At 33.1% G+C, this 142,691-nt stretch overlaps 13 protein-coding genes across 20 annotated transcripts; 5 read left to right on the plus strand and 8 right to left on the minus strand.

The window, feature by feature from the left end:
- Positions 1-6,150: 6,150 nt before the first annotated feature.
- Positions 6,151-32,465, plus strand: ARI8 (IBR domain-containing protein). Of its 3 annotated transcripts, none has more exons than XM_088128300.1 (16): positions 6,151-6,601; positions 9,792-9,916; positions 10,110-10,215; positions 10,336-10,426; positions 13,247-13,396; positions 14,047-14,219; positions 14,906-15,010; positions 15,225-15,313; positions 16,565-16,672; positions 16,898-16,988; positions 17,096-17,185; positions 26,236-26,283; positions 30,833-30,904; positions 30,980-31,079; positions 31,181-31,307; positions 31,727-32,465. In XM_088128300.1, exons 1-16 carry the CDS (start codon positions 6,410-6,412, stop codon positions 31,992-31,994), a joined length of 1,935 nt encoding a protein of 644 aa, XP_087984426.1. In that variant the 5' UTR covers positions 6,151-6,409; the 3' UTR covers positions 31,995-32,465. The 3 variants fall into 3 exon arrangements, with proteins under 3 accessions (XP_087984426.1, XP_022144490.1, XP_087984427.1); XM_088128301.1 differs by having other exon boundaries at positions 6,503-6,624; XM_022288798.2 differs by lacking the exon at positions 13,247-13,396 and having other exon boundaries at positions 6,152-6,601.
- A 2,378-nt stretch (positions 32,466-34,843) lies between these two features.
- Positions 34,844-40,309, plus strand: LOC111014170 (Calcineurin-like metallo-phosphoesterase superfamily protein). 3 transcript variants are annotated; one of them, XM_022288802.2, is made up of 4 exons: positions 34,844-35,362; positions 36,474-36,715; positions 37,505-39,079; positions 39,694-40,309. In XM_022288802.2, the coding sequence occupies exons 1-4, from the start codon at positions 35,071-35,073 to the stop codon at positions 39,724-39,726; spliced, it is 2,142 nt and encodes a 713-aa protein (XP_022144494.2). In that variant the 5' UTR covers positions 34,844-35,070; the 3' UTR covers positions 39,727-40,309. The 3 variants fall into 3 exon arrangements, with proteins under 3 accessions (XP_022144494.2, XP_022144492.2, XP_087983727.1); XM_022288800.2 differs by having other exon boundaries at positions 34,852-35,362; positions 39,708-40,309; XM_088127601.1 differs by lacking the exon at positions 34,844-35,362 and adding an exon at positions 35,376-36,132 and having other exon boundaries at positions 39,708-40,309.
- Positions 40,310-41,189: 880 nt separating this feature from the next.
- GLC (HXXXD-type acyl-transferase family protein) lies at positions 41,190-45,686 on the minus strand. Its single transcript, XM_022288753.2, has 3 exons — positions 45,197-45,686; positions 42,101-42,579; positions 41,190-41,784 (listed from the first exon to the last, which is right to left on the minus strand). Exons 1-3 carry the CDS (start codon positions 45,662-45,664, stop codon positions 41,355-41,357), a joined length of 1,377 nt encoding a protein of 458 aa, XP_022144445.2. The 5' UTR covers positions 45,665-45,686; the 3' UTR covers positions 41,190-41,354.
- Positions 45,687-50,144: 4,458 nt separating this feature from the next.
- Positions 50,145-59,122, plus strand: FAS1 (chromatin assembly factor-1 (FASCIATA1) (FAS1)). The gene is made up of 13 exons (XM_022288797.2): positions 50,145-50,303; positions 50,425-50,909; positions 51,551-51,650; positions 52,783-52,930; positions 53,010-53,133; positions 53,277-53,632; positions 53,718-54,041; positions 54,817-54,898; positions 54,976-55,116; positions 56,203-56,610; positions 57,669-57,806; positions 58,457-58,502; positions 58,599-59,122. Exons 2-13 carry the CDS (start codon positions 50,436-50,438, stop codon positions 58,754-58,756), a joined length of 2,499 nt encoding a protein of 832 aa, XP_022144489.2. The 5' UTR covers positions 50,145-50,303; positions 50,425-50,435; the 3' UTR covers positions 58,757-59,122.
- A 974-nt stretch (positions 59,123-60,096) lies between these two features.
- On the minus strand, positions 60,097-60,945 carry LOC111014182 (uncharacterized). Its single transcript, XM_022288822.2, has one exon. The coding sequence runs from the start codon at positions 60,847-60,849 to the stop codon at positions 60,295-60,297; it is 555 nt and encodes a 184-aa protein (XP_022144514.1). The 5' UTR covers positions 60,850-60,945; the 3' UTR covers positions 60,097-60,294.
- A 2,131-nt stretch (positions 60,946-63,076) lies between these two features.
- Positions 63,077-68,478, minus strand: LOC111014172 (stearoyl-[acyl-carrier-protein] 9-desaturase, chloroplastic). Its single transcript, XM_022288804.2, has 3 exons — positions 68,172-68,478; positions 65,217-65,721; positions 63,077-63,961 (listed from the first exon to the last, which is right to left on the minus strand). Exons 1-3 carry the CDS (start codon positions 68,273-68,275, stop codon positions 63,401-63,403), a joined length of 1,170 nt encoding a protein of 389 aa, XP_022144496.1. The 5' UTR covers positions 68,276-68,478; the 3' UTR covers positions 63,077-63,400.
- Positions 68,479-72,961: 4,483 nt separating this feature from the next.
- On the minus strand, positions 72,962-77,651 carry NPQ1 (non-photochemical quenching 1). Its single transcript, XM_022288859.2, has 6 exons — positions 77,406-77,651; positions 75,863-76,034; positions 75,499-75,686; positions 74,818-74,914; positions 74,340-74,731; positions 72,962-73,604 (listed from the first exon to the last, which is right to left on the minus strand). Exons 1-6 carry the CDS (start codon positions 77,477-77,479, stop codon positions 73,058-73,060), a joined length of 1,470 nt encoding a protein of 489 aa, XP_022144551.1. The 5' UTR covers positions 77,480-77,651; the 3' UTR covers positions 72,962-73,057.
- Positions 77,652-82,475: 4,824 nt separating this feature from the next.
- Positions 82,476-86,237, plus strand: LOC111014132 (bidirectional sugar transporter NEC1-like). Its single transcript, XM_022288757.2, has 6 exons — positions 82,476-82,601; positions 82,732-82,768; positions 83,603-83,813; positions 83,999-84,160; positions 85,166-85,285; positions 85,888-86,237. Exons 1-6 carry the CDS (start codon positions 82,556-82,558, stop codon positions 86,080-86,082), a joined length of 771 nt encoding a protein of 256 aa, XP_022144449.1. The 5' UTR covers positions 82,476-82,555; the 3' UTR covers positions 86,083-86,237.
- Positions 86,238-87,112: 875 nt separating this feature from the next.
- On the minus strand, positions 87,113-90,719 carry LOC111014191 (uncharacterized). 4 transcript variants are annotated; one of them, XM_022288839.2, is made up of 8 exons: positions 90,563-90,719; positions 89,569-89,933; positions 89,279-89,447; positions 88,981-89,149; positions 88,778-88,861; positions 88,558-88,665; positions 87,953-88,222; positions 87,113-87,508 (listed from the first exon to the last, which is right to left on the minus strand). In XM_022288839.2, the coding sequence occupies exons 2-8, from the start codon at positions 89,900-89,902 to the stop codon at positions 87,395-87,397; spliced, it is 1,248 nt and encodes a 415-aa protein (XP_022144531.1). In that variant the 5' UTR covers positions 89,903-89,933; positions 90,563-90,719; the 3' UTR covers positions 87,113-87,394. The 4 variants fall into 4 exon arrangements, with proteins under 4 accessions (XP_022144531.1, XP_022144530.1, XP_022144532.1 ...); XM_022288838.2 differs by having other exon boundaries at positions 90,559-90,718; XM_022288840.2 differs by having other exon boundaries at positions 90,475-90,718.
- A 3,007-nt stretch (positions 90,720-93,726) lies between these two features.
- On the minus strand, positions 93,727-100,402 carry LOC111014133 (transcription factor MYB1). Its single transcript, XM_022288759.2, has 3 exons — positions 100,153-100,402; positions 96,012-96,141; positions 93,727-94,459 (listed from the first exon to the last, which is right to left on the minus strand). Exons 1-3 carry the CDS (start codon positions 100,250-100,252, stop codon positions 94,003-94,005), a joined length of 687 nt encoding a protein of 228 aa, XP_022144451.1. The 5' UTR covers positions 100,253-100,402; the 3' UTR covers positions 93,727-94,002.
- Positions 100,403-118,981: 18,579 nt separating this feature from the next.
- Positions 118,982-120,868, plus strand: LOC111014194 (ubiquitin hydrolase). The gene is made up of 4 exons (XM_088127149.1): positions 118,982-119,322; positions 119,405-119,644; positions 119,967-120,212; positions 120,580-120,868. Exons 1-4 carry the CDS (start codon positions 119,311-119,313, stop codon positions 120,628-120,630), a joined length of 549 nt encoding a protein of 182 aa, XP_087983275.1. The 5' UTR covers positions 118,982-119,310; the 3' UTR covers positions 120,631-120,868.
- Positions 120,869-124,389: 3,521 nt separating this feature from the next.
- On the minus strand, positions 124,390-126,730 carry LOC111014117 (U-box domain-containing protein 9). Its single transcript, XM_022288741.2, has 2 exons — positions 126,168-126,730; positions 124,390-125,646 (listed from the first exon to the last, which is right to left on the minus strand). Exons 1-2 carry the CDS (start codon positions 126,426-126,428, stop codon positions 124,555-124,557), a joined length of 1,353 nt encoding a protein of 450 aa, XP_022144433.1. The 5' UTR covers positions 126,429-126,730; the 3' UTR covers positions 124,390-124,554.
- A 13,813-nt stretch (positions 126,731-140,543) lies between these two features.
- LOC111014143 (transcription factor bHLH14-like) lies at positions 140,544-141,932 on the minus strand. The gene has a single exon (XM_022288771.2). It carries the CDS (start codon positions 141,841-141,843, stop codon positions 140,716-140,718), a length of 1,128 nt encoding a protein of 375 aa, XP_022144463.1. The 5' UTR covers positions 141,844-141,932; the 3' UTR covers positions 140,544-140,715.
- Positions 141,933-142,691: the final 759 nt, after the last annotated feature.

Consider the following 142,691-nt stretch of genomic DNA (forward strand, 5'->3'; position numbering starts at 1 on the left):
ATTCAATCAAGTATACAATTCTATCTAAAACTAACCTACTCAGCTCGAATTCAGACTGACCTGAGCTTTTTGAAATATTTGTTCCTTCTTTTGTTAGTCTTCCCTTACATAGTTCGCTCCTTTTTCGGGTGAAATTTAGCCAACTTTATTGATCCTTATCAAAAAAAAGTTCTAAATAATAAAGGAAAATGGTAAGAATTAAATGTGGACAAATTATAAATTGACTAAATGTGATATTGGTAAAAGATAAGTCTAAATGTTGTAAGGCCAAGGTCAAAAGATGGCTATTTTTAAATATTGTTCAACAAATTCTAAGTTTTGGCCAAGTTTCCACCATTGATCTTCAACCTTTCAAACCAAACATCCTATTCTTAACCTCCACAATTTTCATGTTAATGCAATATATATATAGAGGAGATCCTACCATCATTCTCTTAAATCCAACATCCATAATTGGTTTCTGTCTCCTAAAACCTTTGACAAACCAAATCTCTGTCCCTCACAACATGGTGAAGAACGTGAGAAGCACGCAAAATTGGGTTGTTGAAGTGGCACCATCAACTTTTGTATCACGTAGAAGATCTTCGAGTTCTCCTAAGTTGGCCACCATTGTTGAAGAAGGATCAAACAATATTGAGATTTTGCCCGACAGAGTTTTCTTTTTCCTTCCTGTTTTGGTCTCCTTTGTGTCTTATTTTTTGTTGTACAGACACATTTTTGATGTCTAAATGGAGAAGTGGAAGGACAAACAAAAAAAACAACAACAACGAATCAAAATAAATTTATTTGGAGAAATTTTTCTTCTTTTTGTTAGCAAAAATAGGGAGAAATGTCGATGAATATAGGAATTGATTCTCGGGTATTTCTTTTACCACTATGCATTGCCGTGATATATTTGGAGTAACGTTGTGGGCTCATTGATCTGGTCTGTTTGGATGGAAAGAAACAACAGACTTTGCTCGGACTCCCTAAATTCTTGCCTCCAGATTTGGGAGGATATCAAGGTGTTGGCTTCTGCTTGGTCATCAAAATATATCAAACCTCTCTTGTAACTACGATATCTTATCATTTCTCTCTATTTGAGTGCTTTCCTCTGGCCTTTCTTTTGTAATCTCTATGTTGCTCATATACATTTTTTTCAAATGAAATGATTCTGATATCTGATTTAATTTGGAATTTCTGTCTCCTGACTCTCTTTTATCTGCTTGCTCGACTAATTATGACATAATACTTCTCACAACACCATGATTTTATCATGATTCATTGCTAAATATAACGTTTGTTCATCCCTTATGTCAAGATTAAGTTAAAAACTATTAGAATTTGAGAGACACTAATAATAATATTTTTCAATAGCTTAGAACTATAATTAAATGGATATAAGCAGTCATATTCAGTCAACATTTAACCCATCAATAAATAACAATAAACCAAGGATGACTATACATATATATGGCTAATGAAATATAAGATCAAAAGTCAACTATCAATAACAAATTCGTTTAAAGAAGATGCTAAAAAAAAAAAAAAACTATCAGTAACAAATTGAAATAAGTCCAAGACTCCTAAGTCAATAAGAAAATCTCACAAGTCACAGTAAACTATAAATTATAAAGTTTCAATAAATTATAATAACTATTAAGTCAAGTAAATAGTAATCTTCAGGAAGCATCATTCATTCATTCCTTTCGTCTTGTAAATATATATAGCTTGCAGCTTTCTCTATGCAATTTTTGAAACCTAAACAAATAAAAAATAAGCTATAGTTAATTTATTAGAAATTAGAAAACATAAACATATATATAATTTTGCAATAAAGTTCCAAACCTTTTTCAACGAGAGAAAACTCCTTCCAAATGTGATCGAAGATCAACACTAATTTCATTATAACAAACTTTGTGTACAAAAAAGAGTCTCAACTATAATAGAACTAGTGTAGAGCGGAAATGATTAATTACTCTCCCATTAATACTGAATGCAGACTCAAAAACAGTAGTAAACATAAAATTGCCAAAAACATCTCATGCAACCTTGCTAAGAACCATGTATTTAGAATAGGGTACTTTCCACCAATCTAAGATTTTAAAATTCTCATCCATTTTTGTATGACGCTCCAACAAGTAAACATCTACCTTTGAATTCACATTTACACTGTCATCTTTAGCATCTTTCATACTAGCAAATTGAAAGTGAAAATGATTTAAAACGCTATTCTTTAGTAGAAGCAATGGTAGATTGACTCACTCGAAATCTTTGAAGTAGGATGGACATTCTTAGGCAATGATAAACTATACTCATTCAATAGTAATCTCAAAATATCTTTACACTTTCTTTTCCAATTTCCTTTGCAATGTTAGCCTCAAATAGCTGGCTGAAACAATACAGGAGAAACTTATGACAAGGGCCTAGACAAAAACACAATATATATAATAAGTAATTCGACTTTTCACTATTTCCCCAATATTTATCATATTTCAATTGCATTTTGGTTGTAACTATAACAATAATAGGGCTACCACTATCATAAGGGTAGCTTCTTATACAATTTTGGATGGTAGAAATCTCATGAAATACTGTACTTAAAGTAAAGTATTATAAAGAAAACAAGAAATTTTGAGAGTTGCTTCATAAAAATGTAGATAAAATTAATTTAGTAAATGCAGCAACTCCCAATCGGTACTTTTTGGATTATGATCCTCTCTTATATTAAAGTATGTTATATCGTGGTCTTCTAGTCGTTCAAATGCCTTCTCAAATTTTTATTTTGTCTCAAGCATTAAGTATGTCGAGTTCCACCTAGTTGGAATAATGTTAAGACATAAAAGACTGTTGGTAGACATATTCTCCTCTTCGATACACTTCTTAAATTTACCAAATCGAGTAAGAAAAGGATCTAACAAATTTTACAGCATTTCGAATTCCAATCACCGACTCATGCCCATCTTTCAACTCATCACTCACAATCAAATTCTAAATATGCATGTTCACAACACCTAACATGTAGAAACTGTCTATCTAGCACCAACCCTCAGGGGTGTTAAAAAAATCCGATGACCCGACCAACCCGACCCAAATTGAAAAGGTTGGGTTGGGTTGGAATTTTTGAGAATCGAAAATTCGGCTCGGTTCATGGGTTAAACCAATTTTTGGTCTGTTCAACCCGAACCAAACCGAACATTAAAAAAAATTATATATATATATATATAATATTCGGGTTTTACTTTTAACTTTCTCCCTCTCCCCCCTCCTTGCGCCTCCCTCCCGTCTCTCATTTCCTTGCCTCCTTCTTGTTAGCTTTATGAGCTTCAATCATACTAAATGTTTTGATGATATCAAACTTTATTTACTAATGATTTTACTGTTTCAAAGTGCCTATTTCATAGAGCTCACAAACACGAATCCAACACCTTTTGAATCACTCGAATCGGAGTTTAAACGAAGAAATTATGGTCAAACTAAGTCAAGTGAACCAATCCTACGTGGTAAGGGACGTGACATTTAATAGTCAAATTATGCCACCAGGATAATGATGTGACAGTAATGTGGCATAAAAAATTTTGGTGATGTGGACAGTTCATGTGACGATACCTCACGCTTTCAATCTCAACAAATCAAATTCCCACAATTCTCTCAATTCCACAATCTTCTCTCAATTTCACATGATTTCTCAATCTCTACCAATTTTTCCAAATTTTCATAATCCTCTTTATCGTTTTTCTTATCTCTACTTTTAATTTGCATCATCCATCATTTGTTCCCCTAAATCTAATAGCCAAATTTCTTCTTCAAAACTCTATTTAAGGCTACCAAATTTCACTATTCTTCGCACCAATTATCAAAGTAAACATCTTTCTCCCTTCAAGTTATTGTGTTCTCATATTTTCATTCTTTTCATACAAAAAGTTGTCCATATTTTTTTGTTTGTGAGAGATACATTAGGGTGTAGCTTTTTTAGCTATTATTTTAGTACGGAATTTGTAAATCTACCTTTAGTGAGGAACTTTATTTGTATTGCTTATTTCATATTTTGGATTTTATATTGAGATGTGCGTACATCTTGGGTTGTGAGAAAACATAAATGGTTGGATCCTAAATCAATAAAAAGAATCGTGAGTTTCTCTTTAGCCTAGGATAAAAAGATGGTTGATCGGTTTGGTTCTCACCGCAAGAGAGTGGTTGCACTAAAATACCCAATAAGGAGTTTTGAGGAGTGGAGTAGGGATTTCCGAACCACTATAAAAATTTATGGTGTCATCTCTCTCTACTCTTTAATTTGTGCATTTAAATTTCGTTTGATTTTTTATTATTCTTAAAATTGTTTTTTAAAATGTACAAGTTCGTAAGCAACCTATTCACCCCCTCTAGTACTGTTCTCATCTCGATCCTATACTTCTCTCACTTCCCTCAATCTCCTTCTCCATCATCTCACTTCTCTCAATCTAACTCATCTCCCTCCTCTCTCAATCTCACTCATCTCTCTCCCTCGGCCTCTTCGTTTCCCTTTTCATTGAACGCTACAACTTTGAGGTGCTTCTCCTCTCTTTGTTTTTGTATAGTTTATTTTAGCTTTCTTTTTGTTGTTATGAGAAACCAGTCTCTTAAACCCACAAGTTTTGGTGTGATTTTCACGCTTCTTTTACTGTTTTTCATTCATATGGATTTTCAATCCTTGCTTCCATATTTTTTTCCCTCTTTGGCTTAACCATCTGTGCCTTCTATGTTACTTGTTGTATTTGCATTTTCCCCTTACAACTCTCTCTGATTGGAACCCGATGATCCAACCTAACCCGACCCGACCCGAAAATTGTAGGGTTGGGTTGGCTATCAATATTGGTTCGTTTGGGTCGACAAACTAACCAACCCGAAAATTTGGGTTGGTCCAAAAAGATCCATTAACCCGACCCAACCCGTGAACACCCCTACCAACCCTTGTTTGAAACACTTAACTAGATAAGCAATAGCAGTATCATTCGATGAAGCATTATCGACAATCAATGTCAACACCTTTTCAATCCTACATCGTTTCAAACAACTTTCAACTTCCCTTTCTATGGTCTCTCCTTTATGACTATCAATTTGAGAAAAATTGATGACCATCTCATGCAATTTCCAAGTACTAATAAAATATGCACAGACAAGACCATATGGTTAATATTTTGATAGGATGTCCAATTATCAGTTATGAGTGAAATTTTAGAATATATACCCTTGATCCATAAAAAGTGATTTCATGAGCTTGTTTTTTGTGTAGTATATATTGCTAAAATATCTTTAGCAATTATAGTTCGAGAAGGGAGAACAAACTTTGGATCCAACAAGGTCGCCTCACAAATATGCTAAATCCTTGGCTCGCCACAAATCTAAAGAACAATTCATGAATTATGATAATCAGCAACCATTCTCTACACTAAAAATTTCACATTTGAGATAGATATTTACCACCATATTGTCAACTATGTTATCAATATTTTTAAACCAAATTTTGTCAAGATGCATCTTTCGTCTTTGTGTAAGGACATTTTAGACAATAACTCTCAATATGTAATCTCATTGTCAATGTCCCATTCCTTTTTGTATGACATGCATATATTCTAGCTTGAATATCCAACATCATTCGAGTCATCTCTTCTTCAATTATATTTCTTTTTGTTTTTTAAAGCATCCAAACAAGAAATTTTAATTTTAACGATTTGAATCTATTTAGTTCCAAACACAAACAAGAATTTGAAATTGTTTCCATATTCTAAGATCGTGAATTTATTTATGATCAATTCCAAACACCAAACATATAATGACCGTAATATTATTGGTAGTAGTATAGTAGGTTTGTGGTTGAATGAGGATCCTCTCCCTAATTCAAGCCCCGTGGGGCACGTAGTTGGGGCTTTTCGTCCTTCCCTTCCATTCGAGGTCGAGTCTCGCAATGTTGAGTGACCATCGACACCCCTTGTTTATAGGGATCCAATAGGCGAAGCCATACGACATCGATTCTGGATTATAAAAGAAAGTAATATTATTTATATAATAAATAAATTGTTAAAATAAGAATATTACTATGAGATAAAATAAATCAAAATTTATTATTTTTGTTTGAGACATTTGTATTTCTATTTATGTTCTTTTTGCCTTTTACTCCCTTTTCCGAAACTCAAGTGTTGTGAAAGAAACTCTGAAATTCGTTTTCCATTTCTCTTTCCTACTCATTTACTCGAAGAACCCCTATTGTTGTTCTTTCTTCTCTTATCAGTCAGTCATCAGCCAAACCACTACCGCTTTCTTCCACTATCTCTCCAGTCCGCCATTTCCACACTTGGATCATTCCCATTTTTCACCCTTGTTCATCTTCATCAGCTCCTCAATTTGAATTTCAGCTGCTGGGACTTTTGCTGCCCAAAGGGTTTCGGGGCCAATGGAATCGGAGGACGAGCTCGACATGCACGATGCCCACGACGACGACGACGAAGACAATGAGGACGCCTTCTACAGTGGCGGCGACGATGATGCTGCCGCCATCGACAGCGACGATGCTGATGTCGGCGATTACGAGTTTATTGATAATGATTCCGACGATTCCGACGATATGGTCTCCTATCGGCACCAGGTTGATTTTGTTCCCAATCCCAGGTTTATCTGAGTTTCGAACCTTTCGCGTTTCCCGATTGGCACTGACAATTAGTAGTTTTAAGCGTTGATGGTGAATACTCGTATTCGCCGATTTCAGTATTGTACTCTCTACTAATCTCAATCTCAATTTCGACTTATATCTGCTTTCCTTCTTTTTCTTCCCCTCGTAGAATACGAGATTGGGTTTTTCTTTTTTTTAGCCCTTCTTAGAAATGCTTAACTAGAGCGTGTGCCGGACGATCTTTCCTCTCTCTAGTCTCTATCTCTGAAATCTAAATGAAAACAGCAACCACATTAATCTTAATAATTTTTGTCATTCTACTGATACGGGGTTTGTTCTTTTTCTTTTTTTTTTTTCCGGTTTTGATGGTTTAATTGATTATTTAAGTGCAATTAAAATATTGAAAATTGTTAAATTTAGGTTTATATGTTGAAATATAGAATATATGATACTTTTCTGGAAGAATTTGAGAATTTTAGAGTGTTCCAGTCCTCGTGGAGTTCGAGCAATGGTACCTGGTCGGTTTTAGTAGGCAGAAGCTAAGCCTACTGGTAGTGGCTTGTATAATTTTTTAAAGATAATAATAAGAACAAGAGTCAACCAAGAGGATCTTTTGTATCTGCCAAGCCATGATTCCTTTATGGTCGTCCAAGATTGGCCGGTAATCTGGTGGTTTAGGCGATTGTAGGGCAAAGTTTTAAGAATCATTGGAAGGTTTTGTGGACTAATGTTTGTGGTGCTCTTCTCTAGAACATGTGGCTAGAACATTATAGAGAAAAGTAAAAATTCAAGGGTGAGTAGACAGGAGAGAGTAGCTTTGGGAAGATATTGTTCATCGTGTCTCTCTGGGCCCTAAAATCCAAGTACTTTTGCTACAACGTAACAATTTTGATGAGTAGTTGGAGATCCTTTTTATAACTCTGATCTTTTTACGTTATCTTTCTATTTAATGAGAAGATTTTTTCTTGTAACAGAAATTTCTGTATGGTTGACTGTTCAATTTCTCAAACACAGATTTAAACTGTTCCAATAACTCAGCCACTTCGGGTGCCATGGCCTCGCATCGGACTGCCTCAATATTTGAATCCCCTTCTTGCTTTGTTGTCTTAGTCTAATAAGATACCTCTGGCTGTTATTGGCCCTCGATTTGACCATGGATTTTAGTGAGGCTTCAGTGTAAGTCAGACTGAGATCTCCTTCTTAGGACCATTGATCTCCAGAAAATTTGACCTTCATGTCCAGGGTCCTACAATCTATCTCGATATATACTACCCAATTTTCTTAGCTGGGACATTCCCAAGATTGTATCGATATAACATTCATAAGGTAGGAAGTTCTCTATCAGACGTACCCCTTGTTTAGAAAGACCCCTCCTCAACATTATCCCTTTACTTTGACAGAAATTCATATCCCCATTGGATGTTTTGGAGATTGGAATATTATGTTTTGCACTAGTTGGTACAAAAAAAAAATTGTGGTGTAGTTCTATTTCAGTGAAAAAAAAAAATTGTGGTGTAGTCCCACATTCGTGGGAACCAACAGTTTGGTCTAGTTCAACTTGCCTTAAGCTTCATGAACTAGTCAATCCTACCATAAAGTTAAGTGATAATTCAGTAACCTCTTCAATCTCTAGGAGAGGAGACGTAGGTTAAGGTTCCACTTCTTTTTCTTCCTTATCTTTCGAGTCATTTGACCAAACAACTCCTTCAATTCCTTTGCTTGTAGTAATGTATCACTTTAAACTTCTCATCAAATTGAAAATGGAGGCCCTTCTCTTTCTTGGCCTTCAATTTAGCTTCAAATTAGTGTTTGAAGGGTTGAGGCTTTGCTTGACTAAGTGTTCTCCCCATTGCCACCATTCCGTTCAAAATGGTTCTAGACCATTAGCTGCATTTCGAGCTGCCCATGGCACGTGCAGAGTTTTTGGTGGGTTGATGAATCTCGGAATGAAGATAGGGCTTGATTGTTATCTTTTAAGTGCTCGGCCGTCTACATTATTTCATCCAACCCATTGGGTTTTAGCATCCTTATTTCAGCTCAAATTACTGTACTCAGCCCATTGATAAAGGCATTTCCCAGCACCTCATCCTATGTATCTAGTAACGACTTGGCCAAGGTATCAAACATCCGTTGGTATATTGCCTAGAAGCTACTCATTGATACCATGATAATGGGTCTCCCTCAAAATTGCCTATGGGTTTTTCTTCTTGTTTTTAGACAATACATGAATTTTGAAGAATCTCTCTCTACTCGAGAGTCGAGACAACCAAGAATTTCGAACCCCTCACATTCTAGCTGATTATCTCTTAAAGACTAAGGGACCTTGATGGAAGATGAAGGACACTGCCGTAACAAACTGCATTCCAAAATTATAATGAACAATCCAACCCAAATCCTATAGAATTTATAGGCATTTCCAAATATCTCTAAAATATAATGTCAAGTGAGATAAAAAAGTAGAACATGCAACTGGGAAAGTAGTCATTGCTACTTTCCTCTCCATTGAGTTCGTTTTTCTTTCAAGCTTTTACTTGGTTTAAATGTTCTCTCTCCATTTTCAAACTATAGCACAAATGATCATTTGGCTAACTGGAAGAATTTTATGTAACTTTCTATATCTTTGGGGGGGGGGGGGGGGATTCTTTTTTTTCTTTCTTCTTTTGGCTATCTGGGAAAGTATCTGTTCCCTATTAAAAAAAAGAAGGTAATCATCACTACTAAAATGAAATCAAAGAAAATTTGCATCTTTGTCTTGAATAATTTTGTCTTCTTTATTGTGTACTTTCTTGATTTCTTCTATAATTGCCAAATTCTTTTGAAAAGGAAAATTAACTTTTCATTAAATTAGTTCAAGTACAAGACCCTATAGGGGTATGACACAGATTCCTAGTACGACAATAAATCTAAAGATCTTATGAGGTTATCAACCACCTCTCATATTACAAGGAAATTATGAAAAAGCCCCCAATTAATGGAAATGTTCTTGATTTCTTCTATTATTGTCAATTAAATAGCCTATTAACTCCATTGCCTTGGATTTTGGTTGCTCTTGGTTATCCTTCTTTGTACGTAATGACTTTTTGGTTTCTTATTTGAAAGAAAATGATCCCCACTCTTTTGTTACTGTACTAATGTATCACAATGAACTATTTATATTATTTTTCAGCAAAACTATATAATCTTGGCTGAGGCAGATATACGGCAACGACAGGAGGAAGACATCATGAGAGTATCCACTGTTCTTTCTATTTCAAAAGTTGCAGCTAGCATCCTGCTCCGATATTACAACTGGTATAAATCTATGACCTGTATGTAAACTACTTCAATATGGCTGATTCACATAATGGGCTCTACTGATGCGAAGTACATGTCATTTGTTTCTGTGTTGTAGTTATTAGACTACAATATAGTTCTTTAGTACCTTGCATAGCATGTCATGCACCTGATCCCACATCATGTTTTCTGTATTGATCTTGCTTTGCAGGAGTGTCAGTAAAGTGCATGATGAATGGTTTGCAGATGAAGAAAAGGTCCGTAGAGCTGTTGGCTTACTAGAAAAACCAGTTCTGCAATCTTCAAATGAACTAGAAGTAAGCAATCTCATATTTTTTAAGATTAATTGAGCTTCTTCAAATTGTTTTTTCATTAATAATTGCTTGGTAAAATTGAGAAATACATGGTGTTATGATATATACCTTATTTTTTGGCAGCTACCTTGTGGTATATGTTTCGAAATTTATTCACGTGATAAGATTCAGTCTGCTGCTTGTGGCCATCCATTTTGCAATACGTGTTGGACAGGTTTGCCAACTTATATAACAAGCCATTTTGGTCAACTACTCTATTATATTTACTTGGTTCTAGCTTGTCCTTTTTCTTGATTAAAAATAACAAATTGAAAGAAGGCTATAGAATAAGAGATTTATCTAGGGAGCTTTTTGGTTAGACTTCTTGTTAATTGAGATAACCTCTTGTGCCCCAGAAATCCTTGTGACTCTTATATGGCCTTAGAAAGATGGATTGAGGCTTTAAATTTGGAATTGGTAAGATTGCAAAAGGAAATGGTTTCTTTCATAGAGGGTCGGGTTAAAAGAAAGTTGGTGCTGCAATTCGAATGGAAGAAGGAGTTAGCTGATGGCTATGCTTAATGTTTTGCAAAATAAGAGATTTATCTAACCTATAATATTTTGCTATTTAACTCAGCCATCATCCTACAAGGTGAAAGCAGGATATTAAATTTTTGTCAACATGGCGCTATTTCCATCTATCTATTGGGTTCGACATCGACGTAAGGGGTGAATCGACATTTCCATAGTATTGCATTAAAAATTGACAAAAAATAAAAAAAATATCAATAAAATAGCACTAATATGGACATAATATTAATATTAATAATTTTTAACTTATTTTAAAAGTGAAATATTTGTTATGAATTCTTTATTTTTAAAAATTTTCCAATATTTTCATCGACATTTTCATAAAATTGAGACATCAACATTTTCATTGATATTGACATTGACATTGACATTTAGACTTTGGCTGAAAGAAGTACTTTGCACTTCCCTGGGGGTTGAGGATCATGCTGGGAATATCATTAGGGTAATTAAACAAGGAGTTGGTCATAAATAGAGTGAACGGGAAAATGAAGGTAGCAATATTGTGTATTGTGTTTCTATAACGACTTTATTGAGTAGTTGAGTGAGCACCACAGTAGCTTTAGTAGTTGAGTGAGCGCACCACAGTAGCCTAATAGGAGGACATCTGGGGGAGTTGAAGACGTACAAAAGATTAGCAGTTGATCTATATTGGGATGTGCAAGTCGGTCAAGGAATTAGTGGCTAATTGCAAAACATGCCAAAGAGACAAATAGGAGATGTTATCATCGGTGGGATTGCTACAACCATTACTAGTGCAGGACCTTCCAAGAGAGGACATCTCCATGGACTTCATGGGGGGTTGCCAAAGTTGGAGGGGAAGGATACCTTACTAGTGGTGGTGGAGTGCTTGACTAAATATGCTCACTCTATATTGCTCAAGCACCTGTTTATAGCACAGTTTGTGGCAGAAGCATTTGTGAGAGAAGTAGTATGACTGCATGAGATTCTGCAATCCATAATCTCAAATAGAGATAAGGTATTTGGAAGTTTGTTTTGGCAAGCAGTTGCGGGGGACAAAATAAAAAAGAAGCACGGTATACCACCCACAGACGGATGGGCAAATCGAGGTGGTTAATTGGGGAGTGGAGACAATATTTGCTATGTTTTGCATTTGATAAACCGAAAGTATGGACTAGATGGATTGCTTGGGCTGAGTACTGTTACAACACTTCCTTTCATGTTTCTAGCAAAATCACACCTTTCCAACTCCTATATGGGTGGGTTCCTCCATCCATGCTACAGTACAATTGGGGCACCTCCCCAATCTCAACAATGGATCAATGTCTGTGGAAGCGGGATGCCATGTTAGATGATCTATGAGTACAACGAGTGAGGTCCCCACAATTGATGAAAGTCCTTGCTGATCTACACTGTCGAGATGTGGATTTCCAAGTGGGAGAGCAAGTGTGGCTAAATTTACGGCCCTATAGGCAATGTTATGTGACAATTGAAAGAATGAAAAATTAGCCCTGCCCCTTGATTCTATGTCCACTTTGAGATTAGAGAGAAGATAGGAAAAGTGGCTTACCGCCTCGAGTTGCCCACCACGTCGATGATCCACCCTGTCTTCCATGTGTCTCAATTGAAAAAGGTAAGTGGGGAGTCTAGATCAACCCCTTTTTACTAGTGAGTCTTACATCCGACCTTAGTTTGAATCTCAAAACAATTAAAATTTTGGGGGTTGCTCGATATTGGATAGCATAAAGGAGAAAAAGAGGTCTTAATTTAGTGGGAAGGATTGACAACAAAAGAAGCTTAATGGGAATCTTATAATTGGATCACGGAGCAATTCCCTTCGACCTTGAGAACAAGGTGAAAGTTTATGTGGAGGTTGATAGAGAAGAGGAGTGCGTGTGGGAGTGTGTGTCATGGGTGGTTGGGAGACTCTGCATTAAAAACAAGGCTCCCCTCCTTATTTCAAGTCTTGTCTACTCCTCTTATAACTGTTTTAGATTCTTGGGATCAAAGTACTGCATATTGGTAGGTTGAGATACCCGTCGTCGGCTGAAGGACAACAAAATCAAGGAGTTTATGGCCTTAATTTCCAGTATGAATTTGTTTTCTCTCAAGGATGGGGAAGATCAAAAAGGTTGGTTGGAATTTTCTAAAGTTTTCTCGGTAAGATCGTTTTGCAAGCAATTGATTCATATGCTCCTTTGCCAAAAGAGTATGATGCTGCTCTTTGAAAATTCAAAAGTCAAAAAGAAAGATAATGTTTTTGTTTGGATTCTTCTTCTTGGTAAAGTAAATACGGTTGAAGTACTCCAAAAGAAGCTTCCTTCAATGGTCTTCCAGCCGTTCATTTGTATCTTATGCCCTAATTCTTGTGAAACCCAGCAGCATACCTTCTTCCACAGCCCTTATGCTTTGGTTTGTTGGAGGCTCTTATTCGAGATTTTTAATATTTCGTGGGCTTTCGAGTTAGATGTTTTGGCAAATTTTAATTTTCTGCTGTTTGGTCCAGTTTTAACCCTAAAGCAAGTCTTCTTTGGCGTAATGGTGTTAAAGTGGTGTTGTTTGATCTATGGTTCGAAAGTAATCAAAGGATCTTTGAAGGGAAAAGTAAATCTCGAGTTGAATGCTTCAACCTCACCAAGTTCAAGGCCTCACAATGGTGTGTTCTTTCTAATTTGTTTGCTAATTATTATCCTAATATGATTTTAGAATTGGGAGGCCTTTATTAACTCCCCCTTTAAGTTTTTGTCTTGCTCTATTCTTTTGGTGTTTGTTTCTTTTCATTGCTCTCACTCTGTATTGTCAAACATTTATGTTCCCTTTTCATTTATTAATGAAAAGTTCGTTTCTTGTTAAAAAGAAAGCGCCAAGCAGGAATACCAAAAATATTCAAACCTTTTTTTATTAAAGAAGAACGCAAAGGGCTCTAAAACACAGGGAAGTTTGCATTTCAATTCTGTAGCAAACCATCCAATGCTTCATCTTCAGATGCATAAAATAGACCAACGCAAATAGATACCAAAAAGTTCTTTCTTTAATGAAAAATCTCAAATGTACATATCTAACCCAAAAGCCGAAGAAGCTGCTCATGAACCAATATAAATTATAGGAAACAACCTTTGCTTTCATGGATAATAGATCAGAAAGGAAAAAAGACTTATTTACAAAGTTTAGAGTTGAAATTCTCTTAATACTTGAGAGAAGAAATAATTTTTTCCCTTGGATTGAGTTTTAGCATTTAGGTTGTCTTATCTATTGTGATAAAGTTCTCTTTTTATTGATCACTCTCTCTCTTGGTGTGTGTTGTAGGTTATATTAGCACATCTATCAATGATGGTCCAGGATGTCTTATGTTGCGATGTCCAGATCCATCTTGTGGTGCTGCTGTTGGTCAAGATATGATAAATTTATTAGCTTCTGATGACGACAAAAAGAAATACTTCCGCTATTTTGTTCGATCCTATGTTGAAGACAATAGAAAGGTTTTTTGCAATTTTAACTTTGTTTGCTTCCAAATATTTTTCTGATTCCAAGACATACAAATTACTTAAATAATGGCAAGTCCTGCATTGAAAGTTTATTCTTGTATCTGAATGAAAGACAAAGCAATCAATATCATTATATAGCTAAAAGGTAGATTAGATCAATGTAAATGTTTGTGTGTACATGAAGTGTTTTCATGCTTTCAACTTCTGTTGCATTCGGATGATAAATTGTACGTGTAAAACATATAACAACCAACTGCTCACAATGGAAAAATGTCCAACTGGAGAAACAAAAAATGACAAATTATTTTCCTAATTTTTAGTATCAACTTTTGTATGAATGTGATGAAAGAATTGCAAGGATCTTCCTCAACTTCAAATTTTCGAAGGCATTCAAACAAGCTCTCTGCACTAATAGAAAAAAAATAATAAAAAATCATGCACTTAATTTCAAAATGAGCTATTACTTCTTTTAATTTTCATCTGATTACAGATTTTTATTTGAAAAGCATCATAAATTATTTTAAGAAAAATAACATCATAAATATTGCTGCTCCTGCTCAATGAACATGTTTCCATTTTATATCTGATGTATGGTAATTGTTCAGTTAGGTTAAACGTTTTCTTCCGAAGTTGGTGTTCATATTAGGCATAGTTAATGTCAACTTATGGTTTCTTTGTAGACCAAATGGTGCCCTGCTCCAGGATGTGATTATGCTGTAGATTTTATAGTTGGAAGTGGAAGCTATGATGTTACTTGCAGATGCTCCTATAGCTTTTGCTGGAATGTGAGTCAGCTCTAAGTTTCCTTGTCTAAATACTTTGTAATTTCAGTTCTGCAATCTACTTTGATTGGGGTAGTTCTTTTTGTAACTTCTGTTTTTTCTCTGGGAACTTGTGTATTGAAACTTTTCACTCATCAATGGGAAGTGTGTTTCCTTATAAAAGATTCTATTATTTTATTTTTCATTCTAAAATTACACAAAATATGACGTTTTGCAGTGTACTGAGGAAGCTCATCGTCCTGTTGATTGTGGCACTGTAGCTAAATGGATACTGAAGAATAGTGCTGAGTCAGAAAATATGAACTGGTATATAATTTAATAATAACAATTTAGGCATACTGTTCAATTTCATAATCAATTGGTGGCTATTGGAAACTTCTTGAACTTAATACAATGAAGAATGTTATTCTGAAGGTAATCAGATGCTTGAGATGAATTTCTGTTTCTTATCAGGCAAAAAAAAAAAAACAAAAACAAAAAAGAACGAATGCATGAGATGAAAAGAATAATATCTATATAGATAGGGCTGAGATCATTCCATCCTTTTTTTTTAATTCAGATCTCATATTTGTTATTTTCTCATGTTATCAATGGTATCTTTTGTCTTTAGGGTTTTAGGAGTCTGGAATCCTTTGGCCTGTTGGGTCAAATTTTATTATTATTTTTATGATAATGCATTTCTTTTCTTTTTTCTTATTTATTTATTTTTTTAATATTCTCAATTGTTTTAGCTATTTCTTATCATTTCTTTTTGGTGGCTTCACTGTGCTTTTGGGCTGTGTTTTGTCATATTTCATTCTTTCTCAATGAAAGTGGCTTTTTCTTTTTAGAAAATTAATGATTCAATCATTTTAGTTAATTTAAAATTTAATGATATTTGAGTTATGATTTTAGTTTCTATCACCCCTAATATATAAAGTGAACGTACATATCGATTAAAATAAAGTGGAAAGGGAAATAAGAGAATCTTTAGTTGTTGCTAAACTATAGATGGTATACACTATGTAGGTTGTGAAAAAATTATGTTGCTCAAAATTCTTTGCGTGCCTCCCTACCCATCTTGATATTTTGAGTCTAATCGGACAGGGGATAGGAAGTTGCTCATTTGCCGCATGACTTCTTGTATGATTGAGGTAGATGTAAACTTCAAGTTTCCATTATGAAAGAAAAATTGAAAAAGTTTGTTTTCCAAATGGTCCTCCATAATCACCTCTCGGCTCCCAGCTATCCTAAAAAAGGTTATGTAAATTTGGAGCCTTGTTTCTATCAGACCCCAAAATCCACCTCGATCATCTCCTCTTGAAGAAGGATTTTCAAGGACATTATTTTTTTTTCATGCCTTTATACTTGATAGTTTATAAAGGAAATTGATATTTGATACAATTGCTTTAAGTTTGTTCTTTTACATAATTGCTTGACCTTTATTATATATTTGTTCTTTAATTAAAAGTACCTGTTTCTTACCAGGAAATAGTGATCACTACATCGCTAGAAGTACTGTTAACATTTTAATGGTGTCTTCTTCCATTACCATAAATATTCCTTTACTGATTTCAGGATATTGGCAAATTCAAAACCTTGTCCAAAATGCAAACGACCTATTGAGAAAAATCAAGGATGCATGCATATTACTTGCACACCACCCTGTAAATTTGAGTTCTGCTGGTAATTTTGCCTCTCTCAAATTTTTTCTTTTATTATTTATTTTCATTTATTTTAATTTTTTACTTCTCTTTATTTTGAATTTTGTTACATAGCATATCTTGTTCACAGTTAAATTGTTTTTCTTCCTTCTTGAAAGTTCCCTTATTAGAAGGAAAAAAAGTTATCAAATCGCTAATAGTATTTTTATTACTTAATTTATAATTTATAATTTTTTTAATTTCACAGGCTTTGCCTTGGTCCATGGTCTGATCATGGAGAGAGGACAGGAGGATTTTATGCATGTAATCGCTATGAAACTGCAAAGCAAGAGGGAGTGGTATTGTTATAGACTTTATTTGTGTTGAATCATTAACATTTTCTTTATGTTACTCATTTTTGTTTAGTGGTGTTCTTTATGGTTTTCTTCTCCTTCCTGTTCATCAGTATGATGATGCTGAAAAGCGCAGGGAGATGGCCAAGAATTCTCTGGAGAGGTATACTCATTATTATGAAAGATGGGCTACCAACCAATCGGTATGCTTTCTTTTTCCTGCTCACAACAGAATAATACTCCTATGGATTTTTTTTTTTAACTTTTGTTCTTGTGGTTGGACTTTTTACAATGTAGTGATAACGCAATTTAGAGTTATCTTGGTCATAAGAGCTTACCTTGATTTGTAATGATATATAACCTGGATGTACTAGATCTTGTGATTCTATTTAGTTGTTTCTTTAATCTCCTTGAGAAATCCTTGAATCTCAATAAAACTCTTCCTCTGAGAACACCTCCGAATTCATCCAAAATAGGAACCCTCAAGCCATCTCTTTATATGTAGTAGGTGGTGGATGGAATATTTATAGATGCAAGAACTGACATATACAGTTCTGTAAAGTTCCTTCTTTTAATATCTAAGTGTTCGGGCCAAGTCGTGCACCTCTAGATTAATTCACGGAACAACTGTCTGACCTTACTACATTTGGTTGCCACAAAAACTCGGAAGAGTTCTTAGATACGTGGATACTATAGTTTAAACTCATCCCGTGTAAGCCCCCTACTTTTTCACTAGCCCCAACGAGTCTGATGGGCCAACTATAGAAAATCTTTCTTTTTCTTGTAAAAGGAACGTGCAATTTTTTTCTTTTTGATAGGAACTAGAATTTTTTGTTGCAAATTTTCAATAAATTATTTGGTTTAATTCGGTGCTTGGCCTCTTGTGGAGAATTTGGTTTCCATAAGGATTTTTGGGATAGGGATATTGTGTGATTGCACTCTTCGAATTGGTGTTTACTGAGGTAAGGAAAATGATCTCTTCTCTCCTAGGTTTTCTACTTCATTAGCATCAGTTTGTCAAGTTCAATCTAGATCAGAGTTTGTTTACTTCTTCAGGTAGAATTGCCTCTTCAAGATTGATTTTTGTTCTATCGTCTCAAGGGTAGTCCTTTATTTTCAGAAGTATCATGGAGATCAATAGTTGTATTGAAAATAAACACTTTTGCATTTGGAAGAAAAATCACCTGTTTTTTTTGTCGGAGATATGATCTCAACCTCTTCAAGAGGAATTTAATTTACTTTTTGCAGAGGATAAATTACACTCTTTTACAAAAATGGATTTTTATTCCTTCTCTTCCTCGAGAACAGACTATGGTAGTCGAAAAAGCTTCTTGTGCAGATAATCAAAGTTTTCTTAAATTTTTTGAAGATGTTGCCCTTACCCTAGTTCCAATCACTGAATAGGTAGGCTTTAATTATGGGCAACGGGTTTTTGATTGGTTCCACTTTGCAGCAGTTTTGAGGGTTGAGATATTATCGCTTTTGTGTCTTCTCTTGGTGGAGGGAGGTTTCAGTTTCTTTTCTTCTGGCGATTAGCTTGTGTTAAGTGAGGTTTTGGTTTCCTCCTCTGCGGTCTATCCTTTTGAATTGGCGAGCTTTATTGATAACAGTATTCAACATTTGTTCTTGGGTTTCAGATCTCATCTATTTCATGAGATTTTGGTTTTTATGTTCTGTTTGTTTTTGTTTTTTTTTTCGCTTTCTTCGGGAGCTTGTATCCTTGAACTTTTTTTCTTCATTTTCATATTATCAATGAAAAGTTTGTTTCTTTGTTAAAAAAAAAAACTTCCATTTAATGTGGTTTGAGAAATTACTAGTTGAAATGATGAATCACCCATTCAATCGTCTATTTTTAGCAAATTAGAGACTCTTGGAGTGCTTGTCGAATTCAGAAGATAAAATGAATCTCAGTTGTCACATTGAATGTGTTGTATGACCTATCCCTGGTGGGAGAAAGAGTGTTATAGTTCCCGTTGGTTGTAATAAGGAATGATGACTTAATTTTTGGGATATGCTAATAAAGAAGGATGACTTGCTTTAGGGGACATGCTAAAAGTTTGTTTGTCTAGATATGATAAGTTTTTGTTGAAAGAATAAAGAGAGTTCTTAAAGGATAAAATTCTTTCATCTGGACATCTAAGATATCCTATGCAGAATTAGAAATGAAAGGATGCAGAGTGGAAAAGAAATCTAGAAAGGAAGACGATAGCTTTTTGGGTCAGAAAAGAGCATGAAGTTTGAAGTTTCAGACATTTATTGGAAAAACATTAGGGTAATCACTTAGTTGAAATGTTGAATGCCCTTGACAATTGGAAGGAAATTGCCAGCACTCTAGAATCAAAGTTTTCTCAATCGTGTTTCATTAACCCCTTCTTGGGTGACAAAGCAGCCCTTATGAAATTTTAAGATGGAAAATTGCTAAGTAAAATTGATAGAAATAGAAAATAGAAAAGCATTGAATTAAAGAAAAGGTGTATCAGGATAAAGAAAAGGTTTATTTTGGTAAGGTGGGGACTACACTAGAATTAATTCTGTTAAGGACAACGGTACCCCAAGTATCTCCACAATGGTATGATATGTCCGCTTTGGGCATAGCCTCATGGCTTTGCTTTTGGTTTCACCCAAAATGCCTCATACTAATGAAGATAATTTTCCTTCCTTATATATCATGGATCACTTTCTTCTCTAGCCAACGTGGGATTTTGTTTGCATTACAAATACAAACCCAACAATCCTCCCCTCGGATAAAGTGCCACTTGTATCTTGCCTCAAATAGTCATGCACTCATCTCCTTCCGGCATGGAATGGGAGCCCACTTCTATCCGACACTTCTAGATAGCTCACTTGCTACACGGACCAACATTGTGGGAACACCAGGTGTCGATATATCGCACCCTCAATCTCCTCCCCTTGAACAAAGCTACACCACTCTTCCTATCAGTCCACTCGACTGTGATAGGCTTTCTACCAATCTACCTCGACTTAATAGGACATGTCTTGCTCGTCACCGAGCACAGAGCACGTCTTTGCTCGTCACCTCGAGCACTTTTTGTTCGATTTTGAGAACCATCCACAAGTTCCGTATTGACTATTAAGCTTACCAATCACTTTTATTCGACCCCCGAGGATTCCTCCCACACAGCTAGACTTTTTTACCATGGTTCTGATACCACTTGTTAAGGACAACGGTACCCCAAGTATCTCCACAATGGTATGATATTGTCGGCTAGACTTTGCTTTTTTACCAGCTAGACTTTGCTTTTGGTTTCACCCAAAAGGCCTCATACCAATGGAGATAATCGTCCTTCCTTATATACCATGGATCACTTTCTTCTCTAACCAATGTGGGACTTTGTTTGCACTCCTTACAAACCCAACATAAACGAACAACAATTTCATGAGGGAATGAAGAGGTATCTTCCTATAAGTTAGTGGTTGCCCGTGCATTAAATGAAAAGCAACTGATTGCTCATAGTTTCCACGAGAAGCCTTCGGAAGTGAGCAGGTTATTAAAGGACTGCATGATCAATGAAAGAGCATTAAACGCCATTGGCCTACATGACTCCCTTCCACTAAATCAGAGACCTTCTTTTAAGATAACAAAAAGCTGCCTGAAATTTTAGATGAAATTCTTCTAGAAGATACTTCTCCGCTTCCCGAGAGTGTTAGACAATAAAAAAAACTCTTTCAACCAAGCATATCCTGTCTTCCATACTCTTCTATACTAGAAAAAAAGGTCTGAATGTTACATTTGCTCCGTCTTTAGCAAATAATCTTGGCATGGACATCCAACATTCAGATTTCATCGAGGAAAAGTGTTTGAGTTTATTATGCTTTCCTAATGTGGAAAGTAAGTCCATCGCCAACAATGTGGTGGATGAACATTTAATGCCCAAGTCTCAATTACTTTGTTTTATAGTATTTATATTATTATATTTTGTATTTTTAAATATCGTAGTTATTTGTCTTTTATCGTCCTTTTACCTTCTTTACTTTAGATCAACCTTGTATATTTGTCTATATATTCTTTAGTGAATGAAATTGAGATAATTTGATTTGTGATCCTTTAGTCTTTACATGGTATTAGAACATTACATGGCATAAAAACGCTGTCTTTCCCTGGGGCAATTAGGATTTTGTGAACCTTAGGATTTTTTTGAACTTTGTGAGCCTCTAGGGTTTAAAGTTTGGAACACTTTCTTATAAGTGTTTGGTAGTTTGTACTAGACCTGCGGCCACTACCGTTGTCACCATCTCTGCTGTCGATGCTGCTATTGTCGTCATCACCTAGACATCACGAATCAAAGCTGCTAGAACCATTCTTAGCAATTGTCTTTACAATCGTTCGTGGCATCAGTTGCTTGTCTTTCGCCTTTCAAATTCCACTGTGTCTTCCTTCACCACGGTACAGTTCTACCGTTCATGGCTTTCCTTCTACTGTTTGTTCCTCTAGGGTTTGGATCGAGATAGGAAGTATCTACTTTGGGTCTATATATTCTTTAGTGAATGAAATTGAGATAATTTGATTTGAGATCCTTTAGTTTTGACATGGTATAAGAACATTACATGGTATAAAAACGCAGTCTTTCCCTAGGGCAATTTGGATTTTGTGAATCTTAGGATTTTTTTGAACTTTGTGAGCCTCTAGGGTTTAAGGTTTGGAACACTTTCTTATAAGTGTTTGGTAGTCTGTACTGGCCCCGCGGCCACTACTGTTGTCACCATCGCTGCTGTTGATGTTGCTATTGTCGTCATCACCTAGCCATCACGAATCGAAGCTGCTAGAACCCTAGCGTCATTCATGATCTCATTCTTAGCAATTGTCTTTACAATCGTTCGTGGCATCAGTTGCTTGTCTTTCGCCTTTCAAATTCCACTTGTGTCTTCCTTCACCGTCGGACAGTTCTATCGTTCATGGCTTTCCTTCTGCTGTTTGTTCCTCTAGGGTTTGGATCAAGATAGGAAGTATCTACTTGGTCCGGTTCGATTTGGTTTGCTCTGGTTTGGTTTGGTTTTTTATCTGATTTAATTTGGCTCAGTTCTGAATTTGTGTCCTTATTGTTGAGGATAAGGCTGAGAAGAAATCAGTGGTGACATTCGAGATAGTTTCGATGATGTAAAAATTCAAAAATGTAATTTGAATGGATCCAACTACTATGCATGGAGAACAAATGTTCGACATTTGGACGGAGCATTGATATGGACGATCATATCACTGAAGATCCTCCAATTGATGGCAGCATAGGAAGTACTAACCCTTCATTTTTTATGGAGTGTCCATGTCGCACGTGTCGGAACCGGATACGTCCGGACAAGCTCTGAAGACATTTTCAACATGCGAAAAACCGTGTCCTCTTTTCTGTTTTTTATAATATTGGACATGTGATGAACACACCTTTCAACATGCGAAGGACACGCCCGAACACGCCTAGCCACGGACACGACCATTTAAAAAAAACAAATGAAAACGAGCCCAGCCCTAGCCCATCAAGCCTTTATTATAAAAACGAAAAAAAATTGTAATTTTTTAAAAAAGCCCCAACTCGTCGAATAAGAAAAACTCTCTCCCCCTGACAATTGTGCTCTCTCTTACCTTGCCTCCCACGACCAGAGCTGCCTCCCTTTGTGCCGCCGCCACCGACCAACATTGCTGCAGCACCGTCGCCAACCAACTAAGTTGTTAGTGCTCGCCTTTATGTGAAAAGAAAAATTGAAGAAGAGAAGAATTGGAAGAAAACGAAGAAAAATAAAGAAGAGGAAGAAAATTTTGGAAGAATAATCCAAGAGAACAGTAGTTGGAAACAGGAAAAAATAAAGAAGAGGAAGAAGAGTTTGGAAGAATAATCCGAGAGAAGAGTAGTTGAATGGAGTTTTTTTTTTCCTTTTATATTTGTTATAAATATTTTTTTGTATGGTTAATTTATTTAGAAATATTATTACGTCAAAAAATTTTTAAAAAAATGTGTCCCCAGTGTGTCCGTGTCCTACAATTTTAGAAATTGGCGTGTTGTCGTGCCTGTGTCGTGTCATGCCCATGTCCGTGTCCATGCCCATGTCCGTGTCCATGCCCATGTCCGTGTCCATGCTTCTTAGATGACTGGAGGATCAAATCCATAATTTAATTGAGTGAGATCATTGGCCCGATTAATCATTGCGCATCTATTAGAGAATTACTTGAAAATTTGGCATCCATTCATTATGGGAAAGGAAACATCAATAGAATGTTTGAAATATGTAAGGCCTTCTGGCTTCTACCAAACCTAAGATGGGAGAGAAATCTCTCACGAGTTATTTTATGGAGTGCAAAAGAATCTAGGTAGAATTTAATGGGTTGCTACCAGTCAGTACTAATGTAAAAGTACCACTTTCCCAATGAGAACAATTTGCAATTATGAGATTTCTAGTTTGTCTACCACCTCGATTTCATATGACCAAATATCAAGTGCTCTCTATTTCAAAATCTCATCGTTGGAGGAGGCATATTTGCATGAGATTTCAACTTAGTTGCTACCAAAGATCAAGGCCAAAGAAGAGAACTCTTTTATACATATTTCAAGTCAAGTACATATTTCTCTTTGACAAAAGAATTTTCTTCTTGCTTCTTATTACCTCAATTCTCAAGAAGTATTTCAACGTTCCCAAATATTTTGTATGGAATTGACTATGAAGAAAAGTCTTAAGAGACAGGATACCTCATGTATCATTATCAATCATAAATAATATCATCAACATATACCACTAGTAAGATGACACCAGCTAAGAAGCACAAACATTCGGTTTTTTATAATGTGTCCGTTTGAAACTTCGATACTTCGACACTTATCGGTCACTTGTTAGCTCAATGGATGTGTGTCACACACTAGTAGAACAAAGTGAATAGGTCCAATACTTGTTAGACACGTATCAAACGCTTGTTAAGCATAAGAAATAGAGTAAATAGTAATTTAGGACAAATAATAAACTTTGAGAGACAGAGAGACCATAGAGATTGTTCTTCTTATCTCTATGTTAGCTGACCAGGTTGTGAGTTTGAGTGCTACGAATGTTGGGGGGGGGGGGGTGCGGGTGGGCTTTCTCTTGTGAGTTGTTTTACCACTTTTTATGTGATATGTCTACCTGTGAAAGTCCCAAACAAGGTTAGGGCCTTTGTTTGACAGGTCTTACTTGGTAGAGTGAACACCTTGGATCGTGTCTTCAGGCATTCTTTGCTAGTGATGAGGCCGTATTGGTGTGTTTTGTGCAAAGAGGATGTTGAGGGCCCGAACCACATCTTATGGAATTGTCAGGATGCACAGACTATTTGGGATTGCTTTTTTCAGTTGTTCCAGCTTAGTTGGGCCAGACCTAGTGGCTGCTGAGATATGTCATTAACCCCTCTTTTTGTGATAAGCATCGTGTTCTTTGGCAGGCAGGTCTTTTCACGATGATCTAGGCTCTTTGGTTGGAAATGAATAACAGGATTTTCAAGGATTTTAAGAGGTCTCCCAAGATGGAGTGATATTTAGCTAGGTTTAATGCCCCTGTTTGCGTGTGAGTCCACTAAGGAATTTTGTTTGTACTCTGTAGGTCTTATTTCTTTGAATTGGAGTCCTTTCTTGTATGGTTAACCTTCGGACTCCATTTGTGGGCTGACTTTTTGTATGCTCCTTGGCTTTAGGCTTCTTTGCCCCTTATGTATTTATTCTGAAAGTCAATCTTAAATATGATTCCTTCCATTTTCTTAACCCAATGCCTTTCTAAAGCCTCATTAGCTATTAAAATCTAATCAAAGATTTGTCCTCCACTCACAAAAGGCCGCTTGAGATAAGGAAATGGTGTTGGGGAGTACCCTTTTAATTGTTTCCGTCTAAGTTTTAGATATGATCTTATAAAGGCTAGTAACCAAACTAATTTGTCTAAAATCCTTGATTTTCCTAGCATCAAAAAATAAGCATTTTGTTCATGGCCGCATGCACCACATCTCTCATATAATTCATTAAGAACCCAAAACAAGTTATCTTTTAATCAGTCCAAACTATCTTGAAAGAACTTCAAAGAAAAACCATCCACTCCAAGAGCCTTAACCCATCACAACTAACACTGCTGCCTTTTTTAAGTTGGGTCCCCTTTCTTTTCTTCTTCTGCTTGCTTTCCTCCTTTTTTTCTTTCCTTTTTTGTCTTTTAGTTTATTCCAGCTGACGTAACAGTCCTAACGTGTACTACCGTACCAACTTTATGAATATGCTGCAAGATTCCCTTTTCTACTTCAGCCTTTCACCTACGCTAACGATAGCATTATCCTCAACTCAACTCTCTACCTTTTACCAATGCTATTACAGTGTGCTATAGCATTTAGCTCCTAGTACTTGCTAGCTCCCTTTGAATAGCGTTCAACATAATAATTCTGATCTTAATGCTGAAACTTAACTAACTAATATGTAACGTAGGTTGAAGCAAAAAATGGCAAGAGACACCTCAGAAAACCTATTTTTGAGATAGGTTTTAGTTTAAATTAAAAGGTATAGTTATCAACAACATTTTAGGGACTTTTCTAAAATAAGATATCCAACATCATTTACCAAGCTCAGTTTCTTTGAGTTATGAATCACTAGTGGGTGGTTATCTTTTAAATCAAGGTTTACCATCAAATTTTTTTAGTGGTTTCTTTGCTTGTTGGCACATTGAAGCTAACAATAGCAAGAGAGACCTCAGAAAACCTATTTTTACGATAGGTTTTAGTTTAAATGAAAAGGTAGAGTTATCAACATTTAACAACGTTTAGGGACTTTCTGTAAAATAAGATATCCAACATAGCCGTTCCTTTTGATATATTTTTTGATAGAGTTATATTACTAGCTCTTGGTTGGTGTAAATGTTTCTACGCCCTTTAACAGTTATTCCCTAAATGCGCTTATTACAAGTTGGTAAGCTTTCTTGTAATTGCCTATATGACTTTTTTGTATATTTCATACCATCAATGAAATATTGTTTCTCATAAAAAAAAAAAAAAAGATATCCAACATCATATACCAAGCTCAGTTTCTCTCTGTTATGAATAACTTGTGGGTGGTCGGCTTTTATTTCAAAGTTTCCTATCAATGTTTTTAGTGGTTTCTTTGCTTAGCATATTGAGTTGTTCATTGATGAAAAGATTGTAGTTTCAATTCCTCAGTGTTTTTCTGCATAATTGAACTCACTATGAAGCACCAAAACTCATGATGAACTCTCTATGCATAATTGAACTCGGGAGCTAAACCATGCTTCATAACTGCAGTCTAGGCAAAAGGCACTTGCAGATCTCCATCAAATGCAAACTGTGCATGTAAGTTGATGCACTCTCACTAATTTGGATTGGTTGGGCTATTGTTTTCTTAAATGATTTTAGACGTGGAATTCTTATATTTTATTTATCTCAACCACTTGTCCACATGTTTTTGTGCTAACAGATGGGCATGCCAATTTATCTCACTTATATTTCAATCTCTATTTGTTGGGACATTGTTGGTTTCTTCTTTTCTTTGTCTAAATGCCTATAGATTTAATTTTCTATAATATCTAACTATGTTCCAATTATCTTCAGCATATAAAGGAAAAACATATCGAGCAAGTTCATGTTTCTCACTCAAATATCATTTTGCTCAAATTTTTTTCCCATGTTCATGTGTCCAAATATTAAAAATTAATTATGATCGATGTTGGACTGTTTGGAGTATGACGATTGTTGTAGTGCTTGTATTATTATATATTGTATTATTGTAAACATCTTAGTTATTTGTATATTATCATTCTTTTATATTATCTTAGGTCAAGCTTGTATACTTGTCCATATATGTAATTTAGTGAATGGAATAGAGATAATATGATTCTCTCAAACCTTTAGTCTTTACATGGTATCATAGTTCTAGATTTCTTCCGAGGGCAATTAGAATTTTGTGAACTTTGTGAGCCTTTAGTATTTGAAGTTGGAACACTTAAAACCTTTAGGGGCCATTTGGTGGAAGGTTTTAAAAAATAGCCTGAGATTAAGATGTTACATTTTTAATAAAAAAATGAAGTATATACTTAAATAAATTAATTTATTACAATAGAATTAATTAATTTAATACATTATTAGTAAAAATTTAATGTTGTTTTATTAATTGTAAATTTATTTTAAATATTTTAACTAGATTTATTTAATTAATTTTCATAAAATAAAGTAAATAATTACATTAAAGAAAACAATTGATTGATAAACAGGGGAGAGAGGTATGACACAAAACTCATGGTCAAACCCATGAAAATGGGAGGGTAAAGAAAGTCCTTGTCCATGGGAATAAAGGATGCCTGGGAATAGCTTATCCCCAGGCAAAGTGTTCAAATCTATGTAATAAACACGGATTTTACTTACCCATGCCCATTCCCACCACTAAACCCCCAACCAAACCGTTCCTTAGTGGTTGAAGTTGAAACACTTTGAGAAAGTGTTGTTTAGTATTGTGAATCTAATATCGCAATGGCCTTTAAAAACTCTAGCCACCACCCTTTTTTTTATAAGAGACAAAGAAGGTATAATAGAAACAAGCCCCAAAAAAGGGAAAGACAACCTTAAGGCGGAGGGTAGAGAAAATCCTCCCCAAAAGACTATACAATCGCTGATTTCCAATCTTTCATAATCAAAACCCTTCCCAAAGAAGGTAATCAAAAGCCACCACCCTTACCTTTAAACCTAACCACCACTATCGCCGTTGTTGGAACCCTAGCCGCCACCATCCAAGAATGATGCACCCTACATTCCCGCTGCCATCTGATGCACCCTACATTCGGCAAGGTATGTTCACTATTTTGGCACCATACTTTGTTTGTTTGCACTCACCTTATCTGCAAGTCCAAGTCCACATCCTCTCACAAGTTTGTTGGTTCACACTCCCCTTCACTACATTGTCGTGCAAAAGTTTGTGGTAGTGTTGCTTGCGATTCTACGCTCGCATTCCTATTTTGACCTTGCTATTCATTCGCACTTTCATTGGGTTGTAGCTCCATCATGAATCTTAGCGTTCATTGCTCATCATTGTTCGCCTCACACATCATGCATGTACACTTTTTCCTAATTTATCTTCTTCCCAATTTTCTCTCCCACCTTCTGGTCCTCCCCAATTTTCTCCACCCTCTCTCGCACATCTTCTCCCTCTTCCCCATCTCTCCTCTCTACTCTCTCACATATTCTTCGTCTCTTCCCTTTGCTCTTTTTCTCCATTTTTTTATCTTCTTCTTGAACCTCTTCCCTTCTCTTTTCTTCATCTTTCTTCTTCTCCAAGCACGTACGTCTTCTCTTACATCAGTTTTGGCCAAAATTGACCAACCATTCAGCGTAGTTGGTCGATCGTGGTTGTGGAATCCTTAAAAACCGCCTTGTTCTAACCGGCGAAAACCAACATGTCGGTGGTGGGCGACGGTTCGAGCCCAAACCCGACCTCGACCGACCAATGAACACTCTTAATGGCAACCTCCTTCACTACCATGCCTTATACCAACAGCTTCTTCGTCACTAAAAGGTTTAGGAGGTTAGTAGGAAAGGTAAACTATCCTACAATGACTAGGTCAGACATAACTAACTTATGCAGTGAGTATTGTGAGTCAATATATGTCTCCTCTTATTGTTGAGCATGGGGCTGCATTGGTATAGATTCATGTTATTTGAAAGTTGCTCCTAGGCATGATTTACTATATAAAGATGGAATAGTCAATATATGTCTCCTCTTATTTTTGAGCATGGGGCTGCATTGGTATAGATTCATGTTATTTGAAAGTTGCTCCTAGGCATGATTTACTATATAAAGATGGAATATTTTGATCAGAATCTAAGGAAGATAGAAGATCAACTCCATGATATTGTATATTTGTTGGAGGTAATCTAGTTTCTTGGAAGAGTAAGAAACGAAATATGGTGTCATGTTCAAGCGCGAAATCAAAATATAGAATGATGACATTGTAAATTAACTTGGATATATCAACTTCTAAGAAACATTGACACAAACAGAACATGACACGATGATACATCAATTTCTAAAAAAATTAGGACACAGACATATTGGGATACTTTTTTTTTAGGATATATGTAAATTTAACATAAAAATACTAGATGTAATCAACTAAAAAGCATGAAATGTCAAGTTAATTACAAAACACATCATCTCATTCAACAAAACAAAGTTTCTAATGCAAAGGAAATTAAAGCTATCCTCTTTCGTGCGTAGTGGGTGGAGTTCTTTTTTGTGGAAGGTGGAATCGTGGGAAGGCAGAATTTAGGGCTTCTAATCGCGGGAGGCAGAATCCTGGGGTTCTTTTTTATGTTTAAACATTATGGTTTATGGGCCCTAAAAGTGGCTGGAGTGATCTTTTCCAGTTTTTCTTGTGTTGAAAATTAAAATCCTTGTTAAATGGGCATGTTAGACACGTGTCTGGAACGACATATTCGTGTCCAACAAGGAAACTCCCCTAAAATGTAGAGTCCGAGTCTCGTAGGAAAAAAGAAATAGAAACATGTTTGGTAATCATTTTTTATTTTTTGTTCAATACAATTTTAAATTTAAAAAGGTAAAAGTTTTATATGAAAATTAATTTTTTAAATCAGGTATTCAACATTTTTACGTTTTATTTATGCATTGTATGAGTAATGATAAGATAGATAAAATTAGGAGCTTTAGGTCACAATCCCAATGTGAACCTCTTAAGCAGAGATTCAAGAATCTTCCTCATTTTTCATTTGATATCTTCTCTTCCAGATTAAATAAGCAGTTGACTAGATCATTGAACTGTGCATAGACACCAAAACTTTCTTCTTTTATCTGGACGTTCTCAAATTGTCTAGTGAAAGAATTTGTATATTTTCCAACATGAGCGTAGTTCAACCGTTAAGACACATACTGATGCAGTCTCGGGTAAAATGAAGATTTCATTGATTACTCTCTGTTTTACCGCAGCTTGTGGTCTGATATTTGTAGTGCAGAACAATGAAATTGAAGCTAACAAACTCACCACACCCAACAACAATGAAATTTAAGCTAACAAACTCACAAGTCACAACCACACCCAACTAACTAAAATAGCCGTTGGAGTCAATAACAGCCTAACTAATTATAGCAGCCCTTGGAATAAGGATGTCTACAATGAGCTGTTGAACAGTACCGCTTACTCTCATCATCTATACCTTTCCTTAAGGTCGATGGTTCAAATTTACACCCCATGTATACTTAAAAAATATATATAGAATTAAAATAATTATAAATAGTGGATAGTTTGGAGAATGTCACATGTCTCTTTGGCAATCCAATGTTCAATACACATTACTGAAAGCCCGAACAGGAATCTAAAAATGAATAGGAACCCTTATCTTGCAAGCTTCCTATCGTTATTCTTGAAACACCACCCCCCAGGGTTTCATCCTTACCCAGATGGCAGAAAGTTCATATGGGTTACTGAAAGAACACAGTACTCCTCGAGCTTAAGGGAGACCACAGTTTGCAGGAGAAGGGGAAAACATAATGGGATTATCTCGAGCTATTCACCACTGTATGGTTAAACCATAAGATTAATGTATTGTAATCCCAAAACATATAAAAATTAATTTTACCATCTCTTGGAATTTTTATGCTTTAAATATGAAGACAGAATACGTCTTCTGCATTTTCAATGTTATTAATGAAAACATACATTTATCAGCAAGATTTAGTAGTGCACAGCATTTTAGAAACCTTTCAATTAATGGTCTAGAGTATTTAAAGCCAATCTCAACGGAAAAAAAAAAAAAAGTTCCTTTGCCCAATCTGCTTTTATTTCTTCCGTGTCTTGAAATATGGAAGAGATCCCTGACATAATTGTTGATATTATAGCTGGAAAAGTTAAGTGACATTCAGTGCCAACCTGAGTCACAGCTAAAGTTCATAAGCGAAGCATGGCTACAGGTATACGGTTATGTTTTGCTTTAAATTGCTATACCTCAGTATGATCTACTTTTAATAAAAATTTTATGTTCCCAGATTGTTGAGTGTAGGCGAGTTCTTAAATGGACTTATGCCTATGGATATTATCTACCTGAGCGTGAACATGCGAAGAGACAGTTCTTTGAATATTTGCAAGGTGTGTCTTTTCCTTTGAATTTGAGATTGAATGGTTCTCATTTAGTCGGTTCCCATTATCTGATTGATAAATGAGGGCATATTGGTTCGTTTTTTACACAGGTGAGGCTGAATCTGGGTTGGAACGACTCCACCAATGTGCAGAAAAGGAGTTGCAAGTTTACCTAAATGCCGATGGTCCTTCAAAAGATTTTAACGAGTTCCGTACCAAACTTGCTGGACTAACCAGGTGATTCTTGTAGACATAACAATGCTTTTGATGTAGTTAAGCCTCGAACTTTCCAAATAACATTATGATGTTAGGATCTTGAATTCATAGTTAAGGTTTGTTGTAATTTAGCGCATAACAAGGGGTAAATGCTCCACGTGAGATCAATGCTGTTAATTTCTGGAACATTCTCATGAAAGTGGATTAAGAAGATACTGAAAGGATTTACTGAGGTTAACTGAGAATGTAAGGTTGATGCGCGTTGGACATATCCACTGCTGGAAGAACTTTCCTGGAATTATCATTGATTAGGTTTACCGTTTATCATGATAAGATTGTTGCTGGAGATGATTTTTACTTATCTTTCCAGCTTTATTGATGGTAATATGCAATGTCATCATTTTTCCTATTATTGACTTCTCGAGGCATTGCTATAACAGTGTAACTCGGAATTACTTCGAAAATCTAGTACGTGCTCTTGAGAATGGTCTGGCCGATGTGGACTCCCACGGTACCTGCAGCAGAACTGCGAGCTCAAAGAGTACTGGCAGCTGTAGGAGTAAAGGTGGTAAGGGCAAGATGAGCGCATTCCGAGCTAGTGGGTCAAGTCGGAATATTGATGATACCGACCATTGGTCTTGTGAACATTGCACCTTTGCAAACGTCAAGTCAGCTACCATCTGCCAGATGTGCCAGCAAAGGCGATAACCATATTCACCGCTGGAAAACCAACATGGATGATGAGGCGTTCATTCCTCCCATCATCTGTTCTCGCTGGTCGGAATGTTCAAGTGCATTATTTGGCTTTCAGAAGGAAATAACTCATTTTATTTCAGGTCATCGGATTTCGGACCAGCGCAACTGGACCAAGGCATAGGAGTGTTTGAGAAACTGAATATCAGCTGTATATAGTTCCTACTCTTTGATTGTTTTACGTTCATTTATAGCATCTTATAACGTGTACCCAACTTGTGATAGTGTATTTATAGATACATAATACGTATAAATATATATATCTGTATCAAGCATTAGATGCAGACAGGCCTTTGAGTCAATAAGCTGCCATTAACTGTTGTAAGAATTATTTCAACATTCTGCACCCTTCACTGCTACTTCACATAGAAGGGATTGTATCTGAATTCAAATTTGCAACCTTATGATATAGTTTTTCCTTTTTCATTTTTCATTTCACCATTACAAATTTACAATTTGGATATAAGGCATGTTACTATACCGATATCTTATCCAGTTGAGTTATGCTTAGTTGACAATAGTGTTATATACAACTTTTGGATGTTGTGAACCGACGTAAACTTTTTGTTTAGATTTTCAGTTGGAGAGTTTCTGTTTGATTAACTTTTCATTTCGATTTCCTGTTGAGTTGGATTACTGTTTTTGTTCAAGGAATTAATACGGTAAATGGGTGGTTTTTTTTCCTAACATATTAGAGTGAATATTTGAATATTTAACCTTTAAAATGGATGTTTAATGTCTTTAATAGTTGAATAATTGTCTTTAAATGTACATTATAGGGTAGTTATCAAGTGAAATTGAATCTCGTTTTAAACCATTAAAATGGTTCAATGTGTGTGATAATATATTTATAAACTAGTAGTTGTTTCTCATTAAATATTTAGTTTAATTTAAAATAGTGTTAGTTTGTTTATTAACATTTTTTATAAATTTTGTAGGATTATTATTTTACAATATTATATGATTTATAATACATTTATATATTACCTGTTTTAATTTTAACAAAATTAAAATGAGTTTATAATATGAAATAATATAATTATCAAAGTTTTTGTCTTTTAAATCTAATTTTGCATTTTAAAGTTTCAAATTCGAAATCTGAAAATCCTATAATTTTTACTATCATAATAAATATTCAAATTCATTTAATTCTTGAAAATAATAAACAGAGTTAGATTTAGATTGTATACCAAACATCCCCTTATAATTTTACTAATTTTTAAGTTTTAAAGGCCTTTTAATTTATCTTCACGAGTTCTTGAGATTGCTATTTGTCTAAAGATGTTTAAATCCTTCCTTTTGTCTTCAAAATGTCTTCAAAATCTTTAGCTCATCTTCAAAAGATCTTTTCTTGATTTTCCAAATGTGTTCATTTAATCTTCAGAAAGACTTCGTAAAGTCTTCAAAATCTAGGTGGTCTTTCCTAAATCTTCTATAGCTTTATAAATTCTAGATCGTCTAACTCTTTCGATAGTCTTTAGAGTCGCCAAAACCTTCTCTAACTTCTGGTCTCAAGATCTTTTGAATTTTTCAAGTCGTCAAATAGTCTTTAATCTTATAAGGATTGTCTTTCTAGATTCTTTACTTGCTAAAATGGGCGAAGCTCTCTATTTTCTTGCAATCAGCTGTTCGCCTTTAGTTAGAAGTAGAAGGAAAGGGCGCGATCATGATAGGACTCAAGGAAGAAGTCCCGATTAACTCTCTGCTAGTAGCTGCGGTAAGACGGGGGGAGGCACCCAACATAATGAGATTCTAGCACAAAGGGACGCTGCCGAGATTGCAGCGATCTATATGACCTCCAGGCGGTACAAAATCAACCTCTTCCATAGAAGCTCGGTAATATGGAACCTCTCAATACCTCTTGTTCCCTTATGAGGTCCTATCGAGATACGTAGGCCCAAGCATTTCCCCTCTTCTCGCACGTAATGGTGATTACAGCGGTTCCTTCTGGTCCTAGAAAACATCTGAATCTATGGAGACACTCTCTCATGGTCTTTCTGGTACAAGCTACAACTCCAAGAGCTTCAGGAGTCTGTCCCGCTCGATCTTGTCGTGTTGATAATCTGAGTCTTCAAAATCTTCAAAGCTATTGTTCAAACACATATCAATTGAGGGATACCAAGTTTAATAGCAGCTGAAGACCATTGGACTTTGTCTCATTGTCGAAATCATAATCATTTGAGTTTGTTTAAAGGGCATCCCAAAAATATTTGGTTCGAAATATTGGTCTCCAATTATTTTTGGATTGGAACTCTCCAAAACATTTTGGCTTAGTTGGATTTGGGAAATTTGGCTTGCTTAGAAAGCTCAAATAGTGATTATTATTGAGGATCATAGTGAAGCGAAACCTAAGGTTGGCAAACTCTCTTCCCAAACTTGAGCTAAACTTAGGAAGCCAAACTCGGTTGAAGCCAAGCTCGTGTATGGAGAGGAGTTTTCAAATTCAAGTTTAATGGAAGAAATCAATGTATGTGTTTGAATAGTAGCTCATTGTACCAGGTTCTCACACGTCATTTTTATTTCTTAAATATAGCTTCATAAACTTACACCTAAAACACAATTTTTCTAAATTTAGATCTTCCAAACCCTTTGACTACTTTTTGAGCCTAGAGCTGAGTTTGGTATCGAAAACCTAACCAGTATTTGGGATCAAGATTTTTGGAGCATAGATTTGATTCTTCAAACCCTTAGGCTTGAACAATAAACACTATTCAAACCCTCAAGTGCAATCATATATGTTATATATTGTGATTTAACAAAACATTGAAAACTTTTAATTAAATTACAGTTTTTAAATAGTTATTTTCTAAACTACCCCATTTCTAGAAAATCTTCTCTTTTTTATTACATTATATTTAAATTGCCCATGTAGAACTCTAACATTTTCTTCATATATATATTTTTTTAAGAATGATGGGTCAAAGTATACATTCCCTCCTTGTTTTGCCAAAAACCCATATCATAAGATCGCTGTGGGCGAACGAACAATGGAATTTTGAGCACTGAAGGAGCGAAATCGGCTGCAGAGCGGATGAAGATGAACATCTTCGTTCTTCTAATCTTATTTTGCTTTGCCATTTCTTCTTCCCTTGCAATAGCAGCTGAAAATGGAGGATCCTCTTATTCAAAACCCAGTAATGGGAACAACAGAACAATCGTGGACGCGAAGGGGGCGCCACAATCTGTAATTTGGGTGGTTCAGCTCTCTGATCTCCATTTCAGCGTTCACCACCCGGACAGAGCTCTCCACTTCAGGGATTTAGTTGCCCCTGCTCTCGCCATGATCAATCCTTCTCTGGTTCTTATCACTGGTGATCTCACAGGTTCTGCTCTCCCTGTATTTGGATTTTATATCTATTCATTTCATTCTTGTTCTTTTAAATGCGCGATGGATATAAATCTCTGATATTTTAGGACCAGGAGTTTGTTTTATGTTTTGAATACTATGTCTCTAGAGTCTAAGGCATGGTAGCTATTTCTGTCGGGACATTGCGGGCAGAAATTATTTCAGATTGTGGTGAAACTTTATTTGAAGCTACAACAACCAATTGCTTTCATTGTAATCTTTTTACTGTTCCTTTTGACTATTTCCCTCTCTTAAGGATGGCTAAACAAGAGTTTTGGATCCTTCTAATAACTTGTTTTGTTCGAAGAGGAGAAGCAGTACTGCATTGAGTGTACTGTGGGTTGCAGCATTCAGTTTTGTCATTTTAATTATTTGTTGAATTACAAGTTTGGTCCTAAAATATCAGGGTTGTGTCTTAAAGATCCGTCAATTTTAAATTTTTGGTACTATTATACATTTTTTGAAGTTTGGGAACCTGTTAGACACAACCTAAATATTCAAGGACTAAATTTGTAATTTAACCTTCATAATTTTTGAACGAGCTTGAAGCTCGAAGAGAAGGAGAGACCGAAATGTGAAATGCACATATGAAGAGAATGAGCTCTGCTTGAATGGCACTGGGCAATACCATACCATTCATTAAATAGTATGTGCAGTACAACGTAATAGACATATGTTGCAGAATAACAGGTTGGCGAATGAACAACCATAAGTGGCGCCAAATGGGGAACGAGCAAAGAAAAACATGTAATGAAAGTTGCCATCAACTTTATCATGGTTTATGGCATATCCTACATCACTTGATATTTTCAATTATGTCTACCAATGTGGATACATCAGCTTACAATGTATAATTGCAGCAAATTAGTACTTGGACTTTTGCAACATTTTATTTGCATGATATAGTAGGTTAAATGCGGATTTTTGAGTAACATGTAGTAATTGCATATGAATGCGGACTCTAGCTATACTATTCACACATAACCCTCTCAAGTATAGATGCTTCATCTTTTTAGTCCTTTGTGTAGAAGTGACAAACGATGTCAAAAAAATGTTTATAACCATTGAGACTTTTCGATATTTATCAGATGGAAAAAGCAAGGATTTGTTAACCATGAAACAAAATGAGGAGGAATGGATGGAATATCAAAATGTAATGGAAGATGTTATAACAAGAAGTGGACTAGACAAGAGCATCTTCTTTGACCTTAGAGGAAATCATGATAAATTTGGTGTTCCATATGTTGGTGGTTCATTTGACTACTTTTCAAAGTATAGCATCAATGGGCTGCTGAGCCGAAATGCAAATGTGTATAGTGTTACTGTTCAGGTTAGTTATTTTCTTTAGATGAGCTATGTGATGAGTACATGTACATAAAATATTATGGTTCTAATATAGTCCTCCTTTTATAAGCTGGGTAAAATATATGCTCTCAGGTTTCCTGTAAGATAAATGGAAAAACCATGTAGATTAGGAAGCCCCATTGGAAGATAGAACTTTTGCTCATTGCCAAGCACATCACAAATATGACCTTCCAACAACCGTATTTGTCCTTAAATGTATTCCAAAAAATTGCTTAAATTTTACTTTGGTCTGTCAGATTATCCTGTGGGTACCCCACTACCAAAATCAATCTCTAAAATGACAAAAAAAAAAATGGACGTCAAGTGAAGTTGCAACTACCATGAGTATCTATGGAATATTTAGGTATAGAAGAATTCTTTTTAGGCCAGAAGTCCTTTTAAGATGAGTTTTCTACGGGGCCACAAATGAACCGCCAAACTGTCGAACTATCCTAGACAGCTACGGACAAGAACTGAAGCTTATCCTCGGCATTTGAACTGGCAGTTAATTTGCTTCACTTACTACAGATGTAGAATGAAGTCATTCATGTTGAAACTCTAGCTTCAAGGATATAACTGAGAAATTGAATGTGCTTAAGCCTAAATACTGGAAATTTATTGATTAAAATTTTTGTACTGTTTATTATCTTTGATATGAATAAAAGTATGAGATTTGATAAGTAGGACTTTTGCAACTGCAAACACCGGCCACATTGGCTAATTTTTTATTTAAAAACCACTCATATTAATAGATTTCTTTTGTTCCATCATTCAGGCTGGTCAACATAAATACCTCTTTGTTGGATTTGACAGCACCATGTCTGTTGGTTTGAGAGGCCCAACAAATCTCCTTGGGCATCCAACTGATCAGCTATTAACTGAGTTAGATTTGGAGCTCTCTCAATGGGATTCATCGACGACCGATCCAGTAACTAAGATTTCTTTTGGCCATTTTCCTCTCTCATTCACAGCTTCCTCCCTCTCTGGAAAAAATCTAAGAGATATCTTTCTGAAACATTCTCTATCTGCTTATTTGTGTGGACATCTCCATACAAGGTTTGGTAAAAATTTGAAGAGGCATCATCATTCAAATTCTAGTATTTTGTCACAGAAGTTTTTCCAGTTTAATATGCACCAGATGTCTTCTGGAAGTACCACCAACTGTTCGTTTGAAGTGGAACCAGTTCAAGAATTTTGGGAGTGGGAGATGGGCGACTGGAGGAAGAGTAGAGCAATGCGAATTTTGGCCATTGATAATGGTCGTGTGTCATATCTTGACATTGACTTCAAGTCTGAAACTAAGAAAACTATTTTGTTGCCCACATTTCCATTAGATTCTCGCTTCATGTCAAGGTATTCATTGCCTCACAATTATAAATGTCAGTTGATCGCTCCTTCATCTTATCAGTTGATAAGAGCACTGGTTTTTTCAATTTCTCCTACCGTATCTGTTGTGGCTAGAATATATGACTCTAGTCCTGGAGTCCTCAGTTTGATCCTAGAAGAATCCATGAGTAAATCGTTGGCAGATAATATCTCAAGGGGAGATCTTTATACTGCTCCATGGAATTATAAAGCCTTTGAAGACCCATCTCCTGATAGATATTATCTGCAAATAGAAGCAACTGACATTGCAGGAAGGTCAACTTTATCCGACCTGAGGCCATTTTCTATCAATGGTCTCACTGCAAAAGTGTCCTGGACATGGAGTGAGTTCAAGGTTATGGGAGTTCAATGGGCTGCCTTGTACTACCCTGTACTCTGGTCTTCTCTGTTTATCATGCTTTCGATGCTTATTCTTCCAAAAGCGATCCTTATTTATTCCAAGAAGCAGTACACTTTCAACAATTTCAAGGCGAATAAAAGCTTCCTAAATGGCACAGCATGGGTTATACAAGAGCTCAGCAACGTTCCCATGGCATGGCTCTGCATGTTAGGTTACTTAATCTACCTTATATCCTTCCCATGGTTTATTGGGCAAGTTCTCACAGATGGCGAGGATAGGGGATACATGACCTATATGGGATGGGTTGTCAAAACTTCAACTGAAACGGACAAACATAAATATATTGGTTCTCCAGATATAATGGTGGTGGTTCTTTCCCATCTTCTTTTTGTGATTTACCCTGCTATTTTCATCACGGTTGCTTTTGCTGCCGAACGAGGAGTCTATGGGGAGTATTTCCTCTCTCTTTTAGCAAAGAAAGAAGATGATTATGGTTACAATAATAAGAGGCCTGAATCGTTTGATTTCAAAAGCAGTGGGAGACTTAATTTTTGGTTTAGATGGAGGTGGATTCGGAAGGGTCTCCTGATCATTTGTGCAGTAATATGTTGGAAGCATTTTTTGGTAAGTCATTTTCAAGTAATCTATTCCTTTAACCATTTAGAAGTTGTTCATCTCTCAGCGATAAATTTTTTTCTCAAACTCACCTTTTGCATCTTTTAACCATTTAGCTGTTTATTTCTCATAGATAAACTTTTTACTCAAACTGGCTTCCTAAGATTAGCTCTAGAGTGTGAAAAATAAATTCAGACATTGAGTAACTATTGAAGGCTAATTTGTGAATTCTCTATCTTTAGCATATATAGATAGGTATAACTAAAACTACTGAGTGTCACCGCCCTTTCTAAGTTACCCCTTTAAATTGATCAATCTTTCTTTAGAACTGAAGGACATAGTAGTACAACCTATATAGAACACATCCTATTTAAGTAAGGTCGTAATTAGTCAATCTTTCTAATATCTTCGAAAGTAAAATCTAAACAATGAGTGATGCATAATGTACAATATAAATGAGGTAGTTTTGCTTCCAAATTTTGGCATGTCGCCAAATAATGAATGAAGTCACTCACTCCCTTAGAGGGAAAAAGAAACAAGGCAAGAAACTAATTTTGATTCCATTGCCCCCTTAAGGCCATTAGATTCAGAAGGGCTACTAACTACTATATATCAATTCATAGTGTTTTTCTCACAGAATTGCAGGGCTGTTATGAAGGCTTATGAGATGAATCCATTTCTCCACTTTCCTGTGTACTGCTTCGCAACACCAGTGTTGTTGGCTTATGTTGCTTACCAAACCAGAGGCATCAACTGACCATTGGCCGCTTGATTTAGACTAGCTTTTAATCTGCTTCAACTATATTCTGCTCTAGAAGCAATGAAACATCATCCGATACAGCCATACACAGCACTCAACAGAATGCTTTTCCTAACTTATAGGGGTAAGCACAGATTAAAAGGAACATAATTCTTGGTTATAATGCTCATTGTGTTGCAGAAAATGGGTTGAAATCCAAATGAGAATCTAGGGTTGGTAGAAGAGATAGTGCCATCTTTTAGATTTTGCTGTATGTTTTTTGTAAGTTAGTTTTATTCCATAAAATTCTGTCTCATCCTCTTTGATTACTATAGGTTGGTTTGGTAGTTCTGTTATTTTTAGAACAAATTTTTGGGTGGTTTTGTTAGAGTAAACATCTACTTTCTTGTAGTGGTAGTCTTTGATTGGCCACCTTCCAAGGTATAAATTATAATATTGATGGTGTTTAATTGAAATAAACCATTCATCTTGCAGTGGTAGTCTTTGATTTCTACATTATTTAGCATTAGCTTGTATAGAACCTAAGAAAACACCTTATGGACCTTATAGACTATGAGTTTCAATTATCCAAAATTAACAACAAAAATAATAATAACAATAATCTTTTATCTCATCTTTTATCTCACTGCCTTGGCAGCCTAACTCACAAGAGCTTGGGATCTCTTGGTCGTACTGGTTCAGAAGTCTCAAGTTCAAACTTTTTCTGATGAGTTTAATACCAAAAATCCTTGATGTCTCTCAAGTTCAGGCCTTAGGACGGGTGCAAGTGTCCCTAAATATAGGAAACCAAAGCATCGACTCCCAATTATCAAAAAAATAATAATAATAATCTTTTATCTAACTCTCATCTATTAACTTAAGGTTACTCCTCTAAAAATGTATGGAGCTAAATTGTAAACTCTCATGCATTATAGAACGAGTTAAATATAACTACTAAATTTATTTCATCATGGTTGGCTGTCATCACCTACAAAGGAAATGGCTCATTAAAGCTCTGGAAGCCCTAGCAATTTTAGGACTCAAAGCGCTGAACTGATCCCTTACCTTTGATGCCGAAATTAAAATCGAGGAGGAATTGGATTGTTTGGAAGCTATGAATATCATCGATAAATCTACCGTGGAGCTTACCGAAGTTTCTCTGGTTGTTGAAGATATCTAGAAGGAGGCGGATCCTTGCCAATCGAAAGGTTTCAGACACATTTCGAGGGAAACGAATGAAATTGCTCGTGGTTTAGCGAGGAAAGCGTGCAATGAGGGTTTTTCTTCTTCGTGGACTCTGAAAAGTCTATTTCACTCCTGTAGTTACATTTTATTTCTTCTTAAGTACTGTTCAACCTCTAATGAGTGACCCATTCCACATATATATAATCCTCTATTCCATATAAATATCAACTTAGTACATAATCATTCATCATTCAAAGTCATAGTTCATAGTGACATTGCAGGTGAAAGGGAGTATTATCTATATAATAGAATACATAATCTCTATTTTTTTCAATTCATCACATAATGTAGGTTGCTATATTAAGCCATAAACTCCTGAAAGAGAGTTTGAAATTTCTCCATCTCCTTCTTGGGAAGAGCCACCAAAACATTCACTCCACTGCTTTTTCCACTTCCATTAATGTCAGGAAACAGCAATATGATGTCCTTCCTATGATTCACCAAAGGACAACTATACTTTGGCTTTCCCCATGGATATTCAACCTCTGCAAACCCTAATCTCCACCATGAAGACACCAAGAACTCCCCATTTGGAAACCCCTTGTAAAGCTCTCCCCAGTCTATGGCCGATCTTGCGTACTCGTCCGTCATCCTCGCCGCTGCCTCCGCCACCATCTCCACCACCCTCGAAAACGGCCCGTCTTCTAGCTCCTTGCATTTCGTAGTGGTGTACACTGTCAACACTCCGTTCCCGCAATACGACTTTGGCAATGGAGGCTCCAATCTCGACCTGCATTATTCAAAATATATTGAGTAAAGTATTCAAATGTAATGTAACCCATCAACTCTAACAATTTAATACAACCTCGCATCCTATCCGTGAGTGTTCAGGCCAGACTAATCTCACGGACAATCACCTAATCCTACAACATTTGATACTGGGAAACACATAGAAATTACTAATTTTTAAGGTAGGTGGTCATCATCATGGGATTTGAACTCATTCCCTCCTAATAAACCCAGAAATAGTGAAAGTATTAAAAAATATATAAATATATGAATAGATGTACCACAACTTATCCGCTTAAATTTATCACAACTACGACCTTAGATCCACAGCGTAGAGCAACGTGGACGGTCTTTCACGGTTGTTCTCTGCATCGAACGATAGTGCCTTGCATCGCCAGACGAGCGCGGTGACGACATTGAAGCTGCTGATGCGAAGATTCTCGCTGCCGTCTCCGCCGCATCTAGTGGTGGGCCCCGCCTTGTGCTTAAGGGCAGCAATGTCCATGGCAGTTAGTTTGAAGATGTTGAAGTGGAGATCCCGTGGGGTGGCTTCAAAGAGTGGTGCGTTCGATGAGTCGGGAGAGGGCAGCTTGAGGAGTTCGTGATGTGGGAAAGTGACACGTGGAGGGGATCGGGCGGCCAAGAGGCGTCTGTCATGGCAGGGAGTCACAGCCAGGGGCATGTTAGCAGCTAGAGCTGCCAAGTTTTCTAGGAACATCTTGAAGCTCAAGCCGTCGAGTGTGGAATGGTTCGTTGAGAAGCCCATTGCAAAACCACCACATTTGAATGAAGTAACCTACAAAAAATTTCAAATTTAGATTCAAATTATTACAAAATTTAAAATACACCTATTTCATAATTCACTTCCTCTTAATAACTAATATAATCAATTATTAAATATATAAGTCATCAGTCATACAATTAATCATAATATACGGCGCGGTTGATCGTAATTGGAGACTTTTGCTAATTCGAGCCTAGCTAATATATAAGACACCTATTTATACCTTTTTAAATTTAAAAGTTCAATCTCCCAAACGGTAGAGTCAATCGTTTTCGTTCTTAAGAAAAAATTCAAAATTTTATATTATATATATACACACATACATCCATATACATAATCATTCAGTTTCTAAAATTGGGGTTGGGGGCAAATTAAAATTGATAAGTGGGAGACAAATTATAATGGGATAACGAGTTAGAGGAAAATTACTAAATCTTTAGGTATTATATATATTTTTTTAATCACAACAAGTGGTATAATTTTGCCTAAAATTATATTATTGTAGTTGTACCATACCATACTCAATTATTGTTTTAGAAGGAAATAATATAATCTAGGTTGAAAAACACATCGGTGTAACGATTTAGTCATTGTAAAAGTAACAATTTAATCCCTTAATTAACAATTTAGTCCGTGTAGTTTAAAATTTGTAACAATTTAGTCCCTATCGTAAAAAAATTTATTAAAATTAAGTGTCAAATTTTATTAACAATTTAATATTTCTAATTCATAAACATATTTGGTCTCATTTTAGTTTATCAATCTATACATTCAAGAAACTTAACAACAAAAAAAATCGTTACCAACTTTAAATTACAAGGACTAAATTGTTACATATTAAATTTCAAGGACTAAATTGTTATCAGTTTGAAAGTATAAATACTAAATCATTACAAACTAAAGTTCATGAACTAAATTGTTACTTTAACGAAAATATAGAGATTAAACGGCATTTGACATCAAATAAGAGTTTTTTTTTTTTTTTACGGACATTAAATCAGAGTTGAGTAAAAGATGGTGGCAATTAATTAAGAACTTAAACTAGACACGTGTCTATAATTATTACCACCGCTCCAAAATAAATGGAACTGTCAGGGTTGTTGCCAATTGCCAATTGCCATTTATTTATTTATTTGGGAAAGAAAATCATTTTCTCTTTAACCTCCTTTGGAGGTTTTTTGGCTTGTGAAGCTGTTACTTTCCCATTTAAAAATATTTTATTTGAAATTACATGCGTAAAATAAATATATATTTTATAGTTCATTTGATACATGTGAAAATACATTGTTAATAACTTTTTCGAGAGTAGACGTGTTAGAAGCTAAAAATTGCACTACTTTAGAAAGTTTACGGTGAAGATTGCAACACAGGTGTAATTTGATGAAATTGAAAATTTAAGGTAAAAATTGATACATCGTTGAAGTTAAAATTGATCATTTTCATTTTCATTTTCTTTGAGGATCCTTGCTATTTTATTATTTTTTTTAGGAGATTTAGAGTGTAAATTAACAAGAAAAATTAAAATATTTTATGGGAACTTTTACAAATAAAAAGTAATTATAAATATGGTGTCAAAGTGAGCGTAATTTAACGGTAATTGACGTATATCTTCAACCAAAAATTTTTTGTGAGTTCGATCTCCCATCTACATATTGTACTAAAAAAATTATAAATATGATATCTTTTATTTAAAAATTACAAATATAGTATTAATTAACTATCAATAATGGTAATCAATGCCTTTGAATGGGGTGAAATTCTCTAATTTTATCGGAAATAAGACTTTTTTTTTTAATTCAATATGTGTGGCAGTGAGACGACTTTTTTCTTGAAGATGTAGTCCTTGGACTAGGACAATAATTTTTCCTCATTTAATTTCGGGGATAGGGGCAAACAATGGGTTGTTCATCACCCAATCAATAATTTGTTTTTTTAATTATTTGTTGAATATATTTATTAATTTTTGGGTTCATAAATTAAATATTTAATTAAATTTATTATTAAAACTAATAAATAGTTAAAATTTTAATTTTCTATAAGCTTTTAACTTTAAAATGTATTATTACTGTTTATTTATTTTTAAAAAGAATTTCAATTTTCTTGTTTTGGAAATACTTTTCGTCCCTTACTAGATTTTGTATTAATATTATTGGAAAATTAAGTTTTTTTAGTACATGGAACGAAATCAAACTCACGACCTCTTGATTGGAGATATATGTCAATTACTGATGAACTAAGCTCATGTTGGCAAAGTTAAGTTCTTTATTAGAAATAAAAAAGAAAATCATATATCGATTAACTTTCATTAGCCTTAATTTTTTCGTTAGTATTAGAAAAATAGTTATGTTATTGGTGAGAAATATAACGAAAACTAGTTATGTCATTGGTGAGAAATATAACCTTTTCTAGGAAGGTTGAGATGGAAATTTCAACCTCAGACCCTTTCGAAAAGGTAATAAAAGATGTCATCGTGAAAAATTAATTGAGGTACACATGATTAAATAAACAGTATGTTAAGAAATTTCCAACCAAATATAGTTAAATCAAGTGGTTGACCGGTAAAGCATATCAAAGTATACGTTAAGCTCAAAACAAGTAAAATAACACGAGCGATCGAGAAGGTACATACCTGGAGAATGACAAGCGGATGGTCATGAGGCTCCAAGCCATCCAAAGACTTAGAAACCAAGTGGTGGAAAGCAGGATTTGGGTGAACCAAGTCTCCAATCTCATCCAAAGAGTAGGCACTAGAGGCCACCACAAAGCCAGCCCCAGCGCCATTGCAATCAATCTCCAAACGGCCATTATTTTCAGAGCAAATCTTCAACCTTCCAGCCAAGAAGTCATAGGCCACTAAGAGCTGAGAAAATGAAGTTTTGATTTTCTGAGTCACAACTTGGGGTGGAAAATGGCTGTGGGGTGGGAAAAAATGGACTGTTTCAACGCTGAAGTTGAGGACTTGGTCGATGTTTGTCAAGAACAAGGATTTTCTGTTGGTTTGTTGGGATGGAAAGATTAGAGAAGACTCCTTGATGCTCACTTTGAGGTCTTGTACAAGAGGAGGGTCTTGGTAGAGGGCTCCCATGTTCTGGTTCATGTTTTGTTTTGTGTGGTGGTGCCTTTTTCTTTTGCCTGGTTTTATACCCAAAACTTAGTGAATGGATGGGATGGAAAAAAAATAATCGACGTTCTTAAGGATGAATAAACCACCACTCAACCCAAAAGTCTAAGTTGATGACAAAGTGATGGAGAAAATCTATTATGTATTTTTTACTATCACATAGATTTCTCTTCCCGACTCTAATTAAACAAAACACTCTCTCAAAATAAGTATCGGTCAGTTAACTAGAGCTGGTGTACCATGCTTAAATATTTCAATTGAGATGATTAAAACACATGACTATAAGCTCCTTTTATATCATTTGGAGCACACTCTCTTCTTGTATTTTTTTGATGTGGGACAAACTTCAATTCAATTTGTCAAGACCCAACATGTACTAATTAGTATCAAATTGGGATATCTTGAGTTTTAAATTATTCTATGTTGATACAGTTACTAGCTTGTTGAGCTTTTAATTTTTTTGGAATTGATGTCGTGTGGATTACATTATGGATCCCTATAATCGAGATTCGTTGTTTGGACTGAACAAGAGAGTGACCAGCACAGGACTTGAATTCAAAACCTCATTATAGGTGATACCACAAGGTCCAATGCTTTTGCCACTGTACTATCTCTCAAGAGACAGCTTTTAAGTCATTTCAGTCTAATTTTTTTTTAGGTTCAAATATTAATGTGATTTACAAAACTCAATGCATGAACTATTAATACTAATTGAGGAAGAAAACGGTGACGTTGTATAAACTAAAACAAAACATCTCTTTCTCTATTACCATTTAAGGTCGGACACATTTGATTTTTCGTGTATAATTCTCGATCGATAGGTCTAGTTTTGGAGGTATAGTCATACATGGAATTGCAAATAAGTGGCATCAATATGATCATACTATATTATTCGTCATCTCTCTATCCATAGGTTATGATATATACATATATAGTTTTTATATATATTCTATGTTTTGATTTTAGAGGTCTTTTCTCCATGTAAGTTGAGAAATGGACATTTGAGCCCAATTTGTTTCCCAAAGTGAATGGCAGTGCTGAATAAGGTTGATAAAGTACACAAATATTAAAGCTCACCAAATACAGCTCCCTCTCTTCATGATATCGCGTTAGTCAACTGCGAGTTATACCGACACAAACGTGAAGGAAATAAAAGTCTTCCCCATCACTACTCCTTACCCGCGGCAGTTTAGTTCAAAAGTTTCTACCAAATCTCTAAACTTTTAATTTTTTTTTTAAGAATATCTAATTTTTAATTTTATGTAATATACGCATTTGATTATATCTCAAAACTAAGGTGACTGGTCCCATATTTGGACTAGATTCTTGTTTGAGTTTTTGACTCTGTATGGAGACTTTGGATCGAATCATAACTGCCTGCTTAAGATAACAAATTCTAGTGTTTTTTTTTTCACAATCCTACGTTGTATTTAAAGTTATCTAACACTAATTTGGTTAATTTAGTGCTTACCTGATATAATAACAATTTTATTTAAGAGTTGAAAGTTGGATGACATATTAAAATAATTTTAAGTATATAATTAAATATTTTTACGTGGAAATTTAAAATTGAACCGGAGTCGCTGTCAAGTTGAATGAATGAGTTATGTAATAAAAGGAGCCGCCGGCTTTGCAGTTGGGAGTGTTCTTTAAAAAGTGGTTGACAAAGTAGGTAAATACGGATATATACATAGACATGTTATTGGTTGGGGTTTTTACTGTTTGATTGAAACTCCAACATTTAAGTATTGACTTCTTAGGAAAATGTGCATTTGCAAAGGAAGTTTCTCTCAAAAGAGAAGATGAAACTCTTAGCCTTAGGTACTATTTTTAAACATCATGAAATTTCCAATTTCTTTTTACTTTTTTTTTTTTTTACATTTTTTCAATGTCACGAAAAAGTCAAAAATCCTGGCCAAAAACGCGTCTTTTATATTTTATGACGTTTTTCATTTTCCAACTTTTTTTATTGTTCATCAACATCTAAACTCAAAATTATAGTAGTGAAAAAAAAATGCTAAAATCAGAACCTAGGTTTAATTTATAGAAATACTTTTCACTCTTAAAAATAGCAACTTCGGAGTTACAGAGAATGAACGGTAATGGTCGAGATAACAAAATCAAAATTCTAGTTTTTAATCCTAGGCCTTAGATGCATGTCTTTGTACACTCTTTGAGAGGAGTGGTATGGTTATGGATTTTTATTTCTCTTTATATTATGTTTCTTATTTCTAAATTTTGAAACATATTTAATGATTATTATTCATAATTATTAATTTTTATTTTTAAAAAATATTTTTCAAATGCATATAAAAATTTTAGAAACAACAGAGACTATTCTTTTTTCCCCTTTTCAAATTTTGTCTTTTTTCTTTTTCTAAACACATAAATATAAATATGATTTTATCATGTCGTTGGTGGTCAAATTCAGACGACACATGTAAACACCTACTCAGTTCGGAGTCATAAAGGTAGAAAATGGACCCTTTGTACCCGCTTAGCTGAGGTGAACCAACTATATCAACCGATCTAAGAAATTCGACCTCATGTCCAACCACCGACCTGGGGTCCCAATAGTCGTAATTGTCGGTCGGAATGGCTTCAACGGCTCTGTTTCCCCGACCTGCCTATAAAAGGGACACTCCGCCCCACGATTCAGATATGCAATTTCTCTGAGAACGACTTGATACAGCTCAAGCTCACACTAACTTCGGCGTCGGAGCGTTTGTTCCTTGTGTAGGTTTCATGGATATCGTACCTCGAAGCTCGTGACCCGACCTATGAGCTTGACAGAAAATAACATCAACACATTTTTTACTTATAAATGCAAAATAAATATTATGTTAAATTAATAGTTTGATCCCTATACTTTTGAACTTTGGTACATTTTGGTCATCGTACTTTTAATGTTTGTTTTTTTCGATGCACTTTAACTTTTTTTTCATTTTGGTCCTTCTACTTTCAAAATGTTCATTTCGATTCATTTACTTTAAAAAAAAGTGATAATTTTGGTCCCTTAATTTTATTTATAATCTAATTTTTTTTCTACCACAATTTCAACACGACACTACACTCAATATGTTTATTGAAATGTAACCACTAATTTATATTAAAAAGTTTATGTTATATGTAGAATTTGTTTTAAAATTTTGCCAATAAGCACCAAAATAGAGCCCCGAGCCCCATAAGCTGGTTTTAGTTTGGTTCCATTAAATCTCTTATAAGAACTTAGTCGTGTCAGGGTTCTATCAACCGTGCCGACCAAGTAGACTTGATAGGGATTTAGTCACACTAGGGCTTTACAAGCTAAGTCAATCGAGTAACTTGAATAAGAACTAGATACTTACTACTCTCAAGACGAGGATTTGCTGTCAATTATGACCCTCAACTTAGACAAATCTTATTTAGAGAGTGAGAGCTATTATTAATCAGCTACAGAAAAGCCTAAGTAACTTGACCCAAGTCATCAAAAGCGCTTAGGCTTAGAAACGACATCCAGAGCCATCGAGCATAAACCTCGCATGTCTACGACACGGGCCATCCATCATGAATCAAGTATGTAGGCACAAACTAAGAGATCAAGCCCATTGGCCGAGTTCTGCAATCCATGATGCTAAACCCATGGAGGGAGATGACGTTTCAACTGAGTCAAGGTTCACTACAAAATCTCAATTCTCGCTACTACCAACACAAACCCATATCTGACTAAAATATTAGAGTGTGTTAGGCTAAATTGCATAAGTGTATTCTCTCTGTTTTTGTTGCAGTTTCTCTTGTATCTTATTAATCAAGAATATTTGTGCAAGTTTGGTCTAGGTTATATTTACGCATCCATCGTTAATATAGATTTATGAACTTTTTAAATTAAATTATTATAAAAATATTAAATACTTATAAAAACGAATTATTTTACCTAGTTACTAATATAAATACTATATTTCACCCAATAATTAATTTTAATACATTTATTAATATTTAACAATTTTTATTCTAAAAAAATAATTAAAATAATCGAACAAAACTTTTTCCTATACTCCAATTAGATTCCTTGACCCTAATCCCAATTGAAATTTAGAATGAGGATGAAAGTTAAAAATCTCCACAAAAGTAAGAAGGGAAGACATACTAGACGTTACCTAACCATTTGACATCCCTAAATATTTCAAATTAAAAAACACGACTAATCTAAAAACAAATTAATTTAGATTTAATCTTGAATTAATAAATGATTATATTTTGAACTAAAAAACAAATAAATTTGTTTGAATCTAATTAATTAGATTAGATGTAATAAAATGGAAACTAATTTACTTTAGTGTAGTGTGGAACGTCCAATCAGATAGAACCCCTTCGCGCCAAGCTGCGCCAAATTTGGAGCCAAATCCATGCCAATTTCGTTTGGCGGGAAATTTCTTTTTTTAATTTTAATTTTTCTTTATTCTCTCTCCTTGTTTTTCCCAATAGTATAAATCTTTATTGACTTAAAATATATTATTTTCTCTTCCCAATCCCACCCATTTCTCTGAAACTCTTCTTCCAAAATCAAGAACTGAGAAGAAATCTAGCAGCAGCTGCGAACCAAGAATTCAATCGTCATCCTTCAAATTTGACCAAGGTAAGCGCGAAATGGAGTCTGTTTCTTCAATTCTTTTCGATTTTTCTTTTTCACATTGCAAGGTTTTGTTCTTGCTCTATCTGAACTGTTAGGGTTTCTATTTTCCTCTTTGCATGTGTAGTTTCTGGGGAAATGGATGCGGAGATAATAGACGTTGACGAATGCTCCAAACCTTCGACTACGGATGGTCAAAATCGGCCTCGGAAGATCCGGAAGCGGAAGAGGGGGTGCATGGAAATAGGAAGTTTGGTGAAGGAAGAGAGAGAGGCGAAGATCGAGGGTCTTCGGAAGGAGATTGAGAGCTTGTTTAAGTATTACGGCGAAGTTATGTGTCAGAGAGTGAATCTTGATTTAGGCCAATGTAGTTCAAGTAATTCGATTGTGGCTGCTTTAATGGAAGAGAGTGATTTGCCATTGTCGAAGCTTGTGGCTGAGATTTACGAGAAGATGAAGAAGATAGAAAATGGCGGTGGATTAGAGTCAGTGACCGTCGCATCAGTGAAAGCTTCTATTCTTTTTGTTGGTCGGAGGGTTATGTATGGTGTGCCCAACGCGGATGCGGATGTTTTAGAAGACGCCTCCAAAGAGTGTCTATGGTGTTGGGAGGTACATTTAAATCTATCTCGTAGGTTTTATTGTTTGTCTCTGCGTAATGGGTATTTTGCTTTTTGCCGGTTATAGGTGTCAATCGGTTTATACTAATCATATATTAGCTCAGGCTGTAGCCAGAAAATTTTCATTAAGATTAAGGGGTAAAAATTTACATTCTAAATTTATATATGGGAAAATTAGTAGTACATTTTTTTTAATGTTTTGGAATCTAAGACAAACTAAGAGGGTAATTGCCCCCTCTTTGTTATTGGCTCCCTGTATTAGCTATTGGTCATTCACATTTGTTGAGAACGTGTGAGGTCTGGTTTCTTGATTAATTTCCATGAGAGAGCATGATTAACATTCTATCATTGTTTTGCTCAAGTTGTTAGTTTCTGATTAAATTTCTCAAGTTACCAGACACGCCAATATTTAGTTTTTTCTCCCATAATTCATACTTCTGTTCTCTACACTATTTTGTCTGTAGTAAATGGGTGCAGGTTTGTTCTATATATTGACAGTTCTATTGTAAATTTATAGGGTCATGTTTATATGCTGCCACTACCAAAAGTTATTAGTTTCTTTGGCTGACTTTCTAAATATATTTTATGCTTTTATCCTGTGCTTCATGCTGATCTTCCCCTTTCATTTTGAAGACTAGGGATCTAAAGTTGATGCCAAAATCCACCCGTGGAGTATTGAACATTCGTCGTATGTGTCGGAAAAAGATTAATGAGAGGATCACTGTTCTCTCGGGTAGGCACTGTTTAAAATTTATATACTATCTTGGGGAAAATTAACTGCTGTCCCCCTCGTTATATCCTTCTTTGATTTTACTCTGTGCTCTATATTTTGGCTCCTTGGATAGGGGAAAAAATCAATGACATCTCTCTGTTGCAAACTAATGACGATACGTAAGGACCCAGCTTAATTGGGAGAGAAGTTGTAACATCTAGTATGGGAGAAGTTGATTTATTTGTCTCCCATCTAAAAGATCTATGAGTTCAGTTGTAGGCCTTTCTATGGGGTCATTTTGATATATTTCAACATTTATAAATTACTTGCATATGTTACTCTCAAAACTTATATTAGGTTTAGTGTGGTAAAGGTAGATAGGTCCTACCAATCTTTGGAACTTGTTCTTATCCACAGAAATACCTTGACCATTGTGACCGAAGTTAGCCTTAGATCATAGGTGCATTAGAGGATTTGCTCCCTAACATTTGAGTTTTATTCCAAAGATCCAGTATTTTTATTATTATTTTTTTTTTTGAGTTCAACAATTGCAGGGGAGATCTAGTACATATTTTCTTTGAGTGACATTTATGAGTTATGCCTTCATGGAATCTAGCAATTTCCATTCTAAGAATTATTTTGTTTTTGGGTCTCTCACCTCAAAATTGTTTGATAGGAGTTATTATATATATATAAATGGATAAGAAACATTTCATTGATGGGATGAAATGAAATTACGAAAAGGGAGGCCCCCTACCCAAAGGAATTACAGAAAACATTTCCACTTTCTTCTTCACAATTTTTAGTAGTAATAATATCATCAGCATATACGATGGCTGTAGCTACTTTTCCTTCAGGAAAGTGTTTGTCAGATAAGGTACGATAGCTTGGCATGGGTACCCAGTGTTTTTCTAAAGCAGAAGGCTTACTAAAGTGCAATTGCCTTTTGAGGCTTAAGTGTGAGGCAGAGGCAGGAAAAAAGTGAGGGCCTATGGACATAGGCTCTTTACTAGTACAAGTACATTGTTTCTTAAAATTGTGTTTCTCCATGATTTAAAATCAATTTATTTTTTTGCTTATTTTAATAGTTTTTCCTGGGATTTTTGCTCTATTTTTCCTCCATTGTGAATCCCTGATGTTTGTCTTATTTCAGCAATGATGTCAGCATTGCTTAAGTCAGAGACTGATGAGACTTTCATTCAAGAGTTCACTAAGGCATCAGAAAAACTTGGTAAAGTTTTTGATGAAGCCAAGATCCGTTTATTAGTGGATGGTTTGTCACAGAAGAATTCTGCTGAGATGTATGAGTTTTTATTATCTTTAAGGCGTTACATTTGTTTTTCCATACATTGCTTGTATGATTTGAATTTCTCATTTCAGGGCTGAGAAGGAAGCAAAGCGAGAAGAGAAGTTAATGGTCAAACAATTAGAGAGAAGTCAGAGGGAGGCTGAAAAGGAGAAAAAGAGAATAGACAGGGAACAGCAAAAGGAAAAGTTGCAAAATGTAAGTACTATGTGATCTCAAATTTTATCTTTTTTCTGCTGTTGGCTGAGGAGATGGCAGTTAGAGAAGTATTGGTTATCAAAGAGACTTTATCAAGTCTTAAGATTTTCAAGTGATTATGTGTGCAAACCTTTTTAAATCAGGAAAAGGAGTCAAGAGAAATAGAAAGGGAAGAAAAGCGTCGTGAAAAAGAAGAGAATGAAATGAAGAAACAACTTAGGAAGCAGCAAGAGGATGCTGAAAAAGATCAACGTCGCAGAGAGAAGGAAGAAGCTGAATTGAAAAAGCAACTTTCTTTACAGAAGCAAGCTTCCATAATGGAGCGTTTCCTTAAAAAATGTAAACCCAGTCCCTCATGCCAGAGTGATCAATCTGTAACTGAATTGACTACACCAGTTCCATTGAGTAAAGCAAGTGAAAACACGGTGGATGCGTGCACACAGTTAATGGACTGCACACTTTCCTCAAATGACGTGATCAGTCCTGTTGTCATCCGCAGGTATGTATTTTCTTTATATAGTATTGTTTATTGAGAGCAGTAGGCTTTATCAAGATCATATTTTGATGACATGTTCTACTTTCAGGCTGCACTTGTCATCTTGGCGCTTTATAGGTCATTCCATCCGTTCAAGAGAAAAAAAGCACTGGGGCATCCGGCAGAAGCCTAAGTGTGAACTATTTAAGGAACTTAAACTTTCAACTGGCAGAGAATTAGCTCAGGATGAGGAAGAATTGGGTGAGGAGAGGCTTGTAGATGATTGGGAAGAACAAATTACAGATGATAGAACTAGCCAGTCAGAGTCACGCAGTACTTTGCTTGATGTTAGGAAGTTGAACAGGGGGAAACAGTTGTTGCAATTTGCAAAGAGCTATAGACCTGCATTTTATGGCATTTGGCCCACAAAAAGGCAAGTTTTCCCCAAATATTAATAAATATATATTTCTCATTTTCAATTATAATAATATTGCTCCTCTATCAATATATTTCTCAGTTTCTTATAAAAAAATAATATCAAAGAAACGTTTAATTTAATCAAATTAGACAAAAGACGAAGTCTGTACATGTGGTTTGCCTATTTTGTTAATCATACACGTTCTCAACACCAATTTGTAAAACCCAATAATCAGACTCTTGAACTTTGATGGAATAGATACACAACTTATCATATGTGTGCCACGTGCACTAATTCCACTTGAATTGATTGATAGAAGGGTGTGATTAGCAGATTCATGAACTACATGATAGTTTGAAACGTTTTTTAAATTACAGGGCTCTTACTAGACAACCACATGGGATAATATGCAGTTATCCCTAATTTGTATATGTTCCTTGGATCTTTTCAAGAAGGGACTCTCTGAATAATTTTGTTTATTATTGTGTTGTCTTTCCTTTATTCTAAATGAATTAAATGAATTAAATTTACCCAACCCATCAGTTTAAGCTTTTGGGTTGAGTGGTGGTTTATTCATCCTGAAGAGTAGTGATAGAGAACATAGAAAGAGCCTTAACAACGGGTTTGTAAAGGTTGATCAATCTCAACTTAGATTTATATAGGCAGGAAGGATTAATTTTTCCCAAAGGAATTATGGAATATTGCTAGTAGACATAAGAGATTTAGCTACCTTCATAGTATTTTTTTTGAAACTGTTACTTATTTTGTGGGCTGTTACAATTCTTTCCAGTCATGTTGTTGGACCACGCCATCCTTTTAGGAAGGACCCAGATTTGGATTATGATGTTGACAGTGATGAAGAATGGGAAGAGGTAGTACACCCAGATCTTTTTTATACCTGTAAAATTGTAAAGAAATAGCATCACGAATTGACATTCTCATTTTTCAGGAGGATCCTGGTGAAAGCCTCTCAGATTGTGATAAGGATGATGAAGAGAACTTAGAAGAGGAAGGATGTGCAAAAGCTGAGGATGATGAAGAGAGTGAAGATGGATTTTTTGTCCCCGATGGATATCTCTCAGAAAATGAGGTACGAAACACAGATGCTGAGTTTATCTAATCTTTTGACGGTGGTTGAGAAATGAGATGAAGCATGAATTAAACCAAAATTTCCTCATAAATCCATTATATCATGTTTCCTAAAGTTGAAATCATTGGGAAGTGATATAATAGTATTATATATATGAGAAACGAGATGAAGCATGAATTGAACCAAAATTTCCTCATAAATACATTATATCATGTTTCCTAAAGTTGAAATCATTGGGAAGTGATATAATAATATTATATATATGAGAAACTACTATTTCATTGAGAGAAATGAAAAAATATACAAGGGCATACAAAAGAACAGACCAACCGAAGGATATTTCTAAAGAAAGAGGCTCCGATCCAAAAGAATTAAGCTTAGTTGATAATTGCAAAAGACCTCAGAAACCAATCATTACAAGGATGTTTCTCTCCGGCCAAATTCCCCACAAGATAGAAAAGAAACTGGCAAGCCACAAAAGCCTTCCCCTATCCTTAAAAGGGAGAGACAATAACACCTCTTCCATCATTGCTTGACAATCCCTGGTATGAGTCAAAGAAACCCTAAAACACTTCAAAAAAATCCCATATATCTCAAGCAAACTGACAAGATCACATAATGTGGTCAAGATCCTTTGAGGCACCTTTGCAAAGCACACACCATTGAGGCTCCAATAGGAAAGAACGGCTTTGAATACGATCCAAGGTATTCTCTTCTATGTAAGACCTGGCACCCAAATAAAAAAAAAATTTCTTGAAATTTTGACCTTCTAAAGCAAGGCAAACAACGGGGTAAAAAGGGGAAGAGAGGGAGAACTCAACAGCTGGAATAAAGAACTACAAGGAAACCCCTTGGAGGGGCTGGGGGAACAGACCCGAAAATCCTTCCTCCCCACACAAAAAAGAAAGTTTGACAACACAAGAAGCAATGCAGAAAGTCTGAGATGCATTAGTATTATAGTAGAAATCAATTCAAACCCATCTGTTTCAGTGGGTCTGGTCTGAGGTCCATTAGTTTTGTTTTTTTAATATATTCATAAGAAATTTTATTATCAAGTTAAAGAACATTTCACCTTTGAACTTGCAGGGTGTGCAACTTGATAGAATGGAAACTGACGATGTTGATGAGGTCAGGAGCTTACCTAGTTCTACGCAAGATATGGAGGGCAAGGAACTATGTAGTTTGTTTAAGCAGCAAAAGCATCTTTACAACATGACAGAGCTTGCACTTAGAAAAAATCAGCCACTGGTTGTATTAAATTTATTGCACGAGAAGGACAATTTTCTAATGGCTGAAGATCTTGATGGCACATCTAAGCTAGAGCAGACATGCTTAGCAGCTCTCAGTATGCGCTTGATGCAGGGTCAATGCCCTGTAGAGATATCACTAGACGGAATGCAAGACGAGGATGCTGAAATGTGCCTCCCAAGTGGCAAGGACAGTGGCTCGCAGATCTCAGCATCGCCTATCCTTGACTCAGATATGACTGTAATCGTAAGTTTTGTGCATTCTGAATGGTTAAATATGAACTTCCATGAACTAGTTTTAGAGAAATATATAACAGATTGGATTTTCAGATGCGTCAACCTAACTAGGAGGAAGTGTTGACACACTATATTATCCAGAGTGTTGGTGTCAAAATGTGTTTAGACATATTTATACTTGATGAGAAACTTGGAAATATTTACATGAAAATTACAAAATACATAAACGTAGAAAATTCTATTTCCTTTTCATTATTTTAATGAGAAGTTCATATTTTGTTCGAAAAAAATAGTAGGAGTTAAGAAAAGGAAGATTGATTTAGATAAACCCAAGGAGTTGGTTCCAGAAGATATAATATATGAGATAATGATCGAGATGAAAATTCTTTTTTATGTTTGTTGGATGTAAGTGTTGCATATTTTCTGACTTATTTTATTGTTGAAAAAGTGTTATATCCTCTAAGAAATGGTTGCTTATGACATTTAAAGTTGCATAAAATTAATATTGCACTAATAACTCAAGTATGCATATTTAAGGATTTACACTGTTTTGTGGTGGAAGCGCACTGTTTTAGGTTTAGTTAAGTTTTTGCCTCTTGGTGTTTGTTCTAAAGATTGTTGTAATTATGGCTTGTTGCTAATCTTTATGAATTGAGTCCTTTTTATAATCTCTTTGCCTTTATTTTATTCCCCCTTTTTATACTTCCTCTTTTGGTAATGATATTATCTTGATAGTTGCTTTTTGTACTCCCTATATATATATATATATATATATATGTTGTTTCATGAGATTAAAATGATTCTTATTATGTTTGAGAGAATTGAAATATATAAAAGGATACAAATTTTCTTTTAAGAATATAGTCCGTTGAACTTGTTGTCCATGTCAAGAGTTTTAAACGAACATAGTCTATTGTCTTTCATGTGGAAGTTTTGAAGTTTTATTGATGTGTTGTCACTGTATGTGTACATGTTTCTTAGCCGCAATGTTTTGATTCTTTGTTTTTACACGATCTTTTGTACTCTTAACATTTTGATCCTTGTTAACGGCAATATCTCAATTAACAGGTGTCGACTATTCAGTCCTGCTCACAGAGTATCAACAAGGTGGTTGAGTCATTACAACATAAGTTCCCTAATGTACCAAAGTGTCATTTGCGAAACAAAGTCCGGGAAATATCTGATTTTGTAGAAAACCGATGGCAGGTTGGTGAACTGGTCTAAATTTTTTACGTTTAAGATTTTAAAATTCTGATACATAAATGATTGTGAGAATGTGACTATGTTTAGAGGGTTAAATTACAAGTTGCATACATGGCTCTAAACTTTTAATTTTATATATGATAAGTTCCTATCCAACATCTTTTAAAATTCACAGGCCTTAAGATACAAAATTGAAAAATTGTAAGTTTAGAGGCCTATTAAATACAAAATTAAAAGTTCAGGGACTTAACTTCTTAAAATTTAGGAATCTATTCGATACATTCTTTAAAGTTTAGGAACCAAATTTGTAATTTAACCTATTTAGAGCTATTTCTTGTTTGAGCGTAAGGCAAGCTTTGGCTTGGAGCCAACTTTTAAGAATCTATCGATTATTTTGTTTCAATTTTTTAAAACATATATGGGACATGCAGATTTTTCTGGAGCTAAATTCTTAAGTTGCTTATCCCTGTCCAATATATAACAAAAATTTGACTTTGATTGTGAATGACAATTTTCACTAGCCCTGTGGCATAAATAACTGCACAGTGCACAAGCGGCTTAAAATTTGATTTTTAGCCGTTATCTCAGTGTGTTCATTTTAACTGCCGCTCAGATTGATTCTTTTACTTAGTAATCACAATTGCCATATGCAGGTTAAGAAGGGAATTTTGGAAAAACATGGCGTTTTGGCATCTCCAGGTTTGCATATACATCAAACAGAATTTTGACTCGACTGTTGAGACATAATCATGTGTATTTTACTTTGTATGGATTAACTATTTTTTTTATCTGCAGAAAAAGGTACTGGAAGAACAAAAACTATAGCAGCATTTTTTTCGAAACGTTGCTTGCCACCTGCTGGAAAATGTATTAATCCAAGTGAAACTTCACCTCAATCTTCTATGAAACCAGGTTCAGCTGTCCAAGAACAGAAAACTTGCACGAATCAATAATAGCATCTGATTTTAACCAGGTTTTGTTCAATGTCCCACCGCCTGTTCTTGCATAACAGGCTCATATATCTATGAACTCTTAAATGTTGGATAGTGAATGCACAAATGAAAGAGGATATCCTCCAGCTTGGAAATGTATCTTTTTGTTGGGCCAGCCATGAAGCCTAGTGGTATAGAAAGTCTTGTTGTATAATGTTTTTTTTTTGGTTTGTGGATTCAAAAAGGCAAAATCAGCAATAAGAAGCTGTGTTGTGGATGTGGATCAGTTAGCTTAGCTTCTGTTTTGTTTTGGTGCTGAACAAACTCAACTTGTTGATCGTTAGTGATGTTTATATGATAGAGGGTTGATTGTGTTCTGCATCTTAATTTTGGAGTTCAATTCTATCAATGGTGAAGAAGATTTTGGTCTATTCTTGGGCTGAGTTTGAAATGGCATTTTGCTTAAAGTGCTTTTAGGTAAAACATTTATTTAAAAGAAAACCAATTGAATGCTCCGTCTAGAAGTATTTTTAATGCTTCTACATCTTGTTAGAATTTCTCAATTTTTTTTTTAGTTTTTAATTTTTGAGAAAACATACCATACATGTTTGAAAAAGGAAAACTGTTTTTAGTTTTTAATTTTTGAAAAGGAAAATTACACTAAATGACACTAAGTAACTATGTTTTTATACCAATATCATTAGTTCTTATTATTCACAAAAAAGTTACAAAAGTAAGGAAAAAACTTGGGTTTTTGAATTGAATAATCCTTTTAATGGGCCTACTATGATACATATCTCCATCTAAAAATTTATGTTTTCTAGTCATTTTTTTACGTCATTTTTGGGTGAAATTATGTGTTTGTCATTGTTTCTATCTTTTTCTCTCCTACTTCCTTCTCATATTTTTCATTTGTTCTCTCTTCCTCATTCTCTTCCAATCTCCCTTTCTCTATCCATCTTTTTCTCAGTACACATTGTGTGAATGATTATTCATTTCTAAAGAAACATAACGAAAATTTCTCATAAATTTACTAAAAAAAATATTTTCTACTTCGGTGATAAAGAATTAGGAGCACTGAGGACACCTATGTGGCTCAATAAATCCCAATATCTCATATGGCTAAGAGAGAACTTTTCAAACATCTATCTAATAAGATTTTCTTTCGCTAGGATTATTTGTTTGAGTTATACTCAACTGTTATTACAACACAACTAAACTACTTTCAACAAAAAACAATCAAGAAAAAAAAAAACATTTTCTTCTCTTTTCATTTCCAAATTCAAAATAGAATCAACAAATTCTCCATCCTAGCCCATCATTCATGATCGTGTTACTTGAGAAACACAAAGAGAGAGAGATGAAACAAAACAATCTGTATTATATTTATATGAATTGAATATGAATATGAATTCTTCCCCCTTCAATAGAATCCCAATTGAAGCCATCAAAAAAAAGAACAAGAAAAACACAACTCTCACACATACAACAAATCAATATCAGTATGAATCAAATTTGAATGAAGAACAAATCAAAAACCCATAATTTGATGCTCTGTTCTACACAGGGAATGGCCCAGCCGCCCAGCTCGATTCCTCATACTGCTGAACTTTGGCGCTCCTCTTCCCGCCATCTTCAACTTGCATATAATACTTCAACCAAAACGCAAGAACAAGAACAATCCACTCCAAGCAGAAGATCACAGCGCTCAATCCGCCCCCAAGTTTCAAAATCACTGCCCCATCCTCCTCCCTCACGTACGATCTCAATTCTCCCAGGAAATCCCCGGTTCGGGTGAAGACGAGCACCGCGACCGAGCCTTGGAAGATGGCGGTGAGCACGGCGAACACCATGTGGACTCCGAACCAGCGTCCGGTGCCGGCCGAGGCGAGGGCGAGGCCCGAGATGGCGCCCGCGATGGTGAAGGCGTGGAGGAAGATGAGGAAGAAGCCGCACACGGAGGGGACGAGGCGGAGCGACAGCGTGAGGAAGATGCAGCTCGAGGCGGCGCCGAGGAGGATGTAGTTGCAGAGGAGGAACAGTTTGTGGATGTTGTAGTGAGCTCTAGAAATCGAGGACGATGGCGATGCCGCGAAATTCGTCGAGATTCCCATCGGATTTCTGCAATTTGGTTGAAGGGATTTTGGGGAATTTGAATTGTTGGTGAGATTGAAGAATGGAATTGGAAGTGATGGTGGAGGGAGTGGGGAGGAAGAAGGGGAAGATTTATAGCTTTCAAGTTCTCAAGGGGGCAACGGTCATTTCATAAATTATGTCTTTTCTTTTTCTTGTTTTCGAATTTTCAATAAGATGGGGTTAACGGCTAGTTTGTGTTTGTGTTTGTGTTTGTCTTTTTCTTTTCTTTTCATTAATTATGGTGCTTTTTTTTTTGTTTTTTTTGGTTGACTGCCCTTTGGCAAACGGCTAGTTGCTCCACATCTATGAAATTAAGAGGTTATTACAAATATAAAACCTTCAAAAGTTCTCTCATTTGAATTTGGAAAATACTTGGTGGGGAGCATCTATGCTTAATATTATTATTTTTCAAATATTTGTTTTAGAATTTCTCTCTCGTCGAATATTTAATTATTTAATGGTGGTGGACACAAGATAATTCTCATAAGTTAAGATATGAATACTTCATTTAAATTTTATGAGTAGAGAGAAGCTTTTTTAGACACCCTAAGGGAGGTGAAATTTACCCTCGGCTCAAGAGAACAATTGTGTCACCCATGAAGCAACTAGACTTTCGCGAACGAAAATCTATCATGTATGTGCCTCTCCAACAGCCATGGATTTTGCCTTAAACTAGGATCTGGGGCATATGCCCCCTTCGAAGTCGAAGCGTTAATACTTGAGTCATGTCGGATGACTTAGGTCTATTTGCTTTGCTATGCGTTTTTACTTTGTTTTGAAAAAGAAAACACTTTTATTATGAAAATATAAGGTGTGACACATTGAGAGGAGATTTTTATTTTTATTTTTTCCTTTCAAAACTTAGGTATATTTTAAGGTAAAAAGATAGATCTCACAACCTAAGATCAAGGCACAAAACTAACAAAAAAAAAGACCTATCCAAAATGTCGCAAGAGCACAAATAAAAAAACAACATAACTAAAGCAGACAACTGACTTAAGAAAATACCACATACAGCAAAACTGGACGAGAGAAAAAACTAACAGCCCAATTATGAAAACAACTCCCAAGAAGAACCTATATCGATGACTGAGATCTATAACGAAAGCTATCCCGCCAAGTTGTAGCACGGGCATACATATCACTTGAACAATATGTAAAACAACTCGGTGGTTTTTATTTTTTTATTTTTTATTCACCTCCTTTTTTTTTCTAATTGACTGCAAAGTGCAAATGGTATCTCCATTTCACATAATCACAAACATTTGTCTTTTATCTCCTCGTACCTACAAAATAATTTTTTTTTTCACAATCTAAAGATAATTGTTGCTCTTTTTTCAAATGAAATACTACCCTCTACTTTCCATAGTTTAACTAAATTGGAAGGTCCAATTATCTCAAAAAAAAAAAAAAATGGAAGGTCCAAAGCAACCAATCGAGAAGAAACAATGACTAATTTGAAACAAGTGAGTTTGTTTTTTTAGCTATGCTAATTTATAATTTTTTCAATATTTTCATGTTCATTTTTTTCTTCTCAATATGTTCATTTGTCCTTAAATTTTAGTTCCATTAATCACGATTTCTTGCTTTTTTTTTTGTTTCATAAAATCATTTATTTTGTTATTGCATGATTCTTTTTTGTAATTATTAATTGTATTAACTCTTAATAACATTTAACATTAATTGAGGCACGTGAAACATAAAAGATACAAATTTACTTAGACAACTATTTAATAATTTTGAAGTTCATTTGAAATACTTGATTTGAAATTGGATAGACGATTATTAGAATGGAGAATAGTTTGGTGGATGATGGATATAACTTATAAGTTCTATGGAAGAGAAAAAACATCCCAAGAAAAAAAAATTCAGACAACTTTTGACCAATTTCTAGGACTGGATGTATTGTAAATAGCATATAAGCAAATCAAACTTGTAAAATATTTTTGCCTCTCTCATATTCTTTATTGAGAAGTGGAAGCTAAATCTGATTGATCAATTCTAAATTAGTAAAAACTCCAGAATAGTGTAAAAAGAGGTATTTCCAATCAATATTTTGTTTTTCCCAAGGAAACATTTAGCTTTCATTCACTTGATCTTCCATCTTCAATATTTCTATGTAGACTACAAACAAAAGCATTACCCTCTGAACTAAAAACAAGCAACAGCAAAGTAGGAATGAATCTTGGTGATGATTCAAACAAATAAAGGAAAAGCACCATTATGATTTTGTGCCAAAATTACTATAGTTGTTTCCATTAATAAAGAACTTACTAGGCATTCTATTTCGTGTACGACAAAACTTAAAACCCGAACCAATACCGATACTTTTCTTCGAAAGAAATAAGGAGCTGGGTATCACAACTACCAAATACAGCAGCTGAAACAAAGTCTAATCTACATATTTTCTCTTGAGCAATTCGGACTTGAAAATAATACTAAAGTTGAAAATGCTGCAGATCTGTATTCGAACTTCATCAGAGAGGCCTCGTTCAAGTAGTCTAAAACCTTCCTTTGAGACGGTTTCTCTTACATTTGTATTTCTCGACCGAAGATCCAGCTAAATGGAACTCGTTGTGCTTGCTTGGCTCTGCTTTGAGCCCTCTCTTCCAGCCTTCTAATCCTTGGAGGCAACCCACACACGAAATCTTGTGCTTTTCGCCCCTCGCCCGAGAGACCTGTCAAATTCTCTATTTTCCACCTGCTGACGAGGAACTCCAGAATGTCAGCGTAGTCTTTAGCTGTGTAGACCCCAAGCCGCTGAGCAACCGATGAGAAGTGATCAAAAAGGTTGTTGTCCTGGCCATCGAACATCAAATGGGCTGGCATTGAGATTTTTTTCTTCATCATGTCAGCTAAAGCCATAACCGTGCCATCAGGGTCGACCTCGAAAAGCTTCTCCACAATCTTGGTGTAGGCAGTCTCGTGGCGTTTTTCATCGGATGCAATTATACCACATATTTGTGCCAGCTTAAAGTCACCATGCTCCTTGGCTAGCCTGGCAGTGTTACCATGAGAGATGAAAGTTGCTCTCTCTTGAAAAGAGGTGTAGACGAAACCAAGGTATGGATTGTTTTCTGTTTTGGGATCCTAAAAGAGAAAAGAACAGAACAGCAAAACATATTATAATAAATTATGGTCACATATAAATACTAACTATTGCAAACCAAAAAAAAAAAAAAAAAACAACAACAAAAACAAAAACAAAAAATTTAAATGGTCCCTTTGTTCAATTCTACTATTTCTTGCAATCAGATAGTAGTAGGGGACATTATGTAGAAGCAGCAAGTTGCATCCAGTTCATTTAAGATCAAAATCTAATGTTTGATAAAATCTGTTATTGTGTAGTCCTTTATAGAGATCCAATGTTTGATAAAATCTGTTATTGTGTACAGTCCTTTATAGAGATCCAAGTACAATTATATGACCTGGATGCTAACAAAGATCTAAAAGTCTGTTTAGTTGGAAACTCGGATTCTATTTTTTTGTTTCTAGTGGAATCAGTAAATACGCATTTGACAGGATTTGGGAGATTCGTTTTTTAAAACTGTTTTCGGATTCTGTAATCCAAACGGTAGAAATTCTAAAACAACATTTTTATCTTTTCAGTGTTTTCAAATTCAGAATTTGGAAATTTTAAGATGCATAATTACATTAGAAAGGATAAGAATTTTGATAAATATATTACTTTCATATTATAAACTCATTTTATGTTTGTTAAAATTAAAACATGTAAAACACAATGTATTCTAAATTATATAACCTTGTAAAATAATAATTATACAAAATTAATAAAAAATGTTAATAAATTAATTAATAAAACTTCATTAAACTAAATATTTAGTTTGTAACTACTTCTAGTTTACCGATATATTACTAAACACACATTGAACAATTTTTTAAATTGATATTCAATTGTCAAATTTGCTATCAAACACATATCTAAAAACAAATAATACAACTAACTCTAGTTTTCATTGAATCTCTTATTTTCAAATTTCTATTTTCTGATTACCAACCAAACGCACCCTAATTGTTTAAACTCAGAATTTTAAGGGTCCAAAAAATTGCTATGAACTTAGATGCTATCTAAGAATGTTTTGGAAAAGAGTTCTCTGCCCTTTAAAATTGAACTTGATTTTTTGATGTTGTTTTTCTCTTGTTCGTTTCCTAGTTTATTTTCAGGGATGCCTAAAATAAATAATAATTGAAGTTATTTTTCCTCCCAAAACCTTAAGATTATGAATATGACCTCAAGTGTACACTAATCTTAACTTTTATAGATCCCTCAAAAAAAGTTCTTAAAAAAAAACTGTTTTTGGAGAACAGCAGCGAGAAATCTTACCATTCCTGATCCAATGAGGTACTGGATGGTCTTTTCAATTTTCTTCATATCAACTCGTCCCGACAGGTAAAGGTACTTATTCAGAAGGTCGCCATGCCTATTCTCTTCAGCAGTCCAGGCCCTTGTCCATACTGCCCATGAGGTGAGGCTTGCACCCGTCTCATCCCGGACACCGTCCAGGGTGTTCAGCATTGTCTGGTAAGTTGGAAGTGCTTCTTCAGTGATCATATCCCCAACCAATACCACAAAATACTCATCAGGAATATCCTTTGATCTCTCCCTTATTTCCTTGACCTGGTCATAGAAACCGTCAGACTCCGGGTCTGGAAGATAATCTTGAGGTTGCCAACAACTTTCAACAGGCTTTAGGTAAGACAAAATGTTCTTTTCTGCCCAATCATCTAACGATCTAAAGATCTCCATCTTTTGAGGTGGCATGGAGTGAGTCACTTGAACATGAACTTCCCGGGGAGGTAAATATGGATTCTTTGTGCCCCCTGTCTCTCTGTGAAATAGAAGAAACAATGGTGATAAGTCGGTCCTCAGTCATATAATTCAGAAACTATCTTTACAAGATCAAAAAATTATTAATAGTTTGAAAGAAGAGGATCATCAAAACTCAGTCTCATATGAGAGTCTCCAAGTACAGTTTCACAAGCAACTCCATTACAGAAATTATAAGTTAATTCTGAATGAGCTACTGCTATGACAACTAAAGCCTGTAGTTAGTAGAGAGCAACATATGCCTTTAGCCATAAATGCAAACGTAGCACAAATGTAGAGAAGAAACAAAAAGAAAACATGAACCCACTTACAAAATTGGCCATGATTATATCCAACTGTTTTTGTATAACTTCTTTAATGTAATATCAAAATTTGATTGGAGTATTACATCCACAAACACATATTTAACTAATGTATAAAAGACATCAGCAAAAAATTGCTTACTTTCGTCGGTCAGAGTCTAAAATCATCATAGAATGTTTTTATTAATTATTGTTTCTCTAACAGCAATTATATGAAATAGTTTTAAATGTTCTGGTCAGGAGTACAATTTGTATCACTGCCACCAATTTATTGTGCCTAGAATTCCTCAAGTTGACAGTTTTATCGTTATAAACATCAGTATGTCATTACGTAGTATGATTTTTCTCTTCACAAAAAGAGCCTCAAATACCCATTTATTTCTTCAGAGAATAATACACAACACTTGCAAATAATACCAACCACCTACCTCTAGAATGTGTTTACAAAACAAAGTTCAACATCAGAAATGTGCAAAGTAAAACTATGAAATCAGGAAATGTTTTACATGCACAGGTTTAGAATAAGGGTATGGCTAAAATAAACATTGACAGCACAATATCCATAAAACAAACATAAATGCACCATAACAATCAGATATTTTTTCGAATTTTTCTTCTAAGGTGAGGAAAAACAATTGTGTAGCTGAGAGAGACAGAGAGAGAGGGAGAGGGATTAGTTATATTATCTACTAAATAATAAATAAACTCATATAACCTTATTCATTTATTTTTATAGCCTACTTTCTATAAAAGTTTAAAAAATAGTAGCCAAATTTTAAAAAATAAAAAAAGGTCTACTTTTTCTTCTAAAATTTAGCTATGAACTCAGGATTGTGTTCTTAAAAGGCAAAAGATAAAGAAAGGAAATTGTTAGCAGAGAAGCCTAGTTTCTAAAACACAGACTAAAATCAAAATCATTGTCAAATGGGATATTAGTTAGATGTAAAAGCAAACTCCACTCAGTACAAAAACATCAGCTAGATAAACTGAATAAACAAAAATGAAGAACCTCTGCAAGAATATGAAGTAGTAATAGTTCAGAAATGTCACAATGTCACAATGTCACATGTCAAAGAATAAAAAATAAAAAATAAAAACAAAAATAGAACGCTGCATTCAATGCGTAATATGGCTTAATTTAATTTTGATGAAATTAATGTAAAAATACATAGAGGGTAATTTTGGAAATTCAAACATTACACTAGAGTGAAATATGTGTGCGGAATCCGTACAAGCATGCTGTATATGAACGTGTGTGTCTGTTTGAGAAGAGATGATCACAACAGAAATTTTTTTTTTTCATTTTTCTTTTTTGATATCGGTCTGTTCTGGCCAATTTGTGCGCACCTAGACTAATCACGACATTTGGTTGACAAGACAACTTGTAGGATATTAACTCCTACGTAGATGGCCACGGTATGAAGTTCAGATAGCAGGTATGTTATGTAGAAACAGAGAGCGAAGAAAACATATATTTAAGAGAACAATAAATCAAATGAAAAAAAAAACTTGCGGATCACATCCACCCATTTCAATGTTTTTCAACCCCATTAATTAAATAATAGAGACCTAAGTTCTAAGCGAAAATTGAAATCTTGAAAGAAAGTAATTGAAGGTATAATTAAAGTTTTTACATAAATACAACGTGGACCATCAATAATTAAGAAAGAAGACCATTCTACCAACATGACCTAACAATAGGACCAAAAAAGCAAAGAGAAATAGAGAAATAAGACTGGTAAATAGCGTTAGGAAAAGAATGACACAGGAAAATCTATTCGGTCAACAACATGATTTTATAACATTGCTGATAGTCGAACAAAGAAATTAGAAGTTAAACAAAAAATAACTGATCGGTGGAACCGGAGACTTCCCTTCTCAAAAATTGTGGCAAGCATGAAGAACAGAAAATCAAAAACTGCTTTAATTTTGTAATATCACAGTTCTAAAGAAAACCCAAATCCCTTGTGGTTGCACATTTATTTTCCAATTTTGGGGGAGGCGGAGATTCCGAAGAAAAAGAAAATCCCTAAAAGATACAGAAGCACAAGGCGAATAAAAGCAAGGGTGACCTAAAAAGTTGAAAGGAAATCAAACTGGAATCAATAGCAAAGCTCAATTAGTCGAAGAGAAAGCGTTGGATACTCACTTGGAGACTGAGTGAAGCGTGGAGGCCATGAGAGGGGCCGGAGATCTGCGATTGTGGGAATTGGAAGGGAGATTTCGACATGGGAGATTGAGCTTAAGAGCCATTTTGCGATGAAGGAATTGAAATTGAAATTGAAATTGTTGTTGTATGAATTTGGAGAGGGAGAGTATAAAAAGGGGGAAATTCTGCGACAGAGACGGCAACACCTTTAACTCCAAAACTTGCAATTTGCCACTCTTACTCTTAATTACACAATTGCCATCCACTTTTTCCAACACCGCCGTCTTCCCATCCGAAATTATACGGTCATATTTCAACCGATTAAAAAATATAAGTATTTAATATTGTCATCGACGTAAATGTCATAGATGGCTCAATTTCGATAAAATATCGATTTGATATTTATGAACCTTTGGAAAATGACAATATTCATTAATTATTAAAGGTTAATTGAAAATCTGTAAAAATTTTATCCACGCCTTTTCAAAGATTGTTATGAACTTTTGAAAGATATGCAATATTCATTAATCCCCTGGTCTTCTCCTCATCACCTTTTTGTTTGGCGGTATTTTAATTCTCACAATTTTTCAATGAAAATCTAACAAAGTACCTAACATTTAATTACTAACCAAATAATCATTATAATATGGCTAATATGCATGCATACAATATATATATATATATAAAAGTGGATATTTATAAAAATACTTTTATCATTTCAAAAGTTTTAATACGGCTCGCTTTCATAAAAATTTAAAAAATACATTTTTAGAAGTAGAAAAAAAAAGCAAAAAAATATTTTGAGCAAACATCCATTAATATTTTGAACGAAAAATTGACATGTCAAAATCTAGAATGACGTAGCAATTAATATCCCAATTTTACTTTAAAAATCATCTTTCTTAAAGATGAGAGTTTGTTTCTTTGTTGTCATACCCATTTTTTTCCTAATCCTCTTTCTAAAAATGATTGTCATTTCACATTTCTTCTCTTTTTAGACTTAATCGAAGCAAGGTTCCACATTAATTGTCACATCGTTCCAAATGTTAACTTTTTTTCAAAATATTAAAGGATATTAGCTAAAAATGGTATATTTGAACGTCAATAAGTATTATACGTATATTTTGAAATGGAAAGTTAGAGGTTTTTTTTTCTTTTTCTTTTCTTTATTTAAGTTCATGAGTCAGATGACTTGGAGAGTACACTTCCCATGGTGGTTTTTGGTTATCTTTTTTTTTTATTTTTATTTTTTACAAGGGTATGTTACGAGCAACTCTTTTCAGTTCAACAACTATGCTATTTTTCTTTTTATGCATCCTGTTTTCAACTTAAAAAATGAAAATTTCTTAATCTACGCTACCTTTTTATTTTAATTTTAACTATTTTTTTTTCCTTTTTGATATATTTTGTCCACTTATTTTTCTGATAAAGTGGATTAATTACAGAGAATTTATAGTCGGTGATCATATTTATCACCCCATTTTAAAAAATGGCCAAATAAAACTTCCATGATCTCTAGATTCTATTTTCCTTGATTCTAGTTTTTTTTTTCAACCAGGAACAAAAATCAAGCGATAAACCGGAATCGAGTGAGAAACAACGGTGTAATAGAATTGGTTGCAAGTGGAGCAACAGGTGGCAGATGGTAGAGGAGAGAGAGGCTTGCTGAGCGTCAGGTGGCAAAGGGTAGAGTAGAGAGAGGCTTGCTGAGTTTCTACTTACAGGCCTATATGTTGAGTTCTATTATGTACCTTTTTGGTTTGAGGTAGAGTGTATTAATTGTTCACAAAAATTTTGAGGTGTTGTTCATCATATTTGTTCACCATATTTGTTCGTATTTATTTATGTGTTCATCTTATTTGTTCATGTGTCGTATTTACCGTCGTATTTGTTCATCTATTCATCTATTTGTTTCCCTATTAGGTCTTACTATTTATATTTCTAATTACATTTTGTTTATTATATATTCTTTAAGATTTTATAGTATCATTTTCGAGGATGATTTTATTGTTTAGATCGTGTGTTTTTAGTATAATTTTCAGTAATGAGTTTTAAATTTAAATTTAGTTTTATATTTTAATTTAATTAATATTTTTCCTTAGGTAAGATTCTCAAAATATTTGAATTATTCCATAAAATGGTAGGAAAAATATAGGTAGAATTATCCTATAAAAACAAAAAAAATAATATATTTATTTTAAAATTACGAGAGGTTGTTTCATAACTTAAAAAATTAGCAGAGATCTTCCTAGTTTTACCTTGTTCATTTTTCGAAATTGGAAGTTGTTTGACCATTGTTTTAAATGACTTATTTTAAATGTCTATATTTGTTGTTTCCTCCTAATTATACATTGAGTATAAATGAGGGGAAACTTTCCAAGAAGGGTTTTTTTTTTTCTTTACTAACACTTTATTGACTTGGAGATTGATCCTTTTCCGCCTATAACACATGAGATGTTTCATCATTTTAGCAAGCTCATATTCTTCTTATCGAACAAATAGAATTTTCCAAATCCCTTTTTTGTTTTTAAGAAAAGAGCTCTTATCTTTTAGTCAAAAATAAAATTGAGTCTTAATATGTTTAATAATAAAGACGAGTTTGATTCATTAAATTCTTCAGCTTATCAAGGAAAAGGATCAAAAAGAAAGACAAAATGACATCTTTATTTACAATTAAAAGGAACAAACTCAAATAAAGTAGGGTTTAATTTTGGGTCATTCATGGTGAACATGATTATTATGCTAAGAGTCTCCTTAATCCCTTCATTTATATGCCACATTTAAGAGAGATTGAATTTGGTACTTCATTTATGTGCTATAATAAAGAGAGATTTAATTTGGTGGGAAATAAAAGAGACTTTTTTTTAGGTAAATAATAATTGAGAGTAGGAAAAGTTGAAATTACTGTTCCTTCCAACCCATTATGATAGAGACAAATAGGAATAATCCAACCACATCTGCAAAATGTAGTGCTTTCATTTTTTCTAAACAATTTAAAAGAGCAGGAGAAATTTGGGCTAATTATTAAATGTCACGTCACAAATTTAAAATTATATTTATGATCAATCACAAATTTATACTTGTTCTAAATTAATTTTTAAATCGACGAATCAAATTGCGCCACGTATCTATCTTATGGTCGTTCCATGAAATGAATATCAAAACCCACGAAGAGACTGGGTCTAAACCTATCCCTCTTTTGAGGGGAGGAAGGATTCGAAAAAAGATTTAGAAGAATTGGAGATTTAGAGACTCAGAATCAAGCAACAATTCTTGAAGACTCTATCAAACTGCAAGGTCTAAGACTTCACAAAGTCTTCATCAAACTACAAGCTAAAGAACTTTATCAATAAGTTAAAGTCTTCAATAAGCTCAAAGCCGAAGACTTCAAAGGTCCTTTGACAAGCAAGAAACTGAAGGCATCAACCATTGATTCAAGAATAAGCTCACGAGCCCAAAGTTTATATTTGAGATAATTAATCAGCAGATTATACATTAGAGATTGTAACACCCGCGTACATAAATACAAATACAAGTTCATTAATTTGAGTTTTCTCTTATTGAATTTCTCGTCGAACACTAATATTGCAAATTTTAAAACTGGTTTGTTTTCTAAAGTTTGGCTAAAAATTCAAATGTATTTTTAGAAAATGTGAAAATTAATATTAAAGAAAAATGGTAAGAAAAGAAGCATAAAACTAAAAACAAAATATCAAATGAAACGTCTCAATTTTTTTGCTCGAAATCTCTCCCCTCTTTGATGATCTGTGATTAAGATTTAGGGCTGATTTTCATCCCTGTTCTATTACTGCAAACAATGGATCATAATTTTTTTTTTTTTTGGGTAGCTTCAATGGAGAATCCAATGGTTAATTGTTTGACAAGTTTTTGTTAGTCCTTGAAAAAGCCAAAACAATGGTGAAATCATGGAGTTCAACAAAGGAGGTTTTTGGATTAATTTCTATAATTTGGCAATGGATTGTAGGAGTAAAGCAATGGGCATCCGGTGGGGTGGGGAGTTTTGAAGAAGTTGATTGTGATGACAATGAATTTCGGAGAAAATTTCTTGTACTACGAGAGTGAAATACAAAGCGTGTATGTATATTTCTTGTACTACGGGAGTGAAATACAAAGCGTGTATGTATAGAGAGGCTTAGAGAGGTGTTTTCTTGAGCTCTCTTGAGTTTGTAAGGGTACAATTGTAATCAGTAGAAGAAATTCCGTTTAGTACTTTTTATCTGATTTTTTGTGAAGAAAAAATTAGTAATCTCTTTATAGTGTTTATGTTGTCATCTCGATTCTTTGAATAATGGCAACGAAGAGTGAATTAGAAAGTTTTGTTGGTGAGACTAATTTCAGCTTATGGAGAAAGAAAATGTGTGCGTTATGATAGCGACTGAGGCTTTGGATAAGCCTGAAACCTTACAAAAACTATCGCTGTAGAGCAAAGAGTCGATTCTGCTAATGTAGTTATTGACTCAAGCTCCGGTCATTATGTAAAACTCTTGAAAATACTCCTTGCACCATTTATTTCTTTTTTTATATCCATTTATCCAAACCAACTTGCACGCACCTCGATTAATCATAAGCCAACCCACCTGACCCTACTATATTTGGTTGACAAGAAAACTCGAAGGATATTAAATCCTAATTAGATAGCCACCGTAGTTTGAACTCGTTCCTTCTAAGCCCTTTGTTATTTACATTGGCCCCTATTGACCAGTGGACTATCACATGATGATTCCCTGCATCAATTAGAAAACGATTGCAGAGATAATAAGACTAATTCATAAACAACAATTCTAATAGTATATCTTCTAAGCATTTTTATATGTTGAATAATATATATAAACAAGGTTTTAATTTTTATATGTCAAAAAGTAAGTCTATCTTAGTTTTCTAAGAGCAAGTGCTCTTCCAAACAAATTTTCAACCTCACTTGCTTCCATTTTTAGCTCATTCAAAAGATCACTCTCTTCTTTTGACAACTCCCTAAGGAAGAACTCCTCATCCTGTTGGAGTTCTTTCAGACCTTCTCCCAACTTCTCTATCAATGTCATTTCTGTTTTCCCCACCTTCTCCACCTCCTTCTCCACCTCCTGTTCAATCTGCACCACCTCCTTTTCCACCTCTTGTTCGATCTGTTCGACTTCCCTTATGATCGTTTGTTCTCCGCTTTCCAATGTCTTCTCCAGTCTTTCTACAAGAGGTGGCTCGGGACCGCACGAATTGTCTGTTCTTATGAACCTGTTGAAGTCTCTCCCTACGCTCTTAGCTGCCTTTTCAAGCTCGGGAATTATGCTTTCTGGCAGTACTGCACTTCTTGTGTATACTACAGCTCCACCATAGCCATCCCAAGCATCGTTCCGACCACGATAGTAAACGAAAATGTAATCGTCTGGTTTGTTCTCCACCTTGCTTGATAGAATATACCTGCATAATTTGAGAAGGAATAATATGGATCATGGAGCCCCAACTTTACCATAAGTATCAACAACAAGATTCAAGGCTAAAAAGCTACAACGAGCCATGGTGAAGCTTAATTAAGTTACAGTAACTTCGGCCGAAGATGAGGAGAGAGAAGGGGAGCACCAAGACAACATAGCCAAAGGGTTCCTAATTCAATTCCTATTTGAGACCACTGCACACATCGAGCCAAATGCACTTGATCTGTTTCATTACCCTTTTTTACCAGACTTTTCTCTTTTAATATTTCTTCTATTTTCATTTGTGCTCAAATAACAGAGAAAGACTTTGGTCCATTGGCTATCATCTTAGTAACAACTACCAGCAGTCATCTCCTCTTCCGTATATTTTGCGATTGAAATAAAAATAAAGGTAAGCAATAATAAACAAGGAAAGTGGTAAAGGGCATTTGAGTTATTTCATTACATCTACATACAATGCACGATAGTGGATGCCAATTAATTAGGGGTGGAACTAGAAGTTTTGACAAGTAGAGGAAAAATTTTCCATTCTAAGTCTAACTTACATGTCAATTCTAAAGATTAAGGGGATTCAGGGGGCAAATCAGTGGAAAATTTTTTAAATCTTAAATCTAAGATAAGGGGCCATTCTTTCTTCTTTGCTCGCTCCCTGAGTAGATTTGGCCAATGCAAAATCAGGTACTAGGAAGTTTGATCATACAGTAATGGAATAAAAGCATACCAGTCATCCTCGTAGTGAAGATACTCATTGTTGTGGTTGTAGAGTACCCCAGGATGTGCAGGATCTTGAACAAATCTCTGCACAGTTGATCTTGTAAAGAAACCGCTATCTGGAGTCCGTATTCTCCAAGTTATATTTCCAACAAGTTTTCCAGACTCCACATGAAATTCATGCAACTGACAATCAAATGTATCAAAAGTGGGGTTTAAGCCACTAGTGATGAACCACTTCCCACTGAAATCTGATATATTGAAACTCTGAAAAAGAACAGACGGGTCGGGTACAGGAAATTCCCCAACATCGGATTTCATAGGCACACATTTCTTTCGGGATACTGCACATTCATTAAATTCATCCACTACACTGTTTTCAAACAGGTCACCACATTTAATCTGCAAAAGAGAAAAAAGAATTAGTTACTTTCCTTACGTACTTCAATCATGTGAAGCAATATGTAGAGCCAAGAGAACACACTAACTTGGCATTCGGTCTCATCGGGTCGATTATTGCAGGTTTGGAGACAAGCAACATTGGCAGCACATAGTGGGTTTGAAATGCATTTGGCAAGTTCAAGCCTGACATAAGGGAACAGAAACCAGTTTTATTATATTTTTAGTGTCCGCATTTTTTTTTTTTTTGGGTTTAATCTTTCTAATTTTCTAACTTTTTGGATCAAATTTCTAATACATGTCTCCCACAACTTCTTTTTGGAAATATCCGTATGTAATTGGTAAAATTGATGCTAAAGTCTCAAAAACTATATTCACTACTCATTTAAGCTTCCAGCTATTATCCTCACCAGATTATTCAACAGTGACCCTTGTGTATTTTTTTCTTTCTTTTTTCTTCATAAACTAAAAAGTTTTGAAGGATTCAACAGAGTTGAACTAAAGGATATCGACCAACCAAGGGTAAAATTAGTATCCCAATTTGAAGGAAGAAATTTTAAGACAATCCATATCATTGCAGTTCGCAAAAGGAGAAATCATGTGTGACCAAAAAATTTAAAAAGAAAAGGAAGAAACTTTCTCAAAGTTTTATATGGTACACATGTGACCATATCTTTTGACAGAAAGATTTTCAGATGGAGAAACAGCAAGGGGAGAATGAAAAAAGAAGTAGTGATATCAATTACTAATCAGCAAGATAAATATAATACCTGCATTCCTTCAGCAAGCATGTACATGTTTTGAGTGCATCAACAGCTTGGGATGGTGGAATGATCATGAATGTGCATGTCAGTATAACAACAACTATGCCCATTGATTGTAATCGGCTCCATTCTTGAAGAAAACTTAATGATTTTCCAAAAATAAAGTCAAAGCTTTCTTCCACCTTTTGAAGAGACTGAGAAACAAGGCAAAGCAAAAGGGAAAAAGAGAGAGAGAGAGAGAGAGAGAGAGAGAGAGAGAGAGAGAGAGAGAGAGAGAGAGAGAGAGAGAGAGAGAGAGAGAAGTACGTGAAAATCTATCATTATATTGAAACTATAATGAAATTAAGAGCAAGTAAATCTAGGGAGGTACCTTAGGTTTATTTATCTTCATTTGACGTAAGGCAGTCCTTCCTGACCTATGGGAAAGAATTTCTAAACTTCTTGACCTGGATAATCTACCACTTGAAGTAGATTTGCAGAGTAGAAAGTATTTTGAGTATATTTTATCCACAAGTACCCCTTGATAACATAACACCTTTCTTCTGCAAGCATTACACAAATTATAAATCACCATCAACCAAACTAGAATGTTAAAGATTGCTTGGACATTGGAAGGGAATTGGTTTATGAGTTAATTTGAGCATAAAATAAAGTAGGGTAAATAAAATAACTGACGGGTCCACCATATACTATGTTGTACCTCATGATAGGAATAACAAAAACCAAAAAGAGTTAAACAAGGAAATTATCTCTAAAACCACTCAACTGAATTAAATCAAAATAAGAGCTCACATTGGTTAAGAATGTGGAAGCCAAAGAGAATATGTAATTTGAGAAAATAACGTTAACTCCAAAATAATTTGAGGTACTTTGACCCTCCTCTCTCTTGAACACACTCCAGCCTTAAACACCCACAATATTGCCAACTTGAATCCTTTCCTCCCTCTACTTATAACCAACTCCTACTAACAAACTATTTGGCTAAAGACTAAGATACTATTGGTCCCATAATAATATTTCTAACTCTGCCCTTATGATATTCCTAACACAATCATTATTTTATTAGCATTTGAGTTCAAAGGGATCCCAATTTCTGTGGAAGAGAAAGGAGCCTGTATAACTATGGGTTTGACCAACACATTTGCCACTGCCATCCAACCAACCAGCTCAAACTTGAGCTTGGGCTTAGACAATCATAAAAAGATGAAGTATATTACTTATAATGGAGCAGCTCGACCCATTCAACCAGTGTGTTCTTGATACTTGATAGAAGAGACATCCACTATCAATCTCTCTTGATTCTTGATAGTATGACCACGGGTACAAGATAGAATCTGAATTTGGGCTAAACTATACTTGACGTAATCCAAGTATATACATATGAACAAGCTCATTCTTCAAATGTGTCGGAACAAGTCTATATAAATAAGTAAATCTTGCACTAGATCTGACGCAGAATAATCAAATTTCTCCATGCTTCCTTTTTCCCTTTTTTCTTCATCCCCTGTGTTCCAATACTGTTTCAAGTGTAGTTCAGTTCTAAGCACGAGTTGCATTCCTCAGAATCCTTCGCAAGGTATAGCTTTCATTGGAAGAAAATCACTCGCACAGATTTCAAGTAGAAGAAAAGAAATTCAATCTTAAGGAGTTCACTTCAATTCATCTGGTTCATACTTACTGGTTTATCAATGCAGCGTAAGATATATTTGTTGTTTAGTTGCGCAGTACAACGCGACAATTAGATCTAATTCCTGGGGCTATTCAATTCGATAGAAACACTCCCATCAATTTCAGCATTACACACAACCGTGAATCAAAGAACTAGTCGAACCCACCACCAATTTCCAATTTGGGAGCAGTTATTGACATAAATTGAATCGAAAAACGAAATTACAAGAAGAAAAAAAGCAGACCTGGAAGAAGCGAGAGAGTTGGTGGCGAAGCTTGCGGCGGGAAATGAAGGCGAGGAGGGCCAAGCGGTTTTCATGGCAGAGCTAGGTATTTAGTAGTTTGCAGAGAAAGAGGAAGACGAAGGATGGAAAAAGGGCGGCAGTGTGAGCTTCAGATAAGCCGCCATTTTTGTGTGGAAGCCGTGCGCTCAACGTATTTGCAAGTACTTGACCATTTTTCTCATGAATTCTCAATGCTCATTATTTACTTGAGAAATCAAAGTAAGCCATAGAAAGTTCATCATTATCCATGGAAGAAAATTGTTTTCTAGAATTTGTCCACGTCTTAAAACCAGAAGAAAAAAGGAAAAAACTTTTGCCATGATAGGATGAAAACATATCTATAATTTATAATACATTAGAAAGGGCCTTTGGGATAAACTATTATATGGAATGAGAATTTTGTGATTTCTATATATATTTTTGTAATGACATTGTTCATCACATACGTGACAATTGCATCGTTTTTCTGAGTACATTGTATTGTATTTAATTATGTTGATATTGGTCAAGTTCGCAAATTGAATAACGAGATTCAATAGAATCATATTACATATCGGTGTAATGCTAGTCACACACACTCCTATACTTAATTCAGATCTAGGTTTGTGTTAGGCGTAGTGAGATTATCTAACCATCTTCTCTTTTTGAATTTCGTGCTAGCCCACTAGAGCTTGGCATACAAGCGGAGCTCAACCCGCGAGCCTCGAGCTCGACCCATAGCCTATTCCGCCCTAGGCGGTCTAGCCTAGTTGGCTCGTACATGCCTTCGCCCTTGCCTTATGATGCTTGGATAATAGGGTTCATGAGAGATTCATGTCCGAGGGCTCGACTTTTGGATCATTCTTGAGCCTAGGGCCATAAGATGATACAAGTTTGCTTCCTAGACTTTTCCAAGGTATATTTGGATCATCCTTAAGCCACGATGATTCTTGGTAGGAATGCACGAGCCCATTTATGCAGATAAAAGCATATTTTGCTTGAGAGGCCAGCCATAGGCACTACCACATGACGCCGGCGCTGCAGCTATAGAAACATTTTTCCGCCCCGATTTTTTGGTGCAGCACTATGACGCTATCCAGATGTTTTCTTTATAATTTTAGGTTTTCCAACTGTTGTTGGAGGATCTTTGGACCCACCTTAGAGAACATGATATAGCTTGAAAATAAAGAGAAAATGAGAAAAGAAGCTTAAATAAGGGATTTTCAAGGCTCGGAATCATATGGTTGTGGGTCAATCAATGGACACGACGAATTTAGTTTATTTCTTTTCTCTTAATTTTTGTAGTTTGTTATGGAACTTTCTTTTGGAGTTTGTTATTTTACATAGCTAAGTTTTTTTTTTTATCTAATGGATTGATGTAATCATAGAATTTTATGAATTGATTGCTTGATTGTTTTGATCGAACGAGTTTGAATGTTCTATTTATGTTTCTATGCTTAATGCCTTTAATCTATTAGTCATAAATTAATTGATATTAGATTTAAAATCTTATGCTCGAAAGAGGTAGTTTAAAGTTAGAATTGGGATGCATAATTAACTAAAAATGTTTTAAGAGATTGAGAGATTTAGAAGCCATTTAGATGTCGTTAAAAAACTTATTCTTTGAAGTCCTAACTTATTATTGATACTAGATAGAGATATTGGTTCCTTAAGGAGATTTAGCTTGGACTTGGGACAGACATTTGAGATTTGAGAATTCTTGGCCAATTTTGAGTAATTAAGTGATCGGTTCATAGATTCAATGGATGAAATCATTCCTAGGACATTTCCTCCCATGATTTTCTCTTTATTATTGTATGTTTATTTTCTTTGATTATTCTATTCTCTCATTCGATTTTGATTCTCTAAATAAATTGAGCGACGGTGAGCTAGAAATTCAATCCAAATGACGATATCGATCTTGACTTACTACTTTTATTAAAACTTGACTCGTAAATTTGCAGTAAATAATTTATGCTACAAAAATTTGAAAGTGAGTAGTTTTATTTTACAAGGAGGAAAGTTGGTGATGGAGAGAAAGCGAAAGATCGGAAAGATAAGTGAGAGAGAGAAAAAAAATACATTTTTAGGAACCAAAAAAATGTTATAGAGGAGAAATGCTAAGAAAGAAAGTCAAAAGATAGAGAAAATTTTAGAGAGAAAAGTTGGGAGAGATAAAGTGAAAGATGGGGTAAAGATAAAAATAAGTTAAAAAGAGAGAAAAAGAAAAGTAACACTTTTTTATGGAGTAAATAAAAAGTAAGAGTTTAAGAGTAGGAGAAAATGACAAAATTTTAGAGAAAGATATTGATAAGCGTCACTGATGTTAGGTTTATAAGGATGGAGGTCATTCTAGAATCCTTTAAAACATTCACAAATATTGCTAACTTAACGAAATGATTCAATCTAAGAGTTTATTTAGAAGGATGAATAACTCTGAGATCAAACTTAGAATTATGGTGGTTATTTCTATCTCTCAAGACGACTTATTATCTGGATCGAGACTAATCCAATGAATCGGTTAAACTTCGAACGTAAAGCAAGAATAGAAAAAAAAAGGAAAAAAAAACACCAAAGGAATTTAAGAAATACAAGTTTTTTATCATGATAGAGCGTTATTTCAGAGCGTTACAAGCCTTTTAAAAAGCTAAAGGGACGTTCAAAATACCAAAGCCAAAAGCCTTTAAAAAAAAAAAAAAACTATTAAATGCACATTTAAGAAAATGAAGATCTAGGAAATTAAAACTCAATTGATGAGATGTCTAAATGTAGAATAAAAAAATGTAGCAATGTTCTAAGTAAATATCTAATGGAGGACCCACTTGACTTGATTAAAATGTTCATCAAGTTTTGACATCACAAGCTCCCAAGAGGTATAATATCGACAACACTGTACACTTTTGTTGTCCCTATGTCATCTTTCAAAACTACAAGACTTTTACCATGTCATCTTCACATCATTCTCTTCTAGACTTGTCGTAGTAACATTTATAAAGAAATTTGAGCTAAAAATGCTCCGTTTCTTCACGTGCATTCGCAAGCCTTAATTCGAAGATGTTATGTGAAAGAGAGGTTTTGAAACCCGAAGGATCTATTAGGTATCCTTTCATTTCTTGTTCCTCGTCCTCTATTTCTAGTTTCTTTTTTTTTATTTTTATTTTTATTCTTTATTTTTTTTAAAAAAAACAAAACATAACTGTTCGAGTAGTTATTTATTATTTTGTTATCCAGAAAATTTTAGATTAAAAAGAATAAAAAATTACATGAAAATTAATTTTTTTAAATTGAATATACAAAAATTTTATGTCATATTTATTTATTTATAATATTTATTGTATACTTCTCAAGAGATTGTGGGTTCGATCTCCATTCTACAGCTACTAAAAAAAAATCTTATTATGTGGTTGGTTCCTAATTTGTTCTTAATGCTTTTTTAAAATATTGATGTTTTAATATTTTGATTCTATTTGGCTTTTTAATGAGAATTGCTCAAGATTTTCTGGGTTATAAAATCCAGAGTAAATTTGGAACTTTAAAAATGTTGGGGTTAAATTGAGATCAGCTACTAAGTTTCTATTTTAGTCCTAATCTTTTAATTTGTCTTCTTAAAAAATGAAAACTCTCCATCCACAAATTTCATTGAAATGCAGAATGAAATTTAAAGATTGGAGAATAAAGCAGCTGTAACATTTAAAACTTTAAAGGCAAAATTGAGAGCCATCCATTTCTTTCTCAACTTAATTAAAAACCTAATCCTACTCTTAAAATTTATTTTGGTCCATATAAACTTTACATTTAAACCACCGTTTAAAATTTTCTCATTAAACTTCTGTATTGTATTTAACAAAAATTCTATATTTCGAACCACATGTATCGAGTTTGGTATCAAATCAGAAACAAATTAAAGTGTCCAAAAATTTAAGTCTAACTTTAGTTGGTCCAAATTTCGCTCTTAATTAACATTTTACAAGTTTAAATTCTACCCATTCCTTGTGAGTTGTTTTAAAAAATATCTCATTAGAAACATATCTAACATCAATTAAAATATCGGGCGGGCGAAATTTGCATAACTCACGTAACATTAAAGAGAAAATTGAAACCAACATCCATTAGGGCACATTCCATATAATAATCGACCTAAATTCAGTTGTTTTCGAATTATTATCTAGTTTCGTTTTTACTCCAATCTTTTAATTTGAACCCAAAAAAGGAACCTTATTGTTTCTAAAACTCATATAAACATAAATAAGAGATTGAAGTACATGTGCTAGAGAAACCAAACCAAAACCCAATATGTCTTCAAAAGGATAAAATTAAAGCAAAGAAGAGGGAGGTTTCATTTAATAGTAAAAGACTTTCAACCAATTGAGTAACTTCACTTTAGCACAAAACTAGTGGTAGATAAGTTCCAAAAGCAGAGAGATCTCTCCAAACCCTCAACTTACAATTTTAGCCGCATTCATCCTTCTTCTATCTCTATTTGTCAGCAGTTTTTAAATATCGATGTCGATGGAAATGTCGAAATCTCACTTTCATGGAAATATCAATGAAAATATCGCTAAAATGTCGATGTCGATGGATATAAAGATCTCTCCAAACCCTCAACATACAATTTTAGCCACATTATTCATCCTCTTTCTATCTCTATTTGTAACCAGGGTTTTAAATATCTCGATTGAAATGTCGAGATCTCAATTTCATAGAAATATCGATAAAAAATATTTCTGTAAAAGTTAGAGAAATTAAAAAATCGTAAAAAAATATTTAAATTAATAAATAAATATCTTTCTATTTCTAAATAAGTTAAAAATGTTTAATATTAAAATTATGTATATCTTAGTGACATTTTGTTGATATTTTTCATATTATGTCGATTTTTTTTGTACTATAATGGAAATGTCTATTTGTCCCTCATGTCGATGTCGAACCCAAAGATACATGGACATGTCGATGAAAATATTGACATACCGACAGATATTTAATACCATGTTTGTAAGTAGTGCCTAACCACAATTGTTTGCCTATAAAAACACAAGAAGTTGGTTTTGGGAGTAAATTATATACTACTAAACTTTCTTTCTTTCTTGTTCACATTTGTAAGAGGAAAGAGAGCTCCCCCATTTATTGCCACAATGATCTTAAGTGTTCATCAACTCCAATTCATCTTTGGTCTCATGGGTATTATTGTTGCATTCATTTTGTTTTTCTTTATGGAATATGGTATATGGCTTTGAGATAGGGTTAATTCCATTTCCCAAGTACTTGTAATTTATCTTATCTTTTTGCCTTTTCACTTTTTCTCTTGTAGGTAATATAATATCCTTCATGGTCTTCCTGGCTCCTGCGTAAGACGTTATGTATATTTGATATTTTGGCTATGTTTATATTTTTTACAAGTCACTTGATCGTAATTCTATGATATAGTCTTAACAACCTATTAAAAAAAATATACGTAAGATTTTGAGTTCAAATGTATAATAATCTCAATGTTTATAAGTCAACATGAACATATATATCTCAGTTAGGTCAAAATATTACTTACCTCACTAAAGGTTGGAGGTTTCAATCTCCTACTCCATTGTTGAACTAAAAAAAGAAAGCAATAAAAGTTGTTCATAGGCATATTGCAACTCTTTTAGAACCATTCTTACAATTTTTTTTAACAAAAAAAAAACAACTAAACACCAACCCAAAAACTTCTTAAAAAATAAGGCTATTATCTAGGCTATGTTTGATATTTATTTTTTTCTATTTTAAAAAATTAGGCCTAAAAACACTATTTCCATCAATGTTTTTTTTTTTTATCTATTTTGAAAAATGTTTTTAAAAACTAAAAAAGTAGTTTTTAAAAATTTATTTTTGTTTTTGAAGTTTGACTAGGAATTCATATATATATTTTTTTAAAGAAGGTGAAAAACATGCCGGTGAAAAATCAAGCATAATTATTTCAAGAATGATAAAACAACAGGGCTTTAGATAACCCTTTTTGTTTTGGTTTTTTATTTTTTTTTAAATTAACAAACACATATTCATGTCTAAAATGACACCTTTTCTCGAATCTCTTATACATCCACTTTTAAATTTTCGTCAAATTTCAAAATGATTATCAATCGAAACCTTTATCTTATAAAATTTTACACGTACTTTATTTGAATAAAAGTTGTGTGTGTTGTGTTTAGGCCAACGTTTTGGACAATTTACAAGAAGAAAACATCAGAAGGATTCCAATCGATACCTTACGTGGTGGCGCTGATGAGCGCCGTGTTGCTGCTTTATTATGCTGCCATCAAATCCAATGCCTATTTGTTAATTAGCATCAACTCCTTTGGATGTGTTATAGAACTTTTCTATATATCAATCTACGTCTTCTACGCTACTAAGAGAGACAGGGTCTCTCTCCCTCCCTCCCTTTATGTTTCATTTAATATTATCGTACAAATATGAGACGAAGATTTGAACATATGGATCGGATGTAAAAATAAAGATATATATATATGGTTTATAAGAGAATTAGTTTTGTAGGAAGAAATAATTTTAGTAAGCTTCATTTTAATGGGTGATTCTTGTTTGTGAAGGTATTCACATTGAAGTTGTTGGTGATATTCAATTTTGGGGCTTATGGAGTAATGCTGGCGATAACTATGCTTGTGTTTCATGGGAATAAGCGCACCAATGCTGTTGGATGGATTTGTGCAGCTTTCAATCTTGCTGTTTTTGCTTCTCCTTTGAGCATCATGGTTCTCTCTCTCTCCTGTCTTTTGCTTCTTCTTTGAACATCATGGCTCAAGTCTCAAAGTCCATGGTTCGATCTCCCGAGCTCAAAAAACAAAAAATTGAAACTCCCTCCTCTTCCCTCTCTCTCAAGTGGATGGTTCAATCTCCCGAGTTCAAAAAATAAAAAATTGAAACTCCGTTCCTCTTTCCCTTCTCCCTCTACATGGTTCAATCTCTCGAGCTCAAAAACAAAAAAATTGAAATTTCCTCCCTCTCTCCTTTCTCTCAGGCTGATGTTTCAATCTCCCTAGCTCAAAAAAAAAAAAAAAACAGAAAATTGAAATTCCTTACCTCCCTCTCTCTGGAAAAAGGTCGATAGTTCGATCTCTCCAACTCAAAAAACAAAAATAAAATTCATTTCAATTTCAATTTTATTTATCTTATTTAGAAATTAATGTAATCAAATAAAAAGGAGTAACTTAAATTGTTTAAAAAAAATTAAAAGGAGAGTCCACTTATAAAATGTACAAAAAATAAAGAATTTTAAAGGAAAATATAGAGTGAGTTGAAAGGAATATCTTTTTTAGGTCCAAATAACTATTAAGTTTTTAGTTCTCAATTTTTAAAAGTTAAGATTTTTTTAGCTCTTAATTTATTTAACTAAATCTTGATCGAGCATTAACTTTAATTCATTAAGATAAAATTTCTTTTTTGTCTTTAAAATATTGATGTTGATAGTTATTTTTAGAAAAATTATAAAAACAAAAAAATTTCAAAAAACAAATAAAATAACAAATAAATATTTCACTCTTTTTAAATAAGTTTAATTTTATTAATATTAATATTTCGTCCATATTAGTGATATCTTGTTGATATTTTTTATATTTGTCAATGTTTTATGATACCATAGAAAATATTGATTCACCTCTTATATATGTCGATGTCAAACTCATTGACATGTAGAAATGTCAATGAAAATGTTGATATGTTGACGAAAATTTAATACCGTACTTTTTTAATATATGCAGAAGAGGGTGATAACAACCAAAAGTGTGGAGTATATGCCATTTTTTCTCTCCTTTTTTCTCACTCTTTCAGCCACCATGTGGTTCTTCTATGGCTTCTTTATGAAGGATCTATTCATTGCTGTAAGTCAAAACTACAATACTTCAAAACCTAACCCTACTATTTCTCATTAAATTGATTCTCCATTTAATTTCTCTTTTTTTTTCTGAATCTTTAATTATCATTAAATTTTTGCACTGCATTTAATAAAAAAGTTTGTGTGTGAGACTTTGCATGTAGATATGGAAACAAATCTCTTTTTTTCAGTACAACAAATGCGGGATGAGAAATTGAAATTTGAGCAGGGTGGAAGTAAATTTAAAACTTTTTTCCAAGGAAGTTATTGTATTTTAAATTCATAATTGCAAATATATCTTTAAAATGAACTTATAAATCACTAGTTTAGGCAACTTAGTATGTTTCTATTTGATGCGACAGAAATTAATTAACCTAAAACGATGATTATTAACTCAAATAATAATTTACTTTTTCTTTTTTTTTTTTTGAAATAGAATTAGCTATAACCATGTCACTAACCTAAATATTGATCATTAGCTATAATAATAACTGGTTGGTACATTATATATATATTTTTTTACTACATTTGCAATTATTTTATATGTAGCTAGTAGCCCAAAGAAACAAATTAAGCTCGTATTTTTCGTTTCGTATCGTTTTTTCTCAGCTTCCAAACATCGTCGGGTTTCTACTGGGGATGATCCAAATGATAATGTACATGATATACAAAGACAAAAAGGGAAATAATAAAGAAGAGAAAATTGAAGAAGGAGATGGCCAAAGTTTCTCAAGATCAGTGAAGAATCAAACAGAAAGAAAGGAGATCAATATGGCTGAAAGCAACAACAATAATAATGCATGATAATATATAAAGGGCTTCTTTGGAAATGTAGTGTAAGACAAAAGGGAAACTTCAATGAAATAATAGGTTATCTTTTAAATTCAGTTTTATAATACACCATATATGTTTTGCAATCAATTCAAGTTTATTGATAGCTTTCTATTTTTATTGATTAATTATCAATTTTTAATGGATTTAATTGTTGGTGTTAAATGGATAATCAAAAGAGAGTTTTTTTTTTTTTTTTTTAGTACCGGGTGATCGAACCCACCATCTCTTGATTTGAGATATATGTCAATTATGACTGAACTATGCTCGCTTTGACAATAATCAAGAGAGAGTTAAAGCTTATTGATTTCTTCTTTTTTTTTCTCGAGTAGATTGGATTTTATTTAAGTAAAGATTGGATTTAAATAACAGAAGCCTCACTTTGGAATATTCTAATTAAATTTTATTTATTACCTACATGCATTAAGAAATTGTAAGCTATCATTTAAAAAAGAGAGAGAATGCAAGACACATACATGATTTTTACTTTTAAATATGTGGACTCCACTTAGAAAATATGTATTTCTTTTATTTTTGTAATAATAGGAGAATTTTAAATAACAATAAAATAGGAAAAGAAAAAGAATGAAAAATTTTGGTTTGGAGGGGGAGAAATATGCAAATGAAAATGGAGAAGAGAAGAATGTATTCAAAAAATTTAAATAACAAAAAAAATGAAAATGACATTAAAAAAATTAAATAGTCATAATTACTTAGTAAGAGGGACAATGTACCATTAAAAAGGGGAAGGTAAAATTCCGTAGATTATTTTTACTTTCAAATATGTAGACTCCACCTAGAAAATATATATATTTTTTATTTGTATAATAAAAGACACACTGTATACATAAGTCAAACTTGAACTTAACTCAACAATAATTAACACTTGTCTCTAACTAAGAAATCATGAGTTCAAATCTCCACTTCACTTGTTGTATCTAACTCCAACTAAAAGATCGTGAGTTCCAATCACACTTCATAAATGATTCTACTAAACCACGTATTATCAAGACGAGTTCTTCTAATTGTATTACCAGAGAACTATGTTCTTTGAACTTAACTATTCGAAATACTTTCCGAAAGTATGTACATGAAGCAGTTTTCTCACCAAAAAGGACCATCAATTTCAATACACAAAAGTTTAAGCTGAAAAAAATAAAAATACAACATCAAGCATATTAACTGGGCAAACAAAGCCCCCAAAATTCACACACTAGGATTGAAAACCTGGCCTTATGTTAAAGTTGCACAATGAGCCTATCATCATCAGGGTCTCAAAATCGCATCATGTTGTATCAGAAGGGGATGAACAGGATGCATTGCATACAAAGTGGTTCCAAAACAGCTTCAGGTGGTCCTTAAGCATATCAGAGATCACATCAAACTCAGCTTCCTCTCTCTGCCCAAAAAAAAAAGATAACGAACGAAAACGAAATAAGCCAACTGCATTCAACTCGCACAAAAAAGTTGGTATATTCCAAAATTTTCTCTAGAAAGAAACGTCGAAATGCCAACATAGTCCCACGTTAATTAGAAGTGAAGTATACCCAGAGTATATAAGGAAATCAGAGCTTTCTTTGATGCCAGAAAAAACCCATGAACAGTATCATATAGTACTAGAAATATATAAAGGCCTATTGTGTTAACAAGAAATATTATAGCTATAATGCTTTTAGTGCAAAATGCAAGATGGGTAACACAAGTTTTTCAATGGTTTAACAATCGAACACAGGGCAACATGCTAAGAGGAAAAACAATATTCATGCAGTATTAAGGAAGTCGGTTAATCGAGTCAAATAGCTTAAAGAATGGAGGTATAGCTTAAAGAATGGAGGATGCATACAAGTAGTTCGGAAGTAAATTGTTTCAGCTTCAAAGTAATCTCTTTTGTCGCTTCTCCAACCGAAGTCTTGAAATCGTATCGGTCGGCATTTCTTAGTTTGAGCCTCATAAATGCATTTACATAAGACTTGGCAACAGTATGCCAAACTCCAACAACTCTGAATCTGTCCCCAGAGGATGCTTTTCCCAGAGGCCATCTTAAGCCCCCCTTCACATCTTGGTCTAAAACAGCAGAGTTTATAAGATATGCTATGCCTTCCATCTCATCAACCTTGAATACAAAATTTGAGGTCAGTCCCACTTGAGTAAACAAATCAAATTTCAAAAGGGAATAAAAATTTTTATTTTACAGAATTTTTAAGTTTGATTCCAGGTGCATGCTTCTTTTAGCTTCATTCTTCACAAAGGTTGAAACAATACCAAAGAATTCATATTCTTCAGCTTCAAAGTGAAGAAAAAATTACTGAAATTATGAAAACCGTTAAAAAAGGCAAATCAATTGTAAGGAAAGAGCTAATAAAAACACCAAAAACACCATTTGTTATAAAGAAAACCAATATGAAGTTTCATATATGCCTTTTGAATGTTTTGATTTATGGGGCTTACTGTCAGCTTTTCTGAAGTCTTCTTGGAGCATAGCATCAGCCTCATATCCATATTCTGTTTCAGGCACGAGATATCCGCCACCATATGGCGCACTTGGTTGAGTTCAACCTACAAAATAAATGAAATGTATGCTCAGAAAATGTGAAATAGAAACTTAGAGAAGCAAAAAATGTGGAAGAGCTAGCTGCTTTAATATTTTTGTTAATATAATAAATAATACCTTATAAAGTTCAAGATTATTCAACTCTGGCACAACAGTGCATTTACATGATATGGTCACGGATGGTCGCTCTGCATCCGACAACTGAAAAAAGAATGCAACATCAAATGATGAAGAGATCAAAACTGAGTAGAACCCCGGACCCTGGTTGAAAATGGTGGCAAGCATACATTATAAACTCATCTGGAAGGCAAAACAAGTACCTTCACATGATATATATCTTTCTCCTCTACAAACACTAGTCCAGTTAATGGAATAACTTTTTGTGTAATGTTTTCCATGTAAGTGTCAGAGATATTTGTATAAAAAGATCTCCTTAACTGTCTCAGTGTTGTTTCAGTAGGCGGCTCATTTCTATCAATTTCAGAGACCCTACATACAAGGATAATTACCATCTTTTAAACAAACGCAACATCTCTAACTTCTCATTGTCCAACAAGGTAAACAATTTTAGAAACAGATATAATGGGAACTTTTGTTAACTAACAAGGGATTGCTCACCCATGAAAAAGAACTTTTCCAACCCTAGCGACCAATCTTGGCTTCACATCTTCATCTTGATTCATTTCATTCTTCACATGTTCGACTGATGATAGTAAGTCAGGCAGTAGATTTTCTACAATAGATACCCATGGTTCTGTTACGATTTCTACTTCCTCTTCTCTATTTCCTATTATCAAGAACAACAAGTCAAATGTCTCCTTTGTTCTGTTTAGAAAAGTTAATTTCTCAATATAAAGTACCAACTACATACAGCAAGCTAAGAGAAACTCCATAACATTGTTCTATACCTTGAGATATATTAGTGTTCACCAAAGCTAGGGGTTTTTCACCCCTTTTATGCTCAATGGACGTCGCAGAAAACGGCTCAAGATGAACACAAGAGGGAAACTGGTTACCATTACCAGAACTACCAATGCTAAACCATTTAAGTACAGCCTGATGAGCATAGACTATCTTTCCACTCCTGTCCACTTCAGATTTAGATGGCTTCAAATCCGATTTTTGGGTGAATTTTGGCCTCAGATTCAATTTTCTGTTGAATTGAGGAACAAGTAACTCTGCAGTAGGAGAAGCCTTCTCCATATCCCTTGAATGACGTTTGTGTGGAGGTATATAGGCCATACAGCAAGATCTCAATGCACAATCAAAGTATCTGAGAACCAAGGAAATAGTGATTTAAAGTGGTTTTACAATGAGAAACTTCAGGTAATTGCCAAAAAACAAACTGTTGAGAATATACAAATACAATTAAATATACTAACTATACTCTATTAGTTTAACTTTTTGGGTGCTTGTAATGGTAGTTTAATAGAGTATCAAAACAAAAACAAATTAATATTCAAGCACAAACGAGAGTGTTAAGACTATAATAAAAGAATGAACATATTATAACCTATCCCCTCAAGCCTGACTTTGATTAAGCGGTAGTTTAATACAAACTAAGAAGCTTCTGAAACAGAGATAATAACACCTATGAACAAAATTCTACATTTCTAGATGATGGGTTAAACAAATTAGCTAAAAGAATATGGCTGATCTAAAAACCAAAAAAAGAAGTGGGATAAAAATTATTCACCAACCAGTTCAACCAACAAAGATGCAAAAAATAAGCAAAGAGAAAAAACCCAACAGAAAAAATATATTTTTCTTCAGTTAACTCATGAAACCTACAAGGCAGAGCAATCAATTTATACCAAAAAATGAGTGGGGAAACAGAGAATGGAAAATGAACTGATGACCCAGTATCAGTAAAAGAAAAAGGGAAACTGGGAACTGGCCTGCCTTCGCTAGCAAGGAGTTGGGAAAGGAAACTTCTTCGTTATAGAGGAAAAGGCTCAGAATCAGGCGGTTTGACTGGCGACGACCCTTTACGTCTTGGGGAAGAAGGAAGGAAATTGAATAAATGGCATTGATTGGATGACTAAAAAGAAAAAAAAAAAATCACTATATTCTCACCGATCTCAATTGAGATGGCATGAATTCCAGTGAAATTTCATTAATCATTTCGGTTTAAATTATTTGCCTCAGATTCATTTAATTCACCTAATTCCATGAATATTTTCATTAAATTTCATAGATTATTGCAAAGTTTCAATCAAGATAAATGCGATTTCTGTTTAAATTGCACTTAATCTTCACCTCGAGATTCAATTTGATACTAAGTAATTTTTATAAAGTGGAAGGGTATTTTTGTAATCACACTCCCACCAAAAGTTAAAAAGGGTTAGAAAAACATTAACAAAATGTGAGAGAGACATTTTTATAAGGTGCGTGTCAATTTCAAGCTTTAACTTTTTGGTATTTGCAAGAGGTAGCTAAATCTTTTCTCATATTTGCAAAAATAACTTCTACTTTTGAATTTTGCAAATATCGCAAATTATTTGAATTCGTGTATTCAGACTTTTTATTTTTTCAATTTTACCCTCTCTTTAGTTGATGTAGCCAGTATGACATAGACATCAAGGTATATAAGTTATAGCTTATACGTCTAATATAGATTACATCAAGGTATATAAATGGGAAATTGACTCAAATGACCTTCAAAAGTTTGTGGAATGCTCAAATGACCCACTTCTTTTAAATGTGTCCAAATGACCTACTGGAATATTTAATTAATTTTAAAATGTAGCAAAATTACAATACTACCCTTTTGTTCAGAAACCCAAACCATTTGCTTTACCTTTCCTCCTTCCTTGCCGTTTTCAACCCAAATTCATCTTCTCGATTTTTCTTCGCAGTCCCTTCGAATTTCTTCTTAATTTTTGTTTCTCTAGGCGATTGGCTTCGATTTTATGTGTGTTGAGGAGTTGAATGGTTGTTTATTTGCGTTGATTCAGTTTTTCGATGTTTAGATGAACGAATACATGTATAATATTGCATCAATTTAGGTTTTTTTCTGTTGATTTTGTTTTCTGGTGTTTCGTCCCTGTTTTTCTTCGATTTTTCGTTTATGTTGGAATTGAGGTCTGTGGCTGTGGGAGTTTCATTTGAAATGTTTGAAGTGGTGTGGTGGGAGGTTGAAGATGAAGAAGTATTTTCGATGAAGTGGGATGGACCTCGAGCGAGGTTGAAGAGATTTGAAACGTCGCTCAAGGTTTAGTAAGCCTCTGTCATTTTTCTCGGGTTCGACCTCGGGCGAGGTTGAGCCCGAGGTAATTAAAAGAGGCTGAATCGTGAGAAACCTCACTCGAGGTTGAGCCTCTTTCAATTACCTCGGGCTCAACCTCGCCCGAGATCGAACCCGAAAAAAATGACAAAGGCTTAGAAACCTCGAGGTTGCGTCAACTTTTTCTATCACCAACCGTTGACCTCGGGCGAGGTTTCGCCCGAGGTTCATCGTTTCTTATGAAACTCGGTCGGGAAACCATAGCAAACAAAACAGCAAAATTGCTTTTCAAATGTAGTCCAATCTTAAGAAAAAATCAAACACAGCAAAATTAAAGGCAACCAGTTGTGAATTAAATGATTCCCGGGCGGGAATTAATATGACTCCGGCCAAGGGTCGCACATTTAAAAAGGGTGAGTCATTTGAGCATTCCATAAACTTTTGAAGGTTATTTGAGTCAATTTCCCTATATAAATTATAGCTTATATACCTAGTATGGAGTACATCAAGATATTTAAGTTATAGATAATATACCAAGTATGAAGTACTGCAAGGTATATTAATTCTAGCTGATATACCTAATAAAAAGTATAACAAGGTACGTTATAACTGATATACCTATTACGTAGTATATCAAGGTATATAAGTTATATATGGTATATCAGCTATAATTGATGTACTGCATACTAAGTATATCCGCTACAACTTATGTATTTTGATGTGTCAGCTATGAATAAGATTTTATATGTCAATGTCAATGAAAATGTTGAGGTCTCAATTTCATCGAAACACTAATTAAAATATTGATGAAATGTTGGTTGTGATTAATTTTTTTAAAATATTATAAAAATAAAAAATTATTAAAAAATATTTAAATTTACATATAAGCATTTCATCCTTTTTAAATAGGTTTAAAATGATTAATATTAATATTATGCCTATATTAGTGATATTTTGTTTATTTTTCATATTTTATCGATTTTTTTGCAATACTATGTAATTTTCGATTTATCCCTCATGTCGATGTCGAACCTATGAATACATGGAAAAATCAATGGAAATGTCAACACGTCTATAATTGATGTGCCTTGAAGGTATATCAGCTATAATTGAAATGCCTTGATGTATTGTATACTAGGTATACGTTTTATGACTGATACACATTAATGTACTTCATACTACATATATTAGCTATAAAATAGATACACATCGATGTACTGCATACTGGGTATATCGACTCTAACTAATATACCTTAATATGCTCTATATTAGGTATAAATTTTGATATACCTAATATCATTTCCATTTCTTTCTCTTGCTCTTCATAGACAAACTTGGGATTTGCCATTCCAGGTAAGATTGGTTCAGGATCATGGGATCATCATAGTTTAGAAGCTCCAGCTCCGTATCAAGATCACGAACGATTATGATAATATATTTATGCAAGATATATTAGGGCTCGTCGTGCACTTGTATGGTCTAGAGAAGCTTACTAAAAAAGGTCATTGAATTTTGAGTAAACTTCAAGAATCAATATACTGAGAGACCAAGTAAGATATACATTATAATTGATGTACTTTATATTATACCGTATATCATCGATTAACTAACATACCGTAATGTTCTTCCTAATAACCATTTTTATATACAGCTTATTATAGATATTATATTTCACTAGCACAAATCTGAAAAATTACAGCAAATTATCACAAATTTTGGGCTTAAATGGGCGGCCCAAATACCTTCATACATGGCAGCTGGAAATTTTGGGCAAAAAGAGTTCATCAAAGAATAATTATTTACACAAAATAAAATTTAATAAACTAGAATCAACCCAATAAGCATATTACGTAACATTATAAAACTCAAGGGTAAGAGTTTTAATTCATAACTGAAAAAGGCCTTGTAACTTAAAATCTACCAAACAAGATTTATTTCTCCTCACGATGATGAATAAAACTTGTTCTCAAAGCCAATAGGAACATAACGGGTACTTTTCTTTTAAGGTCAAAAGTTCGATCCCCATTTCTCCCAAGAATCCAAATATTCGTGTTACCATATGATAATAAATTCAAATAAAAACAAACTTGTGCAGTTGTTGCAGGCCTGTTCGTCCTCACAAAGAATCAATCCAAAGATCCATCTCAGAAATCCAATCATCCCACACCTCCCTCTTGTTGCAGCCCTGTTGATGATGATCATCCTCCAATGCTTTGAACTCCATTTGCAAATTCCCCAGACTGCCCATGCTATTACTTTGTTGTTCTACAATAATGGGCAAATTCTGATTCTGATTTTGAACCAAAATCATCTCTTGGCTGTTTTCTCCATTAATATTTTGGTCATGGTCTGCAGCACACGTCTTTCCTTTTGCCCTTGATTTGCTGCTCTCTTCTTGAGGATGCTCCCAATTTTGTGGTTTCCCAAAAAAGGCTTCTTCTTTTGTGGGGTTTGCCTGCTGGTCCTCAACTCCTCCTAATTGCCCATTCAGCTTCTTGCTCAAATGGCAATTCCAATAGTTCTTTATATCATTTGCTGTTCTTCCTGGTAATCTTCCAGCAATTACTGACCACCTAGTACACACCAAAAATGTCTTCCTTTTGTTGTTAATCTAACTAATTTTTGTTTCGAAACTCGCGTTTATATTCACATTTTTCTATATGTATACATTGTACGTGGATTTATCGACTATATGAACCTAAGGGTTTGATATTGACATGGGGGTAACAAGGGTTTATAATACAAGTAGATTAATCCTCTTATTATGAATTAATTTTAAGATAAAATTCTATGAAGATTGATATGGTATTAGAGACCAAAAGCTCAAACGAGCACGTGGTCCAAAAATGAGATTCGGCCCCCGATTGGTGAATTCAAAAGAAACACTATTTGAGTGGCATGTTAAGATCCCACATTGAATAGATAACAGACGATTTATAGTATAAATATGCTATTATACCCTCATAATCAATTAGTTTTGAGATTGAACTCTAAAAATATTAATAGAGATCAGTAATCTGGCCTGACAGCCAAAGGTTTTTTTTTTTCAAAGATGGTTACATCAGAAAAGTGAACGACGCACCACATACAAAAGCTACAAAAACGATCATTATACTTGGCCAATAAAACAAATTGCCTTGTTAAAATAAGTACTGAACAAATTTTAGTCCACTAAACACTTTATCCTAAGTCACAACGTTTTCAATCATATTTTATATGCTATGTTTGAGATGTTATCATTCGATTTCAAAGTTGAGTAAACATATTTTGCTTTCAACCAAATAAATATATTTTGAAAAAGTTTGCATAGAGACATCTTAATTTTCTTGTTTGTTTATTATTAGTTTTTTTTTAACAATTAGTGGTATTACTTTTTTATTCTTTTACTTATTGATTTTACTATTAAATTAAAAATATTTCGTGCATTTGCTTTGGTAGCATTCTAATTATATAAAACTAGGCTTGTTGTACAAGAGATCATCCGGAAAACCAAAGGTTGGGTTGAGTTATACAATTGTTTAGATTGGATTGGTTTTCAAATAAATGAAAACTTTTAAGGTTGAATTAGTTCAAGGTTCCACCTAAAATAAATTTGGGTTGAATCGAACCAACTGAATTTTATTATTAATTTTCAATTTTTTTAAATTCGCCATAAAATTATACATGCCTTTGCATATATATATATAGATATTTCAATTTTTTTAAACTCACCATAAAATTATACATGCCTTTGCAAATATATATATATAAAAACATGGATATTTCAATTTTAATTTCAATAATTATTTATGCATTATTTATTCTCCAACAACTTTTAAAAGCAATTTTTAAGTTTTTGGTGGGTAATTTTTCACCAGGTAGATAAACATCGACTTACGATTTCGATTTAGTGTTAGAAAATATCTAAATAAACATTTAAGAATATTAGCATTTACTTTCTTATTTTATACAGTATTTTGAATGAGTTACTCGAATAACCCGAACCAATCTAATCCAATTATTCATCGTTGGATTGTATTGGATTCATTATTAATAAAGGTTATTTAAATTGAATAAATTAACTCGAACAATTAGGATAGGTCTAGAAAGTAATTTCGAGAAGAAGTAAATATATATAAGACTTGCCTGTTGCCCAAGAGACTGTGGAGGCTGAAAATGAGGTCTACTTCCTCTGGTGTGAAGCTTCCTCTCTTGATATTTGGACGAAGATAATTCAACCATCTCAGTCTGCAACTCTTTCTGCATCTGTTTAAACCTTTTCAAATCAACCAAAATCCCACTCAGTTCTTTGCAAAATCAAAACCACATCCAAATACATACTTTTTCTTTCATTTCTTTTTTAATTTTTAAGACGTTTATAAAAGATTTACGTTTTCTATTTTTGTAAATTATGCTTGCTTCCTCGTCAATTTTATTTGATACCTTTGTCATCTCGCTTGAACACACACGTTTAGAACTTTAGCCAAATTTTATAAACAAAAGCTATATTGTTTGAACTTTGAAAATATTTTTAAAAAGTAGATAACAAAATAAATAAACATAAACATGAGTAGAAATTAGTGGTTATAAATTTAATTTTACAAAACACAAAAAATCAAAACAAATGTGTCTTGTTTTAGTTTCTCTACTTTTAAATTTGGGGATGTAAATATAGTCTTATTATCGATGAATTGTGGAAGATATGTTAGCTAGGTACATAAATAAAATCAATATCTTAATTGGAGCAGAGCATTTCGGATAAAATCTAAAAGTAAAACCATGCAGACACTATTAGGTAAAAAGTTGGCAATATCATACCGTTATAGAAATACTCTTATTTATTTTAACCTCTAAATTTTTAGGTAAAAATCTATTTTAATTACTATTGTAATTACCAAGTATAGCTTTGACACCTAAACTATTACTATGGACATCTAACATGACTATTTACTATGTTAAGCTTCTATTAAATAATTTATACGAGTTAATAGTAGGACTAAAATGAATTTTAATTTTCACGAAAATTAAATTAACTAAAATTGAATCTTTAAAAGTAAAGACTAAAATAAAACAATTAGGAGATGAAAATAGAACCCCTAAACCTAGCAACAAAATCAACAAGTGCTCGAGATACCACTCAAACCTAACTAAAATTTACTATGTACAAAAATAGTCTTATCCAGCTAAGAATAAGACATATTAATTTCACCACTTATTTAAGTTAATTTCTATATTAAATTTGATTCACTCATTTAAGATTATTATAAAATAAAATAAAAATAATATGATGAAATAACATACTTATTTTGGTGTTAATAACGTCCATGCTAAATCAATAGTTCATGCAGGACGATGGTAAGATATTATTATTTAGCCCTTATTTCGTTATTAGTTTTCTATTTCTTTTAGGTGTTCTAAAGCCTTTCTATCTCTAAGGAAAAAAAAGGTAAATTTTGTGATATATTTTTTAAGGAGCAGTACTTTTAAACTAGAGATGCCAAATTATAAATGGAGATGAACTTGAAAACCAAAACTATTTATTTAAGAAAAAATATTACCTATTTTGAATAGAGTAATATGACACTTATTTATCGAAATTAATTACTTATTAATATTTTTTCAAAGTAACTTATACACTAAAATATAATTTTTTTAGTTTATTGTTTTTTTTTTCTCACGAATCAGAGAAATGAATCTAAAAATCAATCTGAATGAAATTGATTCCTAATGAACCCTTTGAATTGATTATTATTTTTACATTCAGTGAATCAAATTTAATTTTGAAGTTCCAATTCCATTAAACTAAATTCTAAAAGTAGTGATATATATATATATATATTTATTTATTTATGAAAAGTAATTTGGGACTATCCAGAGGTGTGTTTAAGCAGTGACATTAATATACTCTATTAGTTGGTTGCTCATGAATAACTATTTGTTTTAGTTTTGGGAAGATCACGTTTAGGATTTCAGAAATTTGACACAAAGTAGCCATTTGTTTCTTTAAGAATAGATAGATGTCTAGAATCTCATATGTCCGGAATTTTAGATGTTCAGAATTTCAAATAACCACGTTTGTTTTTAGGAAAATTTATAAGGATATCTGAGAATATTTTTTATAACCACATTTGTTTTGCAGGGTTTATTTGTGAGAATATTGTAAATTTATGTAATATTCCAAAAATGTCCTCACCGGTCGTCATATAATTTATATATTAAATTTAATATTATTTGAATTCATATAAAAATCGTACTTTTATTAATTTAGTATTATATTTTTATGTCAATTTTTGTTTATGTTTGATGACTATTGATCAAAGAGTAAACTAAACGAAAGATTGCATCCTAGATTTGAATTAAAAATAAATTAAGATATTATACAATTGACTAATGTTTATTTTATATCTAAATGTAGCATATAAATAAAATTATATTTAGACATTTATCAATGAATTAGTGTATACATTTATTTTTAAAATAAGATAAAATAAATAAGAAATAAATATTATTGATGAAAAAATATTATAGAAGAAAAACGATGAGGGACAAAAGTCAAAAGAAGATGTCCTCAACGCGGGAATCTTAGAAACTCATGTTACACAAGGGCATCTAAAATACTCAGATGCCTCCCATATAGGCATCCTAAGATGCCCGGGCATCTAAGAGTGCCCGAAAATCCTACATTCCTATCAAACAAACACGAATATCTAGATGACCATCCCATGAAACAAACCGCCCCAAAGAGATAATAACAGTTTAAATGAACTCAACTTAAATATAGCTCAACCGATGGATTAAGACGTTAGTTCTAAATCTGAAAATTCACGCATTTTTTTGAATGGTAATACCAAAAAAAAAGAATCATTGGCAAGAAAAATCAATTTAAAATGTGTTCCATCTATCCACTCCATCGAATTTTTTGGCCTAGCTCATCCATCTGAACATTTAAATACCGATGTTAACGACAAAGCCTTGTTAGAATCATCAAAAATCCAAAAACTATTTGAACTGTTAAGAGTTATACGACATTTGAGCTGAAATACCAAACTTATAATTAATTTGAAGGGATGATTCTTTTATCCTTTTTCTTACCAACTTTGTAAAACTGTTCCGCTATCTAAAACGATGCCGTTTTCAGTGCTAGGCAGTATTATTTTTGGCACAGATGTTCAGAACTTCTGGTCCAAATAGAGCTGAATCAAAGACAGAAGAAACACAGCCACAGAGCTCCCAAAATCTCACACAAGGCAAAACCCATAAGACAGCAAGTGTTTGAAGAAATGCCTAAAATAGACAATGCAATTTATAACACACACCACATGCAGCATTTAAAGCCCCAACAGCTATGTGACACACATGCATCATTGCATTTTGTCTCTTGCAAGGACCATCTGTCCTTCTTGTGAATTCAATTTCATTTATGAACTCATCCCATATTTTGCCTCTATATCTCTCTTTGTTGAAAGAGATGTTAGTCGACCCGGGTCATTAGGTTGGATCAATCGGGCTTGTTCGGCTGTCACTAACTCAATTATTTAGGTTGTAAATTTGTCGAATTCTGATGATGATGGACATTGACTAATCAATTAGTGTTTCTATTTTTTTTACCTAAGAGGACGTACAAGTGTGGGAGAAATACTCTTCTATCTCGAAATTTATTCTTCAAGTCGAAAATTTGAGTTTTTGTTAGTGAAGAAGCTAGCTAGTCCTATGGAAAATTTGAAATCTTTAGTCAATGACATGAAAAAACAATGTATTCTTAAATATCACATTAAAAATTAAACTTGTATATAATCAATTTTACTAAGATAGGTTATGTTTACAAATTTACAAATTCTTAAATTTGCAAACTAGCTCTATGGGTGAGTTCATTAATATGATAGTTTTGTAATTCCTTCAAAGAAAAGTTAGTGTAATAATAATAAAATTAAATAGTAGTTCAACCTCATACGTTTTATGTTATGAAAAACATTATATTACAAGAATTTGAACCAATTAGGGTTTTGGGCCAAGAGTGTGAAAAAAAAAGGACAAAAACCCCTCAAGTGATATGAAATGAGGAGTAGCTACATACCCATAAAACAATAAATCGAGTTCATAATCCGAACCAAATCTAAACATCGAGATTAAACCGATCGAGTTTCTCGCATCCTCGAGTCTCGAACCCTTCTTAACAGGGCAAACGCCAAGTAATTTTAGTAGGGTTGGAGATCATAGAATAGCACAACACAAGTTTTCTAAATAAAAAAAAAGCATATGATCATAGAAAAGCAAAATAGAAACTTACCAGCCAACTGAGGAACTCGATGCCATTTCCCTTCTCCATATTGCTCAATGCATTTCTTGAGTAAGTAATCTTCTTCTTCAGTCCAAGCAACGCCTCCCATTTCTCTTCTCTCTTCTTTTTTTCTTCTCTTTTTGGTTATGTGTTTCTGTTCTTTTGGTTAAGGCTGAAAGCAATATAAGGCCAATAAAGAGAGTTATTATGGCGAAGAAAGAATGCAAAATGGTCCATATTTCCTAGACACTCGGGCCATGTGGATGTTTTTGATGAGGCAGTATGAGTATAGCTTTGTGCTCAGTCATTTTCAAGTAAGCAAACAAATACCAAGCCTTTTTAACCTTTTTTTTTCCTCCAAAGTAATTAGTTCTTATTTCATGTCTATAGATATATGTGTATATATATATTTTTTCTTTTAACAGTAGTTCTGATCATAGGTTAATACCCTTGTGTCTTCATGAAAGCTATAGTTTCCTTGCCCAAATGGTTTAGGAATTAATGCATAAGAATGTTCCTACAATATTTTTGGCCTATAATTTTGGGCATCCTCACAAAATGTGGAAGAGGGCACTCAAATTGGTATGTTGAGACATCTACAATAGAGAATCAAGAGAGTGAGATCAATTGTTCTCTCCATATTAATTAGGTGGATTTACCACTTTTTAGTTAACTCAAGCGGCAAGTTTGAGTGTTTAGGTTTTGAATTGGTCTAGGAAGTCCTAGTTTCTAGGAAAGTTAAGAGGTTCTTATTTCCAGTTAAGTCAATTTAAGTTGACTTTCTATTTTTAGTTTTGCATTTACGTGGTCCAGTTATGGAATGAATTAAATTTAAACTCTACATCCCTCATTTTTCTCTAAAAATAAGAACTACAGGTATCATAATCCTAAGTGATCTGTGAGTGAGAATTAGTGAAATACCTTGAGTGAAACCAAGAGAAACCAAGCAATACATCTGTGAGAATTGTGAGAGAGATGAGACATTTTCATCGGAATGAGTTGCAGTAGGTGTACCAGTTAGGACTCAATTTGGGAGCAAACGAGTATGAAGCAGGTAGAGTAGAAGAACAGTAATCTCGAGGGTGAGAATTTGCTTGAGAGTGTGTGTCAAATCCGAACAAGGAATTGTGTAAGGAAAATCAGCTTACCAGCTCGATTAGGGTTCCCCTTCCCCTTATAAAAATAGGAGTGGGTGAGAGAGGTGGAACAGGGAGGACAACCAATCGGGGCGTGTGTACCCCTCCCAACTTTATGTGTCCTTTTACTACCCATTGCAGAGAGGTGCGCAGTGGTGTCTGGGGTATGCTCCTCACACCGTGCCAGACACCTAGTGGGTAAGTTTGTTGGCACCTCTAACCACATTGGGAGCTTCCGTACATTACGCTCGGCCTTCCCTTTCCCGTGCACTATGAACTCTATGTGGGTTGATGAAGTTCGATGCGTCCTCGTAAGGTAGTTCCACAAGGCGCTCTACGGTTTTCCCTCAACATATTATATTGTTAAATTATTTGTGAGATATAAGGTTGTGATCGTTGAATTGTTAATGGTAGAATATTACTGTGAATTCTGTTTGTTTACAAGTATATTCATTATGGTATATAAATTTGGGGTGATGGATTGTGTTAGAGGTGGACTGTTGTTTAGATTGCATCCTTTTGTTTGTTGAATATACTTGTCAATAAATTTTATACAGGTTTTATAGGTATTTTAGTGTGGTATGTCCAAATTTTTATAATATTTTAGGATAAATATATATTTTAGTCAATAATGTTTGGGCTTTTTTTTTCAATTTAATTCCTTCGGTTTAAAATAATTTAGTCCTTCTATTCTATCTTTTACATTTTTTAAGTTTAGTATGCACTTGGTAAATGTTTAAATTTAGGATGCACTTGGTAGGGGAGGAAAAAATTATCTAGGAGAATAAAACTCAAAACTTGAACCAATTTGCCAATCAAGGTTCGAAATGTCGATGTCCCGATATTACGAAATGTTGATGTCTAACAAATATTTGGGTAAAAATCACAGAAATTGTAGATATTGATGCAAATTTTTTGAATAAGTAAATAAGTCTTCAATTGTAGCTTAATTAACCTATAATTGATCACTTTTAACCTTCAAGATATATGCCAATTACGAGCCATGCTCGCTTTGTCCCTTCATATCTAAATATATAAATAATATACTTATGAAAATGTAGTGTACAAAATGTTGTTTAATTATATTTTATTACATAATTGAATAAGATACGTAAAATATTGATAATATATAAAGGATGAATTAGAAATTCACATATAACATGCTATTTGGTCCATTGACCTCAAAATCTAATAGGGAGAAATTTATTGTACTGCTAAGTTACATATACTAACTCTTCAATATCAGTATTAGTAAATAACCTCAAAATTTATTTATTTTTTATTAACTTTTTTTTAGTACAACATGTGGGGTGGTATATGTCAATTACCGCTGAGCTATGCTCGTTTTGACAACCTTAAAATTTATCGTACTCACGTAATTATTAATATATTATTTTATTATAAAAGGTTCATACTATTTATTTACAAACATGCTATATGATTTCTTAAAAAAGAATATTATGTTACTAATAAGATATTGATATAATATTGATATATAATTTAAATAGCATATTTTTTAGTATTCTTTTACAGTATATTGTACAGTATATTATTTGAGGGGAGGAGTTAATCAACTTAAACTAATATCCACACTTATTTATTAATTACTTTTATGATTTTTTTTGTACAATATCTTAGGGTGGGGATCGAACTCACAACCTCTTGCTTGTAGATATATATCAATTACTGCTGAGTTATACTCGCTTTGACACTTTAATGTATTTTATACTAAGTCGATTTAATATTTATATTTATCTTGTCTTGCCATTATAATGTGCTTTGATTTTTATGCTCCTATACTTGGGGTAAGCGCATTGTCCTCATACCCGTACATATGCAAGATATCATTGTTTGGTTGGAGTTGCATTTCATGTGGCTTGAACCCAGGACCTCAAGGATATTCCTTGAAATTTAATTTTTATTTGAAATTTAATTATTTAAGTTTAGCCTCCTTAAATTTGTTTTATATCAAGACGTAACTATATATGCCAACCTGAGAATAGCTCAACGAGTTAAGAAATTTATCTCCAATCAAAAGGTCATGAGTTCAAATCTCTAATCTCACATGTTGTAGTAAAAAAAAAAAAAAAAAGACACGACTATATATACATAACCAACCCGAGCATAACTCAACTGGTTATAAGACATATATCATCGACTAAAATATCGAATGCTCGAATTCCCATCCCACATATCGTTGAACTAAAAAACTATGCATACATGGAAATAAGATGAGTAGAGGAAAAGATGAGAGGGGAGAAAGGGGCGAGAAAGGATATGTGAGAGACGAGAGGAATATAAGGTGGGAAGTTATATAGTGATTTGGGGTAGATAAATGGTAAGTTTGGGGGTTGGATAGTAAATTTACTGTTCAACTATGAGTTTATAACTTCTTTCTCCAAACATGGGTAAGTACTTCTCCACCCAACTTTTTTTTTTTTTACAACACGTAGGGTGAGGGATCGAATTTACAACATCTTAGTTGGAAGTATATGTCAATTATCGTTGAACTATGCTCGTTTTGACTTCTCCGCCCAACTCGTTGCCCAAACAATCCGTAAGAAACTTATAAATAATATTCCTTAATCCAAGGAGTAAACAACATAAAAAGCTCCTAGCATAGCTTTCGTAATCAACTTCTTATATAGTCCTTGTTGTAAGAGTTGAGCTCATGCTTACACAAAATATTAGAAAATAACATATTACAGCTCATGGTCCACAGGAAATACATAAAAATGAGAAGAAGAAGAAGAGATGAAAGAGAATCTGCAGAAACACTGAAAATATCCAAAGGTTAGTTAGGCTCCTTCCTCCTTGTCTTTTTCTCTCTTTTCTTATTTATTCTTTTCTTTCCCCAAAATGGATTTATCTCTTGCTTCTCCTCCTTTTAATGCTGGTTTCCATATTCCAATGTGGTAGGAATAATGAGGGTTGATGTGGCTAAAAGTGTGAGATGTTTTTTCTTTGATTGGCCATTTTATATATATTTCTCAGCAGCTCTTTTCCAGCTCAACTAATGAAGTGCCGACTAAGCTATTTGCTGGATATTTCTTCTTTTGAGTGCCTATTCTTCAGCCTTACATGCCAATGTTACACTCCAACTTTTTAGACTAGCTCATATTAATATTCGAATTTTTTTGACTTATCAATTTTGTCGAATTCCATTTAGACCAGATGTTTATTTGAATTTTTGGGCTCTGATACCATATTAATATTTATGGGGTTTCATTACAAAATCAATTGGTAATGAGAGAAGTAGCTCATGTCTATTATAAATCATTGTTAGATCCCTTATCTTATCAACGTGGGATCTTACCGTTCATTCTTTCATTTTACAAGAAAATCCAAGCCATGCGCTTTTAGACTCAAGTTAGGCTTAAATCAAGCTAAACCGACTAACAAAATACTAACAAAGGGTAGAAATTTGAGTTTTAATAGCTCTTTATCTAACAAATTTAGCGGAGCGTGTATAAATTAAGTCCTTAAGCAAGTTTAGGGTTTTAATTAATGAAATTATTAGTGAATTTTAGCTTTGAATCTGTATTAGGGTGACATTTGTTACATATTCGTGGAAGTTTCTACATAGAGGATCTAAAGCATTGTCCTTGTCAAGTATGAGGCAAGATCTTGTCATTTGCAACACAGCTTTTTAGTCGAGGTACGCGTAAGTTAAAAAAAATGTTGTAGTCGAGTTGCGCGTAAGTTAAAAAAATTGTTGTAGTACTAGCATGTTTCTAATTTTTCTTCTTCCTCCTCCAATAATGAGTTCATTTCTTGAGATGACGAAAAAGAGGAGAAAATATAATAGGAATTAATCATCCTCAAGTTAGAGCTATTCAAATCAGGACCTAACCCAATTTCCTTTCACAAGATGAAGCAAATTACACTTAAACAATAATAAAGTGAAAGATAAAGTAAGGATAGAAAAACTAATACCAAAGTTTATACTAGTTCGTCCCAAACTTGAAACTACGCACAGTTTCCTACGACTACAAATTTTACTATATATAATATGAAGATTACAAAGGACCTCTCTACCTTCTACAAAGCTTTCTCAAGATACCATGATAATTGCTACCTTGTCTAGAGAACCACAACAATTGTTGTCTAAACTCTTTGGTCGTACATTTCTCTCACGCCCCGAAGAAGAGTTATTGTCGTTGCTCCTCTCTCACACTTCTCCTTGGTGCCTACTGATGGCTCACATCTAAAGAAAGAGAAGAGTCTCATTTAAATAGGAACTGAAGTAGAACTTTGCCGGTTGTGCAAACTAGCGACATGACCCTATAAATGAGTGTCATGGCACTCTGGAAGCAAATGACATCTAAAGTCGTAGTGCCACAGTGCTCTAGGATAGCACCTCCGGTTGTGGGCGGCTCCTAGGTGCCCCAGTATAGCGCTTAGGTACTGTCTTCTAGGCTTCTTTGGTCGATCATGTTTTGTAGCACTCTTTGCTCCCTTTGTCCACTTCCTTCAATTTGAGTTTCGAAAACCGTCTTCCAACATCTTTTTGATGATTTGGGCTCTATATACCTAATAGTAGGGAGAACAAGAAGATTAGGGAAGAACAAGTTGTGTTTAGACGAAAAACGACTGTTTTGTTGTGTCGTGGACGAAGTCACTGTCCTGAAAGCAATTACGGCACGACCATGATGCTACATCGTATGTTTGCCGATCACTCCCAAGGTTAACACAACTTCGAACCCAGACGTGCACTCGTCGAGATCGAATGAGATCGATAAATATGCTCAGAAAGATTGTCTCACTCTGTTATAAAACAAAAAACAAGTATTTATTTATATAGAAACAATATGCTATTTTTTATAGTTTAGAAAAATAGTAAAATTAAAAATAGCATACTCTAAATTTATTAATTTTAAAAATAGTTACAAATTTGGTAATTACCAATTTATCCTTCTAAGTCAAAAGAAAGACAATTTTTGAGGCTAGGGATTAGAAGTTGAATTCGAGAATGGAATATCTGCATGGAGGATTATTTTTGTTTCTTGTTGCGAAATTCCTTTCGAATTGTTTTGTTCATGACTCTAAATTCAGCCCAGTGATTGTTTTTTTTTTTTTTTGTTATAAGTTGCTATTTTATTATTTTAGAGATTTCGGTGGGTAGCCATTAATCTTTTAATCAATATATATATATTAACCCGTTAAACCTCGGATTATAACTCTTAAATATTATATTACTTTATAGAATTATTTTGTAATTATATGTGTTATTATACTCTTAATATCTTTGATGTACCCCAACCATAAATGTAATTAAGGCGATTACTCTGTATAATTATTAGTTTAAGGTTTTAATTGATTCAATTGTAAAGGTTGGGAGAGGAAATTGATTTTTTTCCTTTATTTTTAAACTATGATTTCTTTTTTAATACAACATGTTGGGGAGGGGGTTCAAACTTGCAACCTCATGGTTGGAAGTATATGTCAATTATCACTGCTCGCTTTGACTTTTAAAGTATGTTTTTAAAAACAAGTGCACTGTACATATTTTTATATTTGTATTAATTATTTTTCTTAAAAAAATTAAATGATCACGGAAAAAACCAAACAAGACCTAATTAAAGAATTCGAGAGAGTTTTGGGGATGGGAATGGACAACCGATTGTTATTCCCATCTTCTGCGCAAGTTTTTATGGGTTAATAATAATTAATTGGTTAAAATATATATTTAATTCATTTTCATGGAATATATATATTAAACTAATGCAATTAGGTATTTTATTAAAAACATTAAATAACTAGATGAGGAATATATATATATATTAATACAACATGTTGGGAGGGGATTCAAACTCACAACCTCTTGGTTGGGAATAATTATATTCTTTTGTAAAAGATTCGATCCGCGAAATTGGCCAGGGAGGATGTGGAAGCCTTCCTCGTGAACACCCCTTAGCATCTATTATACGTGGGCATTCAATCCAACCTCAATGAAGCAATCCTTGAAATGGATACGTATCCAAATTTATGTGTTTGTTTGATACAAATTTAAGATAATATGCATCTTTAAGATGTTTGAATATTTTAGGATGTGGATACATAAATTATGGATACGATTAATTTTTTGTCCCCTCCTAAATCATGGAGTTTTTGTCAAAGCTAGTTCAACGATAATTGACATATATCTTAATCAAGAGGTTGTGATTTCGATCCCCACCCCACATGATAGTAAAAAATACCTCATTAGAGTTTTCTTTTTTCTTTTAAAGCTAAATCATGGAGTTTTAAGACTTTTATGTTGACATTTGTTTCATGACATTTGTTTTTCTTTAATATATATTTTCTTTACTTCTCAATATTTATTTTGTGTTTAAAATAAACGAGTTTACTTCTCAACTTTTTTATGAAGTTCAGTTAACTTTTATAATCAATTTTTTCAATTTAAACTTTAGGTGCAATCTTCCATTTATTTTACCTTTTCAACACACCCAATATTTTGTATTTGAATTGAGTTTTCACGAGGGATGTTCATGGCGGGACGGGGAAGCTTCCCTGTCCTCGTCTCCACCTCCATTTCATTTTTCACCTCTACTAAATTTCCAATGAAATTTTGTGGGGATCGGGGCGGAGATTTCCTGTAGAAAATTTATAGAGATTGGGTTCTTCGAGAAGAGTTTTTCTCCATTTATTCTTTTATTTCAACAATAAAAATTTTATTTACATGGTCTAATCTACTATATATTGGATGGATAGGGAAGAATATAGTTCTTTTAGTATATGTATATATAGAGAAAATATTCTCTATATATATAGAGTGAGGCGGGGAACAAGGATAGAAAAACTTTCCCCATCCAACCCCCCATTTAGACCGGTTCCCACGGCCCATTCCCATGGAAAAATTAACATTTCTAAAATGATTTTTTTTGTTATTTGTTTGTAATTTCTCTTAAAATAATAAACATATATGATATTAATATAAAAATAAAATATTGAATTAACGAAGAAATCTTATATAAATTTAAGGTATAGCTTTCACATTTTTTCACATTGTGTGCAAATTTCAAAAAAGAAAAAAAAATTGAAAACTACTCTCTTTTTCTTTTCAAAATTTGACTTATATTAGAAAAATGTTTTTAAAAGTCGATGAAAATACAAAGAAATACACAGATAGTAGTAGTAGGGTTTGTAAGCTTAATTTTGAAAAGAAGAAGCTGTAAAACAAAATGATTAACAAATGGAGCTAAGTATCTAAAAATGTTAATTATCTAATTTCACTTAATATATAAAACATTTTTCTTCACTATCATTGAAGCTTTTTAATATTGGTACAAATAGAAATATCAACGTCTCAATTTTATAGAAATATCAACGTCTCAATTTTATATCAACGTCTCAATTTTATGGAAAAATCGATAAAATATATCGATGAGATGTTTTTAGAAAATCACTAAAATCAAGAAATTCATGAGAAGAATATTGAAACTAAAAAAATAAACATATCACCTTTAAAAAAATGTTAACAGAATTCTTATTATTAATATTTTGCCAACTTTTTAATGGTACTTTTTCATGGTTCTTCAATTTTTTTACGATATAATAGAAATATCAATTCATCCCTTATATTGAATGGATAGAAATGGCCACATGTTATCTATCGCAACAGGGGACTCCTCTCATAATTACATCTCATTTTCCTCGTGATCAAGTTTATTTCTCATCACCTAACACAAATGGAGTTGACTGATGGGAAAAAAATGTAGATCCTTTCATTTGTAAGTTCTTGAAACATGAACTATTTGATTTTCCTCTTCTACAGACTAAAAGTAGATAAGTAACAATAATAAAATAATAAGACATAAGGATAGAAAAAACTTAATACCACAAGCATTATACTGGTTCACCCCAATGTTTGTAGTACGTACAAAAAAATTAGATTTTACTATAGTTGAGAATATTACCATGGAGATCTCATTCAAGATATCACAGTGGCTATCTTGCTTCTAAGTACCCTAACAGTCACTACCTAAGATTACACAATTGAAAAACACTCTCGCTAAACTCATAGGATACAACTTCTTTTCGCTCACTGCTCGTAACCACTCAAGTCTCTTTTATTTTGATTATGTACAAATAAAACCTTAACAAAATGACCCTATTCATAGGAAGTCAAATATTCTAATACTTATAAGAAAATAATATCATAATCCTTATAAGAAAGTAATATCCTAATTGTAACGTCTGAGTAGAGAGGAATTGGTACATAACCGATATTCACGTCTGAATGAGAGTGATCCTGATACCATGTAAACATGGTTAAAAAAAAAGCTTAAAAGAATTGATAATGTTACTACCTATACTAACAAGGTGTACCTTCCTTTTTATAACTCTCAATCGTAAGAACTCCAAAGTTAAGTATACTTGGAGTAATCTGGTGTTGGTATGTAGGGATAGTCTCTCAGAACTGAACGGTGGCATAGCCAGATCGTAGGGAAATGTTGGGGCGATTAGGGACAAATCCAGATTTTGAATCTTGATCCGAACCTGTTACACTACTCCTGATAGGAAATCGTACTCTTCCCATCGTAGGACACTAGTCTCCTATTTCGACTCCATTAATCAACCAACCATGTTCACGTATTATCTTTTTAATCGCGCCATCACCGTTCGGGGTTTCGGCAGTGAAATCAAACCCTCACTTACAGGTCGTCATCAAAGATCTTCTCCGCTTCAAAACCAACAGCTTTGAAACGCTCGAAATGCGATAGAATTTATTAAATTAGGGGTCTGTTTTCATTGAGTTTAATGTATCCACATGGAGTTGTTAAAGGGATAGATCATGTTCTGATGCAGCAGGTAATTTTCTGGTGCATCTTTCTTTTCATTCATAGAGCGGTGTTTGTCTGTTTGGTCTGGTTTGTGATGAATAATGGACCATTTTGCCTTTTCAGATGCCTAAGTTTTCTCAAAGTGGTCCTCTCTCTGTGTTTAGATTTTTCTTTCTCTCTCTTTTTCATGGGACCATTGTACTTTTGCTTGCCATTCTAATTAAATGGGTCAATAGATTTTGTGGCAGTTTGAATTGAATCCTTCATGGTTTTAAATTCACTGCAGGCAGTACTTCAATTTGGACTGGTTTTACTGTATCCAGGTATCATGAAAAGGACTAAGTTACACATCATAGCACCTCCTTTTTGGATATTCATTGAATGATGCAATAAATGATATCAATTTCATTCAAACTCAACCTAGAAAAGTTCTTTCTTTTCATACTAGGGGCAAAATATATATGTTTGAGATTTTTGTGATTTTTATCTTGTTTGTCCTCCCTTGGAATGAATGCTTGTGTTTTTTGTTTGGTTTTTTACTTTTTAAAAACGTCCTCAAAATCTAAGCCATTTTGAAAACTTAAAAAATATGTTTTCTAAAGACTTTGTTTTTGTTTTTAGAAATTTGACTGAGGATTAAAAGTGTTCTCAAGAAATGTGAGGAAATATGTTAAAAAAAGTTGCCAGGAAATAAGTATAATTTTTAAAAATAAATGAAATTTTAGTAACTAAAATAGATATTTTAAAAGTTGAAAATTTTAAATGTTGGTGAAAAACAAATACTACATTCCCTGTTTAAAAAAATTAACAAATGTTTATACAAATTTAAATGAAATTAAAAACAAAATAAAATATTATATTTGCTTTTCAAATTTTAAAAATAAGTTTAAATATTATTTTCGTCATTATTTTTTCGGCTTTAAGGGGGTCATTTTAGTCTCTTCATCTTTTTATCTCATTTTTTAATCATAAGTTTAGCATAATACTTCACTCATTAAAATTTCTTGAAATATAACCATAATATTATATTAAAATGTTTTACTGTGTATAAAATTTTGCAAATAGGAATGAAATTGATTATTTTTAAAAAGTATAACCAAAATAGACATTTTGAGAGTACACGAAATAAAAGTTGTTCTTATAGAGACAAAAAATCAATCTTTTCAGAGTACATCAATCACCAAAATATAATTTAAACTAAAAAATATGTAGGTACAAAGTCAAATATTAGATTTGCTTTTCAATTATATAATACATAGTTGTTACATGGGAATATTGATGTATAATCATTCAATTGAACCAGGGGTAAAATTGACAAAACAAACACTACAGGCAAATTCGAAAAATGAGGTTGGCCAAATTTGCAAATAATTGAAATTTTGTGCCATTTTTCAAAATGAGAATGTAAATGGACATCTAGACCAATTTCTCTAGAAATTTTGGTGGCAAAGGTGAAACTGAAGTACTGAAAGTCCGAGAATTCAGGGCCAGCCCATTCCATTCAGATGATTGTTGGGCTAGCTTCCAGGGCCCAATACTAATTCAACTAGGGCCCATAATACAGCATAAGCGATTTGGAAAATAAAAATAGCTTTTTTTATTTTAATTTATTCACATGTGGCATATGCCTGCTCTAATTGATCGAGATTTCTACCGAAGTGAAACATAGCTCAGCTATAATTGGCATATATCTCCAATTAAGAAGTTGCAAGTTCGATCTCCACCCCCACATGTTGTACTAAAAAAAACGATCAAGATTTCTAGAGTAGATCTTACTTTGAAGGGTAATAAAGTCATTCATGTATCCATAGAATATGATTCACTCTCAAGATACTACACTACATTGGTGGTCTAAGTATTTTTCCTTTAAATGAGGATTCCCATAAAATGAGGATTCATCCTTGAGAATCAAGCATTTAATTAAAAATTTATTTTATCTATTTAAGATTTTTTTTTCCTAAAAAGAAACAAGTGGGAATAATTCACCGTGAGAATTTTTCATCATAATCTAACGATCCAATATAGTATGAAATTTCATAGGAACAAAGATTGAACTGGGGAGCAAGATGAGGAAAGCTTCCTCATCAGTACTGAACACTCGTACTTGAAATATATAGAGTCTAAACAACCTTTTTAGATCTAAGTTTCAAAAAATTTAACTCAGAAGTAAAACCACCTAGAGAATTGAAGGTTATGATATTAAATTTTCAATAGAATTTTCATATATTATTAAGTTTCACATCGAGATAAAAAGTGAATCGACATTTCTATTATACTGTTATATATATATAATATCGCCTTGAAAATATAAAAAATATGTATATATTATTCATAATAATAAATTTTAATTTATTTAAAACTGATCAAATACTTATTTACTAATATTTAAACAAAATATTTCTAACATGTCCATCAAGTGGGATCAAAAGTACAATTTAACGTCATTTAAAAAAAAAAAAAGATTAGAGTTTGGACTTTGGAGAAAAAAAGAGGTGGAAATTCCCTGAATGGCCTTCCAGAAAATTATTCAACGGGCTTAAGTTGCGGGACGTGGTCGGTTTCCGTTTCGCGTCGGTGAGATAAGACTGGGTGAAGGCGAGGCGAAAGCAGACAGAAAACAGCGAAGGCTGTGACAGACAGGCATGTCAGAATAGTCTTCCCTAATCTTATTTTATTAAAAAAGAAAACCCATGGCGGGGGCCCGATAACCAAGGAAAATGTTGACTTTCATTTTAACATCGTCAAACGAAACCCGAAACGCCGTGTCGTCAACGACTTGTTCTACGTGTCGGCTCGTAATTAGTTGCACAAATTTCAAAGCTTGCCTCTATTTTCGTGTTTTTTCTCTTTTTGGCCCCAAAAGTCAATGTTTTGACGAAAACGCCCCATTCCCCACTCCACGAGGTGGGTGCTAGTGCTTTGGCGTAGAGATGAAGTGTTGAGACTTTGAGTAGTGAGAGTGAGACAAATCTTTTTTTGGCTTTTTGCTCTTTAAATAATTATCATTATTATTATATTTTCCCAAATTCCACAATTTTCCCTTTTTGTATTCTTCACTTTTTCAAATAAATATTTATATATAGAAATCAATAATTTGTACTTCTATATAATTGTATACATTATTTGAGAATCTTTTCTTATTTTTGGTACAATTGATTACTTTCCAATAGTAACTTTCTTCCGACCTTGATTACTAATTTAATAGTTTGAATTTAGTTTCAAAATTTTTTCGAATCCAACCTTCGATCTCGAGATTTACCACTGAGCTATCAAACTATGTTCACGTTGACAATTAGTTTCAATTTGATATCTATAGTTGTAAAGTTTTAATTTAATCTTATTCTCAGATCAAATTGCACACATGATTTTTACTGTTATGAGTTGTTGTGCATCTTTTTTTTTTGTGATAGACTAACTTGAAGTTTTTTATTTTAACTTTTTTGACAAACTATTTTGCTAATAGAGTTTATGGCCAGTTAAAAAAGTAAAATAAAATGAGATAAATTTTCAAGCAATAAATGTAATTTATGAATAATTTGTGAAGTTTAATTGAACTATGAAAACTAAATTTAAGATAAATTAAATTAAGCCCAACTAAATAATTTGTCAACTTCCAATATGGGTGAGTAAAGTGCTTTCTCTACCCACCAAATTTGAAGGTTGTTTTCAAAAGGAGTACTTTTTCAAAGTTGTTTTTGAAAACAATTTTTAGGTGAGTTGTTAAAATAACAATATTGCAGTTTAATATTATCTTCCATAATGTCTTGATTTCAAAATGAAAATAGTACTAATTATTCTAAAAGATATGTCACAAAATTTACTATGTTAAAAGGTATGTATTTGTCCTTTATAAAATTTTGGAAAGTCAAAACATTTCTCTAACGAGCATTGCTTTATTTATTCAATAACTTTTATTAAAATTAGAATAATATTTATGTTCTAAATATAGTAGGGTCAAGTTGGTCCGTGAAGCTACGCACAAGTTGGTCCAAACACACAGATTTAAAAAAAATTAGAAAAAAAATTGTTTAACAAAATATTCGAACTTCTGACATTTTAGCTAAACATTGACTTGAATAGTCGAGTTAGGTTCAGTTTTACGTATAAATATTGGAATTGAAGTTGTCCCACATTGTAAGAATACAATGATGGTGTCTGTGTGCTAGAAGTTGTCTCACATCGAAAAACTACAAAGAGGAGGTGTGTTCCAACTAAGGCTTGGGTTTTAATCATCCAATTGAAATATTTAAGTCTGATATACCAGCTCTAGTTAACTGAGTGGTATTTGCTTTAAAAGAGTGTTTTGTATAATTGGGGTCGCGGAGACAAATCTGTGTGATTGTAATAATTTTTCACATAGGCCGTGGTTTTTCTTCGATTTGGAGTTTTTCCACGTCCTGCGGTAGAAGTAGGAGATTTTTTCTGATCAAAATTTGCATCAAATTTAAAAATGAAATAAAAAAGTTTTAAAAATCTATGTTTTTTTTTTTTGCTATAACGACAAGTTAAAAAAAAAAGGTAAAATCATTGTAAAATAAAGTTTTGAAATTTTAACATGCAGGTAAACTTTTTCTACTCTTATAAAAGTTTCGATTTCATCTCTTATATATTGATTTTTTCTTATCAAGTTTTGACCATTATTAAATGTTAAAAGAAGGACAATATATGCATTTAAAAATTATACTTTTTTTAAGGTTATCAACTGTTAGTATAACAACATTTTTATAGGTTAATCTTTTATACCAAGGTATTAAAAAAAATCTATAACAATAAACAATTTGAAATCAAGTTATTATATGCTAAGAGATATAAAAATGAGTAAATTTTTATTTCATGAGTGAGTGGTATATTTAGTTCATCATATTAAATCACAAAATATTTTTAACTTAATTCAATTTTTTTTTACATTATGCCATCATTTTATCAATTAATTCTAACTTTTTTTTTTACCATAAGAGCATAATTGAGAAAAATAAAAACAAGAGACCATAAGAAGGGGAAAAATCAACATTCATGAAAATAATTCCCCAGACATCTTTTCGTTGCATTCTGTAAAGAAAAAAAATAAAATAAAACAAAACAATAAAAAAAATCTTTTCATTGACTTTTTTTGGTTCTAAAAATTAGAAAAATTATACACCCCTTTTTATTAATAATGTTAATAATAAAAGTTATTTAAAAATTATTGTATTTTAATTAAAAATATTTAAAATATGGTATGTTTTGAAACTTTTTTTAAAAATATAGTAGTTTTAAAAAAGTGAAGGGTGAAGAGACGACCATCCAACGTGGCGCCACGCTGGACAACACGTAAATTTGTTTTAAATTTAGGAGGTTGTCGTCTCTTCAAAAGACAACCATCCCGGTCGGTTCATTTTTGGAAAAATTAAAAATAAAATTTGTTATATTATATATTATTTAGTAGTTTAAATTTAAAAAACTGCTTAGGGTGCAGTGGGTGTACCGGTAATAGTACATCCACTACACCACTGAGTAGTTTTTTACATTAAAACTACTAAATAATATAAAATTTTTTAAAAAATTTACGTGGTACAATATTTTTAAAATAAGTTTCAAAGCCTACAATATTTTTAAATTAAACAACTATATTTTTAAAATAAGTTTCATTTGGAACGATATTAGAAAAAAACCCACTCCCAAGTCCCAAACACAATTCCTCAATTTTGTCATTTATAGGTTTGAGTCAAAAGAAAGCAAACTAAACTGAATTTAAATTGAACCAGAAAGGATTTTAAGAATTCTTTTTTTTTTTTTTTGTCAATTTGATTGTCATATAATTTTATGTTTTTAATTTTTTTAAAATTATATATTTGTCGGTGTAAGATATGAAACTCATTTTGATTTTTGTTTCAATTTGTTTATACAAAAAATGAGATGAGGTCTCACTTGGTCAAGGTTGGTTCGTGGGAGATCTGGTTAGCCTCAATGAGGAATGACCTGTATAAGAGAGTAAATTATCCGACGCTCAAGTCAGTAAATAGCTCGAACTCAATATAAAGTTCGAGATAGAATTCAATACTTGTGACTGAAAATGATACCCTCTATTTATAGGTTGGAAATCCGACATACCCTTCGACAGGCGGTCGTCCATGTCGGGTGCAAGGTCGGACATGTTCCATATAACAAGTTGGACCTGGTAGTAGGTCGGACGCTTCAGCAACTTGTATTGTCGCCATCTAGTTAAGTTCTCCACCTCAGTCAAGGTCGAGGTGGACATGACATACGAAGGTGTTTAGGTGTGTAAATATCTACGTCCTGCACATGGTGCAACGATTTTCATCCCCAAACATAATTAGTAATTTGACTTAGTTAATTATAATAATATACATTACATTTACTACAATCGATTACGGTAAATTTGAAATTCCAAATAAAATTTTCTATTTAGTACCATTTGAAATACAACTTAAGTTAATCGAGGCAAGAATGTAATTTTATTCATTAAGAATTTTATGAAATCATTACAAAAAATTTGTTAATGTTGTCTATTAAAACTATCCAAATCGAAATAAGACTAGAATAAGACATATAATAATTATAAGAATCCTGATTGAAAATGTGTGAGATCCACAAGACAAGTAATGAGAATGAGATTTGATGAAATTTCTAGAGAAGAATAATACTTATGTGCTTACTCGTCAACATCTATATTTTGCTAACTATCCTTCAATTTCTAATAAGTAGAAAAGATAAATGCAAAGAAAGATATTTTTCTATTTTTCAAAAACGCAATCATTTGATTGATGATATGAAAATATAAATCTCAAAACGAAGAATTCAATGAAAAACTTGTATTCCATATTTCAATTATGTAATTATGCATTTATAATCTATTATGTTTTACCTATTTTAATTTTAACAAAAACGAAATGAATATACCGTGAAATAGTATATTTACCAGCGTTATTATTATTTTTTTTTACGTAATTCTACATTTAATTAAAGTTTCAAATCTAAAATTAAAAAAAAACTTAAAAGATGAGAAATGATGTTTTCACAATTCTGGACATGTCAAATATATATTTTACTGAATCTATTTGATTTAGTTAAATCCGAAAACAAGAAACGCAATTCATACTATATACCAAACACATAAGTCCTAAAAAACCGCTAGTCAGTGCGAAGATAGGTGCTGACCCATAAGTGGTGATTATCAAACAACCTTTAAGATGAACGGTGAGTCACACACATTGATTTAATTCCTACATTTCAGCAAGCACTCGGCGGCTTGAACTAAATGGAACATAAAAGTTAGATATAAACAATTTAAAAAGTAGAAACTCTAAAAAAAGGAAAAATAAGAAAGATGAAGTTGTTCTTGTTCATTGGAGTTGAGAGCGAGAGGAAGTAAAAAAGGAAGCCCCAAAAGCTGGGTGAAAGAAGAGGGAAGGTACAGAAAGTCACAGTTATAAGAAGAAGTTGGCAGGGGCAGGGGGCAGGGCAGGTCTTTCTATACCCTACTTTTTTGGTAGGGCAGCCCTGCAATTTTTGGGCACCTGCCCTACCTCCGGGCCCCACAATTTAATTAATTTCTTTGATAAATGAAAAATAAAAACGAAAACCCATCGTTTTGGATTGGATGGATCGTCAACTGTCCCTACCAAAAGGGTGAATCTCAATAATGAATATTTATATCATTTTCTTCCCACACACTAAATTCTTGTTCCCTTTTTGGCTTCGCCATAACGTAAAATCACCTTTTTTTTCTAATTATTATTATAATTTAACACTTAAAATTTTCCTATTGAATATTTAAATATATAACACTAAATTATTGGCCTTGTCCTCTTTTTGGTAATAAGGTAAATCGCCTTTTTTCACCATAGTCAACTTTTTTTTTTAGATCTCACATTCAAACTTCTCCAATAATCTAATTAACTATAGTCTAGATATCTTTAATTTGAATTGTCATAAATCATGATGAAGGTGAGTTTGAGTGAAATTAGGAATGCACTCTCTCTCTATCCTCCATGGTTCTTCTTATCGAATTACTGGATTTGAGCGTTGGGACAGGAAAGAGAATTGATTCTTCAATCTGATTATTTATTATAATTATTTTTTAAAGGATTTTAGGGTAGGAAATAGGATAAATGGCTATATACTTGAACCAGATCTTTAATAATTTGATGGATTTCTTTACTAGTGTGAAGACTTAAAAGTCAAAATCTCAAGATGCTTATACATTGAATCATGTGTTTCAATCACTTAAATGAAAATTTACTCGTGGATATCACTAAAGTTGAAGCTAAAAGATTGTTTGAAATATAATTTTAATCTTAATGATGTTAACTAGTATTTGAAATGAAAAATGAATTGAAATTGTGGTTAAATTAACGCAATCTATCAAGAAATTAACAATAGCAACACGTGAACAATTAATGATGAGATGTGACTTATGATCTATCGTCACCGAAATACATATTGTATTCACTTTCATTACAAAGTAACATGTGCTAAGTTAGATTAAAGGCTATATGATAGACCAGCCCACAAATAAAGTATATAAAACAAACATCAGTGTAAAACTATCTAAATTGAATAACCTATCCTACCAAACCATTAGCAACTTTATGAGTCAACATAATATTACCAAATTGCCCTTCTTACATGTTATGAATTTTTTTGCACTGAATTATTTCTAACATCCAACTATAAAAATTTAATTTAACCTAAAATCTGTTAATATATATATTGAAGACATTAATGTTAATTTTAATTTTTGAGAAAATAAGAGAATGTTTTTCATTAAACAAAACGCACAAAAATACCACCCAATAAAATAAGACTAAGAAAACAACTTCAATTGGGGGAGAAAAATAATGTCAACATTTAAAACATAAAATATTAAAAAAAAAGTTATTTATATTATTTAAATAAAATAGTATTTAGTAATAAGAAAAAAAAGATTGTACGAAGAATTTATAGGGTGAAATTGGTTGGGCAGTGTGTGAAAAAGGGAAACTGGAAACCCCAAAAAGCTTCTCTCAACTTTTTGCTCTGCTTTGCTTTCTTCTTCTTCTCTCTGATTTGCTCTTCACTTCCGGTTCCAGTTTCTCTCCCCATTGCCCTAATAAAGCTTCGAAATCGCAAAACAGATCTCTTCGAAATTTCTACCACAAAAAGTCGAATCCATTGCCTTCTTATCCTTCTTCTTCTTCTTCCTCAGCCAAATTTCCTCCACAGTTTGGCTTCTTCTGCTGATCTTCAACTCCATTATTGATCTTATGGAAGTCTTCGTAAGTTCGCTCTCTCCAATTCGCCATTTCGTCTCTCTCTGTATCGCCGGTCTCCGTGTGTTGATTTAGCGTCTTTTTGCAGGATTATTCGTGCAGAAACAGCGGGCAAATCCAAATCCAAATCCCGGCGTTCGGCGACTGGGACAAGGCCAAGGACTTGCCGATCACTCAGTATTTCGAAAGCGCTCGTCAGGCCGGTCTGATTCGCTACAGTTCCTCCTCCGGCGAAAGCGGCCCCTGCCTCCCCCCCTCCGATTTGTACACCGTTGATCGGAAGAAACCTCCGCCCTCCACCGCTGCCGCTCCTCCGCGCAAGCTTAAGGTCTCCTCCTCTCTCCATCTCTCTCTCTCGCTCTGATTGATTTTCTTCAACTACAACGACGAATTAGTATCAATATTCTGTGTGTGTGATTTAATCTGAAAGAATGACGAGGAATATATCCATATGAAATGCGAAGTAGACTAGAGATGAGATTTTTGATTTTAGGAGATGAAATTTTCCGGGAAAATAGCGGTGCGTTGCGATAATTTTCTAGGCAACCAAACAAAACAGAACAGAGGGGGAGGGGATTAATTAGGGTTACAGTGAAATGTGGTTGGTGGATTTAGAATTTGATGAGGGTAGACGTGGCCGAATTTTGCAGGGAAGGGTGAGGGAGAAGCGTCACCCGCATGTGGGTTTAAAGGATCATGATGATATCGGGATTCCCATTACAATAAAGAAGCAAGGGAAGGTGTTCGACGTGTCGGAACCGGGGGGAGCTCGGAAAGCGAAGCAGACCGACGTGTCGGTCCCGCGTCCTGCGCCCAGATCCAATCCCAGGCCACCTAAACCTGTGGATGAAGATCTCTACAAAATCCCACCGGAACTCCTCCACTCTTCTAAGCGGGTATTTTCATTTTCTTTTCTCCGTTAAGTTTTCTTACACAAACATTTTATTCCCTAGATTTTTTTTTACCCGACTTTCCAAATTTTACGTTCTAAATGCCCATTCGGTAACTTTTACCTCTTTACTTAGTTTTTTTTTGTTATATTTGAATACAAATTAAGTTCATTGGCCTATATCAAATTATTCATGGTCGGTTTGGGATATAAAGAAAGAACTTGATATCAATATTTTCATTCTTGCTCTAAATAAATAAAATATGCTCGATAAATATTGATATTCAAATTTATTAACAATTTTGTTTTTAATTGCCACTGCCTTCGGTTTTTTAATTATTTTTTTAATCTCACTAATTTTTCTTGTTATACAGAACAAAATGAAAGGCTTATTTTCAAGGTGTTTGGTACCTGCTTGCAATTGAGGAATTGAAGTATGAGGAACTGTTAAAACTATAATTTCTAATACCCTTTTTATTTTATTTTTATTATTTTATTTTATTTTATAAATTTTCGTTTTAGTTTTAAGGAAATAGAAAGAGAATAGATTGTATCAGTTCTTGTTCTAATTTAAATCTGATGTAAAAATGTCATATAGGAATCTTGAGAGTAAACTATCTATCAATGAATTATATAATGTAGTAGTAGGTTAGGTTTTGTGTTTTTTCTTTTGTTAAATGATAAATGAATAATGAAAATTAAATAGTTTTTTTAATGCAAAATTTAGAAACTAGAACATAACATTTGAAAATTGATACTAAAATTGAATGTATTTAAAGATTGAAAAACCAAAACAAAATAACTAAAGTAGCACTTGAATATAAAAAAATATTATTTATACCAACATAACTATAAACCCTAGACTGTAAAAAAAAAAAAACTATAAACCCTACAATTGAATTATTGTGACCAGAAGTATAATCATTTAATAAAAATAGTTTAATTTTTCTCAATTTTCTCAACCTACTCTAGAAACTCGGTCTCATCATATTAAAACCATTCTTGAAATGGAACTTTTTTTTAATTAATAAATATTATATGAAAAAAGTATTCTTACCAAGAGAAGAAACTCAAAAAATGGTTTAAATGATGAGTTTTGTTGGTAAATTTACTTTTAATTTTGTGTGTAAACCAAGGTTTGAAATGTTAATGTGAAGGAGTGTTGGACTCTTAATTGAATGAAAATTTTGATAAAAATATTGATGTCGGTAGATATTTTTGAAAAAATTATAAAAATAAAAAACTCTAAAAAAATATTTAAATTAACGAATAATTGTTTCACAATCTCTAAATAGGTAAAAACAGATTAATGTTAATATTATGTCTATGTTAATGAAATTTTATTAATAGTTTTTATATTTTGTCGATATTTTGTAATATTATAAAAATATCGATGTCGAACCCATAAATACATGGACATATGAACATATCGATGGATATTTAATACCACGGTGTAAACTACTGTAGATAAAAAAGAAACAATTTAGAAACAATGGACATAAACTAAATACTGTTTTTGAGAAAAAATACATTTGTTTTTTACAGACCGTTGGGCCAATGAAGCATTCTAGGCCATCCTAGACTTTTGCATGATAGGTCTTTTCTATGCCTAAGCCTAAAATTGGGCCTAGACTGTTTTTTCTTTGCTTAAATAAATAATGGAATAATATTTGATAGAGGTTCTCATCCATTATTTAAACCATAGATCTCACCTATTTTAGATATTTTGGATATGTTTGAGAGTATTTAATACAATTAATTTTACCAAAAATTATAGAGTTGTTTCTCTTCTTTTATCTATTAAAATTCCAACTGGTTTAAATTTATTTGTTCATTCACTCTTAATTCTCCTTTAATCGATCAAGGTGCACGTGAGAGAGAGTGTGGGACTTTGTCGAAAGATCAAAAGAGAAAGAGGAAAAGCTCGAATCCCACGTCAAATTCTTTTATTTTAATAAATATGCATTTCGCTCTCTTCATATTTATTGGTTTATCTTCCTTTAATTATGAGTGAATTTACTTTTCTAGCCCTTATATAGATTTTTTAGTTTTTTTTTTATTACTGCCTTTTCTTTCATCATTTTTTTTTTGGTTTGATTGCTACTTTAATGCTTAACACAATTATACAAATATAAAGGTAAAGTAGAAGATGAAAAATTAGGCTAAAGATTCTAGCTTTCTTCTCCCAAGCATGTATGAAATAATTTCAAGTGGCAATCCTTTGGGTAAAAAGGAATTTCTTATTCAAGTGTTATATCATATTGGAGTCTTTGTCTTTAGTGATAATACCTAAAGTTGGTAAAAATCATAATCACATTATTGTTCTCGGTTATATATTTAAAGGTACTAAAATCAACGGTCAAGTTTATGAATTATTCAAACCTAAATATATGCCAATTGGTTAAGGGATATATTCTCCACCTAAAGGTCGGTAGTTCGAATCCCCACTCTTATATATGGTTGAACTAAAACCAAACAAGTTTATGAATTATTCAAATTATAAAAATTTATATGAAATATATATCTTTACTTTTAATTTTAAATGTATTTTTTAAAAATAAATTTGAGAAAATTATATTTTAAATCCATGAAATTTATAATTTTATTTGGTCTCTGCATTTTAGTTGATAATTCTTAGGTTCAAATATGATTAACTTTGGTTCATTTCAATCTATGGACTCTCAATCTTTGTTCATTTTAGTCCTTGTACTTTTTGGCCTTGTAATTTTAAGGATGTGATGACTAATTTGATCCATATTTATAAAATTTTAACTCAAACTTTATACACAATAGAAACCATTTAATACAAATTTATGACTACATTTAAAAAAGTTTAATGAGTGAAATATCATATTAAAATTATGGTTGGAAGAAATTATATAAAAACTGAAAATGAAATGACTGAAATTGTCATTTCTAAAAATATATGGATCAAAATAAACGTAAGCCTAAAATGAACAAAAATTTAGAATAGATAGACCAAAATAATTATAAATTTGAGATTATGTAACAAAAATATGACATGACAGATGAGATCGACTTTGCTGAAAAATTTATTTTAAACAATTTGGTCAATTTTTACTAAATTTTAGATCATTTTCTTTTTTGTTACATGAACTTTTCTTCTTCTCTCTAAAACATCCTCTCTCTCTCTCTCTCTCTCATTTCTCCCTTTGTCCTCCCTGTTCTCTCACATCCATGCACAAAGGAGGGGACCAAAGAAGCAAAATTGGAAGGTAGTCATCAAATCATCCGAAGGTATTTATTTTAATCATGCTCATGGTCCCAAACTCAACTACTTACCATTCAGAGAGTGATCGAAAATCATGAAAATATAAAGTAAACAATATCATATGTGGAAACATAAACATAAAGAGGTCGATTTGACACGATACGATGGGTTAATCGACATTTCTACTAAATCTTGAGACTTTGGTGGTCAGTCGACATTGACATTTGAATTTGCAGTGGGAAGTCAAAAGCAACAAAAAGAGAAGAAAAATAGAAGAAAAAAAGAGTGCCGACATGTGAAGACAAGAATAGAAGCAGGTCCACAAAAAGTTAATTTATCTAAAAATCATATTCTCATTTGGAAGTTGGAACTGAGTCCCACCACTCTTGGAACCAAAGACAACTCTCACTTTCCCCATCAATATCAAACCAAGCTCTACTAGTTAATGCATACTTTCTTTTTTATTATAACCATGTGCAACAATTAAAAACAAAAAACAAATCCGTAACAAACCCGACAACTAACTTACTATATGTCACTTCTAAATATTAATCTACGCAGATATTGATCGATCGATCACACGTTCAGCCTAAGAGTGTGTTTAGCACGCCTTTTAAGTACTTATGAAAGATTGGTAGTGTGTGCAACAAAACGCGCTTTGAACCAATTATGAGTAGTTTTGAGAAGTTCGATCAAGATTATTTAAAGTGCTTTAAGACAAATACGAAAGATTCAAAACGAGTTTGACATATCTTTTAGTTTAAGAACTTTCTTTCTTGGATAATCATTTCCAAGTTCTAAGTTCTTAGTTCTTAAAACTACAATAGGGTCAAACATTTTAGAGTTACTTTTGAGTAATTATCCCTTCAGTGTTTCTCACAAAAAGGTATTTTACTTGAACAAAAGGTATCTCAAACTCACACAAAGTTTAAGGAGCAAATTTGAAGAAGGATGAACCAAAAAAATGGTATTGTATTTCTCATTCATCACTTGGGTTTGGACCAAAATTTCCTATATCAACTAGTTCTTTCTCTTTTGTAATATGTGCAACTTTTGTATTGGAAGACAAAGTATATGTATACACAGGTTGGTGTGAAAGAATTCTGACCTATTTTCATCAAGCAGTGTGAGTTCTTGAAGCAGCTCTATGCAGCCTTTCGAGTATGCCGATAGCCTTTCGCCTCGCCCTCGAATTCCCGCTTGTTGAAAGTTCTACGATTGTACCATTCCAATTTTCGTCCTCCTGAATCTCCCACATTTTTCTTCGATTCGATGTGCAGATTGCAAATAGTATTGAGACGCAGTTTTCTTTGACGCATTCGGCACTAGCTTCCCTCATGATTTCCAGCATACAGGGCACAGTGTCAAGCTTGCACATTTCCTCGACAGCCTTCCGATTGCTAGAAAGCAGGGCGAGTACCGAAACCAACTCATCGACCATTATGCCTCCAATGATGTTTCGAAGAACGGAACCAACTGCTCCGTTGTAAACTGCCTGCTCTTTGTTCTGGTGGATGGTACAAAGCCTGAAAATTGCAGAAGCTGCATCTTTTATCACCACTGGATGGGCATCATCGTCTAGAAGTGCAATCAGAGGCTTGAGAGCGCCTGCATTTCCAATGATGATCTTATTCGACTCGAGACACGCTAATGAGGAAATAGCTGCAGCAGCATTCGCTTTCGTATTGGTATTTCCGTATTGTAAAGATTCGATCAGCACCGGGAGGGCCAACCAGTTCTCAGCTACATGTTTCTTGTTATCCTCATGAATCGAGATATTGAGAACACTGGTAACTAAATCCTCTTGGAGATCAGGATGGAGACTAATGTTATCTAGTAACAGACACGATAATAATCTGTCGATAGACTCGGGGCGCTTGGCGAAAAGGGCTCGAAACTCATGGTTCCCTTTTGCTAACCGTCTCAACTCCTTTGCAGCGGCTTTTTGATCTGATAGGGACGATGACGGTGACAACGACAACGACAACTTGTTAAGCAATTCATCGAAATCACATTCACTTTCACTGGTGACCACTTCCTCAAAAACAAGCTTGGGAAGCTCCAACCCGTTCTCCGCGCACCACTGCGAGATTATCTCCCGAAGAAGGCGATTCGGAGTAAGCGTCATGTCAGAAAGGACTTCCTTGGTTTGAGGGCATGTATTGTGCCCTTTATGGAACCATTTCTCGATAAACGCCCGATCGTATGTCTGCAATTCAAAACCATGTTTCAACAACAACTCACATTCTATTCACAGAGAAATCTTCTTATAAATAGTATCAAAGACACCACCAATAGATCATAATATATTCAATCCTTTATACATATTCGTAACACTTTCCCCCACAAGATGAGAAAGAAAATGACATTACAAGAATTCGAATAGAAGTTCGATCTTTTTACTCATAAAGGGAAACTAATATATGGGGGCGAAACTCAAAAAGGGTATTGAACATTGACAGATTATAGCATTGGAGAGGAAAATTTAGCTTTCCCATACATAGTCTAAAGAATCATTATGATAAAAGCCCACAGAAAAAACACAAAACCACAGCAAAGAAACAAAACAGGGCTCACAGAGAGAAATTCTTCACAGCAATACAATTCCGATGGGAACCCTTCTAAAATTGATCAAACCCCAAAAAGATTTGAAGAACCAATCGCAAGAAGACAGAAGAGAAGACAAAAGATTTCAATCCCAAATCCCAAATAAACCTTCTCTCTTCTAACCTGACCAGTTTTCAAGATGACAGGGTCCTTCATGAGCTCCCCGGAAATTGGGCACCGGAAGAACTCCGGCACAAACGGAGACCTACTGCGGCTACTTCCACAGGCGGCGGTGGAGGCGATTCGGGAGAGTTTCAAAGCATCCAATCTGTCGATAGCCTCGTCGGCGGATACGATTTCCCAATCTTCTTGGTGGGTGATTTTGTTCAGCAACTTCTCCAAGTCTTTCTTGATCGGCTCCGATGGCGGCTTCTCCTCCGCCATGGTCGCCGCCCCTCAAGAGAGCGAAATGCAATCGGAACCCAGAGGGAGAAATTCCACGAGGAATCGGAGAAAGCAGAGAAAATGGGAAAATTGCAAAGAAATTTCAGAATCGTGGGTTCGTTTTTTCCCTTGAATTGAACCCACTTTTTTTTTTCTTCGTCTCTCTCCAAATGGGTGTTATCTTTTGTGGGAATTTTATATTGGTTCTTGAAGTTTACTCAAAAACCAGAATCCAGTGGCGTTTTTGGGACCCTCAGAGTCAGAGAGAGAAAATGGAAATGGACGGAATTTTCGGAGAGAAGAAGGATGGGACTTCTCCGCTAGATTTTATGGATGACACGTCTGCCAAATCAAATCATTTCTTGATAAAAAATTCAAATTCAAATTCAAATACCAATACTTGATGTCTTTATAAAAATATATATTCATTTTGTGTTTTTTTTTTGTAATTTTTTTGTAATTTATTTTGAATACACCAACCTTACCTTACGATGAAAATTTAAACCTATGAGTGAAAAAGAGTCTAACTCAACGATAATTGACGTATATCTCCAATCAAGAGATTTGAGTTCGACTTCTAACTTTTACATGTTGTACTAAAAAAAGAGAGAATTTAAATCTATGACTTTTTGGTTGAGATATATGCTTTATAGCTATGCTTTGATTGGTAATATTACTATAATTTATCATTGTCATAACAACGATATTTTAATAACAGTATGAGACTCGTAAAATAAAATCATATATTATGTATTGATGTATCAAATTGTAAATGAAAATGGTAAGGAGTATCATGCTTATTCACACTTTATTTTTATACTTATTGAAAGGATAACTTTAAGGAAGAAAAAAAAAGCCTACTTTGTTTAAAAATTAGTACAATTCTATATTTTAAAACTGTTTACTTCTTATATATAAATATTCAATTGAATAAAATTTAAACTTCACCATAAAAAATTATTTTCCACTTTACTTCCTAGGTTCAATCTCCAACACTCTCATAATTTTCCTTTTTTGGCAAATAGATTATAGAATGTCATATTACATTTTTCTCTTTTCCTTCAATTACATCGGAAAACGACTTGTAAACCTTATTATGGCCATCCCTCATTGGTTGTCCGCGGATTCCATTATCAAGAAGTGTATCCACGGCTTCTTAGACCAATTTCTCCTGACACATTACTAATTCTCCTGGTGTAGATCTACTTGTTGTTAATAGATCAATAAGAGTATTATTCCGATAGATAACTCTTCTATAGAGTTCATTAATATCCGAGCTCATTAGTTTACCCCCATCTATCTGAATGAAAGAATCGGAATTGATCGATATATTTCTCTCGCTTTCTTTTTAAATAAATTTTACTTATTAAGGAAGCATGTAGTACATAAAGATACATAAATTAAATGACATACCTTCTATAACTACATCACTAATATCATATCACTTATCACTTATATAATACATCTATAACATATATTAGTGATATATTTGATATAACCGATGTATATCAAAGTATATCATAAATATACTTCGGATAAAGTATGCCGTGATATACGTCATGTAAGGTATATCAATTAAATGATATAATTTGATATACTACATACTATGCATATCAACTCCAACTAATTTACTATATACGAAGTAATACAGCTGCAACTGATTTACTATATACGAAGTAAATCAATTATTACTGTTATTTCTAATATATATTGTACATCAATTGATATCTTGATGTTTTTCCCACTAAAGTTTTAAATGTCGATGTCGATAAAATTGTGTAGGTCTCAAATTTATGGAAATGTCGATAGTTATTGGGATAATCTAAGTACGTTCTTTTGGATCCAGGAAATAGCTCTAAGAGATATTTTTTTCCTTTTGGAAGATATGAGCGCAACAATCAACCTATTGATATTAAAAGAGCCAAAAGATTCTTCCAATGTAACGTCCAATGAAATTCGTAGGTATAGAAAGAAATCCTATAATGGTATTTGTTAACAATAACATAATGGATGCAGTTAATCACTATAGGTTGATGTAACATCGATCTTGGTGAATATTTGTGAAAAATCATAAAAATTTAAAAAGTCATAACAAATGAATAAAATAATAAATAAGGATTTCATTCTTTTAAAATGTTTAAATTTTATTAATATTAATATTAAGTTGATATTTTTTGTATTTTATATTTTGTCCTTTTATATTTTTTGTATTTTTTTTTCTTCTTTGTGAAACTATAGAAGTGTGGATGGAAATTTATGGCTCGTCTGGTAACATTCCTATTTCTTGTTTTTGTTTCTTGATTTTTAATAAAGAAAAATGAATTGTATAGCCTCAATATCCATGAATTCAAGTATAATAAAACATTTTTTTTACTTTATGTTTTGTACAAGTTGGAAATGGAAACAAGAAACAAGAAACTTATTTTGGTTGTTTCCAAAATTTTTATAGGATATTCCCAAAGAAGGAGAAATAAAAAAGCATAATTAATTGCAAAATGCTTAAATTTCCTAAAAAAATTGGGAACGAGAAACAAAAAACTAGAACGTTACCAAATGGACCCTTAATACCATGCTTCATACTAGGTATATCAGTTATAATTAATATACTTTATATAAGGTAAGTCAATTATAATTGATATATCTTGTATGTAGTGCATCAAGATAAATTAGTTATACTGATGTACTTTATATGAATGTCGATACACCATTGATTTACAAAAGGTAAATTAATTCAGAATAATTAAAAATTTAAAAATAAAATTTCAAATATTTTACCATACTTACAAAATCTAAAATTTGTTGTTATATTTGTAAATATTACAGATATTTTAGCTATTAATTATAAATTCTACGAAAAAATTAAGTAATAATAAAAAAAATCTAGATTTGTTTTGTCTATTTGGTCAAAAAAAAAAAAGAAATAAAATTATTTTATTCATATTATAAATTGAACAGTTAATAAATAAAATTACTAATATATGATTTTTTTAGTCCAATAATTTTGAGGGGGGATCAATCCATAGATAATATTTGTGTCTTATTCAAGGAGGGCGATGGTTAGACTAACACTAATATTTGATTATATCACATTAGAAATTAAAAAATCATTAATTTAGTAGCATATGGATAAAAATCAGTACTTAGTTTATTTTTAATAATTGGTTTAATAAATTTAATAAAAATATTTGAAACACAATGTTTGTATTCCTTTTTATAATTTACTATCGAAATACAAAACATATCTTAAAATAAAATAACTCAGGTTGGTTTCTTCATTTTATTAGTTTCAATTAAAGTGGTTTATGGATTTTTTTTTCTAACATATGAGATTTAGGAATTTCAATGTCAAACTTCCAAACTAAAACTTACTTGCCTCGCTGTTTTCTACTATTGAGTAATTATGTTAGTTGTCAAATTAAAGTTCAAGGCTAAGTAAAAAACAAAAGAAAATATGTAAAATTTCTTGAGTGGCAAAATAAATTTATGGATAGAATTGTGAGATTTAACCAAGGATGGCCAAACCAACCTGTACGTTGACCTGCCCATGGGCCACTTTGATCGGCCTAGGGTTATTGCCCAACCAGGCTGAGGTTTGGATAAATTTCAGTCTATTTTACCAAGTAAAAATAAATATGTCTTGTTGATTAATAGTATTGGGCTCAAAGTCCACCGAACACATAAGCAAAATGAGGGCCAACACAAAACAGTCGGTTGAGGAATCAAACCAACTGAAACCATGATATTCTAAGACACCCAATATACGACCAAGTTAAAATTCAAGGTTACTTTATGGGTGGTGTGGTGAACCTAGCCACACAATTAAAACCAAGCCCATTGAAGAATGTGATTTGTTAAATTTTCATCCACACCCTCTATTTGTCTATTTATTTGTTTGGTAATTTATGGTTTTGGATTTGGATTTGATTTCTATGATGTTCACGAAGGCAGAAGAATTCCATTTGAAGTGCTTCTTGAATTTAGATGATTATTTTGGTCATGTATGGTTGGATTCTCTTTATACCTCCCCATGATATGAAGCTGTTAGTATAGTTGAATATCTCATTTCAACACACTTCAACCAACAATGATCTCACAATTCTATTGCTTCATGTTTGGCTTAATTTTCTTTTCACTTTGAGTTTTGGACTTCATGCTTTTGTTAATAAAGAAGACCATTTCTGCATCTTGAGTAAGATTCGGTAAGTAATTATATCTATTGGTATTATTTGTGTTTTAAATCAACTTTTTTTTATCTACATGTCTATTTTTAGCTTATTTTGATAGGGAGACCAAACCAAGGTAATATCTTGATTGATAGTCATTTAGTTGTTGGTATGTTCTGTTTGACCTATATATATATATAATCTTTTAAAGATATAAATAGAATCCCATCCAAAGCATTCTAATTGTTCAACCTCCTCTTTCTTCAAACAGAAAGTATCATCAAGAACTTTCTTTGGGGCAGAAGAAAGCTACCATTATGAGTTTTTCTGTTTATTTTTTGGTAGAGTAAGAGTGGAACAACTTTTTTGGAGTAGAAGTGAATTCTACAATTTATTTGGTAAAAAAAAGATCATGTCCTTTGGTAAAAAATTTTATTCTTCAATTTCTTTGATTGAGGTATCGTGATCGCTTGCTTACTTCAGCCATGATTTATTGTTATTTGGATTTTTCATTAGCTTTTGTTCATCTGTTTTATTGATGGTTCCAGGAGAAGAATCTGAAAGCAACGGTGAGAGCAATCAAAAAGTCATTTATAGCGTTTTTCATGAGCTATCGTATCTACTTTTTCTTGTAGTGGTCCATCTGTACATTTACGAATAAAGTTGTTCCATCATACTTAGAAGGAGAAGACGAAGAAGAGAAGAGTGTTTCCAGCTTCTATAGGCTAAGGAAGTGGAAATTTCTTATGGGGTTTCACGGGGAATATATTCAAGTTGGTTTCTTCAAAATCATTTTCATGTTTGAGGCCATTGCGTTTGTAGGCATCGCGGTGTGAAATTGAATCGATAAATTTGTATGTTCTTCATAACTTCTTCTTACTGACTGAAATCTGTATGCTTCCTTACCGACCCTTCTTGCAAAGGCTTATTCTATAATCTATATATATAAAATATTGTGGAAAGCATCAGAAATGATCAGAAATTGAAAGTTTTATCGAAACTCAATAGATAGGAAGTTTCGTATTAATGATCAATTCGTTGTAGCCTAAATTCATGAATGTGATAGGTGACGTGCTTTAATGGTGAGTGAATTATGGTTGAAGAAGACTAAGAGTCATGTACGTTTTTGCATCTCATGAGTCTTCTTTCATTTATTAAAAAAATTTACTAAAATTGATAATTAGTAAAGGACGAAAGTGCCACCAAATTTATATCCAAAAGAGTCATAATTAAAAAGGTAAAATCGACTTAAAAAGTTTCTCCTCATCCACATTTTATTATATTATAGATATAGATATAGATAATATATTTATTTTCTAACTTCATGTAACTCATTTTATGGTGTACATATAAAGAAAACTTACCAAAAAAAATACAGTATATATATAAAAAATTGTCACTTTTTCCTAACCTTTTTTTTTAAATTGTATTATCACTGTGTATATGCTTTATCTATATAGTATATTCATTCCTTATGTCTACAATCGAAAATATTTATTCAAATCAGTGTATATAAAAAATGGATCATATATATAATTTATTTTACAATGTTATGCATCTATACAAAACAGTAGTGTATGAATTGCACTATCACTATATATAAAATTGCATTATCACTATATAGAAGATTGAAATATGGTTTGTTTATAAAATAGATTCCTTCCAATTTAGTTTTTACTACTTTTCAATTTTAAAAAAAAAATTCCATAAAAATCTTCAATAATAAAAATTTGAAATAGGGTGAATTTTACAAAAGTAGGGTAGTCAGAGTCAAAATAAAAAATCATGTACAATGTACCCGTTTTACACGTGGAAGGTGACATGGACTAAATCGTGTACGTGGTACGCGATTTTAATGAAATCGTGTACGTCGTATACGATTTAGTGTTGAACTCGTATATCTCGTACATGATTTTAGGTAAATCGTGTACAATGTACATGAGTTCACCCAAATTTTAATGTTATTTATTCTTTAAACTATAATAATTTGCCGGTTGAATTGGGAAAGTATACAAACTTAAATTTGCCGGCTGAATTTGATGCCTACGACGAGCGCACCTTCTCTCAAAGTTGGAAGAAACTGGTCTACTAGTGCCCTCCCAAATGTTTGTGCTTTGAATAAAGTTCTCACATAAAAAAACTCAACTGCATTATATTATATTCTACTACAATGTTTTGCATTTCACTAACAAAAAAATTTTACAAAAAAATAATAATAAAAAATTAACATATAAATTTAAATTAATATCATAATTAATTAATTAAAGAAATGTAATACTCATCGGTCACGACGTAGACACCACATTATTATATATGTTGGACAAATGTTAGACAAGTGCGTTTGAGAAAAATAAACAACAAGCAATAATATTGAAGGAAAAAAAAAGAAAAAAACGGGTGGAGACCTACTGCAGTGAAATCGTGTATAATGTACACGATTTCATTACCGCCTCGTGGCACGTCACACAAGACTCAATCTATTGAAATCGTGTTCCATAGACACGATTTCGCTAAATCATGTACTAGATACTCTACTTTTAGAAATATTTTTAAACCTATTTATTTTTGTTATTATTTATTTATTTTTACATTATTAAAAAATAAAGCCCCATGTGTGCGCAAACTTTTTTTTAATGTTAAGGGTATATCAGTAAAAATATATTATACTGTCATCACTAATATATAATTTAGGTAAATAATATTTTGATTTTTCGTCATTGTTATATATATTTTCGACTGGCACTTTTTTTTAATAATGTTTTATTTTAAATTTATTCTAAATATATATCAACCACCAAACTATTTTCACTAATAATGCTTGAAAAATTGAAGAGACGATCTTTTCCACTTCACGCTTTCACAGTTGTATGGTGCATGTGTTTTTTCTTTTTTAAATTTTGGCACGTCTTCTCTTACCAAAATAACACATAATTTTTACTTTGCTACAACGGTTGTATATTTATTTTTTAATCTGGAGGTAAAAAATCCTTTAGACTGTGTAAAAACAATTTTACTAAGGATATGAAGTCGTGAGTTCAAATTCCTATTCTTACATATTCTACTATATATATATATATATATATATGAGTCGTTTTGTAAAAGGAGTGGAAAAATATATAATATGGGCGCTGGGTTGGGTTGGGCTGAATGGGAGAGTGGTAGGGGTGAGCATCGGTCGGTCGGGGTCGGTTTTTTGGCCGACCAAAACCTAGTCGGTTTCGATCGGTTGGAGAGTTTTTTTTTATCTCTCTGTACAAACCGACTGTTCGGTCGGTCGGTTTGGTCTGTTTTTGACCGATACTAAACTCATCTCTTAAATCGACCGATCGACATCGATTCGGTCGGTTTTAGTCGATCGGATCAGTTTTTCGACTTGGTTTGATCACTCTCAGGGGGTGGGTTGGGACTGAGGTGAGATGGTAAAAGACTTGGGCACTTTTCTTCTTCTTCTTCTTTTTCTTTTGATAAATTTTAATTTTAATTTTTTAATGCGATTGTGTCTATTTTAACTTTCACCCTACTGGAATCTACTTCTATATTGTCTTGTCCCTAATGTGTACTTTTTAAAGTTCATATAATTAAGTTAAAAAAGAGAATCCAAAACTAGGATAAACCATACATTATATTACATTCTAACGCATCTCATCCTTACATCTATTGAACTAAAAAAAGTTTGATCAGTGAACTAACTAAAAAAACACGTAAAACAAGTAGGAAAAGAAAACAAATATAAAGAAATCCTTAGTAACTAATATCTCCCACAGAGGCTCCTAGTAAATAGTATACCTTTATCCATATAATTATTTTCTCTTTTCTTTTTTGGGCAAAGAAAAAAATATTCTCGAACACTAATAAATAAAGTAAACAAGAACTTTGGACAAATGTAAGAAGAAATTTAAAGTAAATTTATTTTTTGACTTGATTAGTGATGATCAATATTCATGAAGTTTCATCTCCAAACCAATTGATAAAAAAGAGAAGTAGCACATGTGTATTATAAATCTATTTTATTTTTAATGTGGGATCCTTAACCTGCCCCTCGATTAATGCCAACAAAATATCAATTTCTTCAATATTTCTTATGATCTGTTGACCACAAAATTTGTAGCGTCGGGAAAATAGGCTTTCGCCAAAATAAAAAATTATCGTAGTGTCTCTTGTCTATAAACGAAATCCATGACTTTTTTAATTAATTGTTTTATGATTTATTTATTTATTTTGTAATTTAGACTAAAAATTTTTTATTAAAAAAAAAGTAAAACGATACCATCTTTCTTTAGTACATGTGATTTTTTCAATAAAATCGTGGATTTCTATTTTATTGGTTGACTATTTAATTTTAATTAGTCACTGTTTATTATTTAACTAGTTAAAATAGAATATTATTATTAAATAGCGTGCGATTAAAATTAATCTATACTTTCACTAAAAGTTTTTCTTCCGATAAAAATTATATTAATGTTTTTGTTGATGTGACTTTATTATAAGTATTTACAAAGTTCTATTTTAATTATGAATTATTTAATTTTACTTATTTGTTATTAATTAATATCAATTAAATTGCTAAAATATAATTTTATTTATTAAATATTATAACAAGAAAATATTATAACATTTTATATCTTCTTCTAAAAAAACTATATTAATTAAATTATTAAAATATAATCTTATTGTTAAATATAGCAATAAAGTTTGATAATAGTTTTTTATAAATAATTGTTTTTGTAATATAAAGTATATTAATCCTTCCCAGTAGATGTATAAATTGCTAAACCAAATATATATTACTATAATAGTAATACCATAAATTAAAAAAAAATATCATTGTTATTGTTGTTTCAATTAAAAGTTATATTAGCATACTATTTATTTGATACATTTTTAATCAGCTAGATATATAAAAGTGATTTTAGTAATTATTATGTGTATGATTCATATTCTGGTTCCGAATAATTTTTAGTAAACTGTATATATAGTTTTTTTTTTTTTTAATTATTTTGATCCTAAACAAGTTCTATGAAATAAGACATTGAAGGCCGTTTGATAAGGTTTTCTATTTCTTATTTTCTGTTTTTTGTTTCTAATTTTTTAGAACTAGAAATAGGAATATGTTTAATAACCATTTTTGTTTATTGTTTCTTGAAAAAAAGAAATAGAAACAAAAATATGTTGATAACTATTTCTTGTTTCTTGTTTTTATTTTCTTATTTTTGGGTTGAACAACTTGTGGAGGCGGGGATTCAAATCTAAGACTTATTATTGATCAAGAATATAAATCTAAACTCAATATAAAAAAGCTTTAACACATATTCGAAGAATATAATTTATTAAAGAAAATATAATTTACAATATAAATTATATTTCTTTGATATAAAAGCCTAAATTATTAGTTTTAAATAAAGAATAAAACTTTAAAACATTTTTAATTTAAAAAATAAAACTATTTTATGTAAAAAAAAAGAAAGAAAGAAAACAGGAAATATGAAATATGAAAAAAAAAAGAGTTGGTATTTAGCTACTAATACAATTAGAACCGAGGACTTAAAACTTAAAAGTTCGTTAGGACTTTCAAGTGGCACCTATAAATTTTATTGATATAGAATTCTAAATTATTATATTTAAATAAAAATAAAATTTCAAAATATTTTTAATTTAAAAAATAGAAAAAATTTTATAAAAAGAAAGAAAGTATCAAATATAAAAAAAGAAGTAATGTTTAGCCACTATAAATTTTATTGATATAAAAGTCTAAATTAAATAAAGAATAAAAATTCAATTTATTTTTAATTTAAAAATAGAAAATATTTTATTAAAAAATAAAATAGAAAAATATTAAAAAGAATTACGTTGAGACACTAATGACATTAAAATCGAATAGAGATTTTGGATCCATACCTACACAAACATTGCTAATGATCTACTTAGATTACAAACTCACAATATATATTATTTAATATGAAATTGAGATTGTTTCCAAAATTTTAGACAATTTCTTTTATAAACGTTAGAACGAGAAATGAGGTGAGTTGTCAAATATGTATGTTTTTAAAAAGAATGAAAAATGGAAACAAGAAATAGGAAAGGATAACGTTCCTACCTCAACTCTTTTTATGATGATTTCTAATAAATAAATAGGATGAAAATATGACATGTGAATGAATATTTAAAACATCATCGGAATGGATAAAATCAATGGATTTCCCTTGCCCCACTTTAATGCACGGGACAGTGTGAATGATTTTCATTCTCACTGAACCGTCCTTCGGATGATATATGATGTGAAGATGATCATTCACTATTTTTTTTCTTTCTCAAAGGAAAAACTTCCACGTTATTCACGAGGACATGGCCCTTGTGGATGGTATTTGTCTATTCTCCTTCTTTGACAAGTAAGTTATTTTGTAATAATGTGGCAGACATTAATCTTTCATTTTTCAATCAATTGATTATTTTTATAAGCATATGTTAGTTAATTAACTTAATTTATCATACGGCATCATTTGAGAAATGAAAAAAGAAAAAAGAAACTATATATTTAGAAATGAAAAAAGAAAAAAGAAACTATATATTTAGGGTGGAGTTGGGAAATAATGAGATTTTTTAAAATTCTTGAGGTGAATAAATCTTCTTTAAGATTTGAGGACAATTTTGGATATTGCTTCAAATTGGCGGGCCAGTTAATATATTTTGTTTGTTTAGTTAAAATTAAAAGAAAACCAAACAAACATAGACCGTTGATTTTTAAATTACTTTTATATTGTCTTCTTTTCTATTAATAAAAAAAAAGAGAGACAAAAAAGACAAACCACCTAAAGCAGCAACCTGTCGGGTTTAAACCATACTGATTAGGAAAGGGAGTGATTCCTGATATACACATAAAGACAATTATCTTTATTGGTATGAGGTATTTAAGGTGAAACCAAAAGTAAAGTCGTGAAAGCTGCACCCAAAACGAAGAATATCATATTAGAGGTATTTGGGGGTATTTAGAGTATCGTTGTCCCTGTGTTTGGGTGTACTATTTTAAACTAAATTGAAGTGAACCTTATTCTTCAATTTGGTTGTTGAATTTGCATAAAATTTTCAACATCGAATTACACTAAACATTATATATTTATTCAAATGAACATTTTTAACCAGTAATATTTACTTCTCCAAATTCGATTAAGTTTCTTTTTCGTCATTATCGTCTCTATTCCTCTAAGTTGTCTCTTCGGTCAACCAAGTTCCACAAATATAATGTCAAGATACGTTAAGTTTGAAAATGATGTTGTTGTCTTGTTATATCTTTCATCCCTCATTGACAGATAAGGGATTGAATCGATGGATTGTTGTATTATTGGTTGTGTTCACCATGATAGTTGCTTTGGAAAAGTTAAATCCATTCAAATATATATATAAAATAATATATAGTCATTTATGGATAAAATATATGATGTTGGTTAATTTTATTATTGTCAAAGTCTTTTTTATTTGGATGGAACCGAACCAACTTGAATTTATTATTAATTTTAAAATTTTTTTCTTTTACTTACCATAAAAATATATGTTGATATATTAATTTTAATTTTATTTCATTCAATAATTATTTATTTTTATTTTAGGATAGCATAAATAAGAAAGAGAAAGGAGGAAAAAAAACCTAATGGAATGAAGTTGAACCGACTCTTACAAAGCTATCACAACAACGGGTACTGAAACTTCTATACCAAAAATGCTCTCGTTAAACCCACAAAGAACATATATGTCAACAATGCTCTACAACTTTCTATTTTTTAATCTTCTGCTAACATCAAACATGCCTTTTTTTTTCTTTCATTTCTTCTTCTGGAGTGCAGCGGTAGCGTCTCAATGCTACGGACATGTAGCGTGACTCTACTCTATTTCGCTACCCCAGCGTCACAATGTTGTTCTCTCGAGTTCATTAACTCTAAATCCAATCCCTACACAAATCTCTCTGCTTCCTTTTCTTCTTCATCTTCCTCCCTTCGACCACGAAAGCTCCCATCTGTAATCCAAAACTAGTGCCAATATCGATAGGCTATATTTTTCTAGAAAGTTACAATCACAAAGCAGTGCCAACTTTTTCTTTGTTGGGAGAGACAATAAAGGCCATAATGTTCTCACAGTTGGTTCTCTTTTAAACAAATTAAAAAAAAAAAGAGAGAGAAAAAATATATTACGGAAAAGACAACTTCCTGTCGAGGCTGCCTATGTCATCTCTTTAAAAAAGATGATAAATTGAAGGAAGAATAAAATTTGCATTGCCTTTAAAATTAGTTTATAGTAGCCCTTAAGACAGTCTGATTGGAAAAAGTTTGGGGTTTCTTGGTTATACTGACCTAGAGATCTGAAGTTCGAACTTTTCGATGAGTTTAATAAAAAAAGTTCTTGATGTCTTTCGGATCCGAACTTTAAGGCGGGCACGGACACCCCTAAATATAGGGATCCGACTCCCAGTTATAAAAATAAAAAAGTTTATAATCCGTAATATTTTAATAATTAGTTTTGTTTTCAGGAGTGTTAAAAGGAAATCCCGTGAATAAGACACTGGGAAGTAGAAACTTTGAAGTGAACTAGACATACTCATGAAGTATTTGTAGTGTGAAAATTACAAATGAGCCACTTTACACATTTCTTAAATGGAACCTAGCCATTTTTAGGCCATACTACAACTTTTTAGCTAATGTAGAGTGCAACGAGATGAGTTAAGCAAGGCTATAGACATCTATTACTTGCTTTAAATATCAAAATGTATATACATATATATCTGTTTTTTTTTAATTATTTGTTCACTTAGGAACTATTTTTTGTTTGTATTTTCGAATATTTTGATGTTATTCGTGAAAGCTTTGAAAATTTGGTACCTTAATCATTTGAGCTATGCTTGATTTGGCTCCAATAATGATTTTTAAAATAATGTAATAAAACCAGATGATAAATATGGTTGATGGTCACAATTTAGCCTTCTAAAACGATAAATTTAGTTAGACTATATCGATGGTCGCAATTTCATAAATATGGTTGCCACTCTTCCCATGAATTTTAATCATAAAAAGAAAAAAAAAAAACACTAAACTCTTAGATTTTCATAATTGAAAACCAAAATTGAATTTTACATTACTCCCTAGTTAAAAATTGTCTCAATTCCTCTAAAACAGATGCCTCTTTTTTCTCTAAATATTGTACACTCTTTTAAGAACGAGGGCTTTCCCAATAAAAAAATTAAATGCAAATAACGAACTGACATGGTACAGATCAGGGTGTTCAAAAAATCTGACAATCTGACGAATCCGATGAACCCAACTCAAAGGGTTGGGTTGGGCTAGATGAAGCCTCAGATTGGGTTGGATTGTGATTTTTCCAACCAGATCAGATTGGGTTGGATCTCGAGTTCAACCTTTAAAAAATCTAATCAACCCAGCTCAACTCGAATTTATGCATGTATGTGTATTTTTCTTAATTATATATATAATAATGTCTTTATCTTCGATGTTAATCCTAGCCCTTCATTTAAGATTTTCATATTATCTTTTTCTATTTTGTATCTTAATCTCAACCGTCCATTAAATTTTAATCTTAACTCCTCATCGCCACCGTGATAATTAAAAATAAAAAGTAAAAAAACACAAACGGATAACCCAACCCGATCCAACCAGAAAATATTGAGTTGGGTTGGGTTGGGTTGACCATCCAATTCAAACCCGACAGTTCTTATATATGGCCAGCCCGAAAATTCGGGCTGGTCCCAAAACCCCTCCTAACCCGATCCAACCCAACCCATGAACACCCCTAGTACAAGCGTTTAATCTTTATTGTTAAAATTTTTCTGACACAATTGTAACAATCACTATAGTAAGTTGTAGTTTATCGAAATTGACATTTCCAGCTATAATGTTATCCGTAACTTGTAGCATCTGGAATCGATGGTATAGACTTGTACTAGTCTCCGTTGTTCAAAAACACACCTTCTAAATTCATCACAAAACAAATTTTTTTCAGTACAAAACATGTGGAGGTGAGAGTTCAAACACACACGACATAACTTAATTAACAACTCCTGTTCAGCTCAAGCTGATCAGGTCATTCCAAACCAAAGCTCATATTAGGATCAAAATGTGAGATTAGGGTGACGATGGATGGTGTAGCGTTTTGAGAAGTGACATTCTAATAGCTTCTTCTTCAATGTTGGTTTGTTTCTGATCAGGACGAAGGCCAACGACCACATCATGCAATGTGAAGTCATTTAGGTTCAACATACTCGCATGGTGAACCTTAAGCTCCAAGTCTCGCAATGCCTCCATTAGCTTTGCCATTGTGTTGCTCATGTTCTTCGTCTGAACTCTAATCACTGCCTCTAATCCCATAATCTTCACCTCTACTTCCACTTCCACCTTAATTAATCCACCATTTGGCCTCCTTTGGTTCACCAGTGCCGCTTTTTTCGATTCTTTGGAATTTGATCTCTTTGAAAATTCGAATTCGAGGTCCTTGATTTTGGCCTGCAGCTCATGGATGTACAAAACCGCGTCTGAGAGGAGCGATGCTTTGTCCATCCTCGAAATATTTGGCACTACAGACCGGAGGCAACAGAATTGGTGGTTCAGCTTCTCGCGCCGCTGTCTCTCGGCCTCAACATGAGAAGTCACGGGCGCACCGCGCGCACCAACGACTCTCGACTTTCGACCCCATGACGTATTCTCCTCAAGACGGAGTTGATTGCATGATTGAACAACGAAGATTTGATCGGAAGCGAACACGGATTTGAGGTGCTCAACAAACTTCAAGTCCTCTCTAATTGTGTCTTGAGAGCCCAACTCAAGGACTCCACAAGGAGAAGCTGGAGTTGGAATGCAAACCAAAGTTCTGATGCCATGTCTTTCAGCTTCTTTGCCTCTCTTGCTTTGGCCAAATTGAAAAAGCTCGCTCAGCCAGACCTCCCTCCCGGAGATGAAGGCCTTGGTTAAAACGTCGCCATCGCCATTGCTATCGAATTCGAACTCTCGAGCCACCGACATCGAGTAGAACCGCTCCGCCATCGAGACATCGCGACCGCCAGCTTGGAAATAGCCGTCTACCCATGCCAACAAAAGACGGCAATTCTCGGTGGTTGTGACTCTCCAAAAAATGGCATAAGTCCACCAATATTGGCCTTGGTTTTGGCTTTGGTTTTGGATTATGAATTGGAGTTTCTGTTGGAGGGCTGAGGAAGAAGAGGAACATGGAGCTGAAGAGATTTGGAAATCCTCCATTGCCTCTACTTGATAACTTGATACTACTTGGCCTTTAACAAGTTTCTAAATTGGCCCTTAAACAGTATTTCTAGAAAGTAAAATTTATGGCTATCTCTTTTGTCTTCAAAACCACCTAAAAGCAATAAAAAAAGAAAAGAGAAAAATAAAAAAAGAAACATCTATATGAAAATAGGGAGAAATAGTGATCTCTCAATTTCATTAAAATGTCGATGAATATTTCCAAAAAGATTATAAGAATAGAAAAGTTTCTAACAAATATTTAAGGTCCCCTCCAATAACAATTTCGTTTTTGGTTTTCTGTTTTTAAAAATTATGTTTGTTGTTACACTAATGAAAAATTAGTAAGTTATTTTTACCTGTCTTGAAACTATATTTGAATTCTTAGCAAAATTTAAGAAAAATCAATTTTTTTAAAATAATTTTCCATAGATTTTGAAAATGTTTATAAAAACGATTTAACAAACAAGAGAACACATACATGAAAAAATGTTTTCATGCTTAATTTTTAAAAGCAGGAAAACAAAAACGAAATAGTTATCAAACGGAGTCTAAATTAACAAATAAACATTTGAACATTTTCAAAATAAGTTAAAATTATTAATATTAGTGATATTTTATTTATCTTGTTTGTATACATTTTGTCGATTTTTTTTATATATATTATAAAAAATAACGACTTATTACATCAATATCAAATTTATAGACATATAAAAATATTGATGGATATGCCACATACATTATGAAATATTTTGTCTTTTTCTCCCGATACTTCATTTTCCATTACCAGTGCTGTGGGGGGCACTCTGCCCTCCTTTGATTTCTCCCTTTCAAACTTAATAAAAAAA

This window comes from Momordica charantia, assembly GCF_013281855.1.
Source record: "Momordica charantia cultivar OHB3-1 chromosome 8 unlocalized genomic scaffold, Mcharantia_2.0 BLBB01000008.1, whole genome shotgun sequence".
Lineage (NCBI taxonomy): Eukaryota > Viridiplantae > Streptophyta > Magnoliopsida > Cucurbitales > Cucurbitaceae > Momordica > Momordica charantia.

What these genes read in the sequence shown, in the direction of transcription:
- GLC (XM_022288753.2), bottom strand. Translation starts at nt 45,664, where the DNA reads ATGAACCAGAACATGGGAGCCCTCTACCAAGACCCTCCTCTTGTACAA. An exon ending in ATCCGCTTGTCATTCTCCAG is followed by an intron (nt 42,580 to 45,196) that starts GTATGTACCTTC and finishes AATTTTTTGTAG; the next exon opens with GTTACTTCATTCAAATGTGG. An exon ending in CTCTACGCTGTGGATCTAAG is followed by an intron (nt 41,785 to 42,100) that starts GTCGTAGTTGTG and finishes TGAATAATGCAG; the next exon opens with GTCGAGATTGGAGCCTCCAT.
- LOC111014191 (XM_022288839.2), bottom strand. Translation starts at nt 89,902, where the DNA reads ATGGCCTATATACCTCCACACAAACGTCATTCAAGGGATATGGAGAAG. An exon ending in GGAAAAGTTCTTTTTCATGG is followed by an intron (nt 89,150 to 89,278) that starts GTGAGCAATCCC and finishes CCTTGTATGTAG; the next exon opens with GGTCTCTGAAATTGATAGAA. An exon ending in AAGATATATATCATGTGAAG is followed by an intron (nt 88,862 to 88,980) that starts GTACTTGTTTTG and finishes TTCTTTTTTCAG; the next exon opens with TTGTCGGATGCAGAGCGACC.
- LOC111014194 (XM_088127149.1), top strand. An exon ending in CTCCTCCGCGCAAGCTTAAG is followed by an intron (nt 119,645 to 119,966) that starts GTCTCCTCCTCT and finishes CGAATTTTGCAG; the next exon opens with GGAAGGGTGAGGGAGAAGCG. An exon ending in TCCTCCACTCTTCTAAGCGG is followed by an intron (nt 120,213 to 120,579) that starts GTATTTTCATTT and finishes CTTGTTATACAG; the next exon opens with AACAAAATGAAAGGCTTATT.
- LOC111014182 (XM_022288822.2), bottom strand. Translation starts at nt 60,849, where the DNA reads ATGGGAATCTCGACGAATTTCGCGGCATCGCCATCGTCCTCGATTTCT.
- LOC111014143 (XM_022288771.2), bottom strand. Translation starts at nt 141,843, where the DNA reads ATGGAGGATTTCCAAATCTCTTCAGCTCCATGTTCCTCTTCTTCCTCA.
- LOC111014170 (XM_022288800.2), top strand. Translation starts at nt 35,071, where the DNA reads ATGAAGATGAACATCTTCGTTCTTCTAATCTTATTTTGCTTTGCCATT. An exon ending in TGTATAGTGTTACTGTTCAG is followed by an intron (nt 36,716 to 37,504) that starts GTTAGTTATTTT and finishes TCCATCATTCAG; the next exon opens with GCTGGTCAACATAAATACCT. An exon ending in TATGTTGGAAGCATTTTTTG is followed by an intron (nt 39,080 to 39,707) that starts GTAAGTCATTTT and finishes TTTTTCTCACAG; the next exon opens with AATTGCAGGGCTGTTATGAA.
- LOC111014117 (XM_022288741.2), bottom strand. Translation starts at nt 126,428, where the DNA reads ATGGCGGAGGAGAAGCCGCCATCGGAGCCGATCAAGAAAGACTTGGAG. An exon ending in TCATCTTGAAAACTGGTCAG is followed by an intron (nt 125,647 to 126,167) that starts GTTAGAAGAGAG and finishes TTTGAATTGCAG; the next exon opens with ACATACGATCGGGCGTTTAT.
- NPQ1 (XM_022288859.2), bottom strand. Translation starts at nt 77,479, where the DNA reads ATGAAAACCGCTTGGCCCTCCTCGCCTTCATTTCCCGCCGCAAGCTTC. An exon ending in TGAAGATAAATAAACCTAAG is followed by an intron (nt 75,687 to 75,862) that starts GTACCTCCCTAG and finishes CTTGTTTCTCAG; the next exon opens with TCTCTTCAAAAGGTGGAAGA. An exon ending in CTTCACTACGAGGATGACTG is followed by an intron (nt 73,605 to 74,339) that starts GTATGCTTTTAT and finishes CAAATTATGCAG; the next exon opens with GTATATTCTATCAAGCAAGG.
- LOC111014132 (XM_022288757.2), top strand. Translation starts at nt 82,556, where the DNA reads ATGATCTTAAGTGTTCATCAACTCCAATTCATCTTTGGTCTCATGG. An exon ending in ACGCTACTAAGAGAGACAGG is followed by an intron (nt 83,814 to 83,998) that starts GTCTCTCTCCCT and finishes TTGTTTGTGAAG; the next exon opens with GTATTCACATTGAAGTTGTT. An exon ending in TGAAGGATCTATTCATTGCT is followed by an intron (nt 85,286 to 85,887) that starts GTAAGTCAAAAC and finishes GTTTTTTCTCAG; the next exon opens with CTTCCAAACATCGTCGGGTT.
- FAS1 (XM_022288797.2), top strand. Translation starts at nt 50,436, where the DNA reads ATGGATGCGGAGATAATAGACGTTGACGAATGCTCCAAACCTTCGACT. An exon ending in GAGGATCACTGTTCTCTCGG is followed by an intron (nt 51,651 to 52,782) that starts GTAGGCACTGTT and finishes GTCTTATTTCAG; the next exon opens with CAATGATGTCAGCATTGCTT. An exon ending in AAAAGGAAAAGTTGCAAAAT is followed by an intron (nt 53,134 to 53,276) that starts GTAAGTACTATG and finishes TTTTTAAATCAG; the next exon opens with GAAAAGGAGTCAAGAGAAAT.
- LOC111014133 (XM_022288759.2), bottom strand. Translation starts at nt 100,252, where the DNA reads ATGGGAGGCGTTGCTTGGACTGAAGAAGAAGATTACTTACTCAAGAAA. An exon ending in TCGAGTTCCTCAGTTGGCTG is followed by an intron (nt 96,142 to 100,152) that starts GTAAGTTTCTAT and finishes TGATTTGAAAAG; the next exon opens with GTTTAAACAGATGCAGAAAG. An exon ending in CACAGTCTCTTGGGCAACAG is followed by an intron (nt 94,460 to 96,011) that starts GCAAGTCTTATA and finishes GGTGTGTACTAG; the next exon opens with GTGGTCAGTAATTGCTGGAA.
- LOC111014172 (XM_022288804.2), bottom strand. Translation starts at nt 68,275, where the DNA reads ATGGCTCTTAAGCTCAATCTCCCATGTCGAAATCTCCCTTCCAATTCC. An exon ending in ACGCTTCACTCAGTCTCCAA is followed by an intron (nt 65,722 to 68,171) that starts GTGAGTATCCAA and finishes TCTATTTCACAG; the next exon opens with AGAGACAGGGGGCACAAAGA. An exon ending in ACCTCATTGGATCAGGAATG is followed by an intron (nt 63,962 to 65,216) that starts GTAAGATTTCTC and finishes TTTCTCTTTTAG; the next exon opens with GATCCCAAAACAGAAAACAA.
- ARI8 (XM_088128300.1), top strand. Translation starts at nt 6,410, where the DNA reads ATGGAATCGGAGGACGAGCTCGACATGCACGATGCCCACGACGACGAC. An exon ending in CCTATAGCTTTTGCTGGAAT is followed by an intron (nt 15,011 to 15,224) that starts GTGAGTCAGCTC and finishes GACGTTTTGCAG; the next exon opens with TGTACTGAGGAAGCTCATCG. An exon ending in TAAGCGAAGCATGGCTACAG is followed by an intron (nt 30,905 to 30,979) that starts GTATACGGTTAT and finishes TTATGTTCCCAG; the next exon opens with ATTGTTGAGTGTAGGCGAGT.